Source organism: Schistocerca nitens, chromosome 3 (genome assembly GCF_023898315.1).
Source record: "Schistocerca nitens isolate TAMUIC-IGC-003100 chromosome 3, iqSchNite1.1, whole genome shotgun sequence".
NCBI classification, from domain to species: Eukaryota; Metazoa; Arthropoda; class Insecta; order Orthoptera; family Acrididae; genus Schistocerca; species Schistocerca nitens.
This window is the reverse complement of record NC_064616.1, coordinates 746,150,679-746,294,857: the sequence shown is the minus strand read 5'-3', so window position 1 is coordinate 746,294,857 and position 144,179 is coordinate 746,150,679. Positions and strand designations below refer to the sequence as shown.

At 41.4% G+C, this 144,179-nt stretch overlaps 1 protein-coding gene across 2 annotated transcripts; it reads right to left on the bottom strand.

Moving 5' to 3' along the window:
- Positions 1-33,751: 33,751 nt before the first annotated feature.
- Positions 33,752-133,269, bottom strand: LOC126248731 (haloacid dehalogenase-like hydrolase domain-containing 5). Of its 2 annotated transcripts, XM_049950048.1 has the most exons (7): positions 133,028-133,268; positions 132,734-132,940; positions 104,617-104,814; positions 79,149-79,360; positions 60,349-60,531; positions 47,773-47,941; positions 33,752-34,056 (listed from the first exon to the last, which is right to left on the bottom strand). In XM_049950048.1, exons 1-7 carry the CDS (start codon positions 133,070-133,072, stop codon positions 33,895-33,897), a joined length of 1,176 nt encoding a protein of 391 aa, XP_049806005.1. In that variant the 5' UTR covers positions 133,073-133,268; the 3' UTR covers positions 33,752-33,894. The 2 variants fall into 2 exon arrangements, with proteins under 2 accessions (XP_049806005.1, XP_049806006.1); XM_049950049.1 differs by lacking the exon at positions 104,617-104,814 and having other exon boundaries at positions 133,028-133,269.
- Positions 133,270-144,179: the final 10,910 nt, after the last annotated feature.

Below are 144,179 nucleotides of genomic sequence, written 5' to 3'. Positions count from 1 at the left end.
GAAACGCGTCGTTGATAAATAAATAAAAACTCAAATTGCAACAAAGACTGTTTTCAACTAATACTACTAAACACTTATTTGCTGATTAATGCCACAGATGGATTGGAAGATTTTCTCAGCCGCTTCTTTTATAACATTATGCCAGAAACAATTAGTTCGCGTTATAACAGATGTCTCATCGAATAAAATTCGTTGTCCGTTTTCTAGAGCATGTTCTGTTGTCGCTAATTTCTCAGGATATCATAGGCCATGGTTTCCCAAACTAATAAATGTTCCACGGAAAATACTAATATTACGAAGTTTTTTCAACATTTTGACGATCCAGATTATTTTTTAAAATTTTATTGTGTTTCCCCTGTTATTAGTTATGATTTAAAATTGGAATCATCGCTGAATAAACTAAGTCGTTCTCTTTTTTTTTTTTTAATTTTACTAACCTTCCACATAAACAAGGTGTTTCATCAAAGTGCTAGTATTCTCAGATTGTTCCGTCGAATGAAAAGTTGGGGAATCCCTGCCGTAGGCGAAAACATCTCTCATGTTCCACATGGCCCTGTTCAGTAAATAGTATACACAGTCTGTCCGACATAAAACTGTCCACATTCACCCCTATGTTATATACGTCTGGCGTTCTGAGGCCTCCATCGTCTTTCACGGACCTCATGAGTAGTCGAATTTTTGCCGGTGGCCTGAAGACTGGATCGATGTTATGCTTCTTTAGGAGCCGACAAATCTTTCCTGTTACTAAACCACAGAACGGCAGAAATGCACTCTTCTTCGTTTTCCGCCTTTGGGGGCGCCTTCTGTTTACAATGGTGTTGTTGTGGTCTTCAGTCCAGAGACTGGTTTGATGCAGCTCTCCATGCTACTCTATCCTGTGCAAGCTTCTTCATCTCCGAGTAACTACTGCAAACTACATCCTTCTGAATCTGCTTCGTGTATTGGATTGGATTGGTTGGGGGAAGAGACCAAACAGCGAGGTCATCGGTCTCATCGGATTAGGGAAGGAAGGCGGACGTGCCCTTTCAAAGGAACCATCCCGGCATTTACCTGCAGCGATTAAGGGAAATAACGGAAAACTAAAATCAGGATGGCCGGACGCGGGACTGAACCGTCGTCCTCCCGAATGCGAGTCCAGTGCTTCGTCTATTCATCTCTTGGTCTCCCTCTACGGTTTTTACCCTCCACGCTGCTCTCCAACACTAAATTTGTGATCCCTTTATGCCTCAGAACATACCCTACCAACCGATACCTTCTTCTAGTCAAGTTGTGCCACAAATTCCTCTTCTCCCCGATTCTATTCAGTACCTCCTCATTAGTTACGTCATATACCCATCTAATCTTCAGCATTCTTCTGTAGCACCACATTTTGAAAGCTTCTATTCTCTTCTTGTCCAAACTATTTATCGTCCATGTTTCACATCCATAAATGGCTGCACTCCATACAAATACTTTTAAAAAAAAGACTTCCTGGCACTTAAATCTATACTCGATGTTAACAAATTTCTCTTCTTCAAAAACGCTTTCCTTGCCACTGCCAGTCTACATTTTATATCCTCTCTACTTCGACCATCGTAGTTATTTTGCTCCCCAAATAGCAAAACTCATCTACTACTTTAATTGTCTCATTTCCTAATCTAATGCCCTCAGCATCACCCGGTTTAATTCGGCTACATTCCATTATCCTCGTTTTGCTTTTGTTGACGTTCATCATATATCCTCCTTTCAAGACTCTGTCCATTCCGCTCAACTGCTCTTCCAGGTCCTTTCCGGTCTCTGACAGAATTACAATACCATCGGCAAACCTCGAAGTTTTTATTTCTTCTCCATGGATTTTAATTCCTACTCCAATTTTTCTTTTGTTTCCTTTACTGCTTGCTCAATATACAGATTGAATAACATCGGGGATAGGCTACAACCCTGCCTCAATCCCTTCCCAACCACTGCTTCCCTTTCATGCCCCTCGACTCATAACTGCCATCTGGTTCCTGTACAAATTATAAATAGCCTTTCGCTCCCTGTATTTGACAAATGCCACCTTCAGAACTTGAAAGCGAGTATTCCAGTCAACATTGTCAAAAGCTTTCTCTAAGTCTACAAATGCTAGAAACGTAGGTTTGCCTTTCCTTAATCTATTTTCTAAGATAAGTCGTAGGGCCAGTGTTGCCTCACGTGTTCCAACATTTCTACGGAATCCAAACTGATCTTCCCCGAGGTTTCCATTCGTCTGTAAAGAATTCGTGTTAGTATTTTGCAGCCATGACTTATTAAACTGATAGTTCGGTAATTTTCACATCTGTCAACACCTGCTTTCTTTGGGATTGGAATTATTATGTTATTCTTGAAGTCTGGGGGTATTTCGCCTGTCTCATACATCTTGCTCACCAGGTGGTAGAGTTTTGTCAGGGCTAGGTCTCCCAAGGCTATCACTAGTTCCAATGGAATGTCGTCTTCTCCCAAGACCTTGTTTCGACTCAGGTCTTTCAGTGCTCTGTCAAACTCTTCACGCAGTATCATATCTCCCATTTCATCTTCATCTACATCCTCTTCCATTTCCATAATATTGTCCTCAAGTACATCGCCCTTGTATAGACCCTCTATATACTCCTTCCACCTTTTTGCTTTCCCTTCTTTGCTTAGAACTGGGTTTCCATCTGAGCTCTTGATGTTCATGCAAATGGTTCTCTTTTCACCAAAGGTCTCTCTAATTTTCCTGTAGGCAGTATCTACACTCCTGGAAATTGAAATAAGAACACCGTGAATTCATTGTCCCAGGAAGGGGAAACTTTATTGACACATTCCTGGGGTCAGATACATCATATGATCACACTGACAGAACCACAGGCACATAGACACAGGCAACAGAGCATGCACAATGTCGGCACTACTACAGTGTATATCCACCTTTGGCAGCAATGCAGGCTGCTATTCTCCCATGGAGACGATCGTAGAGATGCTGGATGTAGTCCTGTGGAACGGCTTGCCATGCCATTTCCACCTGGCGCCTCAGTTGGACCAGCGTTCGTGCTGGACGTGCAGACCGCGTGAGACGACGCTTCATCCAGTCCCAAACATGCTCAATGGGGGACAGATCCGGAGATCTTGCTGGCCAGGGTAGTTGACTTACACCTTCTAGAGCACGTTGGGTGGCACGGGATACATGCGGACGTGCATTGTCCTGTTGGAACAGCAAGTTCCCTTGCCGGTCTAGGAATGGTAGAACGATGGGTTCGATGACGGTTTGGATGTACCGTGCACTATTCAGTGTCCCCTCGACGATCACCAGTGGTGTACGGCCAGTGTAGGAGATCGCTCCCCACACCATGATGCCGGGTGTTGGCCCTGTGTGCCTCGGTCGTATGCAGTCCTGATTGTGGCGCTCACCTGCACGGCGCCAAACACGCATACGACCATCATTGGCACCAAGGCAGAAGCGACTCTCATCGCTGAAGACGACACGTCTCCATTCGTCCCTCCATTCACGCCTGTCGCGACACCACTGGAGGCGGGCTGCACGATGTTGGTGCGTGAGCGGAAGACGGCCTAACGGTGTGCGGGACCGTAGCCCAGCTTCATGGAGACGGTTGCGAATGGTCCTCGCCGATACCCCAGGAGCAACAGTGTCCCTAATTTGCTGGGAAGTGGCGGTGCGGTCCCCTACGGCACTGCGTAGGATCCTACGGTCTTGGCGTGCATCCGTGCGTCGCTGCGGTCCGGTCCCAGGTCGACGGGCACGTGCACCTTCCGCCGACCACTGGCGACAACATCGATGTACTGTGGAGACCTCACGCCCCACGTATTGAGCAATTCGGCGGTACGTCCACCCGGCCTCCCGCATGCCCACTATACGCCCTCGCTCAAAGTCCGTCAACTGCACATACGGTTCACGTCCACGCTGTCGCGGCATGCTACCAGTGTTAAAGACTGCGATGGAGCTCCGTATGCCAACACCGCGGTTCCTGGTGTGTCCGCTGTGCCGTGCGTGTGATCATTGCTTGTACAGCCCTCTCGCAGTGTCCGGAGCAAGTATGGTGGGTCTGACACACCGGTGTCAATGTGTTCTTTTTTCCATTTCCAGGAGTGTATCTTATCCCTAGAGATATATGCTTCTACATCCTTACATTTGTCCTCTAGCCATCCCTCCTTAGCCATTTTGCTCTTCCAGTCGATCTCATTTTTGAGACGTATGTATTCCTTTTTCCCTGCTTCATTTACTGCACTTTTATATTTTCTCCTTTCATCAATTAAATTCAATATTTCTTCTGTTATCCAAAGATTTCTACTAGTCCTCGTCTTTTTACCTACTTCATCCTCTGCTGCCTTCACTATTTCATCTCTCAAAGCTACCCATTCTTCTTCTACTGTATTTCTTTCCTCCATTCTTGTCAGTCGTTCCCTAGTGCTCTCTCTGAGACTCTGTACAACCTCTGGTCTTTTCAGTTTATCCAGGTCCCGTCACCTTAAATTACCACCTTTTTCCAGTTTCTTCAGTTTTAATCTACAGTTCATAACCAATAGATTGTGGTCAGAGTCCACATCTGCCCCTGGAAATGTCTTACAATTTAAAACCTGGTTCATAATGCTCTGTCTTACGATTATATAATCTATCTGAAACCCTCCAGTGTCTCCAGGCCTCTTCCATGTATACGGCCTTCTTTCATGATTCTTAAACCAAGTGTTAGCTATGAAAAATTCTACGACGCGTCTTCCTCTTTTATTCCTTACCCCCATTCCATAGTCACCTACTACTTTTCCTTCTCTTCCTTTTCCTACTATCAAATTCCAGTCACCCGTGACTATTAAATTTTCGTCTCCCTTAACTATCTGAATAATTTCTTTTATCTCATCATACATTTCATCAATCTCTTCGTCATCTGCGGAGCTAGTTGGCGTATAAACTTGTACTACTGTGGTGGGTGTGGGCTTCATGTCTATCTTTGCTACAATAATGCATCCACTATGCTGTTTGTAGTAGCTTACCCGCACTCCTATTTTTTTATTCATTATTAACCCTACTCTTGCATTACCCCTATTTGATTTTGTATTTATAGCCCCGTATTCACCTGACCAGGAGTCTTGTTCCTCCTGCCACCGAACTTCACTAATTCCTACTATTTCTAGCTTTAACCTATCCATTTCCCTTTTTAAATTTTCTAACCTACCTGCCCGATTAAGGGATCTGACATTCCACGCTCTGATCCGCAGAACGCCAGTTTTCTTTCTCCTGATAACGACACTCTCCTGAGTAGTCCCCACCCAGACTATTTTAGCTCCGGAATATTTTACCCAAGAGGACGCCATCATCATTTAAACATACAGTAATGTTGCTCGGGAAAAATTACGGCTGTAGTTTCCCCATGCTTTCAGCCGTTCGCAGTACCACCAACGCAAGGCTGTTTTGGTCGGTTACAAGAACAGATTAGTGAATCATCCAGACTGTTGTCCCTGCAACTACTTAAAAGGCTGCTGCCCCTCTTCATGAACCACCCGATTGTCTGGCCTCTCAACAGATACCCCTCCGTTGTGGTTGCACCTAGGGTACGGCTATCTGTATCACCCCATGGTTCATGGGGGGTATTCAGACACCATGAGATCTATACGATGTAGTACAATAACTTTATTCTTGACAAAACAAACACGTAAAACAATCAAGTATTATATTAAGGCAGGTGTCCAGTACATAATAGTATGAACTTTTTTTACACGCTTATAAATAACACAATTTAATTTTGATCGTTCACACCGAGTTATATACTCGGAGTCAGAATTCAGTGTTTGTTTACAAGTGCAGTCGATTGACCAGACGGTACAATGACACGCAAAACTAATACCAATTTTGATATACGACAACTTGTAATTTTTCATAACACGAAAGATAAATCATATAGAAAAATTGCTGCCGTGCTCAACATGTGTAAGAGTAGTGTGGAGGCCTTTGTAGTATGGTCCCTTCAATTCCCAAAAACCAACCAGTACTGTGGACAACATCGTCAGACATATACCTCAATCGGTCCAACCAACGAAGTTGAATGCACGTGACAAAGGGAATCTAATATGAAAAATACAGATGGATACTACAGCTAGATCACCTACATTAGCAAGTGAGCTTCTAAACGAGACGGGAAAGATGGTACATCCTCAAACGATTCGCAAGGCATTGAAAAATAGTTGCTACAGTGGAAGAGTAGCCAAAAACAAACCATATGTGAAAAAACAGAATCGAAAGAAGAGATTGGACTTTTCTAACGAGTTTGTTACAAAGGAAGAAACATGGTAAATGGCATCATTTTTGCCGACAAAAGAAAATTAAACATTTTTGGGTCGGAAGAAAATGAAAACGTCGTGTGGCTAGTGCCTCCCGTGAAGTAGACCGGTCGCCTGGTTGAAGTCTTTTTAGTTGACGCTACTTCAGCGACTTCCGTGTCGATGAGAATGATATGATGATGAAGATAACACAACATCCAGTCCCTGAGCGGAGAAAACCTCCGACCAAGCTGGGAATCGAACCCAGGCCCCTCGCGCGGCATTCTGCAGCGCTGACCACTTTTCTTTTTTTTATCTCACTTTGTTCGTTAATGTTCGTTGCATTTGTATGTGGCGGACGTCCCATGACACCCTTTAAAGTTCATCGTTCCCAGTTTTTTTCTTTTTTTTTTCATCATTACGGGGGGCATGCTTGGCTACCGTGCCGGCACCACTCAGCTATGGATGAGGACTTTGGGTCGGCTGCACGAAGGATGGTGTGGCGCAAGAAGAATGGAGAATTGAAAGTCAGCTGATTGCAAAGCATGGAGGTTGCAGTGTTCCTGTCTGGGACTGCTTATCCACATTTGGACCAAGTGAATTAGTGTTCATCGACAGTATTATGGACAAATATGTTTATCTGAACATACTAAAAAACAGTTTACCGAAAAGTGCTCAAAAATGAGGATATTAAACAAATTCAAGTTTTAGAAACTCTTAAAACCATTACCTCAATCACCAGACTTCAACCCTATTCAGGACATGTGGGGCGAATTAGAGTGACGTACTAGAAAAACACCAATATCTTCTACAGAAACTTCGAAGGGTCGATTAAAAGAGGAATGACTCGGTATATGTTCTGACTATTTAAAGAAGATCATTAGCAGTATGCCAAAGCATTTGAAAGAAGTGATGCAACAGAATGGCTACCTGACAAAGTATTGAAACATATATTTTTCACGAAATTTATCTTGAAATAATTAGTTGTGAAAAGTGTCCAAATATTAGAGTAACGTGAAAATAGGAGTTTTATTTCAACCTGTTAAAGAACGTTAGTAACTCATGTTAACAAAATTTATGCTATTATTTACAGGGTATACACTGAGGTGTCAAAAGTCAAGGAATACCTTCTAAGACCCTGCCGGACCTCCTTTTGCCTGGCGCAGTGCAGCATATCGATGTGGCATGCACTCAACAAGTCATTGGAAGTCCCTTGCACAAATGTTGAACCATTCTACCTTTATAGCCGTCCATAATTGCAAAAGTGTTGTTGGTGCAGTATTTTATGCACGAACTGACTTCCCGATTATGTTCGATGGGATTCACGTCGGACGATCTCGGTGGCCAAATCATTCTCTTGAATTGTCCAGAATGTTCTTCGAACTAATCGCGAACAAATGGGGCCTGGTGACATAGCGCATTATCATCCATAAAAATTCCATCGTCGTTTGAGAGTATGAAGTGCATGAATGGCTGGCTGCCAGTGGTCTCCAAACAGCCGAGCACAACCATTTCCAGTCAATGATCGGTCCATTTGGACCAGAGGACCTACTCCATTCCATGTAAACACAACTCACACCATTTTGGAGCCACCACCAGCTTTCACAGTGCCTTGTTGACAACTTGGATCCATGACTTAGTGGAGTCTGCACCACACTCGAACCCTACCGTCATCTCTTACCATCTGAAATCAGGAGTCATCTGATCAGGCCACGGTTTTCCAGTTGTCTAGTGTCCCACCGATATGGTCAATATTCCAGGAGAGGCACTACAGGCGTTGTCATGCTGTTAGCAAAGTCACTCACGTCGGCCATCTGCTGTCATAGCCCATAAACGCCAAATTTTGCCGCCCTGTCCTAAGAGATACTTTCGTTGGACGTCCCACCTTAATTTCTGTGGCTATTTAGCGCAGTGCTGCTTGTCTGTTAGCACTGAGAACTCCACGCAAACGCCGCTGCTTTCAGTCATTAGGTTATGGCCATCAGGAAATGTATTGTCTGAAGTGAGAGATAATGCCTGAAATTTGGTATTCTCGGCATCTCTTGACACTGTGGAATGCAGAATACTGAATTCCCTAACGATTTCCGAAATGGAATGTCCAATGTGTTCCAAGCACAGGGTGTACATAAAGTCTGGGAACACTTTCAATTATTTATTGCACAAGAACTAAACATTGTACAGATGTCATACATATTGCATTTTGAAGAGAAACTCTGAAAGTTTTTTTTACAAACATTCGATATGCGAACCACAAATGACCCGGCAGACGTCAGTACGATAACCGAATTCTTGCCATACCCGTCCCAGCATGGCATCGTCGACTGTGGCCGTCGCTTCCCGTATTCTATCCCGGAGCTCTGCTTCATCACGTGGTAGAGGCGATACATACACCAGATCTTTAATGTGTCCCCACAGAAAAAAAGTCACATGGAGTGAGATCTGGTGATCGGGGAGGCCATTTCATGAAACAGCTGTCCCCTTCTGTAGCGCGGCTGATCCATCGATGCGGCGGCTCCGTGTTCAGGTACCGACGAACTTCACGATGAAATGGGGTGCAGCCCCCTCCTGCTGAAAGATGAACGGAGAGTCCGATTGCATTTGAGGCATCAGCCACTGCTGCAACATGTCCAAGTAAGAATTTCCAGCGACAGTGCACTTGGCGAAGAAGAATGCTCCGTACAGTTTTCGACGTGACAAGGCACAAAAAACATTTGCCTTTGGGGAATGACGATCAAATTCAATGTATTTGTGTGGATGCCTTGTACACCAGATTCAGCAATTGAACTACTGCAGCACACTTGTTTTTGTCGAACTCCAACACACAGAAAGCTCGCTCCACACCCGAACTCGCCATGTTTGCTACTAGCGCTGACTATCGGCAAATTACTAAACTACGCTGTGGCGGTATACACGGAAGAAAAAAAAAGTTAATTCCCGTCGTGCGGCCATAGTAACGTCGCAAACCTTTTTATAGGAATCACCTGAGTACAATTGACGTCTCTGTCAATGCACCGCCCTTTTATACATTGTGTAGCGATAATAGCGGCGTATGTATACGTGCATATTGCTGTCCCAAGACTTCGGTCATGTCCACGTAGATAACAGCCCGCCTCACACCTGTATTTTTTCTGGAGAAAGGAGTACTTTTCTTTGTGTTCTAACGCTCTTAGGTGATTTTTTAATGATTGTAGACGCAAGATTTATACACATCTATGTACCTGTGTGGAAAATATACTTTGTACACTTGGCTTCTGTTTATTCACTGAAGCGCCAAAGAAACTGGTGTACGCATGCATACTTAAATACAGAGATATGTAAACAGGCAGAACACGGCGCTACGGTCGGCAACGCCTATATAAGACAACAAGTGTCTGGCGCAATTGTTAGATTTATTACTGCTGGTACACTGGCAGGTTATCGAGATTTAAGTGAGTTTGAACATGGTGTTATAGTCGGCGCACGAGCATTGGGACACAGCATGTCCGATATAGCGATGGAGTGGGGATTTTCCCCTTACGACCATTTCACGAGTGTATCGTGAATATCAGGAATCAGGTAAAACATCAAATCTCCGAGATCGCTGTGGTCGGAAAAAGATCCTGCAGGAACGGGATCAACAACGACCGAAGAGAATCGTTCAACGTGACGGAAGTGCAGTCCTTCCGCAAATTGTAGCAGATTTCAATGCTGGGCCATCAACAAGTGTCAACGTGCGAAACATTCAACGAATCATAAATATGGGCTTTGGGAGCCGAAGCCCCCTTCGTGTATCCTTGAAGATAGCACGACACAAAGCTTTACGCCTCGTCTGGGCCTGTCAACACCGACGCTGGACTGTTGATTACTAGAAACATGTTACCTGTTCACACGAGTCTCGTTTCAAATTGTATCGAGCGGATGGACGGGTACGGGTATGGGGGCAACCTCATGAATCCATGGACCCTGCATGTCATTAGGGGAGTGTTCAAGCTGGTGGAGGCTCTGTAATGGTGTGGCGCGTGTGCAGCTGGAGTGATGTGGGACCCCTGATACGTCTAGATACGACTCTAACAGGTGACACGTACGTAAGCATCCTGTCTTGACCACCCCCATCCATTCATGTCCATTGAGCATTCCGACGGACTTGGACAATTCTAGCAGAACAATGCGACAGACTATACGTCCCGAATTTCTACAGAGTGGCAGAAGATTTTAAACACTTCCGCTGGCCACAAAAACTCCCCAGACATTAACATTATTAAGCATATCTGGGATGCCTTGCAAAGTGCTGTTCAGAAGAGATTTCCATCCCCTCGTACTCTTACGGATTTATGCAGCGCCCTGCAGGATTTATGGTATCAGTACACTCCAGCACTACTTCAGACAGTCGAGTCCATGCCACATCGTGTTACGGCTCTTATGCGTATTCACGGCGGCCCTACACTATATTAGACAGGTGTACCAGTTTCTTTGGCTCTTAAATGTAGAATAAAATACTTTTGAAATATTCACTGTTTTAATAAATAACGGATCATACAGTAATTACCAAGCAAACTAACAGTAATAATATTCAGTTATGCAGTGGAATATAACTAACATACCACTTCTATACGTTCTGGCGGCCATAAGCTGCTGCGTACTGCTACTCTCACTTGATATTTTTGTAGTTGTGCCCAGTAGGTGGCATCACTTGTGGATGGTGAAAATATTGAACGTTCATAAATGTGTACATGAGGTTCCCATTGAGGAAAAATATTTCTCTTGCAGCTAATACATAGCAGACATTAATGTGCACTATTGTAGCTAGAGGGTTTGAAAGGTTTAATAGAACACTTGGTTATACAGCGTGAAGAAAAAATGCCGCACTTGGTGGTCAGCATGGCAGTAAGGAAAAGAACACGTAGAATGAACTCTGCACTGTGCCGGAGCTGTTGCATTAGCTCAGTGAGACGAGGCAGTGCCTTGCGGAATAGATATGCACTCTCCGCTATGTTCGGGCCAAACTTTATTTTCAGTTAAAGCATCAAATAGTACCAAATTTACACCTTCACAATGCGGATCTTGTGTATTTCCTTCTGTTATTGTTACCATTATTTTAAGATTTAGGCAGAACATGAACTTCTTACAGCCAGCCGCTGTGGCCGAGCGTTTCTAGGCGCTTCAGTCCGGTACCACGTGGCTGCTGCGGTCGCAGGTTCGAATCCTGCCTCGGGCATGGATGTGTGTGATGTCCTTAGGCTAGTTAGGTTTAAGCAATTCTAAGTCTAGGGGACTGATGACCTCAGATTTTAAGTCCCATAGTGCTTAGAGCCATTTTTTGAACTTATTACAGATGTAAACGACGACTTTGTTTCGTTCATGAGACAAAAAAGACAATAGAAAATACTAGTGGATGTAGTAATGTCGTCTGCATCCTACGAGGTAGAAAAAACACAATAGGTAGGCTACAGTAGACTTCACATTATGCTACGCTCAATAACTGCATTCTGTACGTTTGACGTCCAGGCTTATCTTCAGAGAGCTGGTATGTACACGTACGAGCAACACTCACTTTAGAAAAGATGTTCAGTGTGAGCCCTTGCATTTGCAAACTCTTCGTCACTCGCTGGATCATACTTTGCTGGACCCTACGCAACACCCCTGGATCCACCATTGCAACAGCGGTATGCACGCGAACTATTAGGTCGTGTACATCCAAGGGTGGAGTACTATTAACTTGTTCCTTTAACTGTCCCACAAATAAAAATCTAGTGGATTAAGGTCCGGGGAACGTGGAGGCCATAACATTGGACCTCCACAACCAATCCGTTTCCCTGGAAACGCTTCATTTCAATATTTACGCACATCATTCCTTCCAAAGGGTATCATGCTGAAATCATAGCTCTCGCCGAACATCAAGAGAAAAGTTTTCTAACGCGCCAGGAAAAACATTGCAAAGAAACTGCAATACAGGAACGCATTCGATTGGTCCGGCGATAGGTGAGGGCTCAAAAGCACTCCTCCCACGATTCCAGCCTACAGGTTGATGACCAAGCATGGCTGAAAGCCACGTTAACAGGTGACATGTGAGTTGTGTTCCGACCAATAATGGCTGTTGCGAAGGTTGAAAATACCTTCGTCAGTCGATATCACGTTATTTGTAAAATATTCGTTGTCTTCCGCTTGGTGCAAAAGCTGTTCACAGAACTATGCTCGTCGAATTCTGTCTTCTGGCTGCTGGTGTTGAGTTAATGTATAATGATATGGATGAAGTTTCTCTATCACATGTACTTCGCAGAGGTGATGGGTGAACGGTTTAAGTAATCGGGTCCTCTGTTTGTGGAATACGTTTAGTCCTTGGACGACCTCTGCCCATTACTCATGGACGAAAATTACCGGTTTCCCGAAGGCGTTGCTCCAGGAGACGAAAAATTCTTATCGGGATGCCGCCTATGAGGGTATCTTGCAGCATAAGCACTTGTACTCCGCCGGGAAGCTGTCCAACATGAATTTGACAAGACCAGTTATGGTTGTGCATGCAGTTTAATGGGTCCCACTGTCATGTGATAAGGTATAGTCGTGTGATAAAATGATGTCCTGCTTATAAACGACGAGAACTAGGGAACGGAAGTCTAAAAAATAAAAAAGGAACTAAAACTCTATGGTGGATGGGGGTTTGATGTCCTAGGAGAGTACTCAGTGAGATAGAGGTATGACAGCTGGTACAGTAGTGCTGGGTGATACACGTTCCTGTGTACAAGTGCTGCACGATGTGACGGTGTTGTCATTTCCTTGTCTTCATCCATGTGTTTTCAAAGTGAACCCGATCTGAATTTGCTAGGTAAATCTAGACGAGGAATCGAATGCCGACCTCCAAATGCGACATTTTTTTTCTTCACCCTGTATTTTTTGTTTTGTGGAGAATAAGGTTATGATGCTAAGAAGTAAAAATTTCGTAGTGTCCGTATCAGTGGCGGATACGTATGGGGGGGGGGGCGTCGCCCCCCCCCCTCCCCCTCACCATTTGCGGCGCCAACCGCATTGCCACCCGAGCCGCCCCCGCCAGACAGCCCGGACACTATTCGTTCGTTTCTTTCGTCAGTCGACTAGACTTCAAATTGTACTTTCCTATGTAGCACGCGCATCCACGTCATCATATTTTATACGTTTCTGTCTGGCACATAGATGCTAACACATACCTACGAGAAAAGCCGCGGCCATTCTAGTGATCTCGATACGTTATTCTGTCTGGCATTTGTTCGAGAATAGTCGCGAATAGTCTGCTGTTTTCTTGTACAGAGAACCTGCGTTACGCAGCGTTATAAATACGAACTATTAGCCGAACAGGAAGCTAGTTTACATTCAGAAGCAGAAATAATAAGACCGAAGAATGAATGTCAGTGTTCCTTGTCTTACAGGCAGACAAAGACACAAGGAAAACGACGACCATACTGATGATGCTATGACATATTGGAAAAGAACTGTTTCTATTCCAACATTGGACCAAGTTACGACTGACATGAGAGAACGTTTTGCTGAAGAAAATATCTGTCATTTAACATTCAACATACTTTTGCCCTCACAACTACTGAAACATGACGGTAATGATCTGGCACATAAACTGAATCAGTGCTTAACTGAACTACCGTTCTTTGAAGAAGAATCACTCTTGGTGATTAAAAGGAGACTAATGGGTGAGATTCTCCAATACAAGCAACCGAGCATAAACGCCCTTAATGATCGTGATTCTGTTATGCAAGCGTTGTCTGTCTGTCCTAGATCTAACTATCCTACTTTGCACACACTGTACAAAATATTTGCGTGTCTACCAGCATCTATTGCCAGCCGTTGTGGCCGAGTGGTTCTAGGCGCTTCAGTCCGGAACCGCGCTGCTGCTATGGTTGCAGGTTCGAATTCTGCCTCGGGCATGGATGTGTGTGATGTCCTTAGGTTAGTTAGGTTTAAGTAGTTCTACGTCTGATGACCTCAGATGTTAAGTCCCATAGTGCTCAGAGCCATTTGAACCATTGTTACAGTAGAAAGAAGTTTTTCAATATTGCAGCGTACAAAGACATGCCTGAGATGGACAATGGAGGAGGATCGACTTAATGGCTTAGCTTTGTTGAACACTCACCCTGACATTGATTGCCCTATTGACGATGTAATTAACCAATTTGCCTGGAAGAAGAATTCATCATTTAAGGAAGAGAAACACGACTGTAACTTTTTATATCATATGATGGCATTGTTTTGTATATGGGTATAATCAGTTTAAATAAAACTTTCTTAAACTTTGCATGTGACTTGATTATTTTTTATTTCGGTAAAAGTAAAGGTAGCTCAATATATCTCCAGCGCCCCCTCCTTGAGGTTTTTCTGTATCCACCACTGGTCCGAATATTAACATTACTCACTGTACGTGTCTTCAGAAAGATGGCTTGCGAAATCTGCGGTTGTTGTAGTCGTTTTCCTTAAATACTTTCCGTAAGGAAATTTGCCCGAGAGAATCTTATCAGTAAATGTCGCAGCGAAACCGTGCATTCGTATATCATAGACATCTGTTAGCTCAGAAATTTATACTTCACAGAACAGCTGCATCACCATATCCAGAGACTTCGAATGTTCAACGAAATTATCAGTGCCACGGTAGTGTCGTAGCAAAGATATCCTCTATTAGCCTCCAGTCACAGTCAATTGCAATACATCATTCCGCTCATACTGAATGATGCCACACCTGCGATTTGAGTATGAAACTGTTACAAACCATCTGAACTGTATCGATCACGGCAATTCTCCACTTTTGCCACCGAGGAACTAAAATAATATCATTCTGCATATCTTGACGGCCCGCCCAACAGTTATCCCAATATACAATGAGAGGTGTAACTAGATTGAAGGAACAGGATTTGCATACTTCCACCCAACTATGGAAACCACAGCTATGGACGAGCCCCTGAAACAAGCACCATTATGACTGAGGTTCTAGCACTAAGACAGGCACTCAGACACGCACTGCAATATATCAATGATATTCTGTAATAACGGATTTATGGAGTGACCCCGAAAAATTAGAACATCAATCGTGGAATTTGAAAACGAAATGTTACTTCTGCCTTCGTAGACACTCTAACTAAAGGGACATTTGATGATTGATAACGATTCTGGGACACCTCTCAGAAGACGAAAGGTCAAAACTTTGCAAGGATTGAACAATTTATATCACTAAAACACTGTCGCGGAATCCAGTACCAGTTACAGCATAGGGCCAAGAAAAATTCGATTTTCAATATTTCGTGTAATTATTGACTGAATTAAAAAATTTAAACTGCTGTCATAATCTACTCATTAAGAGGTATAATATTATGTTAAAAGTTTAACACAATAAAACAAATATTACATTTAGAAACTATGTGCTATCTCGAGGCAGCGTAACGGATAGTGCGCAAATATAAGGATTTCATTCGTTCACTATATGAAAATGAGAGCACTCAGCGACTTCTAATAAATTTTTATACGATTTAAAATTATGTCATTGTACGACAGATCTATATGGCGTCATTATATTTCGGTGCTTAAACAATTAACTTTTGTTAAAATGGAACGCAAATTGCCCAGTTTATATTCATCCAACTAACTTCAACCATAATTTCAAACATTTCCTAAACTTTCTATCACTTACATGCTTGAAGGCAAATATTTATCACAATAACTCATTCGTAAAGTAATCAGACGTTTGAAGCTTATACGTGAGAGTTCGAGTCATTAAAGAATTGGAAGTTTATGTCACGTTCCTAAAATAACATACTATTTAGAGTTAAAATTTTCCCGACTGCAAACAACGTCAGCCACAAGAGTGTGAAATGGAGGCAGGTGTTATCCTGCACAATCGAAGAAAGTTGCCATGTTGCACAGATCACCCCTCGGAAATAGCACATCTAAATCACCTTCTTTTTGCCTGTTCCTGATACGCCAGTCAGCAGACTGAACTTTCGTCAGGCAAACGTCAAACTGGGAATTCCCTTACCCACAAGCCAAAGATCTTTGTCCACATTCGCAAGATTCTTTCAAGAGATGGATATTATTCCCTAAATTCCAAGATGTGAAAACATCGAGTCCCAGCAACCGCACCAGAAGTAGAAACGGTATGTATCCATTTGATAATTGGTTACTTGTGTAGAGTATTAATTTCTTGCCTGATTAATTATTTAATTCCAATGCTGAACCCCATAAAATTTACTCCATGCTGGAATGATTGTCAATTATAATCATCATCATACAATATTGTTTTATTTGTAGTGATAACATGTAATTAAGAAAATTGTGAGATATAGCGAAAATCCGCTGTTAACACAACAAATATTATAATATGTTAAATCGCAATGTAATCGGCTACATAGAAGGGCAACTAGTGGCAAAATGAATACAATAAAAAAATCTTTGCAAGTACTCGCTCCTCTTCATCAAATGTCTTCTCACAACAAAGAACGCATTGCACTCTGCCAATCCTTTTGCACGCAGATACGCATCTCAGTTCCTTAATTACGCTTTCAGGGTGATGATACAAGGTAAAAAAAAGAAAACTAGGCAGCAGTACGAGTATTCCACACACTGCATGCGAACGAGTTGGTTTGACTTGCGTCAAAGGACTCTTCCTTCTCGCATTGCAGACACTTCCTGCTCGAAAGCAGACACTTTTGTTTATGTGTTGCTTAGTTGCCGACTAATTTCCTGTTGTGTATGCAAGGACGATTCCTTTTCAGCACATACGCACCATATGTACGGTTACTTCTGTTTCCACGCAAACATGTCTCTCAAAACACGCGTTTTCGACTCGCCCAGACTATTGGCGACATCAACCTGTATCTTTGCTGCCTCTGCTTCCTGTTCACTCTTAACTTTGGTGTCCTGACAATCAGTCTTGTGACTGCACAGTTTTAGCTCAGTTTCTAGCCTTGCAAATCGGATCTGGCTCTCCTGCATCATCCGAGCGAGCTGTTCCCCAGTCGCAGCATTCCCCCGTTTTATCTTGGCTAATTTTTCTATGGCGTTGATTAACATATCGAATATGTGATCCAGAGGACTCAGATTTTGTACGCCACCACGACAGTGCCTTGTGCTTCTGCACTCACTCTCGTACTTTCTTCATTTTAGCAGTCGGCTTCCATGTTTATCAACATTCCTGACCTCAGTTTCATGAAATCAGCGAAACAAAAGTGCCCCATGGAATGAAGTTACTGAAGCGAACAACGTCGACGCCAGCGCTGGTAGCAGAATATGGAATAATGGAGACATAAAACAAACTACACATTCTAACGTAAATACAACGCTACAGCAAAGGATATAGCGAATGCTGTGGCAACATAAACTAAATTCACTAACTTCATCCACTGCAAACAGTTCATCTGTAACACACACACACACACACACACACACACACACACACACACACACAAGCACTAGCACGCACACCATCCCGGCAGCTGACGTCACATACAAAAAGTTCAGAATTTTCCGTACAGCTTTCTCGAGTCATGTTTAATAATTTCGAAATCCTCACACTGGAAATGAACTAAGGACGTAATCAGATCGAAAACCCACTTTGCCAATTAACTAAGGCTGTAATAAAATCTAGACCCACATTTGGTGCCAGAAAGTGCTAGAATGAAAATTAACAAAGGAGGTAAAAATTTACATGTATCATAATAATTTGCAAATCATCAATACAAAAAAAAGAAAAAAAATCACAGGACCGTTTTGACTGGGCATAAACATGACTTGGTAATTGGGCATGTGTGTGTGTGTGGGGGGGGGGGGGGGGGGAGGTTTAATCACTTCATCTAATCTCTCACCGTCCGCAGCTCGTGGTCGTGCGGTAGCGTTCTCGCTTCCCACGCCCGGGTTCGATTCCCGGCGGGGTCAGGGATTTTCTCTGCCTCGTGATGACTGGGTGTTGTGTGATGTCCTTAGGTTAGTTAGGTTTAAGTAGTTCTAAGTTCTAGGGGACTGATGACCATAGATGTTAAGTCCCATAGTGCTCAGAGCCATTTTTCTAATCTCTCACCAGATTTTACAAACATTAAATAATAACCATGAACCATGGACCTTGCCGTTGGTGGGGAGGCTTGCGTGCCTCAGCGATACAGATGGCCCTACCGTAGGTGCAACCACAACGGAGAGGTATCTGTTGAGAGGACAGACAAACATGTGGTTCCTGAAGAGGGGCAGCAGCCTTTTCAGTAGTTGCAGGGGCAACAGTCTGGATGATTGACTGATCTGGCCTTGTAACATTAACCAAAACGGCCTTGCTATGCTGGTACTGCGAACGGCTGAAAGCAAGGGGAAACTACGGCCGTAATTTTTCCCGAGGACATGCAGCTTTACTGTATGATTAAATGATGATGGCGTCCTCTTGGGTAAAATATTCCCGAGGTAAAATAGTCCCCCATTCGGATCTCCGGGCGGGGACTACTCAAGAGGACGTCGTTATCAGAAGAAAGAAAACTGGCGTTCTACGGATCGGAGCGTGGAATGTCGGATCCCTTAATCGGGCAGGTAGGTTAGAAAATTTAAAAATGGAAATGGATAGGTTAAAGTTAGATATAGTGGGAATTAGTGAAGTTCGGTGGCAGGAGGAACAAGACTTTTGGTCAGGTGAATACACGGTTATAAATACAAAATCAAATAGGGGTAATGCAGGAGTAGGTTTAATAATGAATAAAAAAATAGGAGTGCGGGTTAGCTACTACAAACAGCATAGTGAACGCATTATTGTGGCCAAGATAGACACAAAGCCCATGCCTACTACAGTAGTACAGGTTTATATGCCAACTAGCTCTGCAGATGATGAAGAAATAGATGAAATGTATGACGAGATAAAAGAAATTATTCAGGTAGTGAAGGGAGACGAAAATTTAATAGTCATGGGTGACTGGAATTCGTCAGTAGGAAAAGGGAGAGAAGGAAACATAGTAGGTGAATATGGATTGGGGGGAAGAAATGAAAGAGGAAGCCGCCTTGTAGAATTTTGCACAGAGCATGACACAGCTAACACTTGGTTCAAGAATCATAAAAGAAGGTTGTATACCTGGAAGAATCCTGGAGATACTAAAAGGTATCAGATAGATTATATAATGGTAAGACAGAGATTTAGGAACCAAGTTTTAAATTGTAAGACATTTCCAGGGGCAGATGTGGACTCTGACCACAATTTATGTGTTAGGAACTGTAGACTAAAATTGAAAAAACTGCACAAAGGTGGGAATATAACGAGATGGGACCTGGATAAACTGACTAAACCAGAGGTTGTACAGAGTTTCAGGGAGAGTATAAGGGAACAACTGACAGGAATGGGGGAAAGAAATACAGTAGAAGAAGAATGGGTAGCTCTGAGGGATGAAGTAGTGAAGGCAGCAGACGATCAAGTAGGTAAAAAGACGAGGGCTAGTAGAAATCCTTGGGCAACAGAAGAAATATTGAATTTAATTGATGAAAGGAGAAAATATAAAAACACAGTAAATGAAGCAGGCAAAAGGGAATACAAACGTCTCAAAAATGAGATCGACAGGAAGTGCAAAATGGCTAAGCAGGGATGGCTAGATGACAAATGTAAGGATGTAGAGGCTTATCTCACTAGGGGTAAGATAGATACTGCCTACAGGAAAATTAAAGAGACCTTTGGAGAAAAGAGAGCCACTTGTATGAATATCAAGAGCTCGGATGGAAACCCAGTTTTAAGCAAAGAAGGGAAGGCAGAAAGGTGGAAGGAGTATATAGAGGGTTTATACAAGGGCGATGTACTTGAGGACAATATTATGTAAATGGAAAAGAATGTACATGAAGACGATATGGGAGATAAGATACTGCGTGAAGAGTTTGACAGAGCACTGAAAGACCTGAGTCGAAACAAGGCCCCAGGAGTAGACAACATTCCATTGGAACTACTGACGGCCTTGGGAGAGCCAGTCCTGACAAAACTCTACCATCTGGTGAGGAAGATGTATGAGACAGGCGAAATACCCTCAGACTTCAAGAAGAATATAATAATTCCAATCCCAAAGAAAGCAGGTGTTGACAGATGTGAAAATTACCGAACTATCAGTTTAGTAAGTCATGGCTGCAAAATACTAACGCGAATTCTTTACAGTCGAATGGAAAAACTGGTAAAAGTGGACCTCGGGGAAGATCGGTTTGGATTCCGTAGAAATGTTGGAACACGTGAGGCAATACTAACCTTACGACTTATCTTAGAAGAAAGATTAAGAAAAGGCAAACCTACGTTTCTAGCATTTGTAGACTTACAGAAAGCTTTTGACACTGTTAACTGGAATACTCTCTTTCAAATTCTGAAGGTGGCAGGGGTAAAATACAGGGAGCGAAAGGCTATTTACAATTTGTACAGAAACCAGGTGGCAGTTATAAGAGTCGAGGGGCATGAAAGGGAAGCAGTGGTTGGGAAAGGAGTGAGACAGGGTTGTAGCCTGTCCCCGATGTTATTCAATCTGTATATTGAGCAAGCAGTACAGGAAACAAAAGAAAAATTTGGAGTAGGTATTAAAATTCATGGAGAAGAAGTAAAAACTTTGAGGTTCGCCGATGACATTGTAATTCTGTCAGAGACAACAAAGGACTTGGAAGAGCAGTTGAACGGAATGGACAGTGTCTTGAAAGGAGGATATAAGATGAACATCAACAAAAGCAAAACAAGGATAATGGAATGTAGTCAAATTAAATCGGGTGATGCTGAGGGAATTAAATTAGGAAATGAGACACTTAAAGTAGTAAAGGAGTTTTGTTATTTAGGGAGTAAAATAACTTATGATGGTCGAAGTAGAGAGGATGTAAAATGTAGACTTGCAATGGCAAGGAAAGCGTTTCTGAAGAAGAGAAATTTGTTAACGTCGAGTATAGATTTAAGCGTCAGGAAGTCGTTTCTGAAAGTATTTGTATGGAGTGTAGCCATGTATGGAAGTGAAACATGAACGATAAATAGTTTGCACAAGAAGAGAATAGAAGCTTTCGAAATGTGGTGCTACAGAAGAATGCTGAAGATAAGGTGGGTAGATCACGTAACTAATGAGGAGGTATTGAATAGGATTGGGGAGAACAGAAGTTTGTGGCACAACTTGACTAGAAGAAGGGATCGGTTGGTAGGACATGTTCTGAGGCATAAAGGGATCACAAATTTAGCTTTGGAGGGCAGCGTGGAGGGTAAAAATCGTAGAGGGAGACCAAGAGATGTATACACTAAGCAGATTCAGAAGGATGTAGGTTGCAGTAGGTACTGGGAGATGAAGAAGCTTGCACAGGATAGTGTAGCATGGAGAGCTGCATCAAACCAGTCTCAGGACTGAAGACCACAACAACAACAAATAATAAAATAGCGCCAGATGGAACTTTCTGCGACCACTTTAAGGCATTTGACTGTGTGACAGTATTCTCCTAGATAAATTGACATTTTATGGGATTGATGGTATAGTCAATCAATGGATAAGATCATATCTAACCACAAAAATGTAGAAAGTGGTACTTAGTAATTCAAGCAATATAGTCGAGGGACATAATTCTGATTTGGAAGAAATTATTTTTGGGGTTCCTCAAAGTTCAATTTTAGGTTGTAGCAGTTCCACCTGCTTTTACTTCTTCGTTTGTTGTCCTCGGTGTGGACGTACTGCGTTGCTACACTGGCTGAAAAAATATGGGTTGTGGGTTCTGACACTGACTACTGTAAATTATGTAGCCGACAGGTGCACAGTTGTATTTCACAGTACTTTAATTTCCTTGTTCACAACCCCCCCCCCCCCCCAAATAATAAACAGTTATATGATCAGTACACTATTGTTTAAACTTTCCGTAAGCCTCATTAATAGTTTGCAGGTGAAATTCCACATACTGCTACGATAGTTTACTGTTGAGCAGCTACGAACAGTGAAACCTAACCACGAAGTTCACTGTTCTTGAAGAATAATCAGGTACATGTGGAGCAGACACTGTCACTGTTTATACACAAGGAGCCGGCTGAAGTGGCCGTGCGGTTAAAGGCGCTGCAGTCTGGAAGCGCAAGACCGCTACGGTCGCAGGTTCGAATCCCGCCTCGGGCATGGATGTTTGTGATGTCCTTAGGTTAGTTAGGTTTAACTAGTTTTAAGTTCTAGGGGACTAATGACCTCAGCAGTTGAGTCCCATAGTGCTCAGAGCCATTTGAACCATTTATACACAAGGCCTAATTGTTGAACACTTATACCACAGTTAATTTGAAGCATTGTTGTTGTTCTAACCAGCACAAGTTACTTGTCTGAAACTCGGTCGTGGACTGACTGTCTCGTGACCAAAAACTGGGCCCTTATATGTCATCACAATAATCGGTACTGAAACTACATATTGTTCGAAGTTAAATTTACAGAAATTACAATTAAAACTTAACTCATTAAATTAACTGAATACCGGTATATTGAAAAATTGGTTCTTTTTAGCAGTTTCTTCTACTACGAGGGTTATGCCAAATTATTTGTTTAAATCGTGAAATTAACAAGTATAGTTACACAAACAATACTTTTGACAAAACTGTTAATTACTTTGGAATTAATGAAGGGCTGGTTTTGCTAACACGTTTTTGGATTGAGCTAAATAGATACTTTAAGGTTACTAGTATCTCGACCTCCAAATGTTTATAATTATGGCAGAATTTATATTTGTTCTTAAAAGTATCACTGACTGGTTTTCTGTGAATAGTCTCACCCCCAATTTTAAAAAGACATAACATATTCAATTCTGCACATTTAGTGTTATATCCTAGCCAGTAATGCCACCCGAGCCCGCTGCCAAAAGGTTGGCAGCATCAAAGTCCGGACGCCGTCCGAATAAGCAGCACCAGCGAGACAGGAAATCGCCGCAAGTCTGCGCGCGCCACCGCTGGCTTCTGGCTTCTTAAGCGCTGGAGTCGCGAGCGCTAGGACAGTTCTGTATTCACCGCTCAGTTGTATACTCGCCACCGAATTGTGTACTTGCTAGTCAGTTGTGTGTTCATCGCAGCAGATTTGTTGTTTGTCGTCAGCCGACGCTGACCTAGCCACTCCGACTCGAACTAGACAGATTTCTGTAGACACGGAGTTCACTACTGTGTTCCTGTATCTTCGTTAATAAAGATAAGTACCGACTTTTATTTAATCAGAGTGTTTGGGCTTTCATCTTTCTGTTCACTGTTCCAGCGGACCGGTCGGCCCGCTATTAAAAGTGTGGCGGTGACTTCGTAAGCCGTTTCTACAGCGAATTGTTTGTCGCTACGAACGCCGCCACAAAATTTAGAGGTACCGGTACTGCACCAATGATAAATGTCTTCAAAATTCTTAGTGGTCCATATTGATGAGAATTTAAATTGGAAAAAACACATTTCGGAACTCATAAAACAACTCAGTGCATCCACATTTGTGCCTAGAATCATTGCAAATCTTGGAAAGAGACAAATAAGTAAGTTGACATATTTTGCATATTTCCATTCAGTAATGTCAATTTCTGAAGGAGAGAAATTTTTTAACATCGCGTATAGATTTATGTGCCAGGAAGACCTTTCTGGAAGTATTTGTATGGCGTGTAATCATGTACAGAAGTGAAACATGGACGATAAACAGTTCAGAGAAGAAGAGAATAGAAGCTCTTGAAATGTTGTGCTACAGAAGAATGCTCAAGATTGGATGGGTAGATCACGTAACTAATGAGGAGGTACTGATTAGAATTGGGGAGAAGAGAAATTTGTGGCACAACCTGACTAGAAGAAATGATCGGTTGGTAGGACACATTCTGAGGCATCAAGGGATCACCAATTTAATACTGGAGGGAAGAATGAATGTGAGGATGAGATTTAAAGTCTGACTAGGGAATAGGCTGAAATGATTCCGCAAGACAAAGTCAAAACACTCTACGCAAACTGTATGCAAATCACTTAGCATGATCACGCACAGAAATCTCCCGAAACGATCTCTTGTGCAGCTCTCAAGTCACCTCAGCATGTACCCTCATAGGCACAGAATGCCCTTCCATCATCTCCAAATCAGGGTCCTACACTGCTGATTCCAAGTGATTTCCAAATGAACCAGAATGATCAGTATCAACTTTGTCTGTGAACATACAACGATCATGTGACTGATCTCGAGGCTGCCCCTATTCGGAAGTTTTGCTCATTTTTTCTCCACTCTTTCAGGACACTGAATTTTCTGTCGCATCTTTGTCAATGGTGTGCTCAGTGTGCAATGTCACTCAATGAACGAACGACACTGGGTAACCACCCTCGCCAATTTTCGTACAGGGTGCCAAACTTATCGACCTTGCTTCAGAAAGTTCCTGGACTGTGGCTAGCATCGTTATTAGGCTGTCTCCTACTGCGGCAACTGCCCCTGTTGGTGATAAGTTCCCTGTATTTTCTTGAGGAAACTGCTGAGAAAGCCTCCAGGTGTTAGGCCGCGTCCGACGTTAGCGTCTGAAACGACTGACAGCACGTGACATCTGGATTCACATTTCACCTAGCAGCAGCTGCGTCGGGTGACATGTGTGTGAGCGACGAACTCCCGCTACAAGATGGCCACTAGAGCCAACCAGCTGCTTCCATAAAAGGGGGCCCATAAACAGTAGAATATTGTAGCTCGAGAGCAAGACAACAAAATTAGCTTCACTTAGCAAAATAAGGGGATAAAAAATATTCAAATGTGTGTGAAATCTTATGGGACTTAACTGCTAAGGTCATCAGTCCCTAAGCTTACACACTACTTAACCTAAATTATCCTAAGGACACACACACACACACACACACACACACACACACACACCCGAGGGAGGACTCGAACCTCCGCCGGGATCAGCCGCACAGATAAGGGGATAAAGGAGCGCCGTGCATGAAGTTTACAATGGGAGTAATCTTCATGCAAAAAATCGTAATTTACGTCTAACTGCGAAGATCACCAGGCAAATTCTTTGAATATACGGGGTCGATGAGCAGAGATACGTTCGACTATTTGCCCGCATCTCTTGGTCGTGCGGTAGCGTTCTCGCTTCCCACGCCAGGGTTCCCGGGTTCGATTCCCGGCGGGGTCAGGGATTTTCTCTGCCTCGTGATGGCTGGGTGTTGTGTGATGTCCTTAGGTTAGTTAGGTTTAAGTAGTTCTAAGCTCTAGGGGACTGATGACCATAGATGTTAAGTCCCACAGTGCTCAGAGTCATTTGAACCATTTTTTCGTTCGACAATTTCTTCAACGAAATGAAGACAAGTGTTTCATATGTGACCACGAACTTTCAGCGGGTGATAAGTGCGAAAGAATGACTGACTAACATTATATATAAAAATGGGTGACTTGTACCATGAGGTGTCTGTGGTATAGTGATAAGTGGCATTGGCTAGTAATTTGAATTTTTGTGTGTCCTGGGTTTGGAGCCAGTTGTTTCATATATCTGAACTGACTCAGCTAAATCCAGGCACCTGTTATGTTTACTAAGTTTTATCTATACCCTTTACAGTGCATCTCAAAATACAACTTTGAGGTTGTGGCAAAGTACTTGATTTTTAAGTGTATACACATCAACGCCCAGTAAGTCACAGACATTAAATTCCTAACAAACACACTGAACAGCCATGAAATTTTACTGGTATTTGATTGTTAGGAACGTAAATTATTAGCAAACAACGTTAATGCCCAGTGTGTCAATCTAAGTAGTCTGCATAACTAAGGCATAAAAAGTTTGAAAAAAAGATCAAACGTTTTGCGAAACGATTTGGCTAAAAGTAAGAAATACATTAGAGAAACATTTAATGCATCTCATTTGCTGTACGTGACTTTGAGCACCAGTCAACGGCACACCAAATGTGCTCTCTAAGCTTCTGCACCTTGTTTGCAGTACATAATTTCAAGCATCACTGAAAGACGCAGCAAATGTTTTTTAATCTGCTTTATTTCTTTTAGACAAATCATTTCATAAAACATTTCACCAGTTTCTTTTTACTTTTTATTTCTTTTATTCTCAAGTTTTATTCTGAAATAATGACACTACTGACACCACGTTTGCCTTCCTAACGTCCTAGAAATGTCATAAATTTAGTATTTGATTCCAAGGAATCCTTTTTTACAGTTGAATATCACACAAATATAATTTTTTTATGAGCAAAATAGCTAGGACTTGAAGAGAGAAACTTCTTAACACTTCAGTTACTCAGCTAGCAGCAGCTGTTCATTAAACATTTAAACTTTCCCATAACTCACTAAGTTTTTCTTAATTATACCAATTACTTTCAAATAATTAAACATTTGTTTGCAATACTAGACCTCACAGACGTAAATTTTATACACTGGCCATATTTCACTCTTCGTTTGGCTATAAAAATTCCGATAAAAACCCATTATGTAATTTATGGGAAGTCCTGTTTTCGCTATGCTCAAACATTGGACTAAAACGTTTCGAGTGTTAATCGTATGACAAAATAAGTTCTCTTTGCATGTCATTTGAAAAAAAAAAAGCCCTCGTTTCGGTATCTTGAACCGTTTGAGAATTATGACTATTTTTTACGATCACATGATTCCCGATGTGCAGGGAAGGAACTGGGCGCGTTGCACAAGATCTCTCCGCTGGATAAAAAACCAATATCTCGACAATGAAAAGAGATGCCATTCTGCTGGCTCTGAGCACTATGGGACTCAACTGCTGAGGTCATTAGTCCCCTAGAACTTAGAACTAGTTAAACCTTACTAACCTAAGGACATCCATGCCCGAGGCAGGATTCGAACCTGCGACCGTAGCGGTCTTGCGGTTCCAGACTGCAGCGCCTTTAACCGCACGGCCACTTCGGCCGGCTGCCATTCTGCTCTCAACTTTAAACACAATTTCGATATGTTGGCTACACTTCATATGCAATAATGTATGGTCCAAAATGAGCTATACACAAAGTCTATGCAATACGTTTTTACCTCTTCTTTTTTTTTTTTTTAAAAAAAAATTGCAGTCATTTACTTAGATGCGTGCAGCACAGTAACTACGACGAAGAACGAAAAGGAATTCAGTCATTTACTAACGTAGATACCAGGCTGTAAGATGTGAAAGAAACAAATTTTTTCATCGAATAGTTCTCTTAAAATCGGAAAAGAAGTATTACATAGAAGCCGGAGAAGACACATACACTATGTGATCAAAAGTATCCGGAAACCTGACTGAAAATGACTTACAAGTTTGTGGCGCGCTCCATCGATAATGCTGGAATTCAATAGGGTGTTGGCCCACCCTCAGCCTTGATGACAGCTTCCACTTTCGCAGGCGTACGTCCAGTCAGGTGCTGCAAGGTTTCTTGGTGAATGGCAGCCCATTCTTCATGGAGTGCTGCACTGAGGAGAGGTAATTGATGTTGGCTGGTGAGGCCTGGCACGAAGTCGGCCTTCCAAAACACACAAAAGGTGTTCTATAGGATTCAGGCCAGGACTCTGTGAATGCCAGTCCACTACAGGGACGTTATTGTCGTGTAACCACTCCGCCAAACACCATGCATTATGAAGAGGTGTTCGATCGTGTTGAAAGATGCAGTCACCATCCCCGATTTGCTCTTCAACAGTGGGAAGCAAGAATGTGCTTAAAACATCAATGTGTGCCTGTGCTGTGATTGTGCCACGCAAAACAACAAGGGGTGCAAGCCCCCTCCATGAAAAACACGACCACATCATAACACCACCCCCTCCGAATTTTACTGTTGGCACTACACCCACTGGCAGATTATGATCACCAGGCATTCACCATACCCACACCCTGCCATCGAATCGCCACATTTTGTACTGTGATTCGTCACTCCACACAACTTTTTTCCATTGTTGAATCGTGCAATGTTTACGCTCCTTACACCAAGCGAGGTGTTGTTTGGCATTTACCGGCTTATGAGCAGCCACTCGACCATGAAATCCAAGTTTTCTCACCTCCCGCCTAACTGTTTTAGTACTTGCAATGGATCCTGATGCAGTTTGGAACTCCTGTGTGATGGTCTGGATAGATGTCTGCTTATTCTACATTACAACTCTCTTCAACTGTCGGCGGTCTCTGTCAGCCAACAGACGAGGTCAGCCTGTATGCTTTTGTGTTGTACGTGTCACTACATGTTTCCGCATTGTTGTCACATTTATTCAAGATGGCGGCGATAGAAGTGGCAACGTCGCAATGACGTAATGGCGGGATGTTCAACTTTTGACGGGAAAATAGGTCAATTGGGCTGCCTCCACTAACCTAACCCCCTTCCCTCGCTCCCCTAGAAAATGGCGTAAATTTCAAATTTTGGTGGAAAAAAGGTCACATGGGCTACATCCGCTAACTTAAGTCATCCGACCGCCATCTCTTCCTAGGAATTGACATGGAAGGGACTCAGCCTGTGCTGGATAGGGTGGATGTAACCTTTATTTTGCAGGCAGGCTTTATTTAAACAATTTGAGGCAGTAGCTCCTTCTACTGTGTTCACCATGAGGCCTGGAGTTCGACTGACCTAGTACACAGTACTGTCACCAGAGGGTGCTGTCATCCCTCCCGTGACGTAATCCAAGATGGCGGTCTGGGGGGAAAATGGCGGGAAACGGACTCAACCTGTTCTGGGCTGCTGGATAGAGGTAGAAGTGTACTTTATATATTTTGGAGCAATTTATTTAGGGATGGATTTCACGTAGTTCATTTATTACACTGATACAAAACACTCACTCACTCTGATGTGCTTGGGGCCATAATACACTGACTACAGCACTGCAAACTACTCGTAAATTATCTAAATAACACAGTACACTGATGTACAGACACGCAAAGAACTCGTGAATTACCAAAATAATGCATTGCACACGCTGCAGAGCTGCAAACGACTCGTAGATCACCGAAGTAATGCATGTAAAAAACTTTGCAGACACGCTCGCTGTCGAAATAGTGCATTGCATAGTCTACAGACATGAAAACAACTCGAAATTGTCAAAATAATGCATGTAAAACGCTTTGCAGGCACGCCTGTTAATTGTAAACTGATGAAATAACGCAGAATACATTCGGGTATACAGTTAGAATTCTTCAAGTGTTATACTGATGTCACATGTCCATGTAAATAACAGCCAAGTCACTCTCTGGACGCATACATGTTCACAATTGCTAGCGTGATGCCTCTTTATCTGCAGTCCAGTGAAAACCTAATCGCCGAGTCAATCACCCTCGCAGACGCAGCTTGAAGGTTCTCAATGGTATACTGACATCACAGGTCATGCTGTAGAAATCTGTTGCGATGCTTCCCAGAATAGCACAGGGTGCATTGTTCCTAGTGATCCTAACGCGACAAGTGAGACGCCTCCAGCCATGCACATGTTTACTGTGACTGACATCCACCTGCAAGTCCAGCGTCAAGTGAGAGATGTCTGCATAGCAGCTCAACTGCACAGGCGCAGCTAAAAGGTTCTCAGTGTTATACTGACATCACACGTCTATGTAAATAAACACCAAGTCTACCTCTCGAGAAAGGCAAAGTGCTGCAGAAATAGTTAACGGTCGCTTTTGTAGGGGCTTTCATGATGTCTCAGCTTCTCTGTATAGAAATTCTTGTCCGAACAGGAACTGTTTACGAAAATAGCCCAGAATAACACCGATTGCATGGTCCTAATGAGGCAGCCCGTCCGTCACGTGTTACCCTTTCTGGAAATCGCAACGTCCTGCTTTCAACATACATCTCAGAAATGGTAAATGTTCTCGCCGCTATGTAGAGGCTCCTACGTCCCAGCACAAAGGATGTCTTGTGAATGAATGGTGCATTCTGATCGGCTCTTGCTGAATTTACCCGTCAAATTACTGATGCTGCCAATATGAAAGCACTCTCCACCTTTTTCTTTCTTTCTGCATGAGAGACTTTCAGCAGCTAAACTATTTTGTACAGATCATCATATTGCACTGACAGTTAAATCCTGCAAAAGTGACCTACAGGACGTCAAATACGGAAAGACACTTGTTCAATTATGCTGCTCTACCACTGAGAACAGAAGATTGAATATTAGAGCGTGAAACCAATCTCTGACAAATGTCATTACTGTTAACTTTTGGTTTAGGAGCAACAGCCTCCATTGCCTATAATAATGCTGAGCATAGTACTTTGAAAAGATTACGTTACCTAGCCATTCCTTTTTTGTGTCCAAGATTCCAGTACCAAGTTGTACAGTTTCTTTTTAAATGAAAAGAAAGTGATATTCTGGATCGCTGCAGTTACAGTTCTTTTAAAATAATAGTGTGGGATTGTACAACTTGACGAGTATGTTGCCACCATTGCCTATAAGTTGCATTAGGTTAGAAAATAGTCCTGTTTTTATGTAGTTCCATTGCTATGCCAAAACATAGCTAATTTTGTTTGAAATAACATTCATGGCAGAGCAAGAGTAGTTCTGTGGTGTGATCATACAAAAAATTATTTTATTTTATTTTTATTTTTTTTTAATGTGAGACACATTCAGATAAGTTCCTAACTACTGCTTACTACTGTTTTGAAGTTGTAAGAATGGATAATGACTAATTCTGTAGTTATTACACGAAAATCTTTAAACAGCTATGTACACAACAAATGTGAGTAGGCACCATATTTTTTTTTTGCATGTAAACTTTCTGTTCATCAATATAGGGAGTTCTGAAACTATTCATTCAAGTTAATACAGGAGCTAGAGAACATCAAAACAAATATATTTCGACAAGGAACATATGGTCTCTGAAATCAACATGTAATGTCAGAGAATATTTTGTTAGTGGTGCTGATGTGAACTGTTGTGTCAGTGTCACTGACTGGGAATGTGTACCAACATTCAAACCTGCTGGGTGTACAGATGGCTGGCTGTACTGGTTGGATGTGCATCTGAATGTTAGACAAAGGATGTCCTTCCAGCATGATGAGGCACCAGCCCATTTCAGCAGTGCTGTGAGGAATCATCCGAGAGCCACCTTGGAATCTATGAATTGGCCACGGTATCTTTTGACCTGGTCACCCAGGTCACCTCACACCATGTGTCTGGATTTCTTCCTCTGGGGGAATATGAAGCACCTGGCGTATGAAACCGTTGTGGAAACAGTAGAACTCTTCATCGCCAGAACTGCTGTCACTACTGGTATCATTGCATACATGTTCGGAATCTTCAAACAAACACAACAATCAATGGTCAAATGATGTACTGTATGCTTAACAGACCAACTGTTGTGCATTTGAGAATTTTCTGTGAATGCCACTGCTGTAATTAGCATTCTAAACTACCTTATGTATTAATTGTTTCTGCCATCATGGACCTTATGAACATAACTAAATATGTTAGTTTTGATGTTGTCTACCTCCTGTATTAACTTCAAGAAATAGTTTCAGAACCCCTAAAGAACACGAAATGAAAAATTTTTCATCTGAATTGTTTACAACACTACAAGCATGTTTTTTTCCTTCACCAACTTAAATTCTCGTAATTATGGACACCCAAAGATTAGAATTAAGATAGGCATATGATGTCTCATTGGTGATAGGGTCATTTAAGATGAGGCATGGTCATTTAAGATGAAGCATAAGTTTGGATCTGACATGACTGACAAGTGGGAACGATGGCCCTAGTAGTCTGGTGCCTTCAATCCCACAAACCAACCGACAAGGGAAATTGTCTGTAACTACTACTACTACTACTACTACTACTACTACTACTAATAATAATAATAATAATAATGAAGTTGGGGCTAACTTCAAGTAATTTCGTGAAACCAAATTGATTTCTCAGGCCTGATTAAGCACACTAGATAAAAAACTGGTCATTCCACAACACGTCACACTAATATGGCCTCTTGTCTTTACAAAGAAGCCTTTGTAGAAGAAGCCTTAGTTCACCCAGGAAGAGAGTCCTCAAGTTCCTTCAGGTATACCATATCCATCTGAGGCTACCAATTTACAATTAGTTCCCACACAGCAATCAAACACTGGAAATGCTGATTGCTATGTTCCGCCCACTGTTCCAAATAGTCCAAGATCTTTTCTAAGGGCTTAAATTTGATGCTCACCTAGTACCAGTTCTAAACCATGTACGACACTCATTTATTTATATTTATTATTATTTTAATTCCATGCATGGCTGCCTTTGTCGTCACCACAGTTGTCAATTACTTTTAGAAAAGAAACTTACGTGCACCTTCTGTCTATGAATGGTGCAGAAGTTGCTATGTACTAAGCAGTTAGGGGGCACATAAAGTGAAAATACATTCCTGTATTGTATTCCAATGAGAGATGTTGGCAGGTGTATCACAGCATCCATTTCATCTCGTGTGAACATTCCCTACGTAATAATCTCTATTGCTTGTTAGCAGCAGGTTGCACTAACTCACAGTTTTCAATTTACCCACACCCCATCAGTCCATGAAGTTTCGAGACTGGATTAATAAAATAAAATATAGAGATAAGTTAAAGATGTTGCTTTTAATGATTCAGGTGTTCTATGCAGTCTCCCCCAACCTGAGTAAAACACGTAGAATGTTCATACAAGCATATGAAACAGTCAGAAAAGCCCTTCTCATAGATTTTGTTCAACTCACACATAACATTTGCACGTTCTTTAGCCTTGGTGAACCATCATGAACTTATTATGCATTTTGTCACTTTGTGGTAGGTTCATATAGATAACACCAAGTCTTGCCACCCACGATGGTTTCTTTCAGAAAAGAATTGTCTGTATAGAGAATTTGAAACAAGTTGTGGCAAGTGTCCACGAGTCGTCATTTTTGTTTGGGAGTCACATTGTTCAGGGCAAAGTTTGCACACACTTTCCTCTTCTTCAAAATATTCTGGAGGATGCCTAGAACACTTGATTTAGATATGTTCAGTTCCTTGCTCCATTGTAATTTGTGACACAACACTGATACACTACAGCTGCATCTCCACAACTTAATACTGCCTGCTCACAACCGAGTGGTCGAATGCACATCTGTTGCTTACATTTGTTAGTTCAAGTTGTCACCATAGCTACTGCACTTACTCTGTTTATAGAACACGATCAAACTCAGTTTTAGAACTTTTCGGATGGATGATGTACATTGCCATTAGTATGTACTGATGTGTATGATGACTCATTGGTTCAGGCACCTTTTGCCACAATTCAGGCCTGCAAAGGTTCTGTATTCATGACAATCTCTCTTTTTTTTTTTTTTTTTTGGTGAAATGCAACGCACAGAAGTATACGTGTCAGGTGATGGGTACCGTACCCTGTACTGAATAGGTGGTTCTACTGGACAGTATGACTGTTCGGCAGTTAACAGTGGCCACTGTCATCAACATGTTACCCACTGCAGTTTATTCTGGCAGTAACAGTTTTATCTGAATGGAGTACTCATGATACACACTAGACACAGCGAAGTATGATAAGCTCAAAGCCTGTACAACATCTGAGATGGAATGTCACACACTTTGAATGCATGATCAAAACTGTTGATATCATGCATTTTGCACACTTGCATAAAATGTTTTCAACTCAACACCAAATGTACATATACAAATAATTTACATAAAATGTTTATTTTTGTCATTCATTCTAAAATAACTATGTACAAAATAATATTTTTGTAGCTTGGAAGACCTCATTACAAAACAATTATTGTATTGGGTCAAATTTGTACCACATGGAAGACTATTCAAGGCATGACTTAACAGCATCAATACCAATCTGTAAGTTAATGGAATTTTTCCAGCTCAAAAATTAGTTCCACTGCTTCCAATACATCTTTTACAATATATTTTGGTTTTAGATCTTCATGGGTAGGTTGGAAATCCCTGGGATTATGATCTAAATTGGAATGTTCCTTCTGGTCCTCCTTCCGGGAATACACACCAGTCTATAAACAAATTAACGTTATATACATTAACTGTATTTACAACTAAAATTAGTTACATATTACACAAATCAGATTAATGACAAATGTCATACTATGCAATGTATCACTTCCAAACAGTTACAGGAGACTAGGGTGGGTTATTGACTGTTTTCAAACTTTTGTCTATTATCAAAGGTCTTCCATCATGAAAGATCCACATACTATCTTTTAACTTATTGTGATGTCTACATACTTGGCCAACTTAAGTATCAGGAAAAATCAAACAATTATCTACTTGTGTTTTTTACTCCTTTATGAACCAAAGTTAGATTCAGAACAAATTGATGAAGATAATTCTTCCTTTTAATATTACATATCTAAATGCATAATTATTCAACTAATGTAGATTATTGAATACAACACAATGAAGTACAGCAAGCGCCTGATTATTAGGGTTAATGCAGACCTCCAACTTCATGGATTAATGAAAAAAAAAAGATAATCTAAAATACACATCTTTGCTGGAAACTACTGCTTACTGTATTTTTAAAACATGCTACATTTAACATTTGCAGACCCACTGCATCAGTTTTGCATTACTTTCCAGAAGCAACAGGTTGGAAGTTACTGACCTTTAGCTGCTAAGGAAAGGGCTAGGAAACACATAAACAGCAAATCAGCCACAGGCATGTGGCAATGGTAGAGTATCCACATTTACCTGAAGATAGTGTACCAGCAGTAAGGGACGAGTCATATGCAAAATAGCATATTTTCAAGAAAAATATTCACTGTAATTTTTCCACAGTACTTCGAACTTAATTTTTATTTTTTCAATAACTGCCAAACTATGTATGCATAATCTACAAACTGGATAATAAACGGTGGCTACAAGAAGTTTACTGTAAGACCGCATTCTTAGCTGTTGATACTGATGCTACAAGATGTATGCAATTGAATCTCCAAAACAGAGATCTAACTACTTTATGTTTAGACGCAAACTACTTGGCACAACAGAGTTAATCTGAAATATTCTACTATGAACAAAAATATAACAAGAATGTTAATTTGCTGATTTATGCCATTGTGATATAACAATTATTCTTATGGCAACAGTAAATGAAGAAAGACATTCTGGAAAATCAATTGTTACACTACCACAGTTTGATGCACTAATTTCCTTTAAAAGCTGCTCCAGCTTCGATTCTGTCACTGCAACTGCTATGAATAAAAGGCTTTTTTAACCAGGGATGTTTTACTGATGGTCCACTGTTTGACTCGAGCTACCACCACCACCACTACTCCACCTATGTCCAGATGAAGGAATTGCTCTTAATCTTGACCTACCAGCAACATCATTCACGTGCCTCCATAGGGGTCATGACCAGACACCCTAGACCTTGGAGACAGAATTGTTCACTGCATGTTGTCATCATCGTCTTAGTTATCATCATCATCATCGTCGTCATCATAGTGTGGTGAGAGGATTTAATATTTTGTTGCCTCCCTCTGGTCTTGAGCAAAGGCATGATTAGGAAATTGGAATGCCACAGGCATTTAAGAGCAGTCTGGAGGCTGAGGAACCTATCAACCTTTCTCAGTTCAAAGATATTACTGAGGAAGACTATGTTGGCATGGGGCCATTAAGATAAATGCAGTGCAACTTGTTTGGCACAACATGTCTTGTACTCAGTCAGTGCCTCTTAAATGCAGTATTTGCCAGCACTATGGTCACTGTGCATGGCAGTGTTCACAGTCAAAATGGTAAATGACTAGACACAAAGACAAAGTATCGGTTGTTGATATTTTAGAGTGCCTTTAGTGGCTCTGTCCATTTTCGTATTGTGTGCATTTAACTTGTAATTTTTTGGTAAGGAGGAGGAGGAGGAGATTAGTGTTTAACGTCCCGTCGACAACGAGGTCATTAGAGATGGAGCGCAAGCTCGGGTGAGGGATGGATGGGGAAGGAAATCGGCCGTGCCCTTTCAAAGGAACCATCCCGGCATTTGCTTGAAGCGATTTAGGGAAATCACGGAAAACCTAAATCAGGCTGGCCGGAGACGGGATTGAACCGTCGTCCTCCCGAATGCGAGTCCAGTGTGCTAACCACTGCGCCACCTTGCTCGGTTTTTGGTAAGGGTTTTCACAATTTCACAGTCAGATACATAGGGTGACTGTTCACTTCAGGCATTTCAAGCTTTAAAAGAACAAACAAAGAAGTTGCCAACATACAACACACAGATACGTAAGGAAACAGCTGAATCAAAGGCAGGGAAAGGTTCACTCAATGTAATCAATCACACTTTTGTTAGATTTGACTGCTGCTGGCCTGACTACTCATTTTCAGGCAAGACAACTGAAGATGTGTAGGCATTTGTAGGCGACATTGAAGCTGCCATGTAGCTAAACATCTGGATGGATAAGATACTGTGGCAGATGGCCAGACAACAATAAGCAAGTGAGGCGAAAACCTAAATAATGTACTACGAGGAACTGAATAATGCATGTACATTTCAGCAGCTTAAGGATGGACTTTTACAGCACTATCAGAAACAAAACAGTACTAGGTTTCCTCGGGTGCAGTTCAGTGGGGTATAGCAAAAGCGGAATGACTAAACATTATCTAAACAGTGTCACAAAAATAAATGCTCAGACTTGTCAGTTCATGGGATGTGAAGAGGCAGACAAAGCTATCCTGGAAGAGATTGGGAATAGAGCATTGGACACTTTTTAAGGGGACTTCAGCCTGAAATATCTAGGCGAGTATGGATGGAAAATCCAAACGGATTGGTTGTTACAAACAGGATGGCTAAGCAGCTAGAAGAGCAATGTGAATGCAGTATAAATAAGGTGCTTTTCCTATGGATTTTTTCCATGAATGTGGGTGCACAGATCACATTTGAAAGCAGTGCCACCAGCCACAATGTCATTAGGACTGGAGTGCTTGGGTGCTGCAAGCAAGACTGTGGGAATAAGAGATAAAATGGACAAAGATATGTATATTTTTATTTATTTTATTTACACATCAAGTTCCGTAGGACCAAACTGAGGAGCAAATCTCCAAGGTCATGGAATGTGTCAGTACATGCAATTACAACATAAAAGTAATAACAGATAAAAATAAATGTTTATGAACCCAAAAAGAATCAGTCCATAAGTTTAAGTAAATGCAATCAACAATACAATAAGAATCAGCTTAATTTTTCAAGGAACTTTCAGTTAGTCATCATTTATTCCAGGGAAAAGCTGCACGGTCATCAACAGTAACTGTTCTTTCGAGAACAAGTTACTGTCTTTGTATATATAGTTAAAGGCTACCCAGCCATTGACCTTCGTCTGTGCGTATGCGCACAGGTTGCCCAAACTCTTACGGGAATCGCCAAAGCGTGCGCGAGTAGTGAGTGGTTGGGTAAATGTCTATAAGGTACAATACATATATAGAATTGTGGACAGTTGGGAATGTGAGTCTCACGGGAAGCGTGCAAGGGATAAGTCCCTGCAGTCGCGCTGTTCATCTGTGTCCTCAGTGGCTCGGATGGATAGAGCGTCTGCCATGTAAGCAGGAGATCCCGGGTTCGAGTCCCGGTCGGGGCACACATTTTCAGCTGTCCACATTGAGGTATATCAACAACACCTGTCAGCAGCTGAGGTTTTCAGTTAGTCATCATTTCAAGGAACTCCTCGACAGAATAGAAGGAGTGACCCATGAGGAAACTCTTCAGTTTCGATTTGAAAGCGCGTGGATTACTGCTAAGATTTTTGAATTTGAGTGGTAACTTATTGAAAATGGATGCAGCAGTATACTGCACACCTTTTTGCACAAGAGTTAAAGAAGTCTGATCCAAATGCTGGTTTGATTTCTGCCAAGTATTAAACGAGTGAAAGCTGCTTATTCTTGGGTATAAGGTAATACTGTTTACAAGAAATGACAGTAAGGAATATATATACATACATTGAGAGGCCAATGTCAAAATATCCAGACTCGTGAACAGTTGTTGACAAGAGGTTCATGAACTTACACCACTTATTGCCTGAACCGCCCGTTTCTGAGCCAAAAATATCTTTTTAGAATGGGAAGAGTTACCTCAAAATATAATACCATACGGCATAAGCAAATGAAAATAAGCAAAGTAGACTAATTTTCGTTTCGAACGATCACTCACTTCTGATACCGTTCGAATAGTAAAAAAGACAGTATTAATCTTTGAACAAGATCCTGAACATGGGATTTCCACAACAGCTTACTATCTATCTGAACACCTAGAAATTTGAACTGTTCAGTTTCACTATTCACATGGCCGTTCTGTGAAATTAAAATCAGGTTTTGTTGAATTGTGTGTTAGAAACTGTACAAACTGAGTCTTACTGTGATTTAGTGCTAGTTTATTTTCTACAAGCCATGAACTTAGGTCATGTACTGCACTGTTTGAAACCGAGCCAATGTTGCACACAACATCCTTTCCTATCAAGCTTTACAGAAATATTTTAGAGTTACCACAATACCACTAGAGGGCATATCATTTATATAAATAAGGAACAGGAGTGGCCTCAACACTGAAGCTCTTTACCTAATGAAATAGTCCTTTCTATGGAACTATGGCCCCTTAATAGAGGCTTACCTGTATGTTTTAGACACATTATTTGGAGACAAAAAATGTAAGGGGCTACCAGAACAGAAGAATCAGTTACTTCATGTGATTTCTGCTCACATTTAAATACCACTAGAGAACTGAAGCAATCTTACAGGAAGTGTTTGGTTTTGAACAGCCCCACTGTATTACCCCCTTGGTGACTTGGCTGTTGCATGGAGGGTTGTTTGAGGGAATACACAGTTCCTTCAGACAACATTCAATGCCCAAGTCATTTGTTAGTTGGTCTTCATCTGATCTCTCTTTTAGTGCCAAAGAAACATTACCAGAGGGCTTGGTATCAGATTTTGCTTTTCAGACACACAATGTTGGGAGCCTGTGATGTAAGAGAACCACTGACTAGTTGTTTCTTTCCTGCCTGAAGGGACATAACCTTTAGTTGTAGCAACTCTTGTTACAGCCTTTTGCTTATGTACAGGAGCTCATCAATTTCTCAGTACATCTGCTTTGCAGTTACATTTAAAGACACAACTGGTGCAGCCAGATTCAGATGTTAATGTCTGTGTAGAAGAATCTTCTTTTGAAAAGGTGTTATTGGTCACAGAAACAAATGACACAAATACTAGTGGCCCTGTGCCTGACATACTTTTCTAGTTTCAGAATAACTAATGTGTTTCATGGCATTTCTTGAATATTTTATTTTTAAGTTTAGAATACTCTCAGCTCCAGGCTATGTGATAAACACAGTATATGTTGCAAGAGTCTGGGGTATGTCCTTAGTGGCAACATGTGAAGTATCTCATGGGATAGGTGATGTAAGGTCACATTTCAAGAACAAAAATATAACCTGTATGTGTTCTGACAAAACAGATGAATTGAAGGACACTATAAATGGGGCAGGTTTTTTGTAGCTTGTTACTACCCCATGCACGATATTTCTGACTGGAGCATCTCTAAAAAAAAAAAAGTTCAAATGTGTGTGAAATCTTATGGGACTTAACTGCTAAGGTCATCAGTCCCTAAGCTTACACACTACTTAACCTAAATTATCCTAAGGACAAACACACACATCCATGCCCGAGGGAGGTAGCAGGCCAGAAATCCTGTGTCCTTTGATCTGCACCAACACAGCAATGGATAGCTGTTTTCATGTTTGAAATATGTTGCAAACATAGATGGCCAAGCAGTAGCTACAAACAATGTTGTCAACACTGTTCCAAAACATGTTCCAATCTCAGGGTAAATGCAGCTAAGAGAATCTCAAAATTTGTCATCCTTTGCTATCATGCTCTTTTCACACACACTCTCTTAATTCTATTCATGCCCTCATCCATATTGAAAATAGCTATGATACTAACACTTCGTATAGATTGGACAACAATATTAGACTGAACACATTCAGTGAGTTATAAGGACACTGTTTTCCAAGTGGTGTATTACCTTTTTTCCCCCACTGTACTATGTTAAGCAATTAAATTACGTCATATACTGTAATGCTGGATAAAACCTACCAGCAATCAGAAAATTTTATTACTGTGCAATGCGTTTAAAACCCTGTCATTTCATCTTCATGTGGTTTTTACAATTCTTTCATTGCTTTTATGAAACGAAAAAACTCAGAATTTAACAGTCACAACATTTTTAGCTACTTTCACAGGTATATTTTGAAAACTGGAGGAAAATGAACTGAAGTAATTTAAGAATGCAAGTATCTCTGTAACAAGCTAAAAGAAACATATGACCTCTAGATCTGACACTGAATTAAAACCTCTGCAACATCTGTGGCATGTTTCAATGAAGTGTTGGCCATTCACAAAAATGTACGAAACTAAAAGTCTGTGTTTTTAATGTTAAGTCTTCTGCAAGTGAAATTGTGCAATAAGTTTACACTCAACTCTACATTAAAATATCTTTAAGTGTATGTCTTAAATGATGTTAGAAGCTGGAAGAAGTATATCGTAATACAAGATTATTTCTGAAACAGATGAAAAACTGACAAAAAAATAATGAAAATGCTGTAAACATCACTTGTCTATGGATCCAGAGGGTTTGAAATATACTGTACAATAATAAACATTTTGTGGCTGGAAACAGTTTCCATTCAAATCTGTACTCTCAATCACAGTCATAGTTTTAAACATTCCAGCCATGGAGAAAATGAACACCCTACTTATATATTGCATTCTACTGTTATTTGTTGTGGAATTTTATATTGTATAAAGAGAAGTAAGTTCATTCTATGTTATTCATAATATGCAGTACTCTTGTAGTGGTACAATCTGATTTTGGTTTAAGACTCAAGAAGATACATAGTTATCTAACTAAACATGCAGGATCCTATGGTTTGGCATACACATAGCAATGGTCAGTCACCTCTTCCTTACACTTAAGATAATTATTCCGAATATCTAATGTTAGGACATGCACCATATGGATTTCAACCCTAGAAGACAAGTACCTTCACATCTCATTGCCCACAGCTTGTCACTATCATTCAAGAACACTACGGAATTCTTGGAATGCTGGAATTAATGCTAAGGATATTACGAAATTTCTGGAATAACTGGCAAGGACACTGAGCAATATCAGGAATGTCAAAAAGGCACTAAAATGTCTCAGAATGTCTAAAAGAACAGTATACTTTTCAGAATGCCTAATACAAGCAGAGGACACATTTTGGAATGCCTGATTTCCACAACTATCCATTACTCCATACTCATACTTCCTACTAAAATCCCGCTCTAAGCAAGCAGAACTCTAATTTTTGGTCTATACTGTCAAGCATTTCATGCCCTAATATTTACTACTTTCCTACATTGAACTCTTACTAAACATGCTAAACAACTTCATACTCATCCATAATGGTTTTGAAAGGTTTATGTCAGGGAGGCAAACAAATAAAGAAATCAGCCACAGTGATGTGTGTGCCCACTCTTACATGAACATATCAGCCTCGGTTGTTACAATGATTCATTAATTCATTCACTGCATTATTGTCACATAACTTGTGATAAATGAACACACATCATACCCCGGCATTCATGAAGTTCACTCTCTGGCATTGCCATCCACAGCCACCTTCCTCAATTTTGATAACACTAATTTGGGAGCCATGAGGTAAAATGCCACATTATACCATGCCATTTACATTTAGAGAGATCTGATTATTTATACAAACAGCACTCACTGTCACATAACTTCTGATTTTATGATGGATTCATTCACCACAGTGGGAATGTCCTCAGCAGAAAATCAAACTGCTGCAGTGTATTTATTTTGAACAATCACTCTTCCTGCTTTGTTTAGAAGCAGATCACCTGGCCACATTTGCTTTCTCCATACCAAAAAACTCTTGCCCACACAACAATCAAACATTCATTACTATTACAAGTTGCAATACATAATAAACATATTACTCCAGTGAGGTTGTGGCTCTGGATAAGTTCAGAAGTAAGATCACCTTGTCCATAATTTTTCTGAATAACTTATATCCTATTTCCATCTTTTATCTGTGTCATGCTTACCCATTTGTTTATGTAACAGTTCTCAGATATGCAATTACCACATTTGGAAAACACAGCTTATGTATACTTGAACAACCATCAATTTTAGACTCAGCACAGGTGTGACCTATACCATTATAGGTAAAAAGGAATGAAAACACCCATACTCTAAGCCATTCTAACAATTTTCACACAATTTATGTAGTTTTCTGAACATCGACACCAAGGAATCACAGCACAAAAAGTAATGGGCCTAGAAAAATATCTACACTGGCAATTACAATTAATCTTTTGCTAGACAAGTGCTGCAGCACTGCCTAAGCACACACCACCTACTGCTGTTGTAGATGAGAAGTGGTAGTTCTCCAAGTTATGAAAAGCATTATTTATCAGCTTTCATGCCAGCAGCTCTGTTTATGAACAGTTCATGTTCTGAGAAGAGGAAAACTTATTCAATGTTGACGAATGGCATCACGTGCCTACCTGATATGGAAACTCTAGGGCACCACCTAGTAGTGATATGAGGGTTGTATGTTAACTAATATGGTGCCTGTGTCAACATGTCAGTTATATGCATATTGCTCCTACCAAAATGAACCAGAGGCTACTGATGTGTGTATAAATTAACAGCTCAGAAAATCCTCTAGTGTCTGGGGCTCCAAAGGAAATTGATAGGCGTAACATTTATAATAGGCTAGTGAGGATATAAAAATGCAAATAAAGGGATGATGTGCAGTAGCAACAGGTAGTGCACTTTGTCACACAACAGCCAACAATACCATTGTGCTGCATATCTCTGTTTTCTACACTTTGCGGGGGGGAGGGGGGGTTGAATTTTTGGCAATGGTTTCTGTGTTAGTGGATAAATTGTGTGGCTATTTGGACCCTTTAATGCTCATTATTGGTGACAAAGAAAAAAACAGATACTGCACCAATATCCAGGAGTGACAGTGTTCTATTTATACAAATTTTTTGAGAGAGAATCAGAAGCAGAAACAGAGTTTGCACATAGCAAACAGTGCCAGTTGTCAGGGTAGAGAAAATCAGGAGCATATGGGATGTGACAGAGGCAGAGAGGAAATTTGGGAATTCAATGTATTTTCTTATTGCGATATGCATTATGCAATCACTTTCTTATGGGCTCACTTCTCTAAAAAAATAATAAATATAGATAGCAATATTAAAATTGGATCCCACTGTGTGGCAAAGCTTGTCTTCTCTTGTGAGCCTTATTTCCTACTTCATGAGAAGCATAGTGTTATGTCAACAAGAAACAAATGAACATGAAATACCCTACAACCACAACTGGAAAAACAAGTTGATAGTTCCAGTTTTAATATCTTAAAGAGTATTTTTTGCAGTTGCTTGACTACTCATTCCAAGTAATATGCGCCACATAATTTAACTGTGGGTGAAGTCTTGATACTTATAAATCAGCACCTTGCCTGTCTGGGGTTTTAGGGACCTAGTACTAAGACACTATGTCACACATGATAAATCGCCTCCATCACTTGGCTGTACAAGATTTCTAATTTATTCTACTGGATGCCTAATTCCCCAAATTAAAACCAAACTGCCGAATTGCAAGGACAGCTCAGTCTTCATGGTTGTTCTATGGCTCATCTGTCAATGTTTCTCTCTGAACATCGATAACATGTGCTGCAGGCAGAATAGTTCCATATCTACATCTGCATTTATACTGCGCAAGCCACCCAACGGTGTGTGGCGGCAGGCTACTGTCATGACCTCCCTTTCCTGTTCCAGTCGCGTATGGTTCGCGGGAAGAACGACTGCCGGAAAGCCTCCATGCGCGCTCGAATCTCTCTAATTTTACATTAATGATCTCCTCGGGAGGTATAAGTAGGGGGAAGCAATATATTCGATAACTCACCCAGAAACGCACCCTCTCGAAACATGGACAGCAAGCTACAGCGTGATGCAGAGCGCCTCTCTTGCAGAGTCTACCACTTTTTGAGTTTGCTAAACATCACTGTAACGCTATCACTCTTACCAAATAACCCTATGATGAAACGCGCCGCTCTTCTTTGGATCTTCTCTATCTCCACCGTCAACCCGATCTGGTACGGATCCCACACTGATGAGCAATAGTCAAGTATAGGTCAAACGAGTGTTTTGTAAGCCACCTCCTTTGTTGATGGACTACATTTTCTAAGGACTCTCCCAATGAATCTCAAACTGGCACCGATTGCCAACAATTAACTTTATATGATCATTCCACTTCAAATCATTCCGTACGCATACTCCCAGATATTTTACAGAAGTAACTGCTACCAGTGTTTGCTCCGCTATCATATAATCATACAACAAAGGATCCTTCTTTCTATGTATTCGCAATACATTACATGTGTCTCTGTTAAGGGTCAGTTGCCACTCCCTGCACCAAGTGCCTATCCGCGGCAGATCTTCCTGCATTTCACTGCAATTTTCTAATGCTGCAACTTCTCTGTGTACTACAGCATCATCTGCGAAAAGCCGCATGGAACTTCCGACACTATCTACTAGGTCATTTATATATATTGTGAAAAGCAATGGTCCCATAACACTCCCCGGTGGCACGCCAGAGGTTACTTTAACGTCTGTAGACGTCTCTCCATTGAGAACAACATGCTGTGTTCTGTTTGCTAAAAACTCTTCAGTCTAGCCACACAGCTGGTCTGCTATTCCGTAGGCTCTTACTTTGTTTATCAGGTGCCAGTGCGGAACTGTACTGAATGCCTTCCGGAAGTCAAGGAAAATGGCATCTACCCGGGAGCCTGTATCTAATATTTTTTGGATCTCATGAACAAATAAAGCGAGTTGGGTCTCATACGATCACTGTTTCCGGAATCCATGTTGATTCCTTCAGAGTAGATTCTGGGTTTCCAGAAATGACATGATATGCAAACAAAAAAAATGTTCTAAAATTCTACAACAGATCGATGTCAGAGATATAGGCCTATAGTTTTGCACATCTGCTCGACGACCCTTCTTGAAAACTGGAACTACCTGTGCTCTTTTCCAATCATTTGGAACCTTCCTTTCCTCTAGACTTTCTGTACACGGCTGTTAGAAGGGGGGCAAGTTCTTTCATGTACTCTGTTTAGAATCGAATTGGTATCCCATCAGGTCCAGTGGACTTTCCACTGTTGAGTGATTTCAGTTGCATTTTTATTCCTTGGACACTTATTTTGATGTCAGCCATTTTTTCATTCGTGTGAGGATTTAGAGAAGGAACTGCAGTGCGGTCTTCCTCTGTGAAACAGCTTAGGAAATAGGTGTTTAGTATTTCAGCTTTACGCGTGTCATCCTCTGTTTCAATGCCATCATCATCCCAGAGTGTCTTGATATGCTGTTTCGATCCACTTACTGATTTAACGTAAGACCAGAACTTCCTAGGATTTTCTGTCAAGTCGGTACATAGAATTTTACTTTGGAATTCACTGAATGCTTCACGCATAGCCCTCCTTACGCTAACTTTGACATCGTTTAGCTTCTGTTAGTCTGAGAGGTTTTGGCTGTGTTTAAATTTGCAGTGAAGCTCTCTTTGCTTTCACAGTAGTTTCCTAACTTTGTTGTTGAACTACGGTGTGTTTTTCCCATCCCTCACAGTTTTACTCGGCACGTACCTGTCTAAAATGCATTTTACGATTGCCTTGAACTTTTCCCATAAACACTCAACATTGTCAGTGTCGGAACAGAAATTTTTGTTTTGATCTGTTAGGTAGTCTGAAATCTGCCTCCTAATGCTCTTGCTTAACAGATAAACCTTCCTCCCTTTTCTTATGTTCCTATTTACTTCCATATTCAGAGATGCTGCAATGTCCTGCTGAGGAAATTTATGTGAAATGTATTCCAGATTTTCTCTCAGTTGTTCTGCCACTAATGCTGCTGAGTCGGGAAGTCGGTGAAAGGAGCCAATTATTAACCTAGCTCGGTTGTTGAGTATAACCTCCACCTGTAATAATTCACAGGAACTATCCACTTCTATTTTTCTACAGGATAAACTACTACTAACAGCGACAAACATGCCACCATCAGTTGCATGCAATCTATCCTTTCTAAGCACCGACTGTAGCTTTGTAAAAATTTCGGCACAATTTATCTCTGGCTTCAGCCAGCTTTCTGTACCTATAACGATTTCAGCTTCGGTGCTTTCTATTAGCGCTTGAAGTACCGGTACTTTATCAATGCAGTTTCAACAGTTTACAATTACAATACGGATTGCTGCCTGGGCCCCGCATGTCCTGACTTTGCCCCGCACCCTTTGAGGCTGTTGCCCTTTCTGTACTTGCCTGAGGCCATCTAACCTAAAAAACCGCCCAGTCCATGCCACACCACCCCAGCTATCTGTGTTGCCGCCTGCTGTGTGTAGTGGACTCCTGACCTATCCAGCGGAACCCGAAACCCCACCACCCTATGGGGCAAGTCAAGGAATCTGCAGCCCACAAGGTCGCAGAATGGTCTCAGCCTCTGATTCACACCCTCCACTCGGCTCTGTATCAAAGGTCCGCAGTCAGTCCTGTCGACGATGCTGCAGATGGTGAGCTCTGCTTTCATCCGGCTAGCGAGACTGGCAGTCTTCACCAAATCAGATAGCCGGCGGAAGCCAGAGAGGATTTCCTCCGATCCATAGCGACACACATCATTGGTGCTGACGTGAGCGACCACCTGCAGATGGGTGCACCCTGTACCCTTCATGGCATCCTGAAGGACCCTTTCCACATCTGGAAAGACTGCCCCTGGGATGCACACGGAGTGCACATTGGTTTTCTTCCCTTCCCTTGCAGCCATATCCCTAAGGGGCTCCATTACGTGCCTGACATTGGAGCTCCCAACTACCAGTAAGCCCACCCTCTGCGACCGCCCGGATCTTGCAGACTGAGGGGCAACCTCTGGAACAGGACAAGCAGCCACGTCCGGCCGAAGATCAGTATCAGCCCGAGACAGAGCCTGAAACCGGTTCGTCAGACAAACTGGAGAGGCCTTCCGTTCAGACCTCCGCCTCCGGAATGTCTTTCGCCCCCTTCCACACCTCGAGATGACCTCCCTCTGTACCACAGGTGAGGGGCCAGACTCAATGTGGGTAGTATCCCAGGCAACCACAGCTGTAGTTCGATCGGGGGATGCGTGGGATGAGCTGGCCGTCCCTGACAAACCCCCATCCGGACCCCCACAGTGATGCCCATTGGCAACAGCCTCAAGCTGTGTGACCGAAGCCAACACTGCCTGAAGCTGGGAGCATAGGGATGCCAACTCAGCTCGCGTCCAAACACAGCAGTTGCAATCCCTATCCATGCTAAATATTGTTGTGCACAGAAAGTCTCAACTAACCTACAGAGAGCGCAAAAATTCGACCCAAAATTTAAACAGTTATTAAAATACAAGACTGCCTAGTAAATGCAGTAATGCTGCTACTTGCGCACTGCTGACACACTGCTTGGGGGCAGAAGGCTAACTGTACTGTAACATATGAGTGTAACAGCTTACAGCTTACTTACAAGTTGCGCTATTGTCTCAGCATGTGAAGTTTGTATTCGTATTGCACATACTGGACAATGTCTGTGTGTGTGTGTGGGGGGGGGGGGGGAAGGGGGGGGGATGAGGGGTTTGGCATGCATGCACAATCCAGCATATCAATCAGTACTTACCTCAACTAAAATACTACAGCATGATTCAGGTAGCTTCTGAGTTTCAGTAAATTCCTGCTTGATGATGGTATCTAAAACCCGAGCACTGGGGCTGCTGTGTGCACCTGGTTTCTCATGCAAATATTTTTCATACAAATTAGCTCCATACACATCTGTGAATATGTTATCACTGTAATATAAAAACAGATATGAGAACATTTTACTAACAAATACAATCAGAACTGTAATAATAGCACAAACTTAAAACTTTCTAAAACATTATTCAGTAGAACAGCATAGCATAATAATTTATTTGACTGGGATAATTTTTATACTTGTACAAGACTTTGCAGCTTAATAACAGGAAAAACATCATGTCATATATACAGCTGTATGAACACAAACAAATGAGTTTAAAGAGGATAGGCATAAAGTCAGCCATAGTCTTGTTGAAGGAACCAGCCCAGTATTTGCCTGAAATGACTTAGGAAAGCATAAATCAGGATGGCTAGCCAGATCATGAACGTCCATCCTCATAAACCTGAGGCCAGTGGCTTAACAAATACACTGCCTCAATTCACTATATGCTAAGAGTAAAATACACTTTTGTTTATAGCATTACATTAGTCATATTCCATGTAGAGTGGTGTCTGGGATGTGTGAAGGCTTCGAAGTTGTACATTTTATTTATCAAATTCATTTCAACATTAAATTTCTGAGTTTCTGTGAGCGTTCAGTGGAGTACGAGGCTTAAACACCACCACTTTATTTACATGAAATCTAATGTGCTCTGGCACAGTTGTTCAATACATCTGTATCCATGCATCTTACACTTTTCTGTACTAATGTTAAGCCCTTGAAGTCTTTGTGGAAGTTGTTTGCTGTCCTAATATTATATTCATGCTTTTCACATTTTTTTTGAGAGAAGAGAAATATTTGTAATGCCACTGGACCTTAAAGAATACATGTATCGCTAAGTAGTTGTCACCACATTTGTTTGACTAGATCTCTGCAGGATGTTATAGAATTAAACTTGAGTATTTTCAAAATACTGTTCCCCAAGAAATGATTCCATAACTTATTAGTGAATGGAATACTAAAAATAAACTAATTTCTTCGTACTTAATTCACCAACAGCTGTAATCATGCATACTGCAAACAGTCAAACTAAGGCAATTCATTAATCCCAGGCAGTTGATTTTCCAATCAAGGTTGTGATCAACCTGCAGCCCCCTAAACTTGACACTTTTTACCTTTTTAAGAAACCTGCTTTTATAGCTTGTGGAGTTCTAAGAGAAGTAGTGAACTGTGTGTGCTGAGTCTTGTTGAAATTCAGTGATAATCCATTTGCCGGCCGGTTCTAGGCGCTACAGTCTGGAACCGCACTTCGGTCACAGGTTCGAATCCTGCCTCGGGCATGGATGTGTGTGATGTTCTTAGGTTAGTTAGGTTTACGTAGTTCTAAGTTCTAGGGGACTGATGACCTCAGAAGTTAAATCCCATAGTGCTCAGAGCCATTTGAACCATTTTTGATAATCCACTTGCCTTTAACAACCTGTTGATGTTTTTGGATTTTCATTAATTGCCTATTTTAGTAAGAGGATTGTTGGCACTTTTTATTTGTATACTTGTATCATCCCCAAAATGGGTAAAATTTGTAAGTGGTACGTCATTTACATAAGAAACAATAGAGAACCCAAAATCAAACTGTGGGGTACACCATGACCGACTGCTTCAAATTCTGAGTGCCAATTGTTGTGTTATTGACATAAACTGAACATTTTGCTTTCACTCATACAGATAAGGTAAAAACCATGAACCTAATGTGTCTACTATTCTATAAACAATATTTTAACTTTCACTTTAGGATATGATAATTCAGACAGTCAAAAGCTTTAGCTAAGTCACAAAATATTTCCAATAGTTGTAATTTCTGATTCTAGTATATCATATGTCTAGAAAAATTTATAGAATGTTCACCATATAACACAAACTTTCATGGTCAGAATTTGTGTCCTTGGACCACTGCCTAATGCACACAAAACAAAATTAGCCAAGGATGTACAATGTTCAGCTGACAGTACTTTTTGAAATACAGCCTGTTTCCTACTGAGTATGTTTCCTGTACCAAGTGTTTATAAAGTCCATTAGATATTATCTTCTTGAACACCTTTAAGATACTGACAGTAGTGAGATGGGTTGGTAACCCTTTACTTATGTTTTGTCTCTTTTGAGGAGTGACTTGACAACAGCATGTTTAAGTTACTATGGGAAAGTATTAACGTGGAAAAGATTCACTACATAAATAGCTCAATATACACAGTCCAGTCACATTAATGTGATCACCAGTCAAAAGCCGGAATAACCATCTTTTGCAGCACAGACATGCAAGAAGAATCAGTGATGTTCTGGAAGGTACCAACAGGAATGTGGAGCCATTCTGAATTCAGTGCTGTGGTCAGCTACATTACGTTTCTTGGTTGAGGATCCATGGCGTGAACAGCATGATTGAGATGGTCCCACAGATTGTCGAATGGATCAAAATCCGGAGGGGGGTGGGGGTGGGGGGGTGGGGTTGGTGTTCTTTGAACCACACATGTACACTGCTATCTGTGCAACATGTTGCACTGTCCTGCTTGTAGAACCACCATGCCGAGAAAAAAAACAAATTGCATGTAGGTTTGGAAAGGGCCTCAAGGACAGATGTATACTTTCGTTGATCCACTATGCCTTCGAGAATAACTAGAACATCCACGAATGTCACAAAAACATTCCTCAGACTATAACACTCCCTCCTCCAGCCTGAACGCTTCTGATAATTGTTGCATGGTCATACACACCAACGGCTATCTGTCCGATGGAGCATAACACATGATTCATCTGAAAAAGCCACCTGTTTTCACTCAGCGTATATCCAGTTGCAGTGCCGACATGCAAATTCCAGCATTTGTCACCAATGAACAAGAGTTAGCATGGGTGCACGAAGTAGGCACCTGTTGTGGAGGTCCATACGCAGCAACATTTGCTGATCGGCCATTAAGGAGACACTGTAGGTAGCCTCTTGATTTATCTGGGCACACAGATGCTTAGCAGTTGTATGTCTACTTGCTCATACACATCTCTGCAACCATCATTCACCCCTCATCTGCTGCCCTTGGTGCACCACTGCCTCAGCACCAGTTGTGGATAGCGCCATTTTGCCATGCACGGTATACTTTAACCACAGCTCACGCAAATTATTTACAAACTTAGCCATTTCAGAAAAGCTTCCTCCCTTCGAATGAGAGCCAATGATCATGCACTTTTGGATATCAGATAAATCACTCCATTTTCACTTTACAACAATGACTGCACTGTTTCCCGCATTCCCCTGACATGCTTTATATGTCCTTCGCTATTAGTGCGGCCACCTGCCAACTACATCTACATATAAACTCCGCTAGCCACCAAACAGTGTGTGGCAGAGGGCACTATTCACGCCAAATTCATATTTCCCCCCCTCTGTTCCACTCATGGATCGCGCGAGGGAAAAATGACCGCCTGAACACCTCAGTATGAGCTCTAATTTCCCTTATCTTTGAATGGTGATCATTGCGTGATATGAAAGTTGGTGGTAATAATATATGCTCTACATCCTCGACGAAGATCGGATTTTGGAATTTAGTGAGCAGCCCCTTCCGTTTAGCGCGTCGTCTATCTGCAAGTGTGTCCCACTTCAAACTGTCTATGAGATTTGTAACGCTCTCACGATGGCTAAATGTACCAGTCACAACTCTTGCCACTCTTCTTTGGACCTTCTCAATCTCTTGAATCAGACCCAACCGGTAAGGGTCCCATACAGACGGACAATACTCTAAGACTGGACGAACTAAAGTATTGTAAGCAATTTTCTTTGTTGAAGGACTGCATCGCTTCAAGAGTCTACCAGTAAACCGCAATCTACAGTTCGCCTTACCCGTTACTTGTGTAATCTGATTGTTCCATTTGAGATCCATTTGAATAGTCACACCCACATACTTGACAGATGTTACCACTTCCAAAGACTGGGCATTTATTTTGTTCCCGTACATTAATGGGGGTTTTCGATTTGTTATGCGCAGTAGGTTACACTTACTAATATTGGGAAATAACTGCCAGTCATTACATAACACATTTATTTTCTGCAAATCCTCATTGATTTGTTCACAACTTTCATGTGATACTACCTAAATGTAGACTACAGCATCATCAGCAAACAGTCTAATGCTGCTGTCAACACCATCATCCAGATCGTTTATGTAAATCGTAAAAAGCAGTGGACCTATTACACTGCCCTGAGGCACACCTGATGTTACGCCTGTTTCTGTTGAAGTCTCCCCATTCAGGACGACATACTGCTCTCTGTCTGTTAGAAAACTTTCTATCCAACCACATATGTCATCGGATAGACAGTAAGCTCATACTTTTTGGAGCAAGCGACAGTGCGGAACCGAGTTGAACACCTTTTGAAAGCTGAGGAATATGGCATCAACCTGGGATCCGGTATCTAGAGCCTGTTGTATATCATGCACAAAGAGGGCCAGCTGTGTCTCGCATGACCACTGTTTCCTAAAACTGTGCTGGTTTCTGCAGATGAGCTTCTCAGAGTCTAGGAAGGTCATTATGTCTGAACACAAAATATGTTCCATGATTCTACAACAAATCGATGTCAGTGAAATTGGCCAGTAATTATGTGCACATGATTTTCTACCCTTTTTATAGATTGCAATGACCTGGGCCTTCTTCCAGTCCCGTGGAACTTTCCGCTGTTCCAATGATCTCTGATAGATAAGAATGGTGCTGTATTTGTAGCATAGTCAGCATAAAATCTTATGGGGATACCATCTGGGCCAGATGCCTCCTTGGCGTCTAAGATCCTTCCTTGGCGTCTAAGGATCGTAACAGTTTTACAATCCCAGATACACTAAACACTATGTCAGCCATCCTTGCATTTGTTCGAAACATTATTAAAGAATTAAACAGTAACCTACAGTAAGCTACACCTACTGATTATCCCTCGAATTTATAATGTAATATAATGTAAATAAACATTTACATACATGTGAAAATGACCTAATAAAACTATAAAAACTGCTACCTTCAATGTATCGAGTCTAAATGACACTAATAACCGTAAATACTGAGTATTGTACACTGATAGATGCAGGTACAAAACAAAACCTTTAGCTAACAATAAGAGTTCAGAATGTAAAGCACAAATAAGAACTCTACTTTATAGGAACCGTTGAGCTTACAGTACATGATCACCAAAGCCCACAACAAGCTAAGGGAATTAAGCAGACGGTGAGGTGAGTTTTAGCTTAAACTGTATGTGACAAGGGCTCAGAAGTTGTATTATAACACTGATTTACTAGACATTGTAGTGTAATACTAATTTACCACACATTTTACGTTTGCTCATCTGTTTACGCTCGCAGGTTGTGCTAGTCAAAACATTTACAAGTGAGGTTAGACTCCACTGTCAGTATCACTTTTCCTAATAAAACGTATAAAAACTGCTACCTTCAATGTATCAAGTCTAAATGACACTAATGACTGTGAATATTGAGTACTGTACACTAACATAAAATGATTAACCCTCGTATTTATAATGTACACAACAATTAACATACACGTGAAAAAAGATCTAATAAAACATATAGAAACTGCTACCTTCAATGCGTCAAGTCTAAATGACACTAATAAATGTAAATCCTGAGTACTGTACACTGACTTAATTGATAATCCCGCATATTAACGTCAGTTAAGAATGTAAACAAACGTTTGCGTACACGCAAAACTGTCATAAACAGAAACTTTGCTTTTCCTATTCAGACGCAAATAAAAACTGAATCCTTCAATTTATCAAGTCTACCTGATACTAATGCACAGAAGTACTATAGAATGCACAGCAAAAACAATTACATTACTAGCTAAATTACTTATCTGGTACACAGCAAGTGAAAAGCCCTCATAGCCAGCGGCAAGGCTGTGAGTGGTTATTGCATGCTGCCATCGAATATAAGTGTAGTCACATTAATGGGACTGGACCAAGTATTACTACATTTAGATGAACAACATTTTATTATTTTACAACAGATTTCCTCAAGTTACTTGTACATTTTTTTTTAAAGAGATTTGATATGACTGAAAACTTCTTCTGGAGATGTAATATGAAGCGGAACTGTATTCCTCAGTTTCTGAGCTATTCAATTTTCTCAACAAAAGCAGATCAGAACATATTCTTACAAAACTACTAGAGCACCGAGCAAAATGCCCTCATGCAACTAAAGCTGAATCACGACTCCTTGAAACACTCGATCATTCTCCTTTCTGTCTGCCTCAAATATATTGCAGGTCATCAGTTTCATACCTTTCTGCAGACAATGTAGTAATTTCCCTCCTTGACCAATCTTCAACTATTAAAAGTCATTAGTACTTACTGAAAAGCAAATGAACTCAAAACAAGGCAGTTTTAATTGTCTTGAGGACAGAAGTAATTTTTTTGTTTTTGTTTGCAGAATACATAAACTGGCAACTGTGCAATAACATTAATTATTAAAAATTCCAAAATTCATACATCACGTACATGCTGTATTTATTGCCTCACTCAATGTCAAGCAATTACAAATAATAATTTAACTAAAAATATTACATAGAAGATAGTTTTAGGAACAAAATACTGTTTCATTGACTATTTAGCAACAAAATGTTTAGTTTATGTCATCCTCTGACATATTCAGAGAAAATTATAATGCATCAGGAGGTTGCTTGTAATGAAAAGTTATAATTTCTAGGTTTAAGGCAATTTTTAATATCTCAACAATTATTTCAAGTGTTGATCTGATACTCATACAACAGTCAGGTATTGTTTGGAATCAAATTTTGGGGTAACCCTTCAAGTCAAATAAAAGTTTTCAGAGTCCACAAAAAGGGTGCAATCTGCATTTTTATAGTGTGAATGCAATAACACCCTGCAAAAGCCTGTCCAAGAAACTGGATATGTAACTACTGCTTCTCAGTATATTTATTCCTTAGTGAAGTGTGTTGTAAATAATATCTCAGTTCATAAAATCATAACTAGGAACAAGAACAACCAACATAAAAACTTAAAGGCACTTACTTCAGTGCAGGAAGGAACCCAAAATTTGGTTACACGCACACAAATTCGAAAACTTGCCAACAACCATAAGAATTTATCTACAAATTAAGTTCAGTCTGACTTACCTTGTTGCCAACTCTTTATTCCTCTCTGACAAATTTCTAAACAGAACCACTTGATGTACTGCAATTATTAGTATTATTATTATTATTATTATTATTATTATTATTATTATTATTATTATTAATGTATTTTTTATTAGTATCACATAATGAAAAAATCTGATATTTCCCACATCCATGATGATCCCCTCAATATGGACTCACAGAATGAAGATTTCACCTAATGTAATCTAACTGGAGAAGTGACTCCTGAGAACACACACACACACACACACACACACACACACACACAAAAGAATCTAGGAAGTTCATACAATACACACTAAATCAAAATCACTGGGGTCATCGAAATTCTAAGCATATTCTTTCTTGAACTTTGAAAGATGTGAAATAAATATGGGTCTCTAATGGAAACACGATGGTTTTTCTTTAAACTTTGGAACAACATATTAATACTGGGTGTACACATTCCTGTGAGATAATTCCTCAGATAATTTTTAAATTGCTCATAAATACCTTTGAAGTCAGTACAGTTTTCTCATAGTGACTATATCTGATAGTTTTATATAAGATTTTCTACTGCAACTGGAAAGACTTTTTAGCTCTTAAGCAGCTTGTAAATGTCTCAAATGGTGGGGTCACAGTTTTCACAAGCATTACTCTCATGCTGAGTGGCAACTGATATTCCATGATAGGATTTTCTTAGTGAGCCATACATTATGCAGCCACAGTCAAGTTGGAATGGATGGAGGCCTTGTAAAATGGTAAATGGTGAAATGTGTCGGCTAACTTTTACACTATAAGTAGGTAACTACTCTGCAATTCACAATTCATAATCCGCAAGTCAATGTACAGTGCGTGGCAGAGGTTACCCTGTAACACTACTTGTCATCCTTTCCTGTTCCACTTTTAAATAGAGTGAGGGGAAAAAGACTGACTGTATGCTTCCATACGAGACCTAATATCTCTTTTCTTATCTTCATGGTCCTTATATGCTCTTTCACCAAGTCTTGCAAGACTCAGCAGAAGAGCGCCTCTGAAGATGTCCAGCGCAGTCCTGGACAAAACGTCAGGAATGAAGAGTTACTTGGACCACGACGTCACATCCCGAAAAGTTTACCGATAGTGAAACAATGTTGTCAGAATGGGGAACAATCACTACAGGTGTACTATAGGGATCAATCTTCAGGGTGCTGTTCTTGTCGGCATTGTCATTGTTATATCCAAAAATGCAACTATTATAACCATGCCTAATGGAGAAACTGCAACACTTGAAAATTTACATAAAATTTGCTTGAAAATTAATAACTGTTTCCCTGCAAATGGGCTGTCATAGACTAAGATAAAACATAATACATACATTACTGTATGTATTACACAGAACAAGGCCATATCAACAGAAAGCCATTACAAGCAATACTATTACACCATAAAAGAAATTTAAAGTCATGCTTATTATTTTTAATGCAGTGGACTCTTTATTATGCGTGTAATTGGGAACTTGAAAACCACAGATAATTGAATTCTGTAGATAAACTGCAATTAAAGGTAATGTATTAGGGTTGTTCAAAAACAAACATTAACTACAATGTCATTATTAAAATCACTTAATTAATGTTTATTATAAATTCTACTTTATTCATCGTACTTTGTGTGAAAATACAGTACTTACAAAGAACAGAGTGCAAGCCAGTTTCAAGTTACACTACATGACTTTGAAACAAAATAGTTTTGAATTTATTTCTGTCTCACTGAGGTAGCTTGTCTTTTTACATATCACACTACGAATTTTATGCAATACCAACTAGTCAGAAAGAGGAGCATCTTCTTGCTGTTCCTGGTAGTCTAGTAACCCTTTGGACCATTGAAGTGCTGATGCATGATTGATTACTGTTTCTGAAATTAGATGATTGTTGTCATCTTTGTCACTCATTCACCACCTCAGATTTTCCTTGTACTTGCTGAACAATAGCACTGTCACCCAACACATCATGACCTAGCTCTGTGTGGCCCACGTCATACCATTCAGAAGCATTTTCTTTGTCAACAGTGTCACACCCTGGAGTACTTTTAAAAACAACAGCTATCATTGATAATGAGCAATCTTGTTCATCAGTGGAATCACTGATTCCATTAGTTTTAGGATTGATGATTGCTATGAATTACGAGGTGCATTCAAGTTCTAAGGCCTCCGATTTTTTTTCTCCGGACTGGAAAGAGATAAAACATGCGCATTGCTTTAAAATGAGGCCGCGTTCATTGTCAATACGTCCCAGAGATGGCAGCACCGTATGGCAGATGGAATTTTACCGCCAGCGGCGAGAATGAGAACTGTTTTAAATACTTAAAATGGCGACGTTTTCCTTACTTGAACAGCGTTCAATCATTCGTTTTCTGAATTTGCGTGGTGTGAAACCAATTGAAATTCATCGACAGTTGAAGGAGACATGTGGTGATGGAGTTATGGATGTGTCGAAAGTGCGTTCGTGGGTGCGACAGTTTAATGAAGGCAGAACATCCTGTGACAACAAACCGAAACAACCTCGGGCTCGCACAAGCCGGTCTGATGACATGATCGAGAAAGTGGAGAGAATTGTTTTGGGGGATCGCCGAATGACTGTTGAACAGATCGCCTCCAGAGTTGGCATTTCTGTGGGTTCTGTGCACACAATCCTGCATGACGACCTGAAAATGCGAAAAGTGTGATCCAGGTGGGTACCACGAATGCTGACGGACGACCACATCGCTGCCCATGTGGCATGTTGCCAAGCAATGTTGATGCGCAACGACAGCATGAATGGGACTTTCTTTTCATCGGTTGTGACAATGGATGAGACGTGGATGCCATTTTTCAATCTAGAAACAAAGCGCCAGTCAGCTCAATGGAAGCACACAGATTCACCGCCACCAAAAAAATTTCGGGTAACCGCCAGTGCTGAAAAAATGATGGTGTCCATGTTCTGGGACAGCGAGGGCGTAATCCTTACCCATTGCATTCCAAAGGGCACTACGGTAACAGGTGCATCCTACGAAAATGTTTTGAAGAACAAATTCCTTCCTGCACTGCAACAAAAACGTCCAGGAAGGGCTGCGCGTGTGCTGTTTCACCAAGACAACGCACCCGCACATCGAGCTAACGTTACGCAACAGTTTCTTCGTGATAACAACTTTGAAGTGATTCCTCATGCTCCCTACTCACCTGACCTGGCTCCTAGTGACTTTTGGCTTTTTCCAACAATGAAAGACACTCTCCGTGGCCGCACATTCACCAGCCGTGCTGCTATTGCCTCAGCGATTTTCCAGTGGTCAAAACAGACTCCTAAAGAAGCCTTCGCCGCTGCCATGGAATCATGGCGTCAGCGTTGTGAAAAATGTGTACGTCTGCAAGGCGATTACGTCAAGAAGTAACGCCAGTTTCATCGATTTCGGGTGAGTAGTTAATTAGAAAAAAAATCGGAGGCCTTAGAACTTGAATGCACCTCGTAGTTATGGTTGATTGTTTTACCTTACTCCACACCTTCAACATTTCACACATTGCGTCTAGCACAGTCAATTGTTTCCAAAATGTTTGAAGGTTGCTGCGCTCATCAAAAAGTTTTTGTAGCAGATTTCCTCTATAAATTTTCTTCAAAGCAGCAATCCGTTGGCTGAATTAAGGCTGTCATATAAGGGGATAAATATTTTACAAATATCATCAATTTCAGAACAAGCTAATTTGGATGGGATGGTGCATTGTCCATTAACAATAAAGCCTTGCAAGTAGACCCTTCAATGTTAAATGTTCTTATACCTGTGGCACAAAACAATTATGGAACTATGTTTGAAATACTGTGCAGTTCATCCAAGCCCCTTTTTGGTGAAAATAATGGATAGGTAAATTGTGCATTTCTTTTCCTTTGAAACAGCATGGTCTTTTAGCTTTGCCTATTACACCAAGCTTAACTTTATGTGATCCCATACCATTAGCACAACACACGTTATCCTTTGCTTACTTGATTTATAACTAGGCACACTACATTTTGTCTTTTGAGAGCTAATGTCTTTGCTGATAGACAGTTCCAAAACACCCCAGTTTCATACACTTTGTATATTTTCCCCAGCTCTAAATATTCTCATGCAATAAACTCTTTGATATCATTACAAAATTCAGAAACAGCCTTATTATCTGCATTTAGCTTTTCTCCTCGGATGGCAATCTCCCAGATACCATGAAGCTGTTTAAATATTGTCGGGCACCCAGAAGATTCATTAAAATCTCCTTCAATCCCCAAGCTTTTAAAGAAAAATTGGGGTTGTTTGGCACATATTGGGCCACATACTTGTGTGCCCTCTGCTCTGTTTTGCGGAAACCATTGCAATATGGTTTTATCCAGTTCCGCATATGTAGACATTTTCATAGTTTCCTGCTTTGACAAACTTTTCAATCAGTCAGAACTGTTACCAAACTACACTATTTTGTCTTTGATTTTTCCAAATATCACGGATCACAGTTTCATCCACATTGTAAATCAGTCCCAAATACTGCGTATCAATACTGCCTTCCTCAAGCTTGTCTATTATTTCCAGTTTCTGCTGTATCATCAGCACAATGCATTATCACTTTTCAGAAATTGTTCAGCACTAACAGAAACAAAATGACTACAATATCCACCACAACAATACAGTCCAGCACTTGAAGTTTTCAAGCAGCATATTGTTTATGATATTCATGTTGTAACATGACATTACTGTTCACAGGTAACTACTAAATGTTCACAGGCAACTACTACTAGGAAAAGAAAAATTTTCAACAGTCTCAAAAAAAAAAAAAAAAAATTGGAAAAATAGACTGTGAATAACCTGCAAAGCGGATAATCCACCCGCAGATAAACTAGAGTATACTGTACTATTTAACTGACTAGCAATGAAGATTTTAAGCAGTAAAAGCATTTGTTGAAGATTTAGTTTGAAGACATTATGGAAAACAAATAGAATATTTTTTTGTAATTAATTGTTACTTACATAGATTTTAATGACAGCACAGAATAGGAAACACTGGACACAATGTGAGATAAATACATAAAAAAAGTAAGCCTATTACGGTGTTCAGTGGTTTTTTAACATATCTGTACCTTCCCTCATCTAACAATGATCCATTTTTCCATTTGACTTTTACAGACATAAACCAGCATCAAATATCTGCAGATAATCAATCAATTTGAAAAAATACCATTCATATAATCTATACCTTCTTTCACTGTATCATTGTATTACTTTTAAGTACACTGAAAAATGTCTATGGCGTATCAGAAATAAAAGGGCTTCATTGGAAAACATTTATTTTCATGCACCATATTTAAAATAAAATTTACTTACCCTATCCCATACAGCCTCTGAGGGTATGTTGTTAAATCAGCTGCCAGTGAAATTAAAATATTATTTGAATAATAGTACGTTATTTCACTTGGCTTTCCTACTAGAGCAGAATATATAATGTCCATACCACTTATTTTTTTGTAGAGTGCTTCTAAGCATGTCAGGAATGCTCCGTGACCGAACCTAGTTAACAAGAAACAAACTGTCACTGTATTTTTTTGAAGGTAGTATTCCCTGTACAGAATGATTTAGGCAGAAAAAATTGAACTTTGTAGGAACCTATGAATTCAAAAGAATGTTTATTTTACCTATAAGAAAGAAGTCATTACAAAATTACCGTACTGCAAAATTTTTCGACCAACCAGCCGTATACTAAGTATAAGAGCTGAAGTGTTTTGTTGGAGACCTCATCTCAAATGTATTAATTGCCTAAAGTCATTTGACAAAAACTGGATCAGATTTTCCTGTGTGTGTCATGTCAACATTGACTTCTCAGCATCCAGCAACAAAACACAGATCTTATATCAAAAGGACGTTTTCAGTATATATAATGATAGGGCTGTTAAACTCCAGGTATACATTCTACAAAAATCATGTTACTGGCAGAAAACCAATGACTGTGCAACTGACTCTGTAGGGTGTGTGAAAGTACTTTTGACATCAGCCACATGTTAATAGGATGAATAAGGACACTGGCTTTCACTTTACCTAGATGTTTTACCTTTCGGTAGTGAGACTAAGGCAAATAATAATCAGCTGTGATGTAAGCACAACACGGATAATCATTTCCAAAATGATTCAGTACTAAAAATGTTAGCTAAGTTAGCTACTCTAAAGGTCTCTCTCTCTCTCTCTCTCTCTCTCTCTCTCTCTCTCTCTCTCTCTCTCTCTCTCATCCCCCAATCACTCATTCACAATTGTTTTATTTCTGTCTTTTGCACACATTTCCCACTCACAAATCAAGTATCATGACCCACAAACCAACAAGGTGCACAAATTTCTTTGGTAATGAATATGCTTCTGCAGCCATTGTTACAGCAGTGGCCAAAATATGGGAGAATTTTACATAGTGACAATGTTCTCACATACCCAGAAGAGTTTTATTCGTTCCAAATTATTGAGAGTTTGTATGCTGAACAACAAAAATAAAAATCATCAACTAACATTGAACTGATCCAAAAGGAAATAAAGAACAAAAAACCACAATCTGGTTTTCTTGTGTGAGAGAGAGCACTGTGGTGTGCCAATTCAGATAATATGAAACACACATTCATGATCCAAAAGTTAATGCAAGAATTTTAACATATGCAAACAGTCATATAACTTTGGGGGAAACCACCATTGTACAGATTCAACTGAAAGAGTTTAAACCTCAAACAATGAACAGTCCAGGTATGAAATCAATAATATTATGAAAAGAATAAACTGCTACTCACCGTAAAAATTATGAGTTGGGATGCAGACAGGTACAACAATAAGACTGTTATACATTTAACTTTTGACCAGAGCCTCCTTCAGAAACACACACACACACACACACAGTGGCTGGAGATGTGCTGGCTTGTGTGAATGTATGTATGTTTTCTTTTCTAAAGTAGGCTCTGATCAAAAGGTAAATGTGTAATAGTCTTCGTTGTAAGTAAAGACAAAAAATGTTATTCATTATTTTATCCATTATGTATGTTGAATGTGTATTTGTCTCTATTCTATTTTCCAGTTTCTTATGTTAATAAAATGCCAAAGTAGCGTGACCACAACTGTATGAAAAAGTCTAGTGAGCCTCCAAATAAGATTTCCATTCCTTAAGAGTATAAATCACAGGGCAAAATATCGCAGCCAAATTGTAACAGTTATTATGAGAGGCTTATTTTAAACAAATGTATCTCCTCCACAATAAATAGATAATCTTTGTTGAAATAAAGTCTGATATTTTAGATTATACAAGTAGTGGCACAAGAAATGACCAACAAAGCTTAAGTATAGAACACACATAAGTAGAGTCAAAGGCCTACTGAAAAAAACTTTAAGAATTAAATATAACTGATTGAAAGGACACAACTGAAGTATTTACAGTCAACACATTGAACACTTTCTCTCAATTCATATTCTCCACTACAACCATCTTATGTCAGAACTGACTATCTAAATTCATCTCCTAAGCTGTGTGGTCAGTGCGGCTGACTGTCATACGGAGGACCTGGGTTCAACTTCCGGTACTCCCAGGGATTTTATATTGATGGAAAGACTGGAACGGGGTCCACTCAGCCTCGTGAGGCCAACTGAGGAGCTACTCAATGGATTAGCAACACTTCCAAGGCCAAGAAACCCAAGAACAACTACATGCCTCTCCATACTGCATCCAATGACACCACTGGCTGATGGTGACATGACAGTCGGCAGGCTTGATTGGCCCATTAATGGCCAGAATGCAAACCTTTACCTTTACCTTTACCTTTGTTTCCAATAAACTACTGCTATATCTATGCTGACTGAGAGTGTTCTGCGGATTTAATTCTGAAAATACTTTGTAATGTGGTGGTAATGAAGCATAATGTTGTACATCTGTTGTTGATAAAATTTAGAAGACAGCAGGCAAATTCTGAACGCACCTAAATAAACTCTTCATAAACACCAATGACTTACCTTTACAGGATAATATTTTTGCAAATGGACCACTACTTATTATCTTTACAGAAGAGAATCAGTGAATTTTATGTGAAGCAATTATCGAAATGACATTGGTGATCTAACATCCCCTATCCTGCATCAATTAAAATAACACAATGACCACTTTCGTAGAAACTGTTATTCCTCACATATTACTTAATGAAAACAGCCCATTATTACCAGTTTACAGAAAAATCTCATTCTTGAGTTTATTACATGAATAACACTCAATTGGGATGGATGCCTTTCTGTAACTTCTTCACTGGTTGAGTATCTTTTGCTAAAACATAAGCAACGTCTAATTTCAGCTGTACACTATGTTCACATGCCTTATATTGTGAACAGCGTCATGTTACATAGCACTAAAAGTATCAGTTTGATCAAACCATAAAAATGATACATGTAAATTTCTTAGAGCATTGTACTCAGTCTCAACCACTTAAAAAAAAACTGGGTTTTGTTGCAAACCAATAAACATTACAAAAACTGCAAACTGGAAATGCCTCCAACTGAAGAAAACAGCCCATGTCCTAGCCACATATATGCTAGGGAGGCATCTTTCCATAAAAGTAGTTCAAAAGAGGTTCAATTTGGGCCATGATGGGTCTTAAAAATTACAACTTCTTTTTACCACAACCAGCCATTCATTCCCCCACTTACATATTACTTCTCTACTTAAAATAGAAGAAGCCGAATAGCAAATACCTCTCATGTATTATGCTGGAGAATGATGTAGATGTAATAGCAATACATGAGACCCACACTAAGGCCAATGCAGATCTTTAAACGATAGGAAAAATGTAGACTGTACTCAGGGCCATATTTAAGGTGTGTGATGCTGCCATGCAGTCATTTATTTTATGCCCCCCTTCCTAAACTACACCACTGTCATTCATTTATGGACTACCAGCAATAAATTTCCATAATCATTAACTTCAACTTTAATCTTTATTGAAGTATAACTACCACATAAACAACAAACTTGGCCACAATCTGTGGTACAAATACAAAGAAAATCACTACAGTTTAATAGCCTACACCCAAATTACTTCACTTACAGGTAGACTAGTAGTAAAATATGAGTTTAATGACAGGTACAAATATTTGTCAACACTTTGCCAATAAATTATTGAATGCTTAAATGCTGATGCAATGCACATTAAAATCAAACTTAAAAATTATTTTTCAGTGGCAACATTTTGCCACCCCCAAAATTTTGACATCCTCCGCAGTTGCTCATGTCTAAATACAGCTCGGGCTGTACTATTGCTGGGAATGGAATTGCTACAGACGTCAAGTCGTAACAGATAGATTTCAAATCAACTCACAAAAAGAGATCAGGAGATATATTTGTTCTGGCAGTTGAGCTAGCCAAAATCACTGTGGTTAATATCTACAAACCCTTGGAGTCTGCTGCCTTACAGTCAGTAAATAAAAAACATTAGTACATCAATTCTGCTAAGCTGCTGATATGGAAACAACGCCACATTCATTCAAGTCCTGGCACTCCTTTTGCTTGAGAAAGTGGAAGAGTATGGTTTGAATTATAATATATCATGAAACCTCGTGTTGTCCATCTGAGTGACATCTTCACACAGCATATGCAAGTCACAAATGCTCAGTGCTACTAATTACAACTGTACAATTGCAGTCACACACATGAGCCACCCAAACTGAAGACATGAAACTATGGGCTTTTCATAGAACACCGAATCAAAGATAGCACATAAGCATCCTGAATGGGGTAAAACTGCTGTGGCCAAACTCATAATGGAGTCACTGTTAATGTTGGATAAAAAAATAGGAGCAGTTGTGTCACCTTGAATCACTTTGTTATGGAGCTAAGAATTTAGGTGCCACATGGTTACTTTTACTTAGTATTGGTAAAGGAATATCTACACTGGATGCTCAAAGCATGCAGAGAAGACTTGTGTTGTCATACAAGTTGATAAACACTTGTACTGGAAAGCCTGGCAAGCACTGGATCTCTCTTGGCAGTAGGTTACAGTTCAGGTCACTGACAGCAGCATCAGTACTGAATATGTGGTATGAAATGAAGTCTTTGGTATATTTCCCATTTAAGGTTACTTTGGTATATTTACCATTTAAGGTTACTGCTGTCACAGCTCACTCAATTATAAATGAATGTGTATGAGCCTCTTTAGGAAATGGCATCAGTAAGTTGCAAGAACTAGTGAAGCTGCCTCTCTGGGCTTAAAAAATATGCACATAAAACCCACAGTACATTGCAGTCAAGGGTGAAGGTTCATTTCCAACAGCAGTTGTAGGTGAATCTTAAGACGTAAAAGTGCACAGAATTATGCTTCCAGCTAAATGAATGAGAATTTCATGACTGAGAACAAGGGTTATAAATTAGCGATCCAAAGTAGAAATGGGATGGTTGCAATAGGAAGTTCACTTAAAATGTTACGGTTCACAAGAATATGCTACTTGTTTGTTTATACAGGAGGACAACTGCCTTCTTTTCCTTGTGCCTTTGTCCTGCATCTGCACAGAGTCGGTATGGTTATTAATTGGTATAATTAATTTAAGGGATGTCCTGTTGCCACACCATTACCCCCTGCCCCCCCCCCCCCCCCCGGATGGAATGTGTGTAGCCCAACTGTCAGCACGTAGAGCGATTCATGTGAAAGCGTGCAAAAGTTTTCAAAATGTTTTGCAAACTGTGTAACTGAGGCAGGACTTGTTTACAAGCCCAGGATTCACCTAAACAAATGTGAGGAAATGCCTAAAAACCACATCCAGGCTGGCGGGCACACCGACCCTCAACGTTAATCCTCTGGGTAGATTCGATCCAGGACCTGCACACCTCACCATCTACACACAGTTGTCCAGGTGGGTGCAGGAGGACAAATATATGAACAAGATATTCAATTGTTTGTCATAAATTCTGATCCTGTTAATTAACTTTAGCTTCATGCTCTGCATATCCTCAATTACAAGAAATCCCCACTCTGAAAATGAGGAAGATTGAAGTGTAATTAAGAAGATCCAGGAGGGTACACATGGTGATGCATAGTATGTACTTTGAGTTCAGCTCAGTCTTCAGGGATGCCAAAACAGTCAAACAACATTACATGGTCAGAGTGCTGCATATCAGAAAGTAGTGCACTTTTTTATAAGAGCAACACTGAACAAATGTGTATAATAATCTGTAAAATATACATTTTGAGTAAGTACAGTTACAATTTATAGGCTGCAGAGCTTCATTTAACAATAAGTGGCAACAAAAATGTTAGTGTAGAAGATGTAAATTGTGGTGTCACTGCAAGGCACCACACTTGCTAGGTTGTAGGCTTCAAACCAGCCACGGTCCGCCAGTACATGTTGGACCCGCAAGTCGCCACTGTCGACGCTAGCAGACCGAGCACCGCCACTCGGCTGGTCTTACTAGACAAGCTAGCGCACTGGCCAGTTCTACAGCCAACTTTAATAGGAATGGTTCACTTGTTATAGCTTCAGAGATCTATTTGCAGAGACGCTAGTTAGCATAGCCTTCAGCTAAGTCAGCAGCTACAACCTAGCCAGGCGCCACATACAGTTTATGCATTGCCAATTGATCTATATGTGTGAAGCAATCAGAATTGTAAAGTAGTATTCGCAGTTCAGTCTATAACTGCACTTGTAAATATTATTGTACAAAGCCAAGATCGATGTTCATCGCTGATGCTGAATTAAAGCTAAGTATTTAATTGTATTTCTGTCTACTAACTTCTAATCATCTAAGATGTTCCAGGTACATCCTGTCAAGTATAGTTCATTGATCCTTACGTCAGCCTATGTGATCAACGCATGCAATAATGGCCACCCCTTGTGATCAGACTAAGAGTCAAATTGCGTGACTCAGCCGGGTCACCCTTTTTCCACGAGGCCCATAGTTCCGCCTCATACACAACATAAATACACACAAAAATTTTGAAATTATTTTGGAATCAGACACAAATTTCATATTATTTTATTTATTATTTATTCATGGAAGTCTAACCTGTTATAATTATAAACTCAGGTCACCAGTATTCAGTTCAACAGTGGAGGTAACAACACTGGTAGTTAGGCAGGAATTGCAGAATGTTGAACTTGACCAACTGTTGGAATACACAAAGGAAATGAATTATAATCTTCACCAACAAATTGATGAATTAAAACAAAAAAAATTGATGACATTTAATGGCAATTAGAAAATCAAATTAAGAAGAGCTGTCTTGAGTGTGGTGTTGCAGTCACATATGTGGAAAGAACCCATGGATAAATTCATGGAAAATGGGTAGAGTTCCATAATGAAGTTCACAGAGAAGAGAATGAAATAAAGACCAAAAACGGATGTAATCAAAAAACAGAATGAGGAAGCTTGAAAGGATAATAAAACGGAACTTGATTAATTCGAAGACAAAATAAACAAACAATATGCAGAAGGTCCCAAAACTAAAGAGATGTTCAAAAATGAGAAGTCGCTTGTGAATTTTGTAGCTGGTGTACAGGAACAATATACAAACCTGGAAGCCGAAATCAAGAAAGTACAACTGGCCGCTGCAGATAGGAGCCATTGTCAGCCCGAGTTAGATGAGCACCTGTTGGAAAAGAAAATCAATACAACAGTGCAAGAAAAATGTCACTATCTGGTAAGTGCAATTCTAAAGATGGCTGTTGATGTTAGTATTAGTACCTGTAAGTTTCAAGAATACAAACTGACCATGGATCACACTAAGTTGGATTAATGCGACAGTTCAAACAGGTGTTTCTATCAGTGCACATAGAAAAAGCACAAAATAGATATCTGCATAAACAATTTGGAGGGTGGCCCACATACATGGGGTATAAGGGTAGACAGACAATTTTCCACCACACAGTTCACAGGACAGCTATTAGTAAGTTTCAGATGTGATCCACTACAAAACTGAAGCTATGGAACTGGGATCAAAATTACAAATCCAGAAAGTGAAATGTCGTGTGGCTAGGGCCTCCTGTTGGGTAGACCGTTCGCCTGGTGCATGTCTTTTGAGTTGACGCCACTTCGGCGACTTGCGTGTCAATGAGGATGAGATGATGATGATTAGGACAACACAACACCCAGTCCTTGAGCGGAGAAAATCTCTGACCCAGCCAGGAATCAAACCCAGGCCCCTTGGCATGACATTCCATTGCACTCATCACTCAACTACTGGGGTGGACCAATCCAAAAAATGAAAGTTGACATTGGAAGGGGAATAATGGTCAAACTTTCCTGAGAAGAATGGTACCTACTAAGACACTTTCAAGCCAATAACTGAAGCTGAAATATGTGGAAGCGCATGATTATTTCTTCATGTCCTGGATGTAGAACTGAAGTTATGAAAATTTTTTAACGAATTTAATGACAGAATCGCCATGCCATCTTTCCACTTATGAATAATAAGTGCAGCTAGAAATAAATGCTAGACATCCCAAACAAAATTTCAGGATGGAGATTTTCTTTTGTCAGTAGTCCCATTTTTAAATGTTGGAGTTGTTTTTTAGGGCACACTGGTTGGTAGACAAGTATTGTTTGGATTTAATTTCCATCAATGGAATTAAGATATACTTTAAAGAAGTTATTGATGACGAATGTGAGGACACTTCATAAGTGAGTCCAAGAGTTCTTTATATGAAGACTGGATAGGAAGCTGTAGCTTTGTGTTTTGATGAAAATAGTGACAATTTAAGATAAATCTAAAGAAGCTGCTACAAAGATACAAACAACTCTTGATAAATGGAAAGAGCTTATAGGCTATCAAACAGAAGAACCAAAAATCATTTTACCTTATCGTCAAGAAATATTTTCATATCAACCAGAGTTAATGATATGGCAGTCAGGGCTGAGCTGCTGCAGATGGTGGTCATGTATGTTTGACGTGTGCTTGCTTGTGCTTTTCTGAAGAAGGCTTTGGCCAAAAGCTAGATGCGTAACAGTCTTTTTGATTTGCCTGTCTGCTACACAACACGTCATCTTTACAGTGAGCAGCACTGTTTCCATTTCCTAATATTGCAGAGTTAATGAAATGGTACTTTTGCAGATTTAAAGTTATGCCACATAAGTAATTGAGGATAAAGTAATATTTAATTCTGTCAGCTAAGGGAGAATCCACAGATCAAGAAATTCAGCGAATGTCCAATCTTGAAATCACAGGGTGATTGGACAGTGAGTACAGCAAACAAATTCCTGCTGTTATGCAGCGGTGTGGGTCAGTGAGCATTTCTTTGGATAATAGAGTGATAAACAGAATTATTCTCCTGCAGAGGGCTCTGTCAGATAACTTGAAACAATGATTGAAAAAATTTAATGGAGCTAAATACAGGGTAATTATAAAGCCCATAAAACATCTAATAAAACTGGTATCAGTAAATGGCTAACATAATACAACAAATGAACAAATGAAATACAAACTTTTATTTTTACATGGTGTCAGCCAGTTGTTTTGGAGAACTGCTGACAGGGATGCCACCAACTGTGGTTTCTGAAAATGGTGGCACACCAGGAAGAGAATGCATTTTTTGTGCTAGAATTACCAAGTGGTAGTGAGTGTTTAAAGAGCTTTCCATGCCAAGTTTCACAAGATACCATCAATTTATAAAAGCATAGTGAAGTGGGTTTACAGGCTCCACCAGCAAGGACAAATCAACAAGAATGGTAATATCTATTCTCAACCCCCTAGGAACTGCAGGAATGACAATTTTGTCTAAACTGCACCATCTCAAGCCAAGGACGGGCTTGTCTTTTCAGCATCAGTGGTAGAAGAAATCGGAGGAAAATGGTTGGTTGTGCAATGTACAACTTTCAAGCCAACTGAGCATGGGAGAACAGACAGTAGACTGTGTGAGGGCTGTGATGATGTGAAGTCCCACAAAGTCTACATATAGAGACTGTGCACAATTAAACATCGTTCAGCCAACATTTTCGAAAAATTTTCATAACTGATTGTAAGAGTGAAGCAGTACAAATTCAGTTCCTGCGAGCAAACTGCACCATCTTTAGTTCTGCACTGATATGCAAAATCATCTTGAAAATTATGAATTTGCAAGCAAATTGATATTAAGTGACAAAGTCACTCTTCATCTTTCAAGATAGGTCAGCTGATAAACACACGTGTAGCGGACAGAGAATACACATGCTACTGTCAAACATGTCCAGGATTTCGAGAAAGACAACATGTTCTGTGCCTTGTGCAACAAGACAATGGACCCTCCTTCTTCACTGAGAGAACTGTAAATGGTATCACCTATCTCAACATGTGGCAATTGTGGTTCATGCCACAACTTTGAACTGATAGCAGGGATTTCATATTTCAACAAGTCTGCGCCTCTCCATATTTCCACTGCTGTGTACAAGACTGACTGAATGCCACATTGTCACATTGCTGGATAGGCCATTTTGTGGTTGCTGTGCTGGCACAAGTAGACTGCCCCCCCCCCCCCCCCCCCTCCACTCCTGTTGTGCTGTGTCAGGTATGAGCAGAACTGGACTACTGATAAGGTGTGTGCCATGTGACAAAGTATGGACACATATTTGCAAACATCGTAAAGAAAACTTGTAGATTTTGCTTTCACATACTGTATCATTTGTCACTTTGCACTTTAAAATTTATCTGCACCATTTTTTTCAAATGTTTCACACTTTGTAATTAACCTGCATTTAAGTATTTTGACCTTGAGTATTTACTGGCAACTTCTATTGCATGTGGATAGCAGAAAGTGCAAAGAAATTTTACCTAACAGTAAGAGTTGCCATTTTTAATGATTAAATATGTTTCTGAAGTATTCATGAGAGCTCTGGATCAAGTTGGTCACAGATTTACTTATTTTTCACTGTTTATGCAGGCGACATTTTAACTGCCACTGAACCACAGATGAACACCCACATGTATTATGTCTTGTATTAGATGATTCAAAAGTAGAATTTGGGGGAAAAAAAGAAAACAGAAAGTTTTTAGGACATTTAATCATGCCAAAAGGTAGAAACCCGCTACAATAAAAATAAAGACGACTGAAAATTTTCCAGCATCTACATGTTGTAAACAATCTCAAACATTCTTAGGGTTCACTGGTTTCAACAAACACTTCTTAAGTGTTTACAGTTTGTCACCTCTGCACCCACATAACTTTTTTAAGAAAGACTGTGTGTGAATACGGGGAGAGCAGTAACAGCAAGAATTTGAAGAGATTTGATCTCAGCTACTATATGCTCCAATTTTCCATCACATTAATCTGGGTCAGCATATCTACAGTGGGTTGGGTAACTGAATATGGGATAGGCAAAAAGGTCTTCAAAATCTGAGGGACAGAATTTCAAGGAGCACCATGCAGTTGCTATTGACGAAATGGGAAAAAGTATATGTTGTGTGTGACAAAACTAATTTTTATTTATTTAGATGGCATACCACCATATGAACAGACCACAAAGCAATGTTGTCATTACTTATGAAGTGCAAATTCATGTATTGTTGCACAGGACAATGGGAGTTGATACTACAACATGATTTTGAAGTGGAGTATAGTCCCTGAAATGACAACACTGCCCCTGAAGCATTGTCACTCATGCCTACTGAAAGATCTTGGGGAAATTAATACTGCACAACATAAGGTCAAAGGAATCTGCCTAAATTAGACTGACAGAATATCACAAGAGAAGGACATACGACAGTCGTCCACAAAGTAATTTACGTTTCTATTTCTGCCCACAGCAGCGCTACGATCGCAGTTCCGAGAATGTGGGGCAGTTACTCTGACTCAAGGAGAAGACATATACACCATTTTCAGATCACTTCAATGGTTAGAAGATGGGTTGACTGTTCAATGAAGGACATGATCAAGTGCACAATGAAGAACACAGCAAAAGTGACCAAACAACTCTTACGGGAATTTCACTGGGACGCATTTGATCATCCTCTGTACAGCCCAGACCTCGCTCCTAGTGACTCATCTTTTCTTACACCTAAAATCTGTCCTTGGTGGTCAACACTTCAATGATGATGATGAGCTGAAAGGACATGTTACAACATGGTTGAATACACAGGCGGCAACCTTCTACGAAGAAGGCATACAAAAACTTGTGCCACACTATGACAAGTGCCTACAAAATTTCGGAAGCTGTGTAGAAAAGTAGTTTAACAGTTATAAAATTTTGTACAATAAATATTTTTTCTGTATCTGTACATGTTTGTTTTATATAACCAAATGGAATTTACTTTGTGGACATACCTCGTAAGAAGGTTATTGAGGAATGTAAATGTAATGAAAGACTTGCACAAAAACTTAAACATAATTAATCAGAATTATGATGACCAATAGGAACTGAAGATTTGAATATATTATTGTAAACACCACGGCATCTTATACCACAGAGCTCAAGTCAGTTCAGATCACCAGGAATCATGTAAACCAAAAGTTACAATCAAAATGCTGCTGAAGTATATTACTGTCAGTTACACTTTAGACATAACAAGTGTATTTGGAATCTGCAAGAACATGTCACTTTCAGCGACATTGTGGGAAGAGAGCATTCTATTTTAAGAACCAACCTGAGACATTTCCCTTAAGACTAAATTCCCCACTGTTGTTGTTGTTGTTGTTGTACTCTTCAGTTTGAAAACTGGTTTGATGCAACTCTCCATGCTACTCTATCCCATGCAAGCCTTTTCATCTCAGAACAACTACAGCAACCTCCATTTCTTTTAATTCTGCTTACTGTATTTATCTTTTGGTCTCCCTCTACAGTTTTTATCCCTCACACTTCCCTCCTGTACTAAATTGGTGAACTCTTGATATCTCAGAACATGTCCTATCAATCAATCCCTTCTTCTGGTCAGGTTGTGCCACAAATTTTTTTTCTCCTCTTCTGTTCAGAATGTCCTCATTAGTTATGTGATCTACCCACCTAATCTTTAGAATTACCCTTGTTATGCTTTGGTTGATGTTCATCTTGTACCCTCATTTCAAGACACTGTCCATTCTGTTCAACTGCTCTTCCAAGACCTTTGCTGTCTCTGACAGAATCAACATGTCATCGGCAAACTTTAAAGTTTTTATATTTTCTCCCTGGACTTTAATTCCTACCTCAATTCCTTTTTTTCTTGCTTGTCTTCACAGCTTGCTAGCTGTACAGATTGAATAACATCAAGGATAGGCTACAACACTGTCTCATTTCCTTCTCAACCACTGTTTCCCTTTCAAGCCCTCTCGACTCCTATAACTGCTGTATGGTTTCAGTATAAGCTGTAAATAGCTTTTTGTTCCCTATATTTTACCCCTGCTACCTTCAGAATTTCAAAGAGAGTATTCCAGTCAACATTGTCAAAAGCTTTCTGTAAGTCTACAAACACTATAAACGTAGAAACTTCCTGGCAGATTAAAACTGTGTGCCAGACCAAGAGTCGAACTCAGGACCTTTGCTTTTCGTGGGCAGTGCTCTACCAACTGAGCTACCCAAGCATGACTCATGCCCCGTCCTCACAGCTTTACTTCTGCCAGTATCTCGTCTCCTACATTCCAAACTTTACAGAAGCTCTCCTGCGAACCTTGCAGAACTAGCACTCCTGAAAGAAAGGCTGTGGCTAAGCCATGTCTCCACAAGGCAAAGGTCCCGAGTTCAAGTCTTGGTCCGGCACACAGTTTTAATCTGCCAGGAAGTTTCATATCAGCATACACTCAGCTGCAGAGTGAAAATCTCATTCTGGACTATAAACGTAGGTTTGCCTTTCCTTAACCTATCTCCTACAAGAAGTTGTGGAGTCAGTATTGCCTCACATGTTCCTACATTTCTCTGGAATTCAAACTGATCTTTCCCTAGGTCAGCTTCTACCAGTTATTCCATTCTTCTGTAAAGAATTCGTGTTAGTATTTTGCAACCAAGACTTATAAAACTGATAGTTTAGTAATATTCACACTTGTCGGCATCTGCTTTCTTTGGAATTTGAATTATTATATTCTTCTTGAAGTCTGAAGGTATTTCACCTGTCTCGTACATCTTGCACACTAAATGGAAGAGTTTTGTAATGGGTGGTTCTCCCACAGCTATCAGTAGTTCTGATGGAATGTCGTCTGCCTCCAGGGCCTTGTTTCGACTTAGGTCTCCAATCTCATCTTCATCTACATCCTCTTCATTTCCATAATAATGCCCTCAAGCACATTGCCCTTGTATAGACCCACTATATACTTCTTCCACCTTTCTGCTTTCCCTTCTTTGGTTAGGACTGGTTTTCCATCTGAGCTCTCGATATTCATACAGGTTGTTCTCTTTTCTCCAAAGGTCGTTCTAATTTTCTTGTAGGCAGCATCAATTAAATTAAATATCTCTTCTGTTACCAAAGGATTTCCACTAGCTCTTGTCTTCTTGGCTACTTGATCCTCACTGCCTTCACTATTTCGTCCCTCAAAGCTATCCATTCTTGTTTTACTGCATTCATTTCCCTTTTTCTTGTCAATTTTCCCTAATGTTCCCTCTGAAACACTCTAAAACATCTGTTTCTTTCAGTTTATCCAGGTCCCATCTCCTTAAAATTCCTATCTTTTTGCAGTTTCTTCAGTTTTAATCTACAGTTCACAACCAACAAATTGTGATCAGAGTCCAAATCTGCTCCTGGAAATGTCTTACAATTTAAAATCTGGCTCCTAAGGCTCTGTGTAACCATTACATAATCAATCTGAAAGCTTCTGATGTCTCCATATCTCTTCCAAGTGTTCAGCCTTCTCTCATGATTCTTAAACCAGGTGTTAGCGATAATAAAACTGTGCTCTGTGCAAAATTTAACCAGGTGGCTTCCTCTTTCATTCCCTTCCCCCAGTCCATATTCACCTACAATTTTTCCTTCTCTTCCTTTTCCTACTATCAAATTTGAGTCACCCATCACTATTACATTTTCATCTCCCTTAACTACCTTACCAATTTCTCTGAGCTCATCACACATTTCTTCAATCTCCTCATCATCTGCAGAGCTAGTTGGCATATAAACCTGAACTACTGGGGTGAGTGTGGGCTTCATATCTATCTTGGCTACAATAATGTGTTAACTATGCCATTCATTAGTAGCTTACCCGCATTCCTACTTTCTTATTCATTATTAAACCTACTGCGGCATTACCCCTATTTGCTTTTGTATTTATGATCCTGTACTCACCTGACCAGAAGAACTTCACAAATTCCCACAATATCTAACTACATAATGTGAAGGTTTTAAGCATCACATGCTCCTGAATTTGGTTCTCAAGCCTTTGACACTGCACCACTTTGATTGGTTCTATCCCTTCAGGAATGTTCCTAGCATGGTAGAATCAAAATAGGGTAAGCACTTCATTAATGCAATAAAACTAAATAGTATATTTTCAGATAATCAATCATATATTGGGTTAAAGGAATGGAAAGCTCTACTAGAAGAAAACAATGCAAATCAAATTTAAGTTTCAACATATCAACCATGAATGAATCAAACAAAATGAATTAGAATGTTAGTGCAACTCTGTAAAGTACACTGTGGGAAACCAAATAAGAGTTGAGCCAAAAAGTCACCAGAGTCTGAAGATCTAATAATCTTTTTAATTGCAACATTTTCACCTTTGACTAATTTTTTCACTTTAAATGACATTTTTGCCTTTGCATGTATTTTTCATTTCAGTTACTACAACTGTAATTTCAAACTGACAGTCATTTTCAATTGTAAGATTTCATGCTCATGCAAAGATCAAAAATTTCAAAAGTCTTTTGACATACAGAAACAGATTTTCAGCTGTACTCGCACACAGTTCAAATAGTTGTTTCCAACAACATTTCCATAACATCTACACAAATTTTAGCAGACGACCATACTGATGTTTACATTTTCACAATACTACATATAGTAGTTGGCTCTATCCACATTAACATTTGTCAGAAGCTGTTGTAATATAAATTTAACCTGCTTTAATACTGTCTGTAAAAGAACCTGTTATATTTACGTTATGTGTAGTATAAAACATTTACACAAAGTTATTACAATTTCTGAGAAATGTTAGTTACTACTGATTTTTATGTCAAATGGGTAAGTCAGTGAAATGCTGTTGATATGATGCATATGTTTAGGTTTGATTTTTATGTACCTGAGCTTGCGAACTACACTCATTTTTTAGGTTCATCTTTTGTGGAGTTCTCTTAGAAATGATTCGCATATATTTTTGAAAGGTTTCACACTGGCTTTAGTTATGCATGTCACAGACTTCATACACATCGGTATTGTTTACAAATCAGAGTTCCCCTTAGAACTTACTTCCTAGACAGTAAGTGTTGTTTCAATTCTGTGATCTGTCAAATTTTATACCGACTTACGTATGTATAAAGGCATTAATATTTGTTTACACACTGATTTGTTACAACTAATACTGACAGCTTTACCATTCAAATTTAGTGGACTGGTTTAAATACTTTTTGTTAGGTATACTACATTTACAAAACTTAAATATACCACACAATTCTCAATATATTCATGGTTTCACTGTAGTATTGTGTAATTTGTCTTGGATCATTATTATTCTTTCTAGGATTTGATTTTTCTTTTTCTTTGTTTGCTCACCTTGTATCTTCCATCTCCATGAGACTCCAAAGCTCAAATTTTTAAGAGTTTTAGAGATATAAGGTTAGCGTTCTTACAGTTTGCTACTTTGTTCATGTATGTGTTCAAGCCTGAGGAAGAACAAGAAACTGCCTCTCTGGACTCAACAATGGGTTTTCCATACACAGTGTTTGAGTGTACTTGAGAACAAGAGTTTGTTTATTGCAGTATTCATGGTCCAAGACGTGTACACATGCAGAATTATTCTTGCAGTTGTCGGAATGAGAATAATTTTATAAGTGACAACAAGGCTTACAACATAGCTGTTCAAGACAGAAGCAAAACAGTTGTTATAAGAAATTTATCTGAATGTTATATGACAACAGGAATGTGCAAGTTGTTTGTTTATAAATGGTGGCAAGACAATGCAAACAATCAACAATAAATCTGATTGTTAATCATAAATTCTAATCTTCTTAATGAACTTTACCTTCACAGTCTTCATATCCTCAGCCTGGAAGGAGGAGCTGGGGAGTAAGCAAGAAAGGTGACGAGGCTTTCAAAACACAATTAATACATGGACCTGATATACTGCTATTATTTGTTTGCCTCCAATGCTTTACTAGAGACCAAGGCAGTGCAACACCACATCACCCCATGCCTGGTGCTCATATTCCTCCTGCCTTAACCATACTGAATGTCTGAAAGGCAATAATGAGTGATGTGGACATCATGTGTTCCAAGCCCTTTAAGTTCGGCACATTTTCTTAGAGATAGAAGGTGGTTCACAAAGGCTATTACTGTCTTGTACGCATCATTTCATGAGGGTTTGCAATGACCATCAATTCTAAAGATATGCTACACATTACAACAGAGGTGAATCCAATGAAGCTGATGATTTGTGCAAATACTAAAGCCATATTGAACATTATCAATGAAAACTAAGTCAGGTACATTGCCTGCAGTTTTGTATATATATTACTTATTGGCGGTTTGCAGGTTCAGAATTTTATTCCTGGTTGGACCTAGGACTTTTTTATGGCAGTTAACATAACCTTCACAACTGGCTATGTTTTGTGTGCATGAAGGAAAATATCAAGGTGAACCATCTTTCAGATTCCATCTTAAAATGCATCAGTTTTCACGTTTGAGAAAGGCATGGACACATCACCTCCCATGGGACAACATCTAACCATTACTTCACTGTACTGCAGAACAGCTGCAGCTCTTAAACATCTTTATCATCCTCCTCCTCCTCCTCAAATTCCTAGGAATGTACATTGGTTACTTATAAAAATGTGTTCCCTGTAAGTTCACAATCAGATGATGGCTTACATTTATTTGTAAGAAGATTACTTTAAATTATTCAACAAAAGTTACATAGACTATGAAAATAGTGTTATAAAGAAACCAAGTATGTCAGCCCAAATTGCTGATATAAGCTGTTTCTAAACCACACACTAACTTATCATGTCTCAAAATTTTCCAGCTGTAATATACATAGAACAGCCTCTGCAAGATTCTTATAAGGCTAGGCATTTCCCTACTGGGAACCTTCAACTGTAGCCAAGATTGCCAACATACATCTGAGCAATGGCACTCGACTCAAAAGTAAGCTGGTTCAAATTCTGGTAGTGGTTGAAATTTTCAGAGGCAGTATTTGGCTGGCAAGGGGAAGAGGAGTGGAGTGCAAAACTTCTGATACTAGTCTTTAAGCTAATGTCCTAGATTAAATTCCAAACCTCTGTGCAGTGTTTCATGAAGTGAGGGCATGTGACACTTTTGATGGTGATCCATGGACATTAAGCTCAGCAGCCCCCCCCCCCACCCCCCCGGGTGCTATATGAGAGAAGTAAGCTATGTGCTGGTATCAGACTTCAGACCCTCTCCCTTCTTTCATCATCATCATCATCATCATCATCATCATCATCATAAGACATCCATCACACTCGACTCAAACTCTGCAGCTCAGCATTTGACACAACTCTCACATAGCCACAAGGAAAGGGGCCAATGCAGGTGGAGAAAGAACACTCTTTCTGGCAGGCAGTTAAACCCATCCTGTGGGATATCCCAGCCAACAATGCCATACAACATTTATATCTGTATTCTAGCGGGAGTAGCCCACAAACAGCATATAACTGCAATCAAGTTCCTTCGCACACACAGTTTTTATGTATCTGAAAATTTTAAAGTTTGCTGTACTAATAAATAAGATATAAGTTCATTCAGTTAGATATATCCATCCTCACTATTAGAGGGAAACTACACCAACACACACTTAGTGCTCCTAATATTCCAATAATTCATACAACAGTACTTGTTATATTGACTGGAGGAAACAGTAGTCAGCAAAAACAGCTTGGCAGCACTACAAAAAATTAGAGCATTAGCTGCAAAAACTACTGTTGTAGTCAAACCTTTCTCTTTATATACTATTTACCAGTGTACTCTACCAATTCTCTGCTTGTTAAATACAGGGCTGCAAAAGCTATCTTAAAAAATAACAAACTCAATATTCAGCAGTTCGCAGTTAATTAATGCAATGTGTTTTATAAACATGCTTAACATTAATATAGTTACCTTGGCATGGAAGCCTCTGCCATCCATTGCAAGTCCATATTGCATGCAAGAATTGGGATGTGTGGATACTGTACAGCCGAAGGAGGCATTTCAGCATATCCCTTTGACAAAAGTCCATCTATTATAAGCTGTAAGGAGGTCTCCCATCTAACTGGCTCTCCTAACAAAACTATTGCATCTATGGGTTTCATTGATTTTCCAAGCTGGCTAAACTGTGAACCCAACAAATTTGCAAAGTTAGTGTTTCATGTATATTAATTTAGTTTTAATAAAGCACACTAATTCCAGTGGTAAGGTCCACTGCTCACACATATTATGAATACATATGAGGAGATAAAATTACAGATTAAGCTGTACACTATGCAATAATGTAATTGCACAAAATTATTAAAAATGTCTATAAACAATCAGACAAAACATATCCATAAATGTGTTATTTCTCAGAGGTAAAGTAATAAAACAAGTATCATTTTAGCATACATCCACAGATCATACCCTCGCCCTCCTCCTCCACTCAAAGCAATGACACCTAAAACATGTATAACAGTTATTAGTGTGAGACGGCACTGTTTTATAGATAGAAAGTGTTAACATTAGGCTGGTGCATCATCATATTTACACATCCAAATTGAAAGGTTCCTGACCAGATGTTAAGCATCATGTCAAATATAAGGACTATAAAACCAGCCTGCCACATTTTTAATGGTGTAAGTCCATGTAACCACTGGGTAGTTTACAACAGATCCCTGCTATAACTACCACACCTACATGCGAAGACCTCTGTACTGGGGAACTTGTTCACCAATGGAGTTTGCTAAAAACCAATGAAGTTACAGGATTTCTGATAACAGGCCTATGCTAAGATGATCTGACCTACATTAGGGGTGCACTAACCAAGCTACACAATAGCCAACCATTAGCAAATCTCACCTATAAAAATTAATCAACTGATCGCATAAGCAATCATTTAATTTCAAGTTTTAGCTTGAGATGATTAGCAGGCAATGTTTCTCCCAATATTTCAATGGGTAGACATTTCTTCAGTTTCATGCACTAAGAACAGTTACGGAGTGAAGTAGTGCAGTGGTTAAGACACTGGACTCACATCCAGGGGGAACAGATTATTAATCCCCTCCCAACCACACATATTTAAATAATCATTGTACACCTAAGCTATTCTCATAACTGAATCTTGTCTACACAAAAAGAATATGGGATTTGTGGATAATCCTTAAAACAAGTATATTGACTCTCCCCAAACTAGTTTCAGCAATAATTCATCACCATAAATCGATTTTTTATTCGTTTTCTTTTTTTATCCCTTCCACGCCTCAACATTAATAACATTGTGTTTCTTTATACAACAATGCGGTAAGACAATGGACTCTCCTTCAGGACAGCTTTCAAATCCCTATCTTGTCATGCTTACCCCCATGAACCATGGACCTTGCCGTTGGTGGGGAGGCTTGCGGGCCTCAGCGATACAGATGGCCGTACCGTAGGTGCAACCACAACGGAGGGGTATCTGTTGAGAGGCCAGACAAACGTGTGGTTCCTGAAGAGGGGCAGCAGCCTTTTCAGTAGTTGCAGGGGCAACAGTCTGGATGATTGACTGATCTGGCCTTGCAACACTAACCAAGCAGCCTTGCTGTGCTGGTACTGCGAACGGCTGAAAGCAAGGGGAAACTACAGCCGTAATTTTTCCTCGAGGGCATGCAGCTTTACTGTGTGGTTAAATGATGATGGCGTCCTCTTGGGTAAAATATTCCCGAGGTAAAATAGTCCCCCATTCGGATCTCCGGGCGAGGACTACTCAAGAGGACGTTGTTATCAGGAGAAAGAAAACTGGCGTTCTACGGATCGGAGCGTGGAATGTTAGATCCCTTAATCGGGCAGGTAGGTTAGAAAATTTAAAAAGGGAAATGGATAGGTTAAAGTTAGATATAGTGGGAATTAGTGAAGTTCGGTGGCAGCAGGAACAAGACTTTTGGTCAGGTAAATAAAGGGTTATAAATACAAAATCAAATAGGGGTAATGCAGGAGTAGGTTTAATAATGAATAAAAAAATAGGAGTGTGGGTAAGCTACTACCAACAGCATAGTGAACGCATTATTGTGGCCAAGATAGACACGAAGCCCATGCCTACTAAAGTAGTACAAGTTTATATGCCAACTAGCTCTGCAGATGATGAAGAAATTGATGAAATGTGTGATGAGATAAAAGAAATTATTCAGGTAGTGAGGGGAGACGGAAATTTAATAGTCATGGGTGACTGGAATTCGAGAGTAGGAAAAGGGAGAGAAGGAAACATAGTGGGTGAATATGGATTGCGGGAGAGAAATGAAAGAGGAAGCCGTCTGGTAGAATTTTGCACAGAACATAACTTTTTTTGTCATCAGTCTACTGACTGGTTTGATGCGGCCCGCCACGAATTCCTTTCCTGTGCTAACCTCTTCATCTCAGAGTAGCACTTGCAACCTACGTCCTCAATTATTTGCTTGATGTATTCCAATCTCTGTCTTCCTCTACAGTTTTTGCCCTCTACAGCTCCCTCTAGTACCATGGAAGTCATTCCCTCATGTCTTAGCAGATGTCCTATCATCCTGTCCCTTCTCCTTATCAGTGTTTTCCACATATTCCTTTCCCCTCCGATTCTGCGTAGAACCTCCTCATTCCTTACCTTATCAGTCCACCTAATTTTCAACATTCCTCTATAGCACCACATCTCAAATGCTTCGATTCTCTTCTGTTCCGGTTTTCCCACAGTCCATGTTTCACTACCATACAATGCTGTCCTCCAGACGTACATCCTCAGAAATTTCTTCCTCGAATTAAGGCCGGTATTTGATATTAGTAGACCTCTCTTGGCCAGAAATGCCTTTTTTGCCATAGCGAGTCTGCTTTTGATGTCCTCCTTGCTCCGTACGTCATTGGTTATTTTACTGCCTAGGTAGCAGAATCCCTTAACTTCATTGACTTCGTGACCATCAATCCTGATAAGTTTCTCGCTGTTCTCATTTCTACTACTTCTCATTACCTTCATCTTTCTCCGATTTACTCTCAAACCATACTGTGTACTCATTAGACTGTTCATTCCGTTCAGCAGATCATTTAATTCTTCTTCACTTTCACTCAGGATAGCAATGTCATCAGCGAATCGTATCATTGATATCCTTTCACCTTGTATTTTAATTCCACTCCTGAACCTTTCTTTTATTTCCATCATTGCTTCCTCGATGTACAGATTGAAGAGTAGGGGCGAGAGGCTACAGCCTTGTCTTACACCCTTCTTAATACGAGCACTTCATTCTTGATCGTCCACTCTTATTATTCCCTCTTGGTTGTTGTACATATTGTATATGACCCGTCTCTCCCTATAGCTTACCCCTACTTTTTTCAGAATCTCGAACAGCTTGCACCATTTTATATTGTCGAACACTTTTTCCACGTCGACAAATCCTATGAAACTGTCTTGATTTTTCTTTAGCCTTGCTTTCATTATTAGCCGTAACATCAGAATTGCCTCTCTCGTCCCTTTACTTTTCCTAAAGCCAAACTGATCGTCACCTAGTGCATTCTCAATTTTCTTTTCCATTCTTCTGTATATTATTCTTGTAAGCAGCTTCGATGCATGAGCTGTTAAGCTGATTGTGCGATAATTCTCGCACTTGTCAGCTCTTGCCGTCTTCGGAATTGTGTGGATGATGCTTTTCCGAAAGTCAGATGGTATGTCGCCAGACTCATATATTCTACACACCAACGTGAATAGTCGTTTTGTTGCCACTTCCCCCAATGATTTTAGAAATTCTGATGGAATGTTATCTATCCCTTCTGCCTTATTTGACCGTAAGTCCTCCAAAGCTCTTTTAAATTCCGATTCTAATACTGGATCCCCTATCTCTTCTAAATGGACTCCTGTTTCGTCTTCTATCACATCAGACAAATCTTCACCCTCATAGAGGCTTCAATGTATTCTTTCCACCTATCTGCTCTCTCCTCTGGATTTAACAGTGGAATTCCCGTTGCACTCTTAATGTTACCAACGTTGCTTTTAATGTCACCAAAGGTTGTTTTGACTTTCCTGTATGCTGAGTCTGTCCTTCCGACAATCATACCTTTTTCGATGTCTTCACATTTTTCCTGCAGCCATTTCGTCTTAGCTTCCCTGCACTTCCTATTTATTTCATTCCTCAGTGACTTGTATTTCTGTATTCCTGATTTTCCCGGAACATGTTTGTACTTCCTCCTTTTATCAATCAACTGAAGTATTTCTTCTGTTACCCATGGTTTCTTCGCAGCTACCTTCTTTGTACCTATGGTTTCCTTCCCAACTTCTGTGATGGCCCTTTTCAGAGATGTCCATTCCTCTTCAACTGTACTGCCTACTGCGCTATTCCTTATTGCTGTATCTATAGCGTTAGAGAACTTCAAACGTATCTCGTCATTCCTTAGTACTTCCGTATCCCACTTCTTTGCGTATTGATTCTTCCTGACTAATGTCTTGAACTTCAGCCTACTCTTCATCACTACTATATTGTGATCTGAGTCTATATCTGCTCCTGGGTACGCCTTACAGTCCAGTATCTGATTTCAGAATCTCTGTCTGACCATGATGTAATCTAATTGAAATCTTCCCGTATCTCCCGGCCTTTTCCAAGTATACCTCCTCCTCTTGTGATTCTTGAACAGGGTATTCGCTATTACTAGCTGAAACTTGTTACAGAACTCAATTAGTCTTTCTCCTCTTTCATTCCTTGTCCCAAGCCCATATTCTCCTGTAACCTTTTCTTCTACTCCTTCCCCTACAACTGCATTCCAGTCGCCCATGACTATTAGATTTTAGTCCCCCTTTACATACTGCATTACCCTTTCAATATCCTCATACACTTTCTCTATCTGTTCATCTTCAGCTTGCGACATGACTTAATCATAGCTAACACTTGGTTCAAGAATCATAAAAGAAGGTTGTATGCATGGAAGAATCCTGGAGATACTAGAAGGTATCAAATAGACTATATAATGGTAAGACAGAGATTTAGGAACCAAGTTTTAAATTGTAAGACATTTCCAGGGGCAGATGTGGACTTTGACCACAATTTATTGGTTAGGAACTGTAGACTAAAATTGAAAAAACTGCAAAAAGGTGGGAATATAAGGAGATGGGACCTGGATAAACTGACTAAACCAGAGGTTGTACAGAGTTTCAGGGAGAGCATAAGGGAATAATTGACAGGAATGGGGGAAAGAAATAAAGTAGAAGAAGAATGGGTAGCTTTGAGGGATGAAGTAGTGAAGGCAGAACGATTAAGTAGGTAAAACGACGAGGGCTAGTAGAAATCCTTGGGTAACAGAAGAAATATTGAATTTAATTGATGAAAGGAGAAAATATAAAAACACAGTAAATGAAGCAGGCAAAAGGGAATACAAACGTCTCAAAAATGAGATCAACAGGAAATGCAAAATGGCTAAGCAGGGATGGCTAGATGACAAATGTAAGGATGTAGAGGCTTATCTCACTAGGGGTAAGATAGATACTGCCTACAGGAAAATTAAAGAGACCTTTGGAGAAAAGAGAGCCACTTGTATGAATATCAAGAGCTCAGATGGAAACCCAGTTCTACGCAAAGAAGGGAAAGCAGAAAGGTGGAAGGAGTATATAGAGGGTCTATACAAGGGCGATGTACTTGAGGACAATATTATGGAAATGAAAGAGGATGTAGATGAAGATGAAATGGGAGATATGATACTGCGTGAAGAGTTTGACAGAGCACTGAAAGACCTGAGTCGAAACAAGGCCCCAGGAGTAGACAACATTCCATTGGAACTACTGACGGCCTTGGGAGAGCCAGTCCTGACAAAACTCTACCATCTGGTGAGGAAGATGTATGAGACAGGCGAAATACCCTCAGACTTCAAGAAGAATATAATAATTCCAATCCCAAAGAAAGCAGGTGTTGACAGATGTGAAAATTACCGAACTATCAGTTTAGTAAGTCATGGCTGCAAAATACTAACGCGAATTCTTTACAGTCGAATGGAAAAACTGGTAAAAGTGGACCTCGGGGAAGATCAGTTTGGATTCCGTAGAAATGTTGGAACACGTGAGGCAATACTAACCTTACGACTTATCTTAGAAGAAAGATTAAGAAAAGGCAAACCTACGTTTCTAGCATTTGTAGACTTACAGAAAGCTTTTGACACTGTTAACTGGAATACTCTCTTTCAAATTCTGAAGGTGGCAGGGGTAAAATACAGGGAGCGAAAGGCTATTTACAATTTGTACAGAAACCAGATGGCAGTTATGAGTCGAGGGGCATGAAAGGGAAGCAGCGGTTGGGAAGGGAGTGAGACAGGGTTGTAGCCTGTCCCCGATGTTATTCAATCTGTATATTGAGCAAGCAGTAAAGGAAGGAAAAGAAAAATTCGGCGTAGGTATTAAAGTCCATGGAGAAGAAATAAAAACTTGGAGGTTCGCCGATGACAATGTAATTCTGTCAGAGACAGCAAAGGACTTGGAAGAGCAGTTGAACGGAATGGACAGTGTCTTGAAATGAGGGTTTAAGATGAACATCAACAAAAGCAAAACAAGGATAATGGAATGTAGTCGAATTAAGTCAGGTGATGCTGAGAGAATTAGATTAGGAAATGAAACACTTAAAGTAGTAAAGGAGTTTTGCTATTTGGGGAGCAAAATAACTGATGATGATCGAAGTAGAGAGGATATAAAATGTAGACTGGCAATGGCGAGGAAAGCGTTTCTGAAGAAGAGAAATTTGTTAACATCGAGTACAGATTTAAGTGTCAGGAAGTCATTTCTGAAAGTATTTGTATGGAGTGTAGCCATGTATGGAAGTGAAACATGGACGATAACTAGTTTGGACAAGAAGAGAATAGAAGCTTTCGAAATGTGGTGCTACAGAAGAATGCTGAAGATTAGATGGGTAGATCACATAACTAATGAGGAGGTACTGAATAGGATTGGGGAGAAGAGGAGTTTGTGGCACAACTTGACAAGAAGAAGGGACCGGTTGCTATCACATGTTCTGAGGCATCAAGGGATCACAAATTTAGCATTGGAGGGTAAAAATCGTAGAGGGAGGCCAAGAGATGAATACACTAAGCAGATTCAGAAGGATGTAGGTTGCAGTAGGTACTGGGAGATGAAGAAGCTTGCACAGGATAGAGTAGCATGGAGAGCTGCATCAAACCAGTCTCAGGACTGAAGACAACAACAACAACATCTTGTGATGCTGGAATGGTTCTTTTGAAAGGGCATGGCCCGTTTCTTTTCCCAATCTGAGCTTGTGGTCCATCTCTAATCAAAACATAATCAATGAAGCAATACACACTAAGCTTCCCATTATCACGGATCTTGCTGAGGTGAAATGGATTCTGTGCCTCAATGGTACAGACAGGGGTGGAACTTAAATAGTGGCAACTATTTATTCGCAACCAATACAAAAGGTTACATGTTTGCACCTGTTACTGTCCTTCAAAGTAGTCACCAGCATTGTGTAGAACCCGGTGAAAGTGATGTTGAAGGCATAGTACACCGTTAGCAGAGCTTGTTCTGTTGATGGTGCGAATGGAGCGATCTGAAGTTATGGTGATTCTCGTGTACAACTGTGATGGTGTTATCCTAACACACAGAAGACTGTCAATGCACAGTATTACTATTCAGTTTTTGAGCATCACCTGTGACCAGCTTTGCGAAAGAAGCGGAGACACTTTCTGTGCAACCCACCCATCATTTTGCACGACAATTTGCGGGCACATACAGCGCAAGCTGTGGTTGCTCTGTTCAGTCAATGGGACTGAGAAGTACTGTACCATCCACCATACTCCCCGGACTTAGTCCTTGTGACTTTGATTGGATTCCGAAGATGAAGGAACAACTTCGTGGCATTCGCTTCAGTACTGTTCCAGAGATTCAACAGGCAGTAGACCACTCCATCTGCATCATCAACAGAACAGACTCTGCTAACAGTATACTACACCTTCCACATCGCTGGCAACGGGTTCTACACAATGCTGGTGACTTCTTTGAAGGACAGTAACAGGTGCAAACGTGTAACTCTTTTGTATCGGTTGTGAATAAATAATTGCCACTATTTAAGTTCCAACCCTCATATAAAAGTGAAAAATGGTCAAGTTTGTTTGATGAAAAAGGATGAAGAAACTTTAACACTGTGTTGCCATAGACACTATTTGCCATGCAGATCATTCTCAGGGAGCACACAACTGCATTTTTAATAACAAAATACACTGATATGCAAAACTTGATGCTGAAAGTAACTTTCGCATGACACGTTACTGCCAAGTAACACAGCTTGATGATATCTGTACCATACATAGAACAAACTGCTACAGTAGAGTGCTAAAGGAAACTGAAAGAAATATTCAGTGAGACGAACAGAAATGACACTTCCATTCAGAGACAATATTTACACTGAAGTCACCGAGGGTCATGATTGTCCCCTGGACATTATTGTAAGGAGTTCTTGTGGGAGGACGTTCCATTCCTCCGCCAGTGAGGTTGACAACTGCTGGATGGTTGTTGGCGTGTGTTGACACGGTGACACACGTCTCTCCACTGCAACACACACATGCGTAATAGATTTAAGTCAGGGGCATTGGCAAAGTAGTCCATTCGCCAAACATCCTCTTGTTCGAAGAGTTCTTCCACCTGCAATGCTCGATGTGGTCACGCATTTTTAACCATTAAAATGAAGCCAGGGCTGAATATACCCTTGAAAAGATACACATGGGGAGGGAGTATAGTATCACAATAACATTGACAAGTGGGTGTACCGTGTTCAAAGATTTAAAAGTAAGTATACCCACGCAACGTTACACATCCCCACACCATAACACCTGGACCACCGAACCAATCATGTTCGAGAATGCTGGATGCACCATCACATGGCAAGAGGTTGGTTGGTTGGTTGACTTAAAAGAGGGGTAAGTGACCAAACTACAAGGTCATTGGTCCCTTGTTCCTAATAAAACAATGCAACAAGTGTGAGAATAAAACAGACGAGACATGTAACACAAAACGGAAAGAAAGGAAAAATCACAAGAATGAAGAAAAGGCAACGAACACTAAAAGGAACAAAAGAGGACAAGAAAACAACAGAGATGCTAGAAACAGAAGAGAGTAAAACAAGAAAGCAGATTACAGTGTCTGGCCAACCATGAAAATAAAAATGAAAAGCCAGCCACTCTGCAACATATTAAAACCTCCATTCTAAAAGCACTATGGTGGACGACACAGAGGGACAAAGGACATGCGCTAAAACTTAGATCAAATGATAAAAGCCACCCTCACGAATAAAACTTAAAACTAAATCAGCCAATGAGAAGTTGTCAGATAAAATTAGCGGCAACGAGTCCGGTAACCCAAGATTTCGTCACTGGGAAGTCAAAGTGGGACAGTGCACCAAAATATGGGCCACTGTCAACCGGGCACCGCACCGACACTGAGGCAGGTCTTTATGGCGCAAGAGGTAACCATGGGTCACCCAAGTGTGGCCAATGTGGAGCCGGCAGAGGACAACTGATTCCCTGCGAGAGGCCCGCATGGAAGATTTCCACACATTCAAAAGTCTCCTTAATGACATGCAGTTTGTTGTGCATACTGTTATGCCATTCTGTCTCCCAAAAACGAAAAACCCTGTGGCATAAGTCAGAACACAGGTCAGTTTCAGAGATGCCCATCTCCAGAAGTGGCTTCCACGTAGCCTGTTTGGCCAGCTTGTCGGCAAGTTCGTTGCCTGGGATGCCAACGTGCCCTGGGGTATACACACAAATACCACTGAACGACGGGACCGGTCCAGGGCATAGATGGAATCCTGGATGGACGCCACCAAAGGATGGCGAGGGTAGCACTGGTCAATAGCTTGTAGGCTGCTCAAGGAGTCAGTGCACAGAAGAAACGATTCCTCAAGGCATGAAAGGATATACTGAAGTGCACAAGATATGGCCACCAGCTCTGCAGTGAATGCACTGCAGCCATTGGACAAGCAATGCTGTTCAATATAGCCTCTGTGTACATAGGCGAAGCCAACATTACCATCAGCCATTGAGCCGTCGGTGTAAACCACTTCAAGGCCCCGGAACACATCAAGAATCAAGAGGAGGTGACAGTGGAGAGCCGCAGGGTTAACGGAGTCCTTAGGGCCATGCGAAAAGTCCAGGCGAAGCTTCGGCCTACAGCTACACCACAGAGGTGTGCGTGAATGGACCTAAAGGAGAAGTGGTGAAGGGAAGAACTCCAGTTCTGACAGAAGCGATCGCACGCGAACCGCAATCGTTAGCCCTGACCTGGACCACCTATGCGGGAGGTGAACTGGTGTGGTTGGGAAAAGAAGACGGTAATTAGGATGTTCAGGAGAGCTATGAATGTGTGCAATGTAACTGGCAAGCAGTTGTGCACGTCTGATCTTCAATGGAGGGACTACAGCCTCCATCAGTACACGTCACCGGACTCATCCTAAAAGCTCCTGTCACTAGTCGAACTCCGCAATGGTGCAATGGGTCGAGCAAACGCAATGCTGAGGGTGCCGCTGAACCATAAATCACACTCCCATAGTCAAGGAGGGATTGAAAAAGTGCTCTGTAGAGCTGCAGCAACGTGGAGCGATCTTCACCCCAGTTGGTGTCGATCAGACAGCGGAGGGCATTGAGGTGCTGCCAACACTTCCATTTAAGCTGACGAAAACGAGGGAGCCAAGTAAAACGAGCATCAAAAACCAGACCTAAGTATCGATATGTCTCCACTACAATGAGTGGATCGTCTTTAAGGTAAAGTGCTGGTTCCGGATAAATGCATGACACACGTCTTCATGGCGGAGAACTGAAACCCATGGGCTAGAGCCCATGACTGCGCCTTATGGACCGCTCCCTGTATGCGACGCTCAGCAACACCAGTACAGGAGCAGCAATACGAAATGCAGAAGTCGTCTGCATACAGAGAAGGCCCGACAGCTGCTGTGTTTGACTGTTGATGGCCACTAAAAATAGAGATATACTCACTACAGAGCCCTGTGGGACTCCATTCTTCTGGATATGGATGGAACTATGGGAGGCGCCAACTTGGACATGGAAAGTATGGAGTTACAGGAAATTTTGAATAAAAATCGGGAGCAGGCCTCAGAGACGCCACTCGTATAATGTGGCATGGATATGATGTCGCCAGGTCATGTTATACGCGTTTCATAAATCAAAAAATATGGCAACCAGTTGTTGGTGTCTGGAAAAGGCTGTTCAGATGGCAGACTCGAGGGACACAAGATTATCACTGGTAGAGCGACCCTGGTGGAAGCCACCCTGACATGGAGCCAGTAGGCCATGTGACTCCAGGACCCAACCCAACTGCCGACACACCGTACGTTCCAGCAGCTTACAAAGAACACTGGTGACGTTGATGGGCCAATAGCTATCCACATCAAGAGAGTTTTTACCGGGATTGAGCACCGGAATGATGGTGCTCTCCCATCATTGTGATGGAAAGACGACATCGCACCAGATCCGGTTGAAGATGACAAGGATATGTCGCTTGTAGTCAGATGAGAGATGTTTAATCATCTGGCTGTGGATGTGGCCAGGCCCAGGAGCTGTCTCAGGGCAATGTGCAAGGGCACTGAGGAGCTCTGAGTATGTAAATGGGGAGTTACAGGATTTACTGGAGTGTGTAGTGAATGAGAGGGCTTCCAGCGGCCGTTTGAGAGTGTGAAAGGCTGGGGGGGGGGGGGGGGGGGGTAATTCTCTGACGCAGAGGCTTGAGCAAAGTGCTCGGCAAAGTGCTCGGCAAAGTGCTCGGCAAAGTGCTCGGCAAAGTGCTCGGCAAAGTGCTCGGCAAAGTGCTCGGCAATCGCGTTTGCATTAGTAGATAACATACCATTTATGGTAACACCGGAATCACCTGTTGTGGTGTGGTACCCGAAAAGACGTTTGATCTTTGCCCAGACTTGGAAAGGTGACGTATGGCGCCCAATGGTCGAGACATATCTGTCCCAACACTCCTGCTTCCATCGTTTGATAAGTTGGTGAACGCGGCTACGGAGCCGTTTAAAGGCTATGAGGTGCTCCAGAGAAGGGTGTCGCCTATGCCACTGTAGAGCTCACCGACGTTCCTTAATTGCTTCAGCAACTTCTGGCGACCACCAAGGGACTGTCTTATACCAGGGGCACCCTAAAAAGCAAGGGACCGCATTTTCTGCTGCAGAAACAATTGTTGTGGTCACCTGCTCAAACATCACACTGATGTTACCGTGTGGGGGGGATTCAACGGTGGCAGCAGAGGTGAAAGTTTCCCAGTCCACCTTGTTTAAAGCCCATCTAGGCAGGCATCCGTGGGCCTGACACCAGGGCAGTGACAGGAAGATAGGGAAGTGGTCACTACCACACAGGTCGTCATGTACTCTACAGTGCATAGATGGAAGAAGTCCTGGGCTGCAAATTGATAAATCAAAGGCCGAATAACTACCATGAGCCACACTGAAATGTGTGGCAGCCCCAGTATTTACTGAGACAGTACAGGTTCGACATCGCTGCCTCGGCCGGTAAGCACGGTGTCACCCCACAAGGGGTTATGGGCCTTAAAAATCTCCCAAAAGTAGGATAGGTTTATGGTGTTGATCAATCAGCGCAACAAATACATTCAGGGGTACTGCACCATTTGGAGGAAGATATACATTGCAGACAATTATTTCCCGTGTTGTCCTTATTCTGACAGCCACAGCTTCAAGAAGGGTTTGAAGGGGCACAGTTTCATTACAGTCTGAGTTTAGGACATAAACGCAAACTCCACCTGACACTCGATTATAGTCGCTATGGTTCCTGTAATATTCCTTATAGCCGTGGAGGGCACGGGTCCACACTGCCGGGAACCAAGTTTCTTGGAGGAATATGCAGATAGCAGGTGTAAAGCTTAACAGTTGCCGTAGGTCAGCCAAGCGGTGGACAAAACTGCCTCAATTCCACTGGAGGACGATGTCATCCTCCCAGACTAAGAAGGCATGGAACATTCAGTGAGGCAGTTTACGCCTAAGAGTCACCTGCTGCCACCGACTTATTGCCTGAGCAGTCTATACCCATTGTGGCTGAAGTTCTGGCAAGATCTAGGTCCTCAGCGGACTCCAGAATCTCCACCCCATTCTCAGACACAGAGCTTGTACGGAGCAGTGGTGTGGGTGGCACCGTAATTTCCTTGGTCTTTGGGGTCTTCTTTTTGGATTTCTCTCGCTGTTCCTTGGGTTTCCCCTTGTCTGGGAGGAATTCACTGGCTCAGTCTCCGGGACTGAGGATGAGCGTGAAGCCCTACGACCAGCTGCTTTTGAGCTCTTCAGCCACTGGTGGGTGTCATCTTTCCCACTAACAGAAACCTGGGAAGGGAGTGACCCAAGGGACCCCTTCCTAGCGAGAGAAGACGACTTACGCTTCTCCATCTTAGAAGTGGGGATGAACATCTCCGATGGTTGGGGGGGAGGGGGGGGATGTTGCTCCCGAAGTAGGTGGTGCGGGAGCAACAGGGAGGGAAATGCCCCGCACCATCAAGGGAGCAGGTGTAGTCTTCAGGCTCTGAGAGGTGACAGGGGTTGGCAGAGCTGATGGTGACAGAACTGTTGTAGTGGCGGGGTAGGACGATGTCATACATACAGGATGCAGGTGTTCAGATTTTCTCTTAGGCTCAGTGTAGATCAGTTGGTCCAGGGTCTTGTACTCCATGATTTTCCTTTCTTTCTGGAGAATCCTGCAAACTGGTGAGCAACGCAAATGGTTCTCTCTCTGCAGTTGACACAGATAGGAAGTGGGGCACATGGAGTATTGGGATGTGATGGGCGTCCGCAATCTCAACATGTGACGCTGGAAGTACAGCGGGAAGACATATGGCTGAACTTCCAGCACTTAAAGCACTGCATTGGGGGAGGGATATAGGGTTTTACAACACAGCAGTAGACCATCACCTTGACCTTCTCGGGCAATGTATCACCCTCAAAGGCCAAGATGAAGGCACTGGTGGCAACCTGGTTATCCCTCGGACTCCGGTGGACATGCCGGACGAAATGCACACCTCGCCGCTCTAAATTGGCGTGCAGCTCATCATCAGACTTCAAAAGAAGGTCCATGCGAAATATGATACCCTGAATCATATTTAAGCTCTAATGGAGCGTGATGGTTACAGAAACATCCCCCAGCTTGTCACAAGTGAGTAATGTCTGTGACTGGGCAGAGGATGCTGTTTTGATCAAGACTGACCCAGATCTCGTTTTGGACAATCCCTCCACCTCCCCAAACTTGTCCTCTAAAATGCTCAAGAAAACTCTGAGGCTTCATTGTCATGAAATGATTCCCCATAAGCTCTCGAACATACAAGGTACCGGGGCGAATAAGATCCTCTGCCATCCTTAGCCTGGCGTTCCTCCCATTGTGTGGCCAGGGATGAAAATGATTTGGGGTTGTACTCCTGTGCATTGAATTGAGCTCATGAACACTTAGAGACTGCTGGTGTTTCACCACCAGCATGAGATGATGGACTACGCTTCACTGCATGTCATCTGCCCTGATGCCACCCACTCCGACGAGGGGCCCTCCCCACAGGTGCCACCCAGCCGCAGCAAAGTCCTCCTGGCAGGGTGGCCATTGCTGGAAGTCCCAATGCCCCAGGGTGATGGGCATCTACCCCTTGGCATACGTGGGGAGTTAACGGTGCAGGCATCAGCAGAGCGATCCCTGTGTAGTCAGGGGGCTACAACCAACAGGGTACATGGCAGCCCCACCACAACAGACTGGATACCGAGCTGGATATCAGGTACAAAAAAAGTCCATGGTCATTGTCGACGCAGAAAGCGACACTGCATAGTGCATCGTGGAAAACGCACCCAGGAAGGTGTCCTCACCCAAGAGATGGAGAATGAGCAGGACTGGAATGCGACGACGAGAAAGTGGACTAAAGATTTCAAAGCATGATGGACACGATGCCCCATGTAAGGCGCCCTTCACCAATTGGCTCACTCTTCGGGAAAAGTTTCAAAAATGGAGATCAAACCCTACGGGGGACCATCACATAAAGGCCGGAACGCGTGAAACTCCTTTTAGTCGCCTCTTACGACAGGCAGGAATACCTTGGGCCTATTCTTAACCCTGGACCCGCAGTGGGAATGGCAAGAGGTGGATACATGTAACACACCCATGAAAATTGTCAAACATGATCATTTTGGTGGTACAGGTGCTGGACGTTGTGAGGCATAATGTTGCATGGACATACTGAGCTCCAAATCCTTGAACAGGTACAGTCATTGGTCAGGGTTCAGTGTGTCTTTTCGGGAGTACATTCAACCCTGACTTCATTTTAATGGATGACGATGCATGACCACTCTGAACAGCGCAGGCGGAGGAGCTCTTCAAACAAGAGGATATTTGGCAAATGGACTAATTTGTCCATGCTGCTGACTTAAATCCCATTAATCATGTGTGGGATGCATTGGGGAGACGTGTTGCAGCACATCCACATGCACCAATGACCATCCAGCAGTAGTCAACTGCACTGGTGGATGATTAGAACACCTCACTACACCAACTCCTTACCAACCTTGTGGCCAGCATGGGAGCACATCGCAGAACATACATTGGACGTCTATGGTGACCACACTACCTATTAAGAACCATGTCCAGCCTTTTGTAATGTCCACGGAATTATCATGAATCACGGTGACTTCAGTCTAATTATTGTCTTTGAATGAAAGTGTCATTTCTATTCAACTCACTCCATATTTCTTTCAGTTCCCTTCAGCATTATACTGCAGCAGTTCATACACAGAAATGTATTGTCCAAATATCATAAAGCTGTGTTACTTGGCAGTGGAACATCACGCAAAAGTTAATTTCATCCTGAAGTGTAGCACACCAGTGTGTATCATGTTTAGATAGAAGCAAAAGATGTGCCACGATAGTTCAGAATGTTAGTGCCAGGTTTCAAATCCTAAGAGCTGGGGTTTGATTCCCAACCGGTCTCAAGATTTTTTTTTCCCATTTTCTGTCACTTACCACTTCTTTCAGTTATGGGAATGATTTGTTAATGTGAAAAATGTCAAGCTGAACAATGTTATGGAGGCCATTTTAAACTGAGTCAGTCAGTTGTAGATTACAAGGTGCGTACATATTAGAGCCAACACAGTAAAGCGCTACAATTTTCAAACCACCCCTGCAAGAAGAGGAGAGCAAAATTGATTTTGGGATTGATACCCTTGGATTTGAGGCATGAGAGCAGTTGTTGGTTCATCTTCCTTTCGAGCAGTTTACATATATCATTCAAGACAAAGATTGGTTATTAGTTGTCAAGAATACAGGAATCTTTTCCAGGTTTCAAGGCTGCAATAATTATACTTTGCTGCCACTGCAAGGGGAATTCCCTTTATCCCTGTATGTGTTAAACGATTACTAAAATGTGTATTTTACTGTCATTTCTGTAGTGTTTCTGCATTTGGTTTGGTTCTGGGTTGTGTTCTGATATACTGCCAGCACACTTTGAAGCTTCCATTCACAGTATGGAAAGTTATTATTGTGGCCAGGATTAGACAGAAGGTCACGAACCTCTCAGAGGAACCCACTGAGGCTGGAACAACTGGCCTGGGCCATCAACAGCGGATCATCAAGAGTGGACAGAAATACAAACAATGAGGAAATGGATAGGAAGTACAGTTTATAACAAGTACGAGGGTCACTCCAAAAGAAATGCACACTATTTTTTTTTTAAATCCATCTTTTATTCTATATGTTATGAAAGTTTTACAGTGTGTAGATACATCCTTTAGGAACAATATTTTCATTTCTCCACATAATTTCCATCCCTCTCAACTGCCTTATGCCATCTTGTAACCAGCGCCTGTATCCCCACACGGTAAAATTTTGGGCCAACCTGTTGGAGCCACTGTTTGGCAGCGTGCACGAGGGAGTCATCATCTTCAAACCTTGTTCCACGAAGAGAGTCTTTCAGTTTCCCAAAGAGATGATAGTCACATGAAGCCAGGTCAGGACTGTAAGGCGGGTGTTTCAGTGTTGTCCATCCGAGTTTTGTGATCGCTTCCATGGTTTTTTGACTGACATGTGGCCGTGCACTGTCATGCAACAGCAAAACATCCTGCTTTTGGCGATGTGGTCGAACACGACTCAGTCAAGCTTGAAGTTTCTTCAGTGTTGTCACATATGCATCAGAATTTATGGTGGTTCCACTTAGCATGATGTCCACAAGCAAGAGTCCTTCGGAATCGAAAAACACCGTAGCCATAACTTTCCCAGCAGAAGGTGTGGTTTTGAACTTTTTTTTTCTTGGGTGAATTTGCATGATGCCACTCCACTGATTGCCTCTTTGTCTCTGGTAAAAAATGATGGCGCCATGTTTCATCACCTGTCACAATTCTTCCAAGAAATTCATCTCCACCATTCTCGTACTGTTCCAAAAGTTCGCTGCAAACCGTTTTTCTTGTTTCTTTGTGAGCCAATGTCAACATCCTGGGAACCCACCTGGCACAAACCTTTTTTAACACCAACACTTTCAGTATTCTGCAAACAGTTCCTTCCCCTATCTCAACATAGTGTGACAATTCGTTCACTGTGATGCGTCTGTCAGCAGTCACCAATTTGTTAACTCTCTGCACATTATCTGGAGTGTGTGCAGTACGAGGCCTGCCGCTGTGAGGACAATCCTCGATATTGCCGTGTCCGCTTTCATCACGTAACCTGCTTGCCCACCGACTGACTGTACTGCAATCGACAGTAGCATCTCCATACACCTCTTTCAACCTCTTGTGGATGTTTCCCACTGTCTCATTTTCATGGCACAGGAATTCTATGACAGCACGTTGCTTCTGATGAACTTCAAGTGTAGCAGCCATCTTGAAGACATGCTGTGACGGCACCACACACGAACAGATTGAACTAAGTTTGAAAACAATCAGGAAGGGTGTATCTACACACTGTAAAACTTTCACACATGCAGAATGAAAACCGTATTTTTACAAAAATACGTGTGCATTTCTTTTGGAGTGATGCTTGTAAAATGAGCAATCAGGAGAGAGAAAATCTAACATGTAATGAAGCAGAAACCAAGAATGAATGGTGCATTATGATTGGTTGGTTGGTTGTTTCGGGGAAGGAGACCAGACAGTGAGGTCATCGGTCTCATCGGATTATGGAAGGACGGGGAAGGAAGTCGGCCGTGCCCTTTTGAAAGGAACCATCCCGGCATTTGCCTGGAGCGATTTAGGGAAATCACGGAAAACCTAAATCAGGATGGCCGGACGCGGGATTGAACCGTCGTCCTCCCGAATGTGAGTCCAGTGTCGTGCATTATGACAAGCAAGATAATAGTGAGCCAAATACATCAATGAACTTGATGTCGCTGCATGGCTGAAGCTCCAGAGTGGCCACGAACACTGTTGGCCTGGCGAATTGATGTGTGGCACAGCAGGCCAACTACTAGAGCACTCACGGATGTAACAGCACCACCTAGCAATAAAGGTCCAGTTCCTTGCTCTCCAAACTCGCCAAGCAGGAATACTGGATACCTCATCCATGAAATGGGCTTGTATGGACTGGAGGACCTGGAGGTGTCAGGTATTATACTACGACATCATGATATCTGTGTTGCTGGCTGTGTTTAAGGAGGTTGCATGTAGACCTCCACCTCCACGCCTGTTTCCAATGAAATTGCTGGTGGATTTCTGGGGCACAAATGAAATCTATGTGGTTTTGGGGGGATGGAAATGGGGGGCTTTCTCGGTGATGGTGGACCAATGGCAAAGGTGCAGTTGGTAGATGTCAACAGAATTGGTTGGTATTATGGTGCTCCAAACCCTAAAGGGTGTCAACTGACATAGCACACCCAGAGTGCCAAGTCTGGGGTTCCCAGGGCTGTGGGGCCAGCAGGAAGAGCACGAGTAGGAGAAGGAGCATGTGTGGTTATCTCCCATGGATGAGCTCCACCGAATTAGTCTTGGGTGCATGTGGTCCTGCATATGCTCACGAACATCTTGAGTGCTGCTGTTGTGATGGTGGTTCCCAATGCTTTCAACATTTGCTCCTTTAACATTTGCATCATATGCTCAGTTTCACTATTGGAGGATGGGTGAAATTATAACTAAAAAGGTTTTCTATGCCGTTTGATGTGCAGAACTGTTTGAAAGCCAATGCCATGAGCTGAGGCCCACTGTCTGATACTATGGTTTGGAGAAGTGCTTCAATGGTAAAATCTGGACTAGAGTGTTAACGAGTATCTTCCACTGTGATGGATGCCATGTTGACCGCATATGGGTCTTTAGACTAAGCGTCCATGACTATTAGCCATATAATCAGCCCTGAAAGTCAAAATGAATGCATTCCCAAAGGCAACAGAGGAGGGCCAAGGGGTGAAAGATTTGGGTGGTGCTGCCTGATGCCAGTGCAAGCTGGTTAGCTGCACACCATGGCTTCCACATCCTTGTTTAAACCTGACCAGTAGGCATATCATCTCACTTGCACTTTCATCCCTGACATTCTCCAGTGCCCATGATGGAGCAGGATGACATCAGCCTCAATGTCTATCTGACTGATAGTGATATATGAGGCATCAGGTCTCGAGCTCTTGATTGGTGTTCTGTGAAATGTAAGTTAGCCAACCATGGTGCACCTAGGAGATGGCGTGTTGAAAGATTGGGTTGAGGCGCGTGTCTGCAGTGATTTGTGCAGCTATTATGGGAAACTATTCCAAGAAATATCTCCATTTCACCTCTATGTCGAAACGTGAGATTTTCTTCTGGTTGAAGGCCTGCAGGAAAGCACGTTAGAGCATCCCCATATGCATGTTGTTCTGTTGGTTTGTACTTTGTGGTATAACTATGACAGCTGAGGAGAAGCCCATTCAAGAAGACACAAGCACAAACGAAATAGCACACCCAGCAGTTTGTGGGCCATAATTTAAATGAACTTATTTACAAGCGGGTAAACATGGAACTTCTTAATGGCAAATACAATCACTAATACCTCCTTTTCTATCTGCAAGCAGCTCTTTTGAGTGAGGTGCCAGTGTCTTTGACACACAGGTGATAGGTTGCTCAGTACAGTCATCGTTCATATGTGCCAGCACTGCACCAACGCCATATGGAGAGGCATCTGTGGCCAGAACAGTGGACATGATGGTGAAAATAGCATAAGGCTGGGTGCCATGTGCATCATATGCTTCAACTGTGTGAAAGCGTGCTCACATGCAGCTACCTGTACTGAACACCTTTCTTCCCCAGCTGGTTTGGTGGATGCATGATACAGGCTGCTTGCAGGAGGGACTCTAAACACTAATTCAGCTTTCCCAAAAAAGCTTGCAGCTGCTGCAAGTTTCGGGGGCAGGCACAAAGTTGATAGCTTTGAAGATGCGATCAGTGGGCTGGATCCCTTCTTTGTTTACGAATGCCTGATGTATTCCATTTTCTTCCAGAAAAACTAGCACTTGTCTCAGTGGCACTTTAGCCCTGCATCATGTGATGTAATAAATAGTATACAAAGGTTTTGCAGATGGCCCTGACACACAGTGCCCATGAAAATTAAGTTGTCAAGATAGTTTGTGCAAGCAGGTATGGACATGGTTAACTGTTCCAGGTATCCCACAATGCAAGCACTTGCATTTATATAAACCAAAGTGAGTGTTGATGACCACAATATACTTTGCGACTCACCATCCAGCAGCATTTGCAAATACAATGGCAAAGTCAATCTTAGAAATATATTCTCCTCTCATTGATAGAGAATCCAGACAGCAAAGGAACCAAAAATGTTTCCAACAGAATGAAAAGGACTGAATTGTCACCAATGTACAGGAAAGTAGCGCTAATTCTGGGGATGCTAGACGAGCATTTGTTTGGAGTATTACCGAGGAAATGGTAGCCACTGTGCCCACCTGGAAACACACCTTTATTCACAATTATGAGTTTTATAAATAACTTGTTAGCCAAAGGACCGTCCAGGAGAACTATCACCTAAGTTCAGACATTGTTATTTGATGCAAGCTGGACACAGGGTCTGATTGCCCTGACAGTTTATGGTAGACTGTTCAGAGATCTCCATCTTTTCTACACCAGGTGCAGTGCACCCAGCAATACAGATTATCCGCACACAGGTGAGCTTTGAAGCATTCTAGGCTTGACAGAAGATCCCACTGCACATGTTGATGGGGTATGAGCCGCTGTTCAGAGGCCACAGACACATCTGAAATTAATGAATCGTGATGCTAACACCATGTAAATGATTTTAAAAGTATTTCACGTACCAGGGGCACAATGAGGTGTCTAGATCATTGCCACTTGAGGTAGAGCCCCGAGGCACCCATCTGCTGCTTCCACAACTTTGAAAGAATGTGCAGTTGTCAAAATATCTTCAAATGATATGTTGTCTAGCTTGAGGGATGATGAGCACTTCTGGACTGGGAGCCAAATGGACCACTGTGTCTCTAATTAAAGAATATGCATGTGAGGTTTTGCATGATGGCTTTGCACAAGTGAAATCACAACGATAACTTAACCCTCATAAATCTGTCTCCCAGGAGCAATACGACTGACCAAGTTGCTTGTGGTGTTGATGAAATTCGAGTCACGATGTGACCACAAGGAATAGTTGCAAACAATAATGCCTTGAATGTAAGGGTAACTGTATTCATGAGATGAGCCAATTTCTTAAGTAAGAAACAGTCTCCAGAGAAGCCCAAGATAGGAAAAAGCAACCACTGGGTTCCAACCAATGTAAATACTTGTCCCAATCCTCTTTGCTATCATTAAAGGTAGAAAAACAGGTGGGTGGCTCTCCACCTGGGAAGTGACTTCTGACTGTGTTGGGTGGGTACCCTGTACCTGCAGTTAATCCTACAAAACCCAAATTTCTTCATGGAGCAACTCATTTTATTGTTATTGTTGCTGTTGTTGTTTCGTTTTTGATGTTGTTGTTGAACCTGCTGTTGCAATTTTGCTGCAGTAACAGCTTTTGCTGTTCCAAAAGTTTTACAAGCCTTGAGTCCATGGTACTTAGCTAACCTTTTACCTCATTGTCTATTATTGTGACTGGGATTTGACAGAAGATCATAAATGACTAAACAGAAGCTGCTGATGTGGGCTGACTGGTCAGGGACTGTCGCCACTGGATTACCAAGTATGGACGGAAACACAAAGAATCAGGAAGCAATCAAATGGATACAGAACAACAGGAAAACAAATCCAAAGAGTAATCTGGACAGAGAAAAACCTAATATGTAGCAAAGTGGAAACTGAGAAACAATGGTACTTCATGACAAGCAAAACAATAGCAAGGTGAAAACACAACTGAACCTGATGCTGCCATGCAAAGGAACACCTACAGCCTGACCACAAGAAGAAGAACAAATTTTGAGGGGGGGTAGGGGGTGGGGGGGGGGGCTGCGGAGAAGGAAGCTCCAACCAACCAACTCCCAGCATATAGGCTCATAGGCTGCTGTTGGTGAGCGATAGTGTTGGTGAACAAGCCACACTTACGTCAAGCACTTTCGGCACTAAACTTGCACTCAAATGCCAATTTATGCTGCACAAAGCAATGGCAGGGCCATGTAATGTTTGCTGTACCAGCTTTTAATTGATATGTATTGCATGTCTACAAAAGTAAAAACTAAAACAGGGGCATAACAAAAGCTTACAGGTTTCATGAAATCAAAATTGATAGTTTCACGTTGAATAATGGTGCTTGTCGCTACTTATCTCATGTCAGTTCTCACAGACAATTCAAAACTAAAAAGAGTCAGCAGTAAAACATATTGTGACAATAATTGTAGTTGTTATTGTGGCTTTAGTCATGTAGCGGATCATAGGAAATTCTGTTTTGTGTATCACTCGAAAAATGGTAGCCCTTAAGGGTAAACGATTGCTGGGTGTGATTACACCTGGAACCTAGCGTAAACAACTGCATCTGTGGTTTCAAAGAGTCTCCTTGTAAGGGAAACAATACCACGAATTCCTGCAATCACTAACTGAGACATTACACACAAACAAAATTGCCACTTTAAAGTAATTTACACAAAGAGGAAGGGGAAGAAACCCTGATAACTGGTACAATAAAATGTACCCTCTACCATGAACTTCAGTGGATTGCAGAGTACAGGTGTGGATGTAAATGAAGAAATGAGAGTATTGAAAAAGAGTTCAGGGATAAGGAAGCAAAAACAGTGGAGGATTCCAGTGCAGCAGGTGGGAAGTTGTCAGACAACAGGCAGCAAAAATTACAATCCAAATAGTTGGTTGTAGCTGCCTCGACCGAAGAGGAACAGTCTCCAGGTAACACAAATGAACTTACTTCATTTTTTCCCATAGAAAATAAAATTACATAAAATAAAAAAATAAGACATCCCATAACAGTCAGGACAGCAAATAAGCCTGCTGGAGACTCTTGAATTCAAGTGACTGCATTGGTATGAGCATTTGATCAGGACAGCTGCCAATAGGGTTTGCTTTGACTAACGTGCCTCTGGGAATGGATCATGACGAAGATCTCATGATAGCTGGGAGAAGAAGGTTCTCATGCACCTCAAAATCAAAGAGCCCACTAGCATCAAATATATGAGTTACAATTTTGAAAAGACAAGTAAAGTTCAAGGAGGCTTAGCTACAATGGCATCCAGCTTGCAGGTGTGAAAAAATAAATGATGGTGGTGATTTTATTGTCACCTAGCACAACAACAAAATCTTTCTTATTAGATATTCAACTATAAATTTCATGCATTACACTAGGTCAGTTGGATTCGGACAGGGAAACAAATTGGTTTCAAGTGATCTATGGATATGTCACAAACCTTAAATCGTCACGAGAAAGAACACACAGGTGCAATGTTAAACTTACTATTTTAATTTTAGAACACTGTTGTGCCTTGAATTTCACAACTTAACAGGCAGTACATAATAATGCTCGTATAATGCATTGTGCATTGGGGAAACTGTTAATTTATTGCTTTACCAGGCTGGGTTGACATATTCTTATGGTGTCTGTGGTATTTACTTTATTTCTATTTAATCATCCAGGGATCATCTTATAATGATATAGAAATTATCATCATAATACAATGAAAATAAATAGCTCAAAAATATACTCCATCAGTTCAAAAAGTTTTTAGACTGCAAAAATAAAGAAGAGAAAAGTTAACACAGTGGTTTTAATGCTTCAGGTGTTCTACCCCCCCCCCCCCCCAAAAAAAAAAAAAAAAACAATGCACAGAATGTTCATACAACCTTATGAAACTGTCACAAAAGTCTTTCTTTGGGATGTTGTTCAACTCGTGTGTCGAATTGGCTTGAATGTCGGTTACGTCATCTGACCCTTCATGTGAATTTCTGCACTTTGTTGTTTTGTGGCAGGTTAGTATTGATAAAACCAAATCTCATCACCTGTGATGATTTTTTTGCAGAAAAGAATTGTTTGCATTGTACATTTCAATCGAGTCTTGGCAGGCATCCACAGATGATGTTTTTGTTCGAGAGCTAAGATGGGCATGGCAAACTTTGCACACACTTTTCTCCACTTCAAAACATTCTGAGAATGTCTAGGCCACTTGATTTAGAGATGTTGCTCTATGGAGATTTATGACAACAACGCTGACACTACAGCCACATGTCCACTACTTAACACTGCCTGCTCACAACAGACTAGCTGAACATACATTTGTTGTTTACAGTTTTAAATTCAAGCTGCCATCATAGTTATTGCACTGATGTTGTTTATACCACAGAAAAAAAAAATCAGTTCTGAACTTTTTGAGCAGATGGTGTACATATACAAAGAACATTTAAGCATGCTTTTAGGGGTGGCTGGACAGAGCAAAATGTATCTTTCCGAACATGAGGTCAATGTCTTTACAACTCCACTGCCTCATTTGGCTGCTCTCTATTGTAAAATGTTCTTTGATATACACACAATTTGCTCCAGGTAACTCATAACAGAAACAGTTTTGCTCTTCATCACTGCATGTATGAAGAACACCTGCTGGTGACCCCTAAACCATAAACATGCTGCTATGGTAATACAAAACATCTACCTATAATGTAAGTTAGGAATCTAGAAAACTTATATCAACTCTAGCAACTTGTTGCCAACAGTGAAGAGAGATTCAGTGGTATAAGGATTTGAGGTGTAGTAGGAAAAATGCCTAACAAGACCACAAGTTCAAGTGATAAGATAAAAAAAAACTGCTCTTCACATGCAGCATAGAAAGTCAAAATGCAATGAGAAACAATATCTTGTTCAATATACTATCTTAAGTTTTGAAAAAATTATAAAACAAAGCACTACACTGTATCTCACGGTGAAACAAAATTACCACTGTTTCATGCAAAACAGAGCACAAAAATATAAAATTATGCCTGTGAACTAGTTTTAACAACCAACATCACTATCATATTTTGAAAAAAACATTAAATAATACATTCAATCTCACCTTTCTCCTTTCTAAATCCACAACATCCAAAAGTGGATACGTTGTGCGAACTTCGTCAATTGACACAAAATTAGAAAATCCTAAATTCAGGGCTATGTCACTAATAGGGCCTTGACCAGACAGTAACACCCTTTTATTATGGAATTCAGTGAATAATTTAAGAGGAGAGTGGGACATCACAACCTGGCTTTCAGACACCTGCAACAAATGTAAATGGAGGTTTAATATGTTAAAAGAAAATTATTGAGCAATGAAACAGTTAACTTCATTGTATACTATCTCCCACATTTTAATAAATAATGGAAGGAGCACAGGAAAGAACTGACTGTATAGTTAGTGCATTACATTATCAATAAGCACATAAATAAGAGAATTCTGATAAGCTTCCACACAAATAATTCCCCAGAACTAACAGAATACACATACACTTGCCATGGCTACATTGTACTGGCTGGAATGTTAATAATAATCATTTACATATTTTATTACCACTGACTAATACAAAACAGGATCACAATAAAATGACAGTTATCCCATAGCTTTGCAAACTGTCTTGTACAAGGGTGATTATAATTAAAGTTAAACTTTCAAAATGCTGTAGGAGTAACACCACTGGTCAGAACGACGTCAAATTGCAACGGAATATTATTGGAGAAGAGGAAAAAAGTATGGAAGGAGAAAAAAATAGTGTGAAATTTGATCACTAGATGGTGCTGTATTTGTCAGAATATGTAAATGAAAACACCTGTCATGTGCACGACCCATTGATGGTGATATAAACATGCAGGATACACAGCATTTCTTCGTTTCGCGTCTGCGGCTTTCACCATGACTGTCTCAATGCAGAACCATGCTCTGCTTGTAAAGCTGTATTACAAGAATGATGACTGTGCAGCACACGTTGTCCTGCAAAAGTTCTGGACACTGAAGAGTTTGAAAAAAGGTGTTGGTCCGATGACTGCCATTGGTCTGGAGAAAATTATTCAGAAATTTGAAAAGATGGGTACTTTTGGTGTGCAACCTGGTAGAGGGAGGAAACAAACTGATTCAATGTCAGTGGAAGCAGTGGCCACAGCAATGCAGGAGAAGACGACAGGTGGTGTGCAAATGTGTAGTGCACGGAGAATAGCTAGAACAGTGGGCATACACGTGAGCACATGCGTAAAAGCCTACGAAACATCCTTCTTTGCTAGCCATTCAAAATTACCCATGTGCACGAATTGCTTCCTCTTGAACTGCCAGCAAGAGAGACCTCTGCTCTTGCTCACATGGAAGTGGACAATGACGCCATGGAAGATTTTGTGGACAGACAAAGCCCACTTCCATCTGACAGGAAATGTCAATCCATAGAATTGTAGCATATGGGCAATGGAAAATCCACACGCAAATCAACCAATACCACTTCATCCTGAAAATGTCACTGTGTGATGCAGGTTTATGGCATCACTTATCGCAGGGCCATATTTTTTCGAAGAGACAGGTGCTTCTGGTACTGTTACATGAACCATCACTGGTAAGCACTATGGGTGTCATTTGCGCAACCACGTCATTCCAGCTGTCCCACAGCATGGATGTGATCATTTTTATGCAAGATGGCGCACCTCCACACATTCCAAATCCAGTTAAGCAGCTGCTGAAGTGCCATTTCGGAAATGCTAGAATTATCAGTCACCATTTCCCTACAGCCTGGCTGTCCCAATCAGCTGATCTTAACCTGGGTGACTTATGGCTGTGGGGCTATCTGCAAGATGTTGTGTTCAGCGTTCTGATTGCAAACTTCACTGCATTTAAGGCACACTTTGCGCAACACTTTCTGAACATGACACCAAAACGCTTCAATCAGTTATGGAACATGCTGTTTCTCAATTTCAACTTGCTGAAGAAAATGGGGGACAGCATATTGAACATATTTTGCACTAGTCACATGGAAATGAATAATCTGATTTGATTTTGATTGAGCTTTTTATGTGGTTTTTGGCCTCAGGACAATTAAAAACTGATGTGAGTGATGCTTTTTATGCGGTTTTTGTCCTCAGGACAATTAAAAACAGATTTTTCCCATCTGATGTGATATGACCTTGCTGTGGTGGATGGGCTTACGTAACTTAACAGTATCACACCTGTACACTCATACACACTGAGTACTACAGTTTGTTTAACATCAAATGTTCACCTTCGGCATTGTTGTATATTATTATGCTTACAGTGCCATCTATTGCTACATTTTGTAACTATTTATTTTTCTTCTGTCATACCTTTTCCCCATTCTCCGATAATATTCTGTTGCAATCAGTACTGTTATTTCTACAGCGGTTTGAAAGTTTAACTTTAATTATAATCACCCTGTACATTAAAAAAAATCTACCTTTCTCTCACACTCACTATTACTGTGCCTTCTCTTCACCATCCCAATGTATGCACCAAGATAAAAGAGAATCTCTCAAGTATAAAGCAAGTACTCACAAAAAATTGCCAACTGCACAGTTGAATATGCTGGCCAATTTTTGAACTTTTAACACAGGATAATGAAACAAATATGGCTGAATCTGTTCCTTTAACCAAACATTTGAAGTGTGATTTATTAGTTTCATAACTGTGAAATAATGCTCTACGAATTCTTCAACAGAATTTTAACACTTCTGTGCCATTAGGTTATTGAACAGTCTTTTCAGTAAAACAATTTAATACACATATCTCTTATTATAAACTTTTAGCCCCATTTACGGTGAAAGTTTCTCCTTATAAAGAGCATGGAAATCTTGGAGGAAATCAAAATTTTGTGTGTTCAAGGTTTAAATAATTGGAAAAGGAACAGTCTTTGTTGGGCAACACATATAAATATATTAGCAGTAAATTTTCAGAATGGTCGGAATAAAGTTCCTGAATTTACTGCCCTCCAGGAAGCATGTGGCGCACAAATTATTCTCGGGACTGAGACCTGGATGAACCCCGAGATAGGAAGATCTGAAATATTTAGTGAGGGTTGGAACGTGTATCGGAATGACAGATTAGACACCGTAGGAGGTGGTGTCTTCATTGCAGTTGACAAAAATATTGTGTCTACTGAGGTCGAAGTAGAGTGTGATTATGAAGTTATCTGGACACGTTTAACAGGACTAGGGGAAATAAAGTTAATTTGGGGTGTTATTACCGGCCACCAGGTCCCACCGTGACAGTTCTAGAATCATTCAAAGGGAGTCTACATTCTGTATCGCAGAAGTACCTGGATCATCCTATATTAGTCGGAGGCGACTTCAACCTAACTAGTATAGACTAGGATGTCTATGGATTCATTACAGGTGGTACAGACAAGCCGTCGTGTGAATTACTTTTGAACACATTATCCGAAAACTGTCTTGAGCAGCTAAATTGACAGCCAACGTGTAATGGAAATATTTTAGATCTGGTAGCCACGAACAGACCAGACCTCATCGATGGTGTTAGTGTTGAGACAAGGATTAGTGATCGTGATGTTGTCATTACGACTATGGTTACGAAAGTTAAAAAGTTGGTCAAGACGGCTAGGAGAGTATTCTTACTAGAAAGAGCAGATGAGCAGTTGTTAGCATCCCACTTAGTAAATGAATCAACTTCATTTAGTTACGGTATGATGGACGTGGAAGAATTATGGGCAAATTTTAAACAGATCGTAAATCACGCATTGGACAAGTATGTGCCGAAAAAGTGGGTTACGGACGGAAAAGACCCACCGTGGTTTAACAGCGCAATTCGGAGAATGCTCAGGAAGCAAAGGCAGTTGCACTCGCGGTGCAAGAAAGATCGGGAGAATGAGGACAGGCAAAAGCTAGTAGAGATTCGTGCTGCTGTAAAAAGAGTGATGCACGAAGCATACAACCACAACCACCGTCATACTTTAGCAAAAGATCTTACTGAAAACCCAAGGAAATTCTGGTCTTACGTAAAATCAGTAATTGGGTCGAAGGCTTCCATCCAGTCACTCACTGATCAGTCTGGCCTGGCAACGGAAGACAGCAAAAAGAAAGCTGAAATTTTAAATTTAGCATTTGAGAAATCTTTCACACAGGAGGATCGTACAAACATACCGCCGTTTGAGTCTCGTACAGATTCCTGTATGGAGGACATAGTGATAGACATCCATGGGGTTGGGAAGCAGCTGAATGGGTTGAAAATAAATAAATCGCCAGGTCCTGATGGGTTTCCAATTCGGTTTTACAAAGAGTACTCTACTGCATTGGCTCCTTACTTAGCTTTCATTTATCGCAAATCACTTGCCGGTCCCGAGCGACTGGAAAAAAGCGCAGGTGACGCCTGTATTTAAGAAGGGTAGAAGGACGGATCCTCAAAATTACAGACCAATATCCTTAACATCGGTTTGTTGCAGGATTCTCAAACATATTCTCAGTTCGAATATAATGAATTTCCTTGATATAGAGAATTTGCTGTCCATGCATCAGCATGGCTTTAGAAAGCATCGCTCCTGCGAAACGCAACTTGCCCTTTTTTCACATGATATCTTGCGAACCATGGATGAAGGGTATCAGACGAATGCCATATTCCTTGACTTCCGGAAAGCGTTTGATTCTGTGCCCCACTGCAGACTCCTAACTAAGGTACAAGCATATGGGATTGGTTCCCAAGTATGTGAGTGGCATGAAGACTTCTTAAGTAATAGAACCCAGTACGTTGTCCTCGATGGTGAGTGTTCATCGGAGATGAGGGTATCATCTGGAGTGCCCCAGGGAAGTGTGGTAGGTCCGCTGTTGTTTTCTATCTACATAAATGATCTTTTGGATATGGTGGATAGCAATGTGCGGCTGTTTGCTGATGATGCTGTGGTGTACGGGAAGGTGTCGTCGTCGAGTGACTGTAGGAGGATACAAGATGACTTGGACAGGATTTGTGATTGGTGTAAAGAATGGCAGCTAACTCTAAATACAGATAAATGTAAATTAATGCAGATGAATAGGAAAAAGAATCCTGTAATGTTTGAATACTCCATTAGTAGTGTAGTGCTTGACACAGTCACACCGATTAAATATTTGGGCATAACATTGCAGAGCGATATGAAGTGGGACAAGCATGTAATGGCAGTTGTGGAGTTGTGGGGAAGGCAGATAGTAGTCTTTGGTTCATTGGCAGAATTTTGGGAAGATGTGGTTCATCTGTAAAGGAGACCGCTTATAAAACTCTAATATGACCTATCCTTCAGTACTGCTTGAGCGTTTGGGATCCATATCAAGTCGGATTGAGGGAGGACATAGAAGCAATTCAGAGGCAGGCTGCTAGATTTGTTATTGGTAGGTTTGATCATCACGCGAGTGTTACGGAAATGCTTCAGGATCTTGGGTGGGGGTCTCTAGAGGAAAGGAGGCGTTCTCTTCGTGAATCGCTACTGAAGAAATTTAGAGAACCAGCATTTGAGGCTGACTGCAGTACAATTTTACTGCCGCCAACTTACATTTCGCGGAAAGACCACAAAGATAAGATGAGCGAGATTACGGCTCGTACAGAGGCATATAGGCAGTCATTTTTCCCTCGTTCTGTTTGGGAGTGGAACAGGGGGAGAAGGTGCTAGTTGTGGTACGAGGTACCCTCCGCCACGCACCGTATGGTGGATTGCGGAGTATGTATGTAGATGTAGATATAAAATATGTGCAATATCAGTAGCTTTGTGATGTCAGTTTAATTTCCTCAGGACATTATGAAACACACATAACCAACTCTAAATAATGGTGCTAGCTATGATTGAGGTATACAAATGAGTGGCACCATCTATAGTTGCATGGCAAATGGTAAGCTATGTAATTAATGGTCTAGTAGACTGAGTGTACTTTCCAGTTTAAATTTATTCTAAGAGTTAGGCCTAAAAACTTCACACTGTTTATTCCCTCATCACATGATTATTGCATGTTATTGAAATGTCATTCGCATTTAATGATTTAGTTCTAACAGGCTTTGTGACAATCTGTTCCACAATGATTTCAACAACAGAGCAGATAACATATGACAAACCAGAGCAACCAACATAAAGTACAGGAAGCATTTCTTTTCAATGCTCACATACATCATGACTTTTTTTTTCAGAACTAATTTTCTTTAGCATAAATCCATAACGACCAAATGCTGTGTTCTAATTTTTTCTAGAGGAAAAAAAGAAACGTCAGTCCATAAGATTTATGGAAATTTCTTCATCACTGACAAATCCCTGTTATGAGTATTACCATAATGACAAAGACCGATAGTGTCCATCATTTTTCATTGCACAGTGATGTTTAGAATGGAAGTCTCTATGCCCTTAAACTGCCACTCACTCGTGCAAACTCTCTCTTTTAAGCTAATTCATACCTATTCCTCTCGACTCTTGCCAAAACTAGCAGTTTCATAAAATTATTTGTAGAACACTTACTTCCAATGTTTTAGTCAGTCACCAGTCTCTGAGTGTTGACAAAGGAGAATATTAATCCTACAAAAATCTGTATATACAATATATATATATATTGACATTATGAATAAACGCGAATTCTGCCAGATTTTCGCGTCATTCTCGCATGATATTTCAACAGCGTAGCTCGCTGTCTTCTTCAGGTGCTACCCGAGAATGGTCCTTAGGCGGATCGAATCAAGTATTTATGCCTGTAAGTTGCTGGGTGCTCCCTAGGTGGTCCGCGCTGCATCAGGTGTTCCCTCCGTGGTCCGTGCCCGCCAGACATGGTTCCCATGGTCCTCTCTGGTCGCTGGTGTTCCCATTGCCTTCCGCACCCGGCTCGGCCGCTCTCTCGGGTCGCAGTCATCATCTGTAGTGTCTGCTGCTCTGTATCCTGGCTGTTTCCTTGGTCTCCACTTCTAATTCTTGCTGGGAGCTTCGTAACTGTTCTGCGCTGCATTGAGTGTTCCGTTTGCAGTCTGCACCCACCAGGCCCGGCTCCCATGGCCCCTCTGGTCGCTGGTGTTCAAAAGCCATCCGTGCCCAGTGCAGCCACCCTCTGGGGTCGTGGTCGTCATCTGAGGTCTGTCAAAACTGGTTTGTAATGACTAGTGTTCTGTCTCATTGTTGTTTCCTCGGTTTCCACTTCTGTCTCTTGCTGGGCGCTCCGTAATCGGTCCTTGTCGCATTGAGTGTTTCGTTTCTGGTTCACACCCACCAGGTGCCCTTCCCATGGTTCCCTCTGATTGTTGGTGTTCCGACTGACGTCCATGCCCAACTTGCATGTCCTCTAGGGTCATGGTCGTCATCTTAGGAGTGTCAGGACAAATTTGTAGTGTCTGGTGCTCTGCCTCATGGCTGTTTTCTTGGTTCCCACTCCTGTTTCTTGTGAAATCTCTATGTGTTTTGCGTTGAGTTTTCAGAAGTTCAGGCCATGCTGAGCTGGTATACAGTGTCACGGTTGATGAGATTCTCCATGATCTTGATCCTGATGACTCTCTTCTGACACTGTCCCAATATCTAGGGGTCTTGAGTGACAATCTTGGTGTCATTGTAGTTCCTCAAGTACACACAGTTCACGTTTAAGCTTGCCATGAAACAAAAAATATAATCTAGTAGTGTGACGACAGATAACTCCGCCATAGATATGGAATGGAATAGCTCAATAGATAAAGTCTCTACTTTTTCTGTGGAGGCTATCATCACACCCTGTTGGATCGTGACTGTCACCTGTTAGTACACAGCCTCTCTCTATCAGTGATTACAGTACAGGACACTCTGCACTGCATTTAGGATCTGACTGGATTCGTATTTGGTGACTCACTGAGTTAAAAACCACTTTTTTCAAAACTGTTATTGTGTCTCTCATTTCTGATTTCTGCCTTTAGAGCCCATGCATCGCTACAGTACACAACACTGACACCAAGGCTGGTCCTTTGTTTGCCTATTTTTTGGACATTGTGCCTTGCTAAAAAGCAACATTATGACATTGAAGATAGCGTGTATTTCTTGCAGATTCTTCAACAAACACTGTGCTTGCCCACCACACTGAATTTATATCGACTTTCTTGTGTTTCAGAACACTCATACCTGCAACTTGCTGTTTTCATTTTCTATCTGCAGAGACTGAGATTTTGGCCATTCTTGTCTGCGACTTCTAATCGAGACCTTCTTTACAGCTCAAATAAACATATTGTTTCAGTAGAGTGTTTATTATGTGTTGAATGATGGCCAATGTACCATTGGAAATGTCTGTAAGTCAAGCTATTCAGCTGCAGGCCCAGCAATCCACAACTCATAACAGGAATTACACAACTACTGCAATTCCAAACCAATTTACAGGCACCACTTGCAGCATCCCAAGCAGTGCCACAACAAGCACCACTTGTCTATGCACCGCAGTTCCAGACATTCGATGCACAGCAGGAAGACACGTTTGTCTACCATGCTCAGCTTCATGCGCGCTACACTGCACATCACATTTACAGTATGGACAGAACACCACATATATTTGGCAAAAGTAGGTGTCACAGTTTACAGGTTGGCATGTAAAGTTTTTTTCAGCATCCACCTCAAAAGTGGTGACTTCACTGCTGTATTAAGACAAAGACTTTGATGAACAAGTGAATGTGGTGGCTGCTTGTTACAAGTTTTTCAGATTGAGTAGACCACCACAGCAAACTTACAAACATTGGGTAGTTGATTTACAAGGCCTGGCCAGGCCTTCTGCTGCCGAGCAGTGTGTCAGCAGTGCGCAAGCAGCAGCATTACTGCATTTACTAGGCAGTCGTGTATTTTAATAACCATTTAAATTTTGTGTCAAATTGTTAGTGCTCTCTATAGATTAGTTCAGACATTCTTTGCACAACAGTATTTAGCATGGATGGGGACTGTGACTGCTGTGTTCAGACGTGAGCTGAGTTGGCATCCCTTCGCTCCCAGTTCCAGGCACTGTTGGCTTCGGTCACACAGCTTTAGGCTGTTGCCAATGGGCGTCACCGTGGGGGTCCAGACGGGGGTTTGTCGGGGACGGCCAGCTCGTCCCACGCACCCCCCGATCGGACTATGGCTGTGGCTGTCCGGGATACTGCACACATTGAGGCTGACCCCTCACCTGTGGTAGAGTGGGAGGTCATCTCGAGGTGTGGCAGGGGGCGAAAAACATTCTGGAGGGCTGAAAGGAAGGCCTCTCCAGTTTGTCTGACAAACCGGTTTCAGGCTCTGTCTCTGGCTGATGCTGATCTTTGGCCGGATATGGCTGCTTGTCCTGTTCCAGAGGTTACCCCCTCAGTCTGCAAGATCCGGGCGGTTGCAGAGGTTGGGCTTACTGGTAGTTGGGAGCTCCAATGTCAGGCGCATAATCGGGCCCCTTAGGGATATGGCTGCAAGGGAGGGGAAGAAAACCAATGTGCACTCCGTGTGCATACCGGGGGGAGTCATTCCAGATGTGGAAAGGGTCCTTCCGGATGCCATGAAGGGTACAGGGTGCACCCATCTGCAGGTGGTCGCTCATGTCGGCACCAATGATGTGTGTCGCTATGGATCGGAGGAAATCCTCTCTGGCTTCCGACGGCTATCTGATTTGGCGAAGACTGCCAGTCTCACTAGCAGGATGAAAACAGAGCTCACCATCTGCAGCATCGTCAACAGGACTGACTGTCGACCTTTGGCACAGAGCCGCGTGGAGGGTCTGAATCAGAGGCTGAGACGGTTCTGCGACCATGTGGGCTGCAGATTCCTCGACTTGCGCCACAGGGTGGTGGGGTTTCGGGTTCCGCTGGATAGGTCAGGAGTCCACTACACACAGCAGGCAGCAACACGGGTAGCAGGGGTTGTGTGGCATGGCCTCAGGCAAGTACAGAAAAGGCAACAGCATCAAAGGGTGCGGGGCAAAGTCAGGACATGCGGGGACCAAGCAGCAATCAGTATTGTAATTGTAAACTGTCGAAGCTGCATTGGTAAAGTACTGGAACTTCAAGCGCTCATAGAAAGCACCGAAGCTGAAATCGTTATAGGTATGGAAAGCTGGTTGAAGCCAGAGATAAATTTTGCCAAAATTTTTACAAAGGCACAGACGGTGTTTAGAAAGGACAGAGTGCATGCAACCAGTAGTGGCGTGTTTGTCGCTGTTAGTAGTAGTTTATCCTGGACTGAAATAGAAGTGGATAGTTCCTGTGAATTATTATGGGTGGAGGTTATACTCAACAACCGAGCTAGGTTAATAATTGGCTCCTTTTACCAACCTCCCAACTCAGCAGCATTAGTGGCAGAACAACTGAGAGAAAATCTGGAATACATTTCACATAAATTTCCTCAGCATGTTATAGTCTTAGGTGGAGATTTCAATTTACCAGATATAGACTGGGACACTCAGATGTTTAGGACGGGTAGTAGGGATAGAGCATTGAGTGACATTATACTGAGTGCACTATCCGAAAATTACCTCGAGCAATTAAACAGAGAACCGTCTCGTGGAGATAACATCTTGGACCTACTTATAACAAACAGACCCAAACTTTTCGACTCTGTAAGCGCAGAACAGGGAATCAGCAATCATAAGGCCATTGCAGCATCCCTGAATATGGAAGTAAATAGGAATATAAAAAAAGGGAAGAAGGTTTATCTGTTTAGCAAGAGTAATAGGAGGCAGACTTCAGACTATCTAACAGATCAAAACAAAAATTTCTGTTCTGACACTGACAATGTTGAGTGTTTATGGAAAAAGGTCAAGGCAATCGTAGAACGTATTTTAGACGGGTATGTGCCGTGTAAAACTGTGAGGGACAAGAAAAACCCACCGTGGTTAAACAACAAAGTTATGAAACTACTGCAAAAGCAAAGAGAGCTTCACTGCAAATTTAAACACAGCCAAAACCTCCCAGACAAACAGAAGCTAAACAATGTCAAAGTCAGTGTAAGGAGGGCTATGCGTGAAGCGTTCAGTGAATTCGAAAGTAAAATTCTATGTACCGACTTGACAGAAAATCCTAGGAAGTTCTGGTCTTACGTTAAATCAGTAAGTGGATCGAAACAGCATATCAAGACACTCTGGGATGATGATGGCATTGAAACAGAGGATGACACGAGTAAAGATGAAATACTAATGCCTTTTTCCAAAACTGTTTCACAGAGGAAGACCGCACTGCAGATCCTTCTCTAAATCCTCACATGAACGAAAAAATGGCTGACATCAAAATAAGTGTCCAAGGAATAGAAAAGCAACTGAAATCACTCATCAGAGGAAAGTCCACGGAACCTGATGGGATACCAATTCAACTCTACACAGAGTACGCGAAAGAACTTGCCCCCCCTTCTAACAGCCATGTACGACAAGTCTCCAGAGGAACGGAAGGTTGCAAATGATTGGAAAAGAGCACAGGTAGTTCCAGTTTTCAAGAAGGGTCGTCGAGCAGATGCGTAAAACTATAGGCCTATATCTCTGACATCGACCTGTTGTAGAATTTTAGAACATTTTTTTTGTTCGCATATCATGTCATTTCTGGAAACCCAGAATCTACTCTGAAGGAATCAACATGGATTCCGGAAACAGTGATCGTATGAGACCCAACTCGCTTTATTTGTTCATGAGATCCAAAAAATATTAGATACAGGCTCCCAAGTAGATGCCATTTTCCTTGACTTCCGGAAGGCATTCAATACAGTTCCGCACTATCGCCTGATAAACAAAGTAAGAGCCTACGGAATATCAGACCAGCTGTGTGGCGGGATTGAAGAGTTTTTAGCAAACAGAACACAGCAATGGAGAGATGTCTACAGATGTTAAAGTAACCTATAGTGTGCCACAAGGGAGTTTTATGGGACCGTTGCTGTTCACAATATACATAAATGACCTAGTAGATAGTGTCGGAAGTTCCATGCGGCTTTTCGCAGATGATGCTGTAGTATACAGAGAAGTTGCAGCATTAGAAAATTGCAGTGAAATGCAGGGAGTGGCAACTGACCCTTAACATAGACAAATGTAATGTACTGCGAATACATAGAAAGAAGGATCCTTTATTGTATGATTATATGACAGCGGAACAAACGATGGTAGCAGTTACTTCTGTAAAATATCTGGGAGTACGTGTACGGAACGATTTGAAGTGGAATGATCATATAAAATTAATTGTTGGTAAGGTGGGTGCCAGGTTGAGATTCATTGGGAGAGTCCTTAGAAAATGTAGTCCATCAACAAAGGAGGTGGCTTATAAAACACTCGTTTGACCTATACTTGACTATAGCTAATCAGTGTGGGATCCGTACCAGGTCAGGTTGACAGAGGAGATAGAGAAGATCCAAAGAATAGTGGCGCGTTTCGTCACAGGGTTATTTGGTAACCGTGATAGCGTTACGGAGATGTTTAATAAACTCAAGTGGCAGACTCTGCAAGAGAGGCGCTCTGCATTGCGGTGCAGCTTGCTGTTCAGGTTTTGAGAGGGAGCGTTTCTGGATGAGGTATCAAATATATTGCTTCCCCCTACTTATACCTCCCGAGGAGATCACGAATGTAAAATTAGAGAGATTCGAGCGCGCACGGAGGTTTTAGGGCAGTCTTTCTTCCCGCAAACCATATGCGTCTGGAACAGGAAAGGGAGGAAATGACAGTGGCACGTTACGTGCCCTCCGCCACACACCGTTGGGTGGCTTGCGGAGTATAAATGTAGATGTAGATTGCAAGTTTAAGACAAATGTGTCACATATTATAGTAACACCATGATTCGAGACACTACCACCCAGAATGAGCCTGACACTAGAATCAGGGAACAAAGCTTAAGTACCTGGGTACCACTTTACAGCAAGTGTTCGAATGGATTGAGTCACACGACTCTTATGACATTGCTGTGGTACACTTTGACTCTCCTCACATTTGTGTAGTTGTTGATAGCAATCAGGTCAGACAACACATCATCCCAAATTACAGCCAGGGCAGTGCCATACAAAAATACAGCAGTGTGCCAAGCAGACGATACGCAGTGTTAAATTATGTCACACAAGCTGCAGACCTGCCCCTATCTTGATGCAATTTGTTTACATTGAGGCAATGTACCAGCAGTGTGTTTGCAAAATGCAAAAGTCCCATAAGCAGTATGTTCCTTACTCCAAATATCAGTCTATGAAAGCCAACGTCGTACTTTCAAAGTCAGCTAGTGCTAGTCATAGTGCCACGTCAAGGTTGAAGAATTCTCAGAACTCTTCTCCTATTCATCGGTAAGGAAACAAACATTTTGTCATTTTGCAGATTGCTAATCGCAACATGGCTTGTAGTTACTTTCAGGAGCCTCAGTGATAATTTTGAACAACACACGTATCAACTGTTAAGAAAGACTATATTGTGCAAGTCACAGACAACTCTCTCAGCTTACAATGTCCATTGACACCCCAGTTCTTGGTGTTTCCTGCCTGCCTGCTGCTTTTCCCAATGTCACAAAGACAGTTTCTTTCACAGTATTGGGTTCAAAAGACAGTCAAAGCATTTTTGGTATTGATTCATTCCATCTTTTCAGGGTGCACATTAAGGACAATGTACTCTCTGTTAATTCTTTTGTACCTCAAGATAGTGTTTCAAAACACTGTGCAGAATTCAGCGAACTTTTTCAAGATAGCCTAGGCAAAGCAACCGATGAAGAAAAATGCGCAACCTTGATTTTATTGGGCATGGCCCATCCCGCAGGCAATCAGAAATCAAGTAAGACAAACATTGTAGAATTCGCAGGACAAAGGTGTAATTGCTCCACTGGCAGGCAGTCGGTGAAAATCTCCTCTTTCACTTATCAGGAAACTTATGATTTTGTGCTGATTTCAAATCAATTGTGGGTCCCTGAACAGCAATTAACTCATTTCTATTACCACAGATTGATGAACTGATGGATAAGCTAGGAGCGGCTTGCTTCTTCTCTGCAATGGATGTACGGGATGCCTACTTGTACATTCCGCTGAATGGACAGGGTCAAAATTTTTTTGTGACCAATATTCATGTAGGGCTATTCTAGCTTTTGCATTTGCCCTTTGACAGTGCTTCAGCACCTGCTATTTACCAGAGATATCTGCATCAGCTGACTGCAAAGTGTCTTTGTGCACAAACTATTTAGATGATAATGTGGTTTTTGGATGTTCTCCCGATGAACATCTTCCTAATCTGACAAGTTTATTTCAAGTTCTCTCTGTTGATGGTCTCAAGTGCAACAGACTTCTTTCTCTCAAACTGAAATCAAGTGCAATACCTAGGCCATCTCATCAATGCTCAGGTCATCCATCCTCCCCAGTCTCAATTAACTGCAATTTGTGACCTCCCAGTGCCTTGTAACATACGTGAATTCCAAGCTATACAAGAAATATGTTCCTTTTGTATGAACTCTGCAGTGTCAAATTGCTTATCAGTGATTGAAGGGAGCTTTTTTGAGTGATAGTTGTTTGTTTCATTCTTACCCTGCTAAGCCAGACATGCTAGCAGTTGATGTTTCCTCGTACGGGACTGGTGCAGTGTTCTCTCACAGAGATGGCTATAAGGTCGAACCAATTCCTTTTGCATCCAAGCTCTTGACCAAGGCTCAGTGCAATTATTATCAGCTAGAGGCGGTGGCTCTTGCCATTATATAAGCTGTGAAAAAATTCCACCAGTACCTTTATGGATGGAAGTTCCACTTAGTGACAGATCACAAGCCACTGATGTTGTTGTTCAGTCCTTCCAAGCCAGTTCCTCCATGCACAGTGCAAAAGCTGCAATGATGGTCTTTGATTTTTGTCAATTTACCACTATGAAATGATGTACAGATCAACAGCCAGACATTCCAAAGGACACACCCTCACTCAGTTAACAGTTGGCAACAATACAGTATTTGATGCATCTGAAGACTCTTGTTTCCATATTGACGTGCAATCACCATCTATCATCATTGGATCGCTCAGGCAACGGCTGTGCATCCCAAACCACAGTTATGCTGCAGTATATCCGCACTGGTTGGGCACATACTATCAAAGCTGTTTGCAGTCCTGTGGTTTGCCAATACTTTGCACTTTGGCATATCTTGGCTGAACAAATGGATATCACTCTGTTTCATGCAGATAGTGATCAATCACATGTGATAGTTCCATGGTCTTTATATAGGGAAGTTCCTCATCTTTTGCATCAAGTCCATTGGGGCATAGTGTGTACAAAGCAGTGAGCCCGACGTCACGGTACTTGGGCAGGGGTGGGCTCACAGATTGAACAGTTCACCTTTCACTGTCATGCTTGTGCAGAGGCACTAGGCTGCTCCACCTCAAAGGTTCTCTGAATAGCCCAGCACCCCTTGGCAGAGATTACACGATGATTCTGCGGGTCTATTTAGGAACAGCGATTGGCAAATTGTTGTACATGTTTATATCAATTTCCATTTGTTGTACCAATGCCTCTGACCCCAACAGCAAGTACTATCAAAACTTTCACATCAATTTTCTGTAATGAAGGTCATAGTCTCAGATAATGGACCACAGTTTACATCGGCAGACTCAAGTAATTCTGTAACACCAATGGCATTCAATATGCGACAAGCACACTATTCCATCTGCAACCTAACGGTGAAGCAGAACATTTTGTGATTACATTTCAGCAGCAAATGGACAAGACATGTGGCTCCAACACACTGGAGCAAACTTTAATGACTTTCCTGTCCTCATACTGTTGCCAGCCACGCAACAGCAAGATGCCTTCAGAACTGTTGCGTGGACACTGACACAGAACACCATTACATCTGCCGCAGAAGTCAGCCCCTCTTCCACAGCATACCAAATTTAATGTCACTGATCATATCTTTTTACCAGTCTTCAGCAGAAACAAACACTGTGAATGGAGCATTATCACTCAAGTCTTGCCCCCTCCCCCTTTATCTTGCATAGTGTTTGTCTGGGCTGCACAGAGCTTCAGAATCAGCTCCGCTTCTGTTGGCTATGTGATCCTGCTGCAGGTTTCTCAGTTTCAGAGACGGCATTCTACAGAATCTTGCAGCATAACTGCCTTCATCTCTCTAGGGTCTTGTGTTGCCAGTGCTTGCAGGGAGCCCATGGATGTTGAAGTGCCGCTGCCGTAGTCACCGCAGTCAGCAGGCCCTCCTGTGGATCTGGTCCTATCTGAACTGCTGCTTTTCTGCATGCCTCTGATGACGCACCAGTCACCACTGTGTCATTGCCAGTGCCAGAAGATACTCCATTCCTGGGTACGGTGTGCACCCTATGACAGGTTTCTCGGTCAGTGTTCTCATTCACTTGCAAAATAAATGTCTGGATGCAGGCAGGAACGTGCCATTAGCTACTACCTCCTTAGTGACACGTGCATACAGACCACTTCCCAGCAGTCGTTACCAGCAATGCCAGTATGCAATGACAGTAAGGAGGATTGGGGGGGGGGGGGAGGAGGAGGAGGAGGAGGAGGAGGAATGTGTTGTTTGTCACAGACAGCATGCCAGGCATGTCAGGTGTGACGGTACAAACTCCCGTTACTAGATGGATGTTTCTAGTATGCAAGGATTGCTTTGTGGAGAGTGAGCACGCTACACAGCGCACGATTCGCAGAAGCGCGTGCTGCACCCGCGCGAGATTTGCAACAGTCGGTCTCTGTGGCCGGGCGTCCACGTGGACTGCAGCTTGGGGCATTGTTTGGTTTTTCGCACATTACGCGAAAACTATGTAACTTACGGTGAAGAGCGATGCGGCAGTGGATTGTTGTCAGTAATATGCACCTTCTGAAAGATCGATCTTTATTTTAAGTCACGAGATGCAAAAGTTATAGTAACCTAAAAATCGGATAATATCACGAATACTGAAAGATTAATAAAAATAGTAAATAACAACTTATAGGGATGAGCAAGCACTCATTAAAAACGTTTCATCATAGCAGATCGAGTGCTGTAGTCATATGTTAAGATTCATAAATAATTAAGTCCATAAAGAGCAATAAACAAAGTTTGAGGGAAAATTGTTTATAAAATTCAATGGAAAATTCATGACATAAAGAACGGCACTATATAATATTTTGGGTGGCATCACACATATTTTAAACTAGTTAAGTTATAGTATACACTTGAATTGCAACAGTTTTCATTGTTTGCCAATTATTATTAACATTTATTGCCCATAATTAATTAATCATTATAGATATGAAGACTTTGAGCAGCGAAATGTGTAGATTGCTATAGATTGCGTCTAAAAACGGTGCTATATGCAGTTCTATGTTTGCGCTAAGTGGTGAAATTTTGCAAAAACTAAAACTTGATTTATGGGCGATAGAATAATCCTAGAAATTAATGTAATATAGTAAATGAGATGTACTCTTTAGCGTGGTTCTGATGGTGTACTTATTTCTGTCAAGGTATGTATGTATGTATGTATGTATCAAAATTTGTAACCTTAACTGGTGAGAGTGGTACTTGCATAACGAGAGGGTTGATGTCTGAGCCTATATAAGCGAGCTGTGTTACGTGCTACGCTTACTCGACCATTGAGAGCTTGTGAAGAGGTTTCCGTGCTGTGGGCACAGCGGGAAGCAAATTGTCGTGAGTTGTTTTCACAACGCCTGCAGATTGTCGTGTTCTGTGCCCCGCAGCATGGGAAAGAAGTACGCACAGAGGAAACCTGCCGCTACGAAGGGTCCTTCGGTTGTGCAACTCGCTGAGTCTGCCGACCAAGCACGGAATTCCCGAGAAGATGAGTCGCGGCCTGTCCCCCTTTTGTACGCCAAGTGCAAAGGCGGGTGGACAGCGCTGTTCAACACTATGACGAATTGCGCTAAGAACGAGGTGGTCTACGAGTCTGTTGATACAGACTCGCTGATCTGGGTTCGAGGTGCAACCGTGGCTGACCACAGGGCAATCAAGGTCACAGTGGCCGACCACATTGTCGACGCACCGCTAGTGCGTGAGAAGGCATCTTCCGTAGGAAGGATGAAGACGACCAAGGCACTCCTCAGGGGGTTACCTTGGTGCTGCAACGAGGCTGCGGTCCGGGAAGGGCTGCTGCGAGCCGGGTTTGGTAATGCAACCGCAAAGTTGCACAACCGGACCAACAAGAAGAGGGCACCGCTCTTTGCCGTGAATGTGCAAACGGCCAACGGCGGGAGCGACATCTTTGACTTGAGAAAGTTGCTGGGCTTCCCGGTTACGACAGAAGCTCTACCGACCGCCATGAACCCCCAGCCCCAGTGCTTCAGGTGCCAGGGCGAGGGCCATGTCGCGAAGTATTGCCACAACGCGGCGCGGTGGGTTTAGTGCTCAGGCAAGCACAACAGCCGCGCCTGCGCCCATGGCAGTAATGTTCTGCTGACTAGCGTCCAGTGTGGCGGCCTGCATGTCGCCAGCTGGCGCGGTTGCCTGGCTTTCTCAAGCCGCAACTAGGCCGAAGGCGGTGAGGTGTCCGCGGCCGCACCAACGCAGCGGAAGAAGAGAAGACGACGTCAGAAACGACGCAGGGTGCAGACCAGCCCGGCACAGCTGAGAGACGACGCAGTAGCAGCTCCACCTGCCAGGGGCAGGGACGACCGCTCGGAAACAGGCAGTGGGGATGCAGCTCGCGCCCCCGAGAAGAACTGTGGCCTCGAAATCGGCACCGCCGTGAAGGAGGCCACAGCAGCCCTTAAAGCCGTCATTGTGGCAGAGAGGGCTGCCTTCGCAGCCATCGTGGCTGCAGAGAAGGAAGAGGCATTGAGGCAACTAAGTGCAGTCTTCGCCCAAGGCCTCTGTGCTGCCAAACCTGTGAACACTCCTGCAACCTCGCAGAAGGACATTCGCATGCCTGTCCCAGTGGCAGCCCCAGCAGCACCGCAGGTGAGTGGTACAAAGAAGACAACCGCCGCCCCAGCAGCGACGCCGACCACCATGGGGGCGGCCCCTGCAAGGGGCCTAGAAGCCAAAGAGGCAGCCCTTATCGCGACTGCACGAGCAAGCAGCATGCACGTCTCCAAAGCTCAAGCGGCGCAGCTCACCGAACAAGCAGAGCTCCTTGAGGCTCAGATGCGGCAGAGCTGCGCCATGCAGTAAAGGACGACGACGCCGAATGGCGGCAAGCTGCCGCTGTTCACCAACCAGCCTGATGAAGCTGTGCCAAATCACTGATGACATGGCGCAGCAGAGGGCGTAATGGCAACGTGCGCGTTGCCGCACTAATTTCCTTGTTACAGGGACGAAGCCACTGCAGCAGGCCCAGGAGAATCCATGCGAGCACAGCTGCAGCAACCGGAACACACGGCAACATAGGAGGAGGAGGAGCAGCTGGCCCAGGAGACGACGTCGGCGCCAGCAGCAGCAGTGCTCACCTCCTCGACAGGACTGATCATTCTATGACAATCTGGCATTTCTTCTATGGTACTGATGCATGATACCCGACCACTAACATAACCTTACCTTGCATGATCTGTTGCAGATAGCAAGAAAGCTGCTACTGCCCTTACTACTCAACCTGACACTGTTGCAGAGTTTTTTTTCCCTTGGCACTTTTTTCGCTCTGCCCTTAAAAACCGCTCTTCTTTCAAGCTTGATTCTGTCAAGCTTTTCCGACCACTTCTATCACCCAGATGCGCCCGTATTAATGGGTAACCTTACCCAAATGTACGGATAACATTGCAGTTCCTCACTCCTGCGATCTCCTCGATTCTAATTACTAACAATGCAGAGGTGACAGTAGACCTTTTAAATTGGTCACCATGCTTGCGCAAGCATGGAGGGGCTCCCACCTTTAATGCAGCTGGCCAGGGGTCAGTCGTTTCGGAGGGTGGTTGGCGAGCAAGTCCCACTTGAGGGTGGCCCATGTGGTCGTTTCAGAATTCTTTTTCGTGCCGATTTATTCCGACAAAGAGTATCGTTTAATAGAGCAAGTATATAATTTGGTGAGCTGGGAGTGCTACGAGTATTTGTGTGAGTGCGATTTACGAGGTATACATTGTCGTAAGTGAACATGTGGCGAACTGTGATTACTCACCATAATTGTTAGAACAAAGACAGTGGGACTTGTGGTTCAGTTCAAATTGATTGAATAACTTTCGGTTATTGATTGAATAACTTTCGGTTATTGCAGTCTACATTACTGCTATTGGGGGCTCACAGTCAAATTATTATTAAAGTAAAACTGCAAACCATCTCACCAGTGGTAATTTCATTGTGTGAAAGAAAAGGACAATGCCAATAAATAGTGATTGAACTGTGTCGTGAAAAACTGATTTTAGTATAATTATTGCGTAATTCTTGTTCCCTAGCATAAACTGTACTTATATCTGAGTGAATAATTAATTCAAAAACTATAACAAATGTGCTGGTGTGAAAGTGTACTACTGTACCAAGTGTGAAAATCATCCCCTGAGACTTACGTGAGAGCCAAAATTTGCAGTAACATTTTTTGACCAACATTTTGTATATGCACATTCATGTGAACACTGCAACCGCACTACTTCTTTATTTTTACTGCCCCGTCGCACAGGTTATAGTTCCAAAGTTGCTCCCAGACATTCAAAGTACTGCCACCAGAGCCAGCCACACATCACTCACAGCCACAAACCAATAGAAGCCCTATGGAGACACCCCTCTTGGCCAGTGCAAGCAGTGCCCCTATCAAAGTGGCTAAGATGTCACCACAGGCTATCATCAGCCCCCACCTGTATTGTGGTCATTGCCTGCTACTCAATCCCACTATATGGACATTCTAAAATGGACTTAACCTAATAATAAACATGATGTTTGTGGGGTGCTCAACATCATGCCCATCATCAGCACCCTTATGAAGTCACTGTCATGGGTGGGGGAGAGGGGGTCGACACAAAAGCTGTCCCACAAGAGGAGTTGCTTAAATGCGTTAAAGGCCCCTATCAATTATAAAATTCTGCCCTCTTGACATACTCAGCTACGACACTGAAAATCAAATAATAAAAATGATAAACTGCCTAGGCTATGTATCCAGTCACAGGACAGTGACCTCTCCTCTCCGGCAAATTTCAAAACTTGTGTTGGCATTGGCGAGGATGGTGGGCAGATCATCAGCCTAATTGATGGTTGTCCCTATGTCAATATATAAAACACACATAGCCAAAACATGCTAAACTAAAAGTGGCACACCAAAAACTTCACAGTGTGGTGGGAATCTTCTAGCAAGAGGAAATATCCATGTGTTGATGGACAATGAACTACACCATGCCTGCATGGTCAATTTGAGTCACCACAGTTTGTCACTCATCACTTCCAACCATTTGCTTTCCTATAGATGCATTTTTCTTCAATCAGACAATGAGATGTCAGCATGCACAGAAATGGCACACTGACATACAACACCATCTCTACATGTTTCTTTGGTTGTTTTGTGGGCTGTGCTGTTTCCCTGTATCCCAATGTGCACAGGTACCTAGCGAAAGACTACCTTCTTGTCTCTGGGTTGGTTTTGTTGTAGGGCATCACAGAGGACATGAATCAACTGGTTTACTGGATCATGCGGTGGACCACTTTTAGCACACTCAACAAGTCAGAACAAATGAGAAACTTTGTACTGTGATGGCACCAAATCCACTCCAGTACCATCCCTCATATTGCTGCATAGCTCCTTATCATAATTTATAAATTATTCAAGAAAATATACTTGGAGAACCCTATCAGGAAAACAGCTGAACAACTTAGCAACTGAGTGCACTCCCTTGTTGGAATTCGTAAATATATACAACAATAAAACTGTGTTATGTATTTAAAATCTAAGATAACATATTTGTAAAACAGTAATCTGGAGTACACGTTATCTTGTACTGTGTCAGGCTTCAAATCACTTTGGGCATCTAAATACACCAAAGCAGCCATTTGTGACTGCATATTCAGAGGCCTGATACATCCAGATATGTGAGGAAGTGGGTAGAACGGGTTCAAAATGGCTTGTACGCACAAGGTCAATTCCTGAGCAGCCGCTCAAAGTTGAGGTGGACTGCCACAGTAAATGTCAATGACTGAGGTAACGCAAAGATTTCTTGGGCCTGTCATGCCACAAGGTGCTGCCGCCACACCAGGAGTGGTTCTACTGATGCATTTCAGAATATTCAATGATTTGATGTTCTTCATCTGCAGGTCTTTCAGGTACATACATGTACAATGTCAGGCCCAATAGGTGCACATTGTCCTTAAAATTTAAAATACTTTCCCCAATCATGAGTTCAGGTGGTTAAAACCTCAATAAGCATGATTAAACCTGACAAATAGCCTTCTCTAGTGTGATCCTAAAACCAGTTTTAGTGGTTCAAGTTTCCAGCCTCATGATGGTCATTGTCACTGTATGATCACAGGAACAGCAGAAGATCATGAAGTCATCATGAAGTTGGAGAAGGATGTTGTACCTCCAAGTGGTGTCATACACCTTTTCAAGGTCAAATATACACCGACTAAATAGTTTTGGCATAAGACACAACTCCTGTACAATCATCTCCAGTAGAATTAAGTTGTCAGGGACAGAATGACTGCACCTGAGACTGCACTGGGAATAGCACAGGTGACATAAGGATTCAAGAAGCTAGATGATGCACAGGGTGACCAATCACTCGAGAGTCTTATTCATACTACTGGTAATGCTACAATTTAGTAACTGCTAGGGTTGATACAATCCTTGACTGGCTTCCAGAAGAGAATTAATATTGCCTCCTTCCAAGTGGTAGTGTACTGTCCACCACACCAGGTCTGTCAAACAAGATAGGAACTTGCCTTTGAGTCCAGGGCAAAGATAACAGAGCATGGCATAATGAGTCTGACCCAGCACTGGAGCAGTGCCTCTGGCTGTGGATAGAACAGACTCCATTTCCCACATGGAGAATGGAAGATTGTGGATCCCCTCATTGTATGAGGAGGAGCAAAGCCTTCTCACCTCTACAATTCTACAGAATGTCTGGAACTCAGGAGTTTGTCTGGATGACACCGTAACGGTAACAAAGTGTTCGGCTACAACCTGAGTAATGTCTCTAGGTGCACCCATCGATAAACCATTTCTCAACACGGCTGTGAGGGAAGTTTCAGCGACTATGCCTGAAATCCTTCTTACTGATTCCTAAACTTGTGTAATGGAAATTGTCTGATTGACAGAAGTTCTAAATTCCTTCCATGAGTTCCTGTTCCATTCTTTTATCATGCACCTTGCTTGTGCTCTCACAGAACTGAAGGCCCAAAGGTTTTCTGTAGTTGGATGGTATTTGATTTTACACAAAACTGTGCAACTGGCTCTGATTACTGAGCAACAGTCGTCATCCCCCCAAGGGACAGGCTGTCATTCGACGTGATCACTAGACAGAGGAACAGAATCTGTGACAGCTCATTGGATCTCACATTTGATATGGTCCATCATCTCCTGGGCACAATCCTTTTGTTTCAAAATGGCTTGCAGACTGTACTGCAGCAACTTTACCCTTTGAACCATTCACCTTTTCAGTCTCCCGTCCACCACCATCCAAGTCAGCAGAAGAATCCATGCCAGAAAGTGGTCACTGGAGTGCAAATCTGTGGCCACTTCCCACTAAACTGAGTCTGTAATAGTTGGGGAGCAAAAGCAAAGGTCAATGGCTGAAGATGACCCTGTAGCTGTGGAAAAGTGTAGCATCTGACTTAAGAGTTCAAAGGGCTGATATTCTTTGAATGGACAAGGTACTCGATACTTTGAGCCCTGGAGCAAGTGGTAGTCAAACCCCAAAGCACATTGTTTGCACTGAAGCCTCTATGAGGAGGAATGGTTGAGGGAATACCCAGAAGAGTTCTGTCAGTGTACCTGCAGCCAACAGACCACAGTGTGGGAGATATAAAGAACAGACAGTGATTTTAGCTGGTGTGAGAACTTCCACTGCAACTACTTGTCTGACGTTGGTAAGAGGAACAGCAGAAGAGTGACATCTGTCATCAATGAAAACAGGCATCCCACCCTTATCCTGCCTTCCTAGTATGATCGACATTCCCGTAGGGCTGGTAGCCCCTAGCAGGTGAGTTTGTGACTAAATTGAGTTTCTTGTACGTAGATCTCTCCTGGGCCAAGAGTTACAATTCTTCCAAATGCAGGTGGTATCCATTTAACCTCCACTGCAATACAGAAGTCCCTATGGGAGGCAGTGATTAGCAATGGTTGTCCTTGCTCTTCTCCCACAGTGGAGATGCTTTACCTGAGAGATCAGAGGGGTGCATTAGATGGTGTCTGGGTCTCTGGTTCCCCTATACGGATATCAATACCCTTGACAGTGAAATCACCATTGGAAAGGGCGACTGGTCATTGATATGATGGTTTAGCTCCCACTTTCTTTGATTTTGAATGGCTTTTTATTTGGCATTTTTCCTCACAGGCAGCACTGATTGTGTGGGTAGAGGGGATGGCTTAGTGAGTCTCTGATGTGTGCAGTGGTACGAAGATGATGTTCCAAGTCCTTTGCTGAAAGCTTTCAAATGGTTTCAGGGTCACGTGCAGCTTCCACCCCGCCCCCCTCTCCCTTGGGCAGGCTATTACTTTCCTGGTTATAAACACCACACTTACTGCTACATACTGTTTTATGCTGGAGCAGTTTATAAATTTCAGAGGAAGTGCTCAGAAGTTGCCCGATTCATGAGCTGGACCTCCAGAATTTCCATATAGACAAGGTTTCTATCAATTTTCATGACTTTTTCAGCCCTTTTCCGTAACCTCTTTAGTAAAATGCAAGACTTATCGAATGAAGACAAGGTTTGCACTTTACAAATTCCTCAGAATATGATCGTTTGTCCTTCTTAGCATTGAACTGTTTCAGCTGTTTTACAGAATGTTCCCCAAATTTAAAATACTCTCTCTTCACTATGTCAGCTGCTGAGGAGTCATATTACTTTTTCATTACCCTCATGACCATCTGTTCATTTTCAATACCTTTTCATGATCAGTAGACATTCCGACATATCCTTCCCATTACATTATATGGTAGTATGACCAAATCTTTTGCATTCAAAGCACTGTATTGGGCTGGGAACAAATGGTCAAACCTTAATACAGATATAGCCTGCAAGAATATGTTCATTTACTTCTGGAGTGTTGAAGATTAAAATGTGCTGTTGACTTGGGTCCATCTCCATTATATTGGAGCAGGTAACCAAACCTTTACTGAAGTTAAGGGTGTCATGTTGTTCAGCCACAAAATGGTAGTCACCTAAGGCCTTGCATCCTAGAAGCTTACCTATCTGATGTGATGTGGCAGTTTCAGCTACAAGCGCTCCATTGTGAAGTCGTTTAACACTTTTTTAAGGGCCCAGTGATAACTCCCAACTTCTTGTGAATGTAGAAAGAGAAGATCTTTTGAAATGTTCCCTCTGCTCTGTTGATCATGATGAAAGTTTTACAGCAGACTAATAGCCTGTTACTACAATTCTGAGACTACTACTCAGGTGGACTGACCACCTGTGCTGCATACATGATTAATGGAATAGAAAAGGTCACCCAGGAGAAATGATTTTAAATTAGAAAATTACTCTTAAAACTTGCTTTGCTACCTGTCAGACATTTAATGTAATCAATTCATAACTTATCTTCTCCCAGGAGAAATCATTAGATTTGGTGATTCCCACTGGCTACCATATACTATTAGCTGAATTGCTATGACCTCCATCAACAAATTACCAACATCCCCACACAATGCAAGAGCTGCGATCACTGTAAGTGCAATTTTGCCTGGCATTGCCTTCCTCTGACCTTCAAACTTGTTTACCTGTCTGATCATAGGTCACAATTTGACATTTTTCACATTGACAACAATTGCCAGAACTGAAAGAAGTAATAAGTGACAGATAAAAATCTTAGGTCTGACTGGGGATGGAACCCTAAACATTTGGACCTAGAATAAGCTTTAATTAAGATCTTTGAGCCAAATATACCTGGAACCAAGGTGAAACAAAATTCCCACTCTCCACATAAGATTTGCGAATAATATTGCTATCACTACTGATACTACCAGTGAAAAGAATGATTACAATAGACAGCCTAAATATTTAACAAATTTGAAAAAGTTTGAACTTAAAATAGTAAAAAAGATAGTATGCAAATCAGAGATGACAAAGTTACTCAATATCAAAACTGAATGAAGTAAAACACAAAGAGTTAACAAATGTTGTTAATAACCACATTAATTACAGAAGATAACATTTGCTGCAGTTAAATCAAAAACAGAAACACAGATCAGAAGGCACTTTATTTAAGAAAGATAGCAACTAGCAAACAAGTCATTTAGTAGAATATAATTTGTAAAGATGTTCATCTGCAATGGGCTCTTGTACGCATCTGAAAGCCACTGAATGCCAAAAAACAACAGAAATGTGGCTTTGGAGAATGCTAACTTGAACCAGATGCACAGAAGCAAAATTCAATGACAATGTTTTGAAAGAAATCAATTATGGAACTTCATAACTATTCAATAAAAAGTTAAACATAATATTTTGGAAATTTATTTTAATACAAGTATTTATGGAATATACCGGATGAAAAGAAATTGTAAATAAAATCAGTGGGGGGGACAAGAAAGAAAATGAAAGACGCAGACCTACTGGAGGTAACAAAGTGTCAAGGAATGAAGAAAACACAAAATTGAGAAAAGCGGCTGCACTTATAAGACACAGCCTTTGGACATTACGGTTTCTCTCGAAATGTAAATCACATTGTCTCACTAACAGGTGGAACCAAGTACTCGTCACACACAGTAATGGTTAGCAAAATACTGTGCAGTTAATAACTAACAATAAGGTTAGCACATGTTAACCCTAGAAGTGTACACCAGGGTCAGACTGACCACAGAGTTTACTTTGTTTGTTACTGTGCATGAGCCATCGCACATAAACAGTCAGCTGTCACCAATGTAAATTCAGCATTGAGTGACATCTAGTAGAGGACAGACATTCGATGTTGTGAGACTTTGTTGTTTAATTAATTTGATAGAAATGTTTTCTGAAGGGTCATTGTGACCCTGTGTAGCTGTCCTATCTCTGGATAGCAAGGACATTTATGTGAAAATGATGCGCAGAAGTGACATTTAACTACCAGGGGATGCCATACAGGAAGCATTATTAAAGAAATTCAATCATCATCCTGATGAAAGTGATGGTGAAGCTGGTGCTCCTGCAGCAGTCATAATGACAAAACTAATCAGTCTGCAGAATATTCAGACAGTGATGAAGAAAGTACAGCCATCCAAGATAGGAACTGTCATTGCTGTAACAGGGCTCTCTCTAACAGAAGAGATCGGCCAGTTGCCAATAGCATTGTAGTCCATATTCCAAGAGTGTGGAAATAATGAATGAATGGATCTGTGAATAATTTAGAACACCTTAAAATATCTATGTAAATGAATTAAACGAACAGCATCTTCATTGAGTTAAACTACAAATAAAGCATTTAGATCCGGATTACTTTCAAGTTTCATCATTGAAAAAAATCTTCATGACAGTTTGTACATAGTTTCGAATTTTGGATACATTAATAACAATATCGACTGAGAAAGTACATGGCAGAGGTGAAATAAAATGCAATTAGTACAGGAGCGACCAATTTCATTACAAAATATTTTAAATTCGGTTAATTTCTCCATCAAATAACTGAGAGCCAATGTGACCCTGGTGTACAGTTGGTGTGACAGCTTCAAAGGTGTACACTACTAGGGTTAATTTTGACACACATGGTCACGCAAAAACTGCAAGTTGCAAAAGTTCACTTGTTCCAGGTATGATACTGTGGTTATGCACTTGAATTAACGTTGATATACTCCACTGCTGTTCACCTTACAGATAATTTTCATTACTTGTATTCGCACCTCAAAACTAAATATCATTGTTGTAGTAACTGAAGAAGAATGACTGCAAGTATTAAAAATATAAAAAAACGTCCCACTGCAATTTATTAATCTCATTTGACCGTTCTAAGCAACAGTACACGATTATCTCTTTCTGTACTATCTCCACAAAACAATAAGGCCTAATGACTGTTGATTTAGGGGACAACAACGTAATTCATTACAAGTGTATTAATAATTATGCTAAAATCTTAGAGCTACGCAACAGGGCAATCTACACAAAACCAGCATTATGATTAACAACACCTACATATGTATCCAAAGACAGGTTTTCAAGGACACAACGTTCGTTTACTGATATAAAATATACGAAATAAATTTCGTACACTTTAGTTTCGTTTTTCACACTACATTCAGTTTAAGCACGATTATCTGAATTACATTTGTTGCGAAATACTTACATTTAACTCCAGCCAGTTTGTAAGGTGTCCGGCCTTAGTACTTTTAAGGCAGTTCCCTGCGTTGGTCACAAATACAATTGGAACTTTTAGTTTCTTTCGTTCATCACATAGTTTATTGAAAGCGGCTTTTGCTGCTGGCAGCACATTTCTCCCTCTAGTTATTACACCGTCTATGTCACATATTATTCCAAATTTTGGTTTTTTAGACTGCAAAGTAATGGCATAACATCTGTCGTAACATATTTCCGAACATTTTAAAAAATTATAAAACTATCGCACACGCTGCAAACTTACATCACTTCCGGGTAATACTCTGCTTAAATTTCGCAGAAACTTCATTTTTTAAATACTATATGAATCTTTCACTAACACACTCTCGGACCAACAACAAACAGTAACAGCTCCCAATTATGACGGCAAAGATAACCATTGCAGCCTTGCAAAGACTTTCGCATCACCATTTTGTTGTCAAGAACACAACCACAAAAGATAATGAACACGTGTACACGATTCAAATACACAACCCGCTTCAGACAACTCATCCAAACAACATAGCAAAACACTATCCCTTCTGAGACAAAGTTCTTTGTAAATATATGGTGATGTAATATCGATAATCGTAGGTGTAACAGGACATCTGGGTTCGTTTCTAACTTCTTATTCTTCTTGGTTTCTATGACGTTGCAGTGATCATATGAATATATAAAAACTATTTTTGCAGCAACGTCATCTGAAATACTATAACTCCTTATTTATAATGAACAACATTATAAAGTCGACTTATTATTGATATGAAACACATATAAAAGAAATTTACGATCATTAATAAAATATGTATTATAACCATGTTAACCCCTAACTCGCGACATGAGTTTTCTGTAACGAGGTGCGGTCTCTGGAACCCCTATGTTTAAACCGAGATTTAAGGCACAAATCATTTGACATTTTTAATTTATGCAATATAACATTTATTTTAACAATTATTTAAGTGTTGTTTAAATGCTTCTAGTTTATTTTATTGCACTAAACAAAGCCTGCAGCATTTTACTATTTATCACACAAAGCACTTAATTTTGTGTGGTTCTTTTAAATAGTACTTGTAAATGTACTGTTAGAGTACTGACTTTTACATTCTGAAAAATTATACAAGCTCGTAGCAAATAAACTTCCAAATGAAACTAAATTCCAGGGTTTAAATTTGCGCATAAAAATTCCACCTGCTAGATACATAAAGAAAGTTTGTCAAACTGACATTCATTGCTGGGAACTACATTTTTATCACCACTCAGAACACATTCCATTTTAACAGACACTTTAAGTATTTCATTGAAGAAATAGACAGATCCTCATCACAACTTTCCTGAAGTTCTTCTTCTGAATGATATTTTTGTTCGATAGCAGAACTATGATAACTGGCTAATGTAAAATCGTCGTCTTTTTCGTGTATTTCTTGATCCATATCATTGACACCTTCCTCCATAGACCGACTAACAATTTCATCAAACTCGAGAAAGTTAAAAATGACACATTCGTGGCAACACATTTTGAGCTATACAGTACCGTTCTGATTTTTTTTGGAAATTTGTGGTAAGTTCTTATGGGACAAAAACTGGTAAGGTCATCGGGCCCTAAGTTTACACTTATTTAATCTTACTTAAAATAGCTTAGGCTAAGGACAACACACACACCCATGCCCGAGGGAGGATTCGAATCTCCGACGGGGATAGCTGTACGAACTGTGGCAAGGCGCCTTAGACCACAAAGGCTACTCCCCGCAGCACCGTACTGAAAAAAAAAAAAAAAAAACAGGTACGTAGTTAACGAGGCGCAGTCTAGGAGACTCCAACACCTATCAACAACTCGTGTCAACAATAAACACAGAAGGCGATAACGCAACCGACAACAAAACATCACACAGGCTTGACAATGTAACGAGGGTTGGAAGAGTATAGAAGCATTCCACCACAACTGGCTTTGAAGAGCAAGTTCGAAAATTTTCGGGCTGTCTGAGAGACCACACCTCGTGAGTTAACACTACATCCACATTAATACGTGAGTTGCAAACCAAAATATCTCCTTTGCCACAGTTAAATCCATATATACTGCATAAGCACTCAATTCTAGCCTTTTCCATGTGTTACTGGTATTATACTTACATGACACAGTCTTGCTGTAGGTAGCTCTGATATTTCCCTTCCATGTGTGTTAAGCTCTGCATAGAAAACAATCACACGTGAGTCATAATTCTAAGTTCCCTGTAACTGGGATCGGAATGAGGTATGGGTGCTATACTACATAAGATCCTCACTGAAATCCATTGTAATTTAAATACAGGCCATTCCTTTCATAGCTGAAAGTAGTCCTATGGAGATATATCATGTCTGATTGTGAATCAAGACATAATAAACAAGTGTGAGCAGAAGAATAGCACTGGTAACACAAAAGTGTAGTTACATCTGTACTAATTTGACCTAAAATTTTCTCTGTATGAATATCCCATGACAATTTTAAATCATTTGTTATCCCAAGAAAATTAACTGCACGTAAGTATGTTTCCATTAGCGTGTTGTAATTGGAGATTTTCTCTTGACCAAACTCAAGTAATGGGAAGTCATCAATACAGGCCTGTGCAATAAATAAATTATGACATGTCCAATACTCTCAGTTGAAACCGATCAGTCACAATCCACTGCCAAAGAATCGATATCACATATATTACATAGGGTAAAGGAAAAATGCCGCATTTGGCAGTTGGTATGCGATTCTTCATCCCAGATGGAGACAAAAATTTATGTAGCAAAACCTATTCCTGCTATTTTGTTTAATAGAAATACCATTTAAAAAACGAGGCTCTGGCATCGCTGTAACTGCGGGCAGTGAGACCAAAAATAGATAGCATGAACTCTGCTCTGTGCTGGAGCTGTCGCATTAGCTCAGAGAGAGCCGATATAGTAGCTCAGCACGTTCGGTCAGAGGGTTAGCTGTCTTCTGTAATAAAAAAAAACTGAGTGAACGGATCAACAATGAACTTGAATGGATGTTATATGATGTCCACCCCGAACAAATGCAGCAAGCCATAACGAACAAAATGAGCGTAAAAGAAAAATTAAAGTGAGATGAGACAATTCTGTGGCGAACGAATATGCAGACACGCGGATTTAGAGACTTGTTCGCGCCAAACACTTTTTTTTTTTTTTTAGTTACAGCATCAAACTGTATCCAGTTTACACCTCCACAATGCGGTCTCTTATGTATTTCTTTCTGTTACTGTTGTCTTTATTTAAGACATAACATGAACTTCTTACAGACATAAACGACCACTTTGTTTCGTCCATAACACAAATAAAGCCAACAGAAAATAAAAGTGCTACAGTAACATCGTCTGTATTCAATGAGGTACATAAAACACAATAGGTAGGCTATACTAGATTTCACATTACGCTACACACAATAATTTCATTCTGTATGTTTGATGTCCAGGTTTATCTTCACAGAGCTAGTACATACATGAACAAGCAATATTCACTTTAGAGGAGATGTTGAAAGTGACCACCTTGCATATGCAAACACTTCCACAGTCACTGGATCATAGCTTACTGAACCCTACGCAACAAACCCTGCATCCACCGTTGCCAAAGCGTCATGCATGCAAAAATTAGGTAGTGTACATCCATGGGTGGACTACTATTAATCTGTTCCATCAAGTGTCCCCACAAATAAAGATCTAGTGGATTGAGATCCAGGGAAGATGAAAGCCAGAATATTGGACCTCCATGATCAGTTCATTTCCTTGGAAACGCTTCATTTAAATACTTGAGCACATCATCCATTCCAATGTGCGTCAGCGCACCACCATGCTGAAACCGAAACTGTCATCAAACATACTAACGTGAACTTTTTTTAATGTACCAGGAAAAGACTTGTAAAGAAACGGACGACACAGGGGCGCATTCAACTTGACTAGCAATAGATAAGGACTCAAAAGCACTCCTCCCACGATTTTAGCCCATAGATTTACACCCAAGCATGCCTGAAAGCCATATTCACAGCTGATGTGTGTTGTGTTCCGATTAGTAATGGCTGTTGTGGAGGCTGAAAATACCTTCAAGAGTAAAGTTAGATTCGTTAATTCTTATCACGTTATTTATAAAATGTTTCTTATCTTCCATTTGACGCAAAAACCATCCAAAAAACTTTTCCTCGTCAAATTCGGTCTTCCGGTCATTGGTGTTGAGTTAACATCTAATGATATGAATGCAGTTCTTCATTGTACAATACTTCAACAATCAGTCTTTGAGATGTTGGGAACTGCTTTGCAATATCATGGATACTTCACTGAGGTCACTGATGAATGGTTTCAAGAATAACATTTTTGTTTGTGGAGTAAGTCTAGTCCTTGAACGACCTCTGTCCATTACTTATGGATGAATGTTACTGCTTTCCCGAAGGCGTTACTCCAGGTGACAAAAACATTCTTATCGGAATGGTGCCTTTGAGGGTACTGTGCAGCATACACGCAAGCAGCAGCGGCAGCTTGGTTATCAGATGCATACAGCACCAAAAGAATATAGATGTATCTATCATTTGTGCAGTCAGGAAGCTTCCCTAAATGAACTTGACAGGATCACTTATGGTAGTGCACTGTGAAGTTAATAGAAACATGCATGCAATTCAATGGATCCCACTATCATGTTATCAGCCATTGTCACATAACAAAATGATGTCCTACTTATAAACGACAAGAAGTATGGAACAGAACTCCAAAAAAAAAAAAAAAAAAAAAAACACCTTGAAACCTTGTAATGATTCAAACCATAGCTTCGTGGTGGATGTATCCTACTCAGAAAGGTACGATGGCTGGTATGGTAGTGTGGGGTGATACATGTTCCCCTGTACATTCCAATACATTGCATGATGAAGCACTGTTGCGCGTTCCTCATTTTCATACATGTATATTCAAAATGCAGCTCCCCTAATTTTGTTAGTAAACTTTTGTGTTGAATCTGTATGAGGAATCGCAAGCTGACTTACAAGTGTAGCATTTCTTCTTCATCCTGTATATTATAAAAATTAACGTACATTTGTATGCTTGTACATTCCATATCTCCTTCTAAACAACTGGATCCATTTCAATTAAACTAGGGACACTTAACACATTGTCTGGATAGAAGCACTATAGAGTTAAGAACCATATAGCACCCATTGGAATGTGGGTGACATGGGAGCTGGACAAAGAGAGGAGAGGAGGAGATGGATGGAAAAAGGTGGAGGGAGGAGATGGAGAGAGATAGGGGGAAGAGGAGATGGGCAGAGAATGGGGGAAGGTGATGGACATATTGAGGGAGAACCATCTAGCTCTCAGTGGGATAGAGGTGATCTAGGAGGCAGACATAGAAAGTGGGGTGAGGTGGACAGAAAGAGCTGGAAGGAAGAGATGGACAGAGAGAGTGGGAAAGAGGTGGACAGAGGAAGGGGAAAGATGACAGACAGATGGAGGAGGAAGAGATGTACAGAGAGTGAGGTGGGAGGAATTGATGGACAGAGAAGAGGTAGTAGTAAGAGGAGAGGGACAGCGAGGAGGTAGACAGAGGGAAAGGGGATGAGCAAGTGAACAAAGAGTGTGGTACAGAAGATGGACATAGAGAGAGGGGGGGAGTAGACAGAGAGGAGGGAGAGGAGTTGATGGACAGAGGGAGGAGAGAGAAGGGGGAGATGAGCGAGGATAGTGGGCAGATGGAAAACGAAGAGGGTGTTGAAGTTGGTGGGGCTAGAGGGGAGGCAGGTGGAATGAGGACTGATTATTTGGAGGCAGGTGGAAGAGCTACTGCATGTGAACAGAAGGTGGAAAGGGGACAGGATGAAATGAAGCAAGTGGAAGAAAGGAGAGAGAAATAGAGGAGGGAAGATAGATTAGGGAAGAGATTTAAATTTGTCCTGATTATTTTGATGAAACTGTACCCAATATCTACCATCATGGATTTAGTTGACAGAATACTTTATGTGGGAGCCGTTGACTGATTCCACAACCATCACATCTGCAAAGTTCACACTTGGCCCCACTGGTGAGGGAAGGAGACGAGAGAACCTGCATCGCTTGCTGCCAGCGGCCCTCCTTCTCTCCTCCTCCCCTGTTGAATGGTGACAGCTGCACACCAGTAGTACGGCCTGTCTCCGTTGCATCATTTGCACTCTGTGAAGGTTCAACTCACAAGGGAATGATACAATCCGACACACTACAACATACCCTGAAATTCTTTTATACAAAAAGAATACACCAAAAGAAAGAATACGTCAGAATTTTAGCTACTAAGACACACCGCAAGTATTCTTTCTGTAAATGTTGGATTGCCAAATTCGTAGCTCCACAGGCAACTGGAGAAATGTGAACCCCCACCCGATCTGCAGCGGTCTGTGCATGTGCAACATGGCAGGTGCATATCCATGGTTGACAGCGCATCGGTAAATAGTCTCAGTGCCATCGTAATTTGTAAAACGAATTTCAGTTTCCATTGATAGTTTCTCTGAGATAATGGTCCACAGTTACTGTTCACTCAAATTTGCAACTCATTTAATATCCATAATAATTAGCAGTTGCTTTTGCAGTAGCATAAGTGTTAACAATGAAGATAAAACTGAACTAATATTCATTGTGTTTAACGCTTAACGTGAAGCAGTGTGCAAACCTGCTTTTGCTTCGTAAAATCTGACCATAAAATGTGGAAATGGAGGAAAGACTTACAGGAAATGCATTGAAGAGCCAAAGAAACTGGTTCACCTGTCTAATATCCTGTAGGGCTCTCGCATGCACGCAGAAGTGCGGCAAAGTGATGTGGCATGGACTCGACTAATGTCTGAAATAGTGCTGGAGGGACCATGAATACTGCAAGGCTGTCCATAAAGCCGTAAGAGTACGAAGGGATGAAGACCTCTTCTGAACAGCATGTTGCCATGCTCCCAGATACGCTCAATAATGTTGATGTCTGGGGAGTTTGGTGGCCAGCGGAAGTTTTTAAACTCGGAAGAGTGTTCCTGGAGCCACTCTGTAGCAATTCTGGACGTGTGGGGTGTCGCAGCGTCCTGCTGGAATTGCCCAAGTCCGTCGGAATGCACAATGGACATGAATGGGTGCAGGTGATCAGACAAGATGCTTACGTATGTATCACCTGACAGAGTCGTATCTAGATGTATCAGGGATCCCATATCACTCCAACTGCACACGCCCCACACCATTACAGAGCCTCCACCAGCTTGAACAGACCCCTGATGACATGCTGTGTCCATGCCCATACACGTCCATCTGTTTGATACAATTTCAAACGAGACTCGTCAGACCAGGCAACATGTTTCCAGTCATCAACAGTCCAATGTCGGTGTTGACGGGCCCAGGCGAGCTGTAAAGCTTTGTGACATGCAGACATCAAGGGAACACGAGTTGGCCTTCGGCTCCAAAAACCAATATCGATGACGTTTCGTTGAATGTTTCGCACGCTGACACTTGTTGATGGCCCAACACTGAAATCTGCAACAATTTGCGGAAGGGTTGCACTTCTGTCACGTTGAGCGATGCTCTTCAGTCGTCGGTTCCGTTCTTGCAGGATCTTTTTCTGGCTGCAGTGATGTCAGAGATTTGATGTTTCACCAGATTCCTGATATTCACGAGACACTCGTGAAATGGTCGTACGGTAAAATCACCACTTCATCGCTATCTCGGAGATGCATTGTCCCATCTCTCGTGCGCGGACTATAACACCAAACCCACTTAAATCTTAATAACCTGTCATTGTAGCAGCAATAACCGATCTAACAACTGCGCTAGACACTTGTCTTATATAGGTGTTGCCGACCGCAGCGCCGTATTTTGCCTGATTACATACTGTATCTCTGTATTTGAATACGCATGCCTACACAAGTTTCTTTGGCGCTTCAGTGTAATTAAGGCGCACCAAAATGAAACTGTTAAAACTGTGAAAGAAAAACTGTGTTTACAGGGTGGCCACTGGCCACTCCCCCCCTCCCCCCCCACCAATTAATAACTAACATCAGCCCCTAAAAGTAAATAAATAACATGAACAACAGTTCCTTAGAGGAGTTTTCTTGAGATATGAACCACGTCAAGCTGCTCGTGAGAGTCAATGCACCGTTAATTGCGGAGATCTACGAGACTGGGCCCTCTGAATCGCAACTGAGTTGATTTCAAGCCTTCTTCGACCTGGTTATGTAGATTCAAGAAAACATACAGTACAGGCTGCAGCAAAATGACAACTGACATGAAGGTAAAGCTTGCTGTTATCCTCACATCAGCTGTCTCCAACGCCGATCAGTCACGTTTCATGAAAGACCTGGGAGCAAATCGTACTTTATCATGTAGAGGACAAAAAAGGCAGAGTCTCTTGTGCAGTCGATTAATACTATGATACATTCATATACAACGAGTGAACTACTGTTTCTTCAGTTTTATATCTATCATCAGGGATCTCAAGGGATGCTAGGACCAAAAATAAAAAAAAGACTGTTAGGTGGCGCAAATCTTACAATCGACCTATCAAAAACTGGAAAAGTAGAATAGAATACTTTTTAACATTTCATTAGAAACGACTCCTGACCAATTGCTAGAATTAATTCATTGCTTGGACTGATAGCCTGGACGTAACAATATATGATATGATTCAGATTCCACCTGGACAACCAATGTGGCTCTCGATAATGAATTTTTTGACTGCAGAAAATATTTTTCTGGCAGCTATCGGACAATATAATTTTTGGTGGCTCCATGAAATTTTAGGTTTATAAAGAGATCGATAGTTTTAAATTTCCGTCATTTATGAATTGTCAGTTTGCATTGGCACGTTTTACGAATTGCTTTAAGTAATTTTGATATGCAGCACAATAAGGAGAGGAACTGCCAGAAACATTTCTTACCCCACTGCAGCTTTATCTAAATAAAACAAGTAAATGCTGTGACGTGCCTGAAAGCATTAATTTTTCTTTCGTTACGTGTGCCTGGTATAAGGAAAATGTTCGTTGTCGTCATTCAAATGACACTTAATTGTGGCGACTACGGGGGATAAACAAGTAACTGGTTTATTGTTACTGAAATGTACGTTATTCTAAGAACTGTGCTACAGGTATTGTTATAAAATCATACATGTGTAAGAAATATTTCACTTCAGTAAGTTGAAGTCACGATTGATGGAAGTCGTCAGGAATGTAACATAAAACACTGCCTCAACTTATTTTCCTCTGCTAAAGACCTTCGTAAGAATTATATATGGAGCATTTTCACTGAAGTTATGAATTACTTCTTATTCGAAAAATTAATTAAAAGAGGCATTTGTTTGTATGCTACAGGTGCGCATGCCATTCCGGATATTTTCACTGTATAGGGCTACGCTGACTTGTCGCGGCCGATCGCCCGATAGGAAGGGAGAGCTGTACAAACCGCTGTCATAAGCCGTTCTTCGTACGACAAAACGAGTAACTTCAATCATATTTCTAAAAAATACCTGCAGTGCGTCTTAGCAACTCAAAGTTTGACAGTACATCTCTATCATTGTATTCTTCCTGCCTAAAAAATTTCACGGTGAGTTTCGACGTGTCGTATTGAACCGCTCCCTTTTTAGAGATCAGGATAGTTCATGCTTTGTTATGGCAAACTTGCTTGTTACCGGGCTTGCCTGACTGTTTTTCCCGCTGTTCCTATCCATGGTCTGCGTAGTCTCTCGTGCTCCGTCACTGCCATCGTATTTACAGTGTAGTTTGTTATTGACGATAAAACTGTAGGTACGACACTTTTTGGTGACGAAGTCGCTTCTTTTCTGCATGTGTTCCACGAGCACAGTGGATTCAGCACTGATTCAGTTAGTGCAACAACAGTAGTAGTAGCTCGAACAGCAGTTAGACTTGCTTTTTCAGTTGGTTACGAATTTGCAGGGTCTCAGGTCTTTCTGCACCCGCCCTCGACGCACCCACCTGCACCAGCTTTCCAAGAGGCAAAGAAAGAATGAGACTCGTACGTACTGCTCTTGCAGGAATATTACACAGTGTTTCAGACAGTGGATCCGACTTGCATAAATCCTTTTATACTTGGCTCGAGTACAACACATTTTGTTTGCTCCAGAAACTCGCTCCTTTAACAAATCGTGCAGTGCTTACGTTTTCCTAGATATGTGAGTTGCTCAATGATTATTGTCACAAGCAAACCCACGTTGTGGCTTTCTGTACGGTCTTTCACCAGCAATAACAGAATGTAACGCAGAGACTTTTTGAGGGCTTACAATGCCCAGAGCGTGGCCACAACGGCTGTACTGTCCAGTTCCCATCACAAAGTAAGAGAGCGAAATAAATTTACATTGATAACTCCAACCACTGATTCAAATTGCCTATAAAATTTCTAACTCATTGATAAAAATCTGAGACTGTACAGGTCTTTCATTAACAAGTCAACAAGCTAAGACCATCATTTTATGCAATTAGAATAATTTTCCCCAGCTAACACGTATCACCGAAGGATTGCTTGATTGCTTACATGGATGACCATCAAATGGAGGGGACGAAGTAATTTTCACATCCTCCACTTGGTTAATGTAGAAAATGCTCAAAATGGCGAATTTCCTTAACAGTTCCTGGCATTACGTTTGAACGAAGGTGAAGCCTCATGGTAGCGTAGGCATACATGTTTTCCTGCATTTGGAGAATTCGTGCCTGCACAGGCATCCGAACCTGAGAGACAAAGAGGCCTAACTGCCCTCCAGTGTGAGGTACACCAACAATTATTCATTCCCTCCCACTGTCATGTTGGCTGCTGGGACCTACTTGCGAACTGCAAGTGCACTTTACTGTTTACAAACAGTTTACAAGCAGCACCAAGAGCCACGCTCCTAGACCATTTGGTAACTGATGTAGGACACCTTCATTTCATGGAAAGTAGTATTGTGGAAGTTACCGCCATTTTGTTATTGAAGTATTGTCTCTCATCACATTGACAGTGGCCATGAGCTGGGATCGTCCTTGTAGATCAGCACGATTCCCTTCCTGAAGCTTGCAGCAGTCACGTTGGTTGCTACCGAGCAATTACATTTCTTGCACAGCGAGTACCCAGCATTGTGATCTCACAAACCATAATGAGGTAAGTTTTGTCGTTCGGCCTCTGCTCCTGTCTTCATCATACGTATCTCATGGCTAGCATCTTATACTCTTGTTCAACCATTTCTAACTCTTTAGGGGACTGGACTTATCTCGTTTAATTTCTATGAAAGAATGGAAGAAATTTATTGGAATGCGAATGCAGCTCCACAATTTATTAGCGACAAATGAAAATCTGTGCCAGACTGGGGCTCGAATCCGGATTCCCCACTTCATGTGAGCAGTCACCTTAACCACTTTGGGTATCCAAGCACGCCTTCAGACTAAGTCAAATCTCCATACATCATCGATTGTCGACATCCTG

Bases quoted from the DNA above. Each gene is read 5' to 3' on its own strand.
- LOC126248731 (XM_049950048.1), bottom strand. From the start codon at position 133,072: ATGAAGTTTCTGCGAAATTTAAGCAGAGTATTACCCGGAAGTGAT. The intron at 60,532-79,148 runs GTAACTATATTA...CTTGTTAACTAG, and splicing joins GCAGAGGCTTCCATGCCAAG to GTTCGGTCACGGAGCATTCC. The intron at 34,057-47,772 runs GTAAGTACTGAT...ATTTGTTTATAG, and splicing joins GCTGTAGTATTTTAGTTGAG to ACTGGTGTGTATTCCCGGAA.